Source organism: Pelodiscus sinensis, chromosome 1 (genome assembly GCF_049634645.1).
Source record: "Pelodiscus sinensis isolate JC-2024 chromosome 1, ASM4963464v1, whole genome shotgun sequence".
NCBI classification, from domain to species: domain Eukaryota; kingdom Metazoa; phylum Chordata; order Testudines; family Trionychidae; genus Pelodiscus; species Pelodiscus sinensis.
The window spans coordinates 14,957,523-15,077,354 of NC_134711.1; the positions used below are offsets into that span (position 1 = coordinate 14,957,523).

The 119,832-nt window shown below is 44.5% G+C and overlaps 3 protein-coding genes and 1 long non-coding RNA gene across 8 annotated transcripts; 3 read left to right on the top strand and 1 right to left on the bottom strand.

Moving 5' to 3' along the window:
- Positions 1–53,788: 53,788 nt before the first annotated feature.
- On the bottom strand, positions 53,789–70,015 carry CDNF (cerebral dopamine neurotrophic factor). Of its 2 annotated transcripts, none has more exons than XM_006117118.4 (4): positions 69,838–70,015; positions 57,459–57,586; positions 55,545–55,686; positions 53,789–54,078 (listed from the first exon to the last, which is right to left on the bottom strand). In XM_006117118.4, the coding sequence occupies exons 1-4, from the start codon at positions 69,965–69,967 to the stop codon at positions 53,900–53,902; spliced, it is 579 nt and encodes a 192-aa protein (XP_006117180.1). In that variant the 5' UTR covers positions 69,968–70,015; the 3' UTR covers positions 53,789–53,899. The 2 variants fall into 2 exon arrangements, with proteins under 2 accessions (XP_006117180.1, XP_075782194.1); XM_075926079.1 differs by lacking the exon at positions 69,838–70,015 and adding an exon at positions 69,427–69,553.
- LOC142829024 (uncharacterized) lies at positions 58,729–62,113 on the top strand. The gene is made up of 2 exons (XR_012903231.1): positions 58,729–58,785; positions 61,902–62,113. It is a non-coding gene; the product is annotated as an uncharacterized LOC142829024 (long non-coding RNA).
- A 160-nt stretch (positions 70,016–70,175) lies between the features above and the next one.
- HSPA14 (heat shock protein family A (Hsp70) member 14) lies at positions 70,176–94,171 on the top strand. 2 transcript variants are annotated; one of them, XR_012903232.1, is made up of 14 exons: positions 70,176–70,326; positions 73,635–73,715; positions 73,804–73,886; positions 74,964–75,012; positions 75,827–75,920; positions 76,020–76,110; positions 77,266–77,370; positions 79,653–79,814; positions 81,265–81,420; positions 85,678–85,780; positions 87,091–87,306; positions 88,245–88,369; positions 91,662–91,732; positions 92,058–92,153. XR_012903232.1 is itself a non-coding variant. In XM_075926084.1 (14 exons), exons 1-14 carry the CDS (start codon positions 70,270–70,272, stop codon positions 92,134–92,136), a joined length of 1,521 nt encoding a protein of 506 aa, XP_075782199.1. In that variant the 5' UTR covers positions 70,176–70,269; the 3' UTR covers positions 92,137–94,171. The 2 variants fall into 2 exon arrangements, 1 of the variants encoding a protein (XP_075782199.1); XM_075926084.1 differs by having other exon boundaries at positions 88,196–88,369; positions 92,058–94,171.
- A 4,783-nt stretch (positions 94,172–98,954) lies between these two features.
- SUV39H2 (SUV39H2 histone lysine methyltransferase) lies at positions 98,955–116,885 on the top strand. 3 transcript variants are annotated; one of them, XM_075926087.1, is made up of 6 exons: positions 98,958–99,171; positions 100,916–101,061; positions 102,156–102,827; positions 106,643–106,789; positions 109,581–109,710; positions 114,009–116,885. In XM_075926087.1, exons 1-6 carry the CDS (start codon positions 99,030–99,032, stop codon positions 114,113–114,115), a joined length of 1,344 nt encoding a protein of 447 aa, XP_075782202.1. In that variant the 5' UTR covers positions 98,958–99,029; the 3' UTR covers positions 114,116–116,885. The 3 variants fall into 3 exon arrangements, with proteins under 3 accessions (XP_075782207.1, XP_075782202.1, XP_075782203.1); XM_075926088.1 differs by lacking the exon at positions 98,958–99,171 and adding an exon at positions 99,628–99,751; XM_075926092.1 differs by lacking the exon at positions 106,643–106,789 and having other exon boundaries at positions 98,955–99,171.
- The last annotated feature ends 2,947 nt before the right edge of the window (positions 116,886–119,832 follow it).

Here is a 119,832-nt window from a genome sequence, read left to right on the forward strand (position 1 = left end):
TTTCTATGAGTTAAATTACAGACTTTATATAAGCTTGTATTTAAGGTTGCCAGGTATTTAGTATTGACCTGGACAGTCTGGTATTTTTGCCTCCTGTCCGGTAAAAAAAAATTAGAAAATACCGGACACCTAAAATATCCGGTATTTTCTGGGGGGTTTTCCTGTCCAGGAGGCGAAAATCCTGGGTGCTTACCTGGTTCCGCCGGGGAGCTGTCCAGCCTGGAGCAGGGAGACAAGAAGGCGGATGGCCACCAGCAACGTGTTAGGGCCAAAAAGCCTTAAAAGCATTTCTTAAAGGGACCACGTTTTTGGGGGGGGGGGTTGTTTTTTTTGCTTAACAACTCTCGGGCTCCTTTTTTTTCCCTCAACAACTTTAGTGTCCCCCTTTTTTTTCCTCAACAGAATTTTTTCCCTGGTGGGTGGTTTTTGGTTTTTTTGGGGGCGGGCGAGGGTGTTCAATATTTTTGGTTAAACCATCTGGCAACCCTACTTGCATTGTCCAGCAGAGGGGTGGGCAGTACAAGACATACATTTCCGAGGTCAAGTATCAGAGGGGTAGCCATGTTAGTCTGGATCAGCAAAAGCGACGAGAAGTCCTGTGGCACCTTATAGACGAACAGATTTATTGGAGCATAAGCTTTCGTGGGTAAAGACCCTCTTCGTCAGATGCATGTAGTGGAAAAACCAGGGGCAGGTATAGCTGTCCCTGGTATTTCCACTACGTGCATCTATGAAGTGGGTCTTTGCCCACGAAAGCTTATTCTCCAATAAATCTGTTAGTCTATAAGGTGCCACAGAACTCCTCGTCGCTTTTGCACATTTCTGAGGGAAAATCTAAAACTGGAAGTGTGTTAGGGGTCACTTTGCTGTGTAAGCCAGGCTGGTAAGAGCCAATGTATGGCTGTTCTGAGCACACCAACATAGACATAGATGGAGTGACAGACATGCTGGAGGCTGTTTGTGAACAGATCGAGACTGGAGGCTGCATCAGCCAAGCAGTATAAAGAGCATCCCAGCTCAGAGGGCAGAGGTGACACAGCTGCTCATTAGTCTAGATTGTATCCTGGGTATGTCACAGGAGTATAGTTTCCTGAAGACTGTTCTGCCCTCTTTATGATCCCTTTACATCCCACCCAAGGGACCATTGCAGGGTTTAAGGCCTCCACTTCTTTACTGGCATCACATCTGATGAAAAGTAAAGAAGGTTTTAAAAATTCCCTCACTCTTCATAATCCAGGGTATTCGAAGAAATACGGTCCTAAGACATACAGTTTTTCAGAGAACTAAGAGAACACAAAGGGTAGGTGCAGTCCTGTTGTGTATACTTAGCACATGCTGCTGTCAGAAGCTTATGCTGCACAGACGCATTCTCTCTGCTCAATGATTTAGCTGTGAAATCCTGAGAGGGGAAAGAAAGCTACACGTTGGTCTCAAAGCAGGAGACCAAAGATTAACCATGCGCCACAATATATTACGTAAATGAAAATGCAAACTGCAGAAAATAACTGCAGGAGGGGAAAACATTTCCTGTCTGGGAAGATATAAAAAGCTCTGGGGTCAGGGAAAAGATAATTTAGAGAGGGGGAGGAGAATGGAGGGACATTTATCTGGCTATGTCCTCACAAATACCACAGCCTATTATAAGGGAGAAGACTGGTAATGAGAGAGACAAGGTAAATGAAGTGTTATTTTTTTATTGGATCATATGCTGTTGGTGGAATGTATAAACTTTGTAGCTACCCAGAGCTCTTCTTTGGGTCTGGGAAAGGAAGTACTAGACGAAGAGCTCCACAAGTAATTGGTCCAATAAAAGATATTGCCTCACCCACTTCGTCAATCTCCTATCCTGGGACTGCAAATAATAGCAATGTCTGTTGCAGACATTATCATGCACATTTAAAGCATGATAGAAATAAGAATGCAGCAGGGACAATGTGTGTAAGCCAGCTCTGTCATAGTAAAACCTTGCATAATGTGGATTGTAACCACTCTTAGCCTGTTTATAAACCCAAACAAGCAAGCAAATTACAGCTCTGAATAAGATGTAAAGAGCCCAGGAGGGGATGCATTCATAGAGAACTGAGCACATGCCTGGAAACCCCAAGTCCCACACTATAATTATTTGCATCACAGTGGTGCCCACTGACCCCAGGGCAAACACTGTACAAACACATGAGAGACAGTCTTTATCCTGAACCATTACAATCAAGGGATACAGGATGGGAAGTGAAACAGAAACAGAGAGGTGAACTGCCTTTTCCAAAATCTTTATGAAGGCCCCTGGAAGGACTAGAGCCAGATCTCTGGCCCCCTTCAGCCAGTGTCTTACCCAGGTCCAATCCAGGTGCTGCCACTTCTTTAGCAGGTAGCATTGGGCAAGTCACTTCAACTGTGTCTTATTTTTCCCACTTGTAAAAAAAGAGGTGTGATGGGTACATAATACTTCTTTCAGACAGGAATGTTGAGGCCTAAATCATGTTTCTACATTGCCATATAATAGTATATATCAGACATTCTAAGAATAGCATGCTCCCATGCTTAAAAAGTTAACTTTGCTGAGTAAACACCGATACATTTTACAATGGGAACAACTGTATCTCCAGCTGGGTCAGATTCTAAAGCTGGTTAGGGTAAGTACAGCATTCCCAAGTCAAAAGATGTACAGGTGTGTGACAGAATTGTCAGACACATTGATGAATATAAAATACAGGACTATGTAGCACTTTAAAGACTAACAAGATGGTTTATTAGATGTCCTGTATTTTGTTTCAGCTACAACAGACTAACACGGCTACATTTCTATCACTATTGATTAATATAATTTGTTTTGGAAGAGTCAACATAGTTTTTGTAAAGGGAATTCATGTGTCTCCAATCTACAAAGGAATCTAAAAAAACTGGGTGACTGGGCAACTAAATGACATATGAAATTCAATGCCGATAAATGGAAAGCAACACACATTACAAAACATAATCTCAAATATACATATAAAATGATGGGTCTAAATTAACTGCTACCACTCAAGAGAGAGATTTTGGAGTCATGGATAGATCTCTGAAAATATCCACTCAATGTGCAGCAGCAAGCAAAAATAACTAACAAAATAAACTGGGAATCATTAGAAAAGCCATAGATAATAAGACAGAAAATATCATATTGCTTCTAAATCCATGGTGCACCCACATCTTGAATACTGCATGCAGATGTGGTTGCCTCATCTCAAAAAAGATATATTAGAATTGGAAAACATTAAAAAAAGGGCAACAAAAAGAATTAGGGGTATGGAACAGTAATCCACACACCTTCTTGGTGTGGTGTACTGTCCCATCTAGGCTATGTCTAGATTGCAGGATTCTTTTGGAAGAAGCTTTTTTGGAAGAGATCTTCCAAAAAAACTTCTTCTGATAGAGAGCGTCTACACAGCAAAAGCGCATTGAAAAAGTTATCTGCTTTTTCGAAAGATAGGGTCCACACTGAATGGACGCTATCTCGCATTTAAGCTGTGATTACTATGGACAGAATGGACAGCAGGGCACCTGTGCTTTTTCCTCTTTCCTCTTCTTTTGAAAGAACTCCCTCTTCCCCATCCACACATGCCTTTTTCCGAAAGGCTGTGTCCAGACTCAAGGGTTTTTTCGAAAAAAGTAGCCTTTTTTTGAAAAAACTTCACTTGTGTCTAGACTACAGCCGCGTTCTTTTGAAATTAAATCAAAAGAACGCGGTTTTTCTTTCGACTGTGGTAAACCTAATTTCACCAGGAAGAACGCCTTTTTTCGAAAGTGCTCTTTCGAAAAAAGGCGTTCTTGAATGCAAACAGGGCGTTTTCGAAAGAGAGCATCCAGACTGCCTGGGTGATTTCTTTCGAAAAAGCAGCTTGCTTTTTCGAAAGTACTGGTTGCAGTCTAGACGCTCTTTTTTGAAAGATACTATTTCGAAAGAGGCTTGCAGTCTAGACGTAGCCAAAGAGCTCTTTCAGAAAAAGGCTTCTTCCTAGTAGAAAGAAGTTTACTAATGTCGGAAAAAACCCCTCTGTTCTTTCAATTTTTTTTGAAAGTGCGACTGCAGTGTGGAAGTAAGTGAAGGTTTTTTTGAAAAATGTCCATTTTCTGAAAAAAACCTCTGCAGTGTAGACATACCTAGTGGCACCGAGACCACTTACAGAGAGAATAATGAGTCTGCACTACAGACTTAGTTAACAGAGAGCTGGCTTTTGGGCTCATGTGGTACAGGCTCATCCACGAACCTCCAGATGCCCCAAGTTCAATTCCATCTGCCAGTTTTACAGAGCAACTTCTGTCGGAGGAGAGAGTAATAAAATTGTGACTTTTCAGCTTGAAAAAGAGACAACTCTGGGGCAATATGCTAGAGGTCTATAAAATCAAGACTGGTGTGGAAAAAGTTATTTACTCCTTCTTATAAAACACCATCTAGGGGTCACCAAATGCAATTAATAGGCAGCAGGTTTAAAACAAACGAAAGGAAGTATTTCTTCACATGATGCACAGTCAACCTGTGGAACTCTTTGCTACGGGATACTGTGAAAGCCAAGACTATACCAGGGTTCAAAGGAGACCTAGAAATATTATGGAGATTAGGTCCATCAATGGCTATTAGCCAAAATGGGAAGGGATGGTGTTCCTAGGTTCTGTTTGCTAGACACTGGGAATGGGTTATGGATCACATGGTGATAATTTGTTCTGTTCTTTCCCACTGAGGTACCTGGCATTGGCCACTGTCAGAAGACAGGATACTAGGCTAGATGGAGCTTTGGTCTGACTGAGTATGACCCTCCTTATGTTCTAGTCTAGTCATAAAGATATTCACTTGGGCAACTATCTCATTAAAGACGCAAGTGCTGTGTTATGCACTCCATCACTGGAGAATCAGGCTTCCTAGGAGAAGCCAATCGTATGGCAGGATTTGAATAAAGAAGATTTAGTCAACTCAGAGGCAAAGGTCTGGGAGGTTAGAAAGGAGCATAGACACAACAGAAGGAGGCAAGAGCATAAACAAGGGCTGAGATGAGGGCAAGAGCAGTTGGGTAGTATTGCATAAAGCCTTGGCGTGAGGCAGAAGAGCAGTTTGTGGTTGATGCAGATGGCTAGTGGAAGAAGTCTTAGTGAACAAACTCAGGGAACTGACTTAGTCTGAGTGGTGGAAGAGAAAGAGACATTTGTCAGCAAATTTTTGGATACAGGGTGTGAAGTGAGATGCTTAGAGGCCAGGGAGGAGGTCACAGCAATAAGCCTCCCTTAGTAGCAAAGGGCTGATGGTAGGCTTTACTGCTTTCCGTATGCACACACAGCAGATTCCATCAGTGACCGTGCACAAAGCTAAACTCACAGCAAACGCAAGATACAATTACGGTCAAGTCAGCAGGTCAGCTACTTTCCCCTCGGCACCTCAGGCCTGCAATTGACCTCTCATGATTATTAACTGAGGTCTCAATCAGGCTTCCATCATAACCAGTGGCAAACCGTGCGTGTGTAATGCCAGCAGACCCTGGCTGTCTGCAGGCTGAATCGAACCTGGGACCTCTGGAGATTAGTACGTACAAAAGCCAAAAGCCAGCTAGCTGGGAGCTACGACTGTAGAGCAGACTCATTGTTCTCTCAATAAGGGTATGTCTGCAGTGCAGGACAAAAGTCAAATTAAGCTACGCAATTCCAGCTACATCAATTGCTGAAGTCGAAATAGCTTAACTTGGCTTTTGGCACTGTTTACACAGCAGGAAGTGGAAGGAAGAACACTCTTCCTTTGACTTCTCTTACTCCTTGTGAAATGAGGGTTACAGGGGTTGAAGTAAGAAGTCCTCCAGCTCGACATTATTGTGAAATAATGGCTTGCTGTGTAGACACGCACTTTATTTCAAAATAATGTCGGTTATTCCGAAGTAACGCTTCTGTGTAGACGTACTCTCTGAGCTGCTGTGATGTAAATCAAGGCCAAGAAGTTCAGCTCTTTGGCTGTCTATCCTGAGTTTCAGTTCATGCCCATCTCTAGTTTGTGGGTATCATGTTCAAGCCAGAAATGTCTCTTCAGCAGACAAAAGTAACTCCTCTTCAGAATGGGTTGTAAGCACACAGAGGAAAAACCACATAGATGGGGATTAGGTTATGTTCTTATTTATATTGCAGGAGCACCTAGAGGCACCAATTAGTGACTGATTGGGCTAAATACTATCCATAGATATGTAAAGCTGATGGACCTGGGTCATGGGCAGGAGGAATTAAACCTGGGGCCTTAGGGGCTAAACCATGAGTCTCTACATCATGAGCTAAAAGCCAACTGTCTCTAAAGATTAGACTTCACTCTCCCTAGCTCAGTGATCTCAGTGCCTCTCAAGCTACGTTTACACTGCAGCCTTTTGTCGGCAGAGACAATGCCAATGAAGCGCTCATTAGCATTTGTTGCGCTGTCATTTGCATATTCCCTGCCGATACTTTTTGTGGAAGAGGTTTTTGCACAAAAACAAGCAGTGTAGACGGGGCCGTTTTGCACAAAAAAACCCTTTTATGCAAGATCCCATATACCTCCTTTTTTGAGGCATAAGGGATCTTGTGCCAAAGGGTTTTTTTTTTTGCGCAAAACGGCCCCGTCTACACTTCCTGTTTTTGCATAAAAACCTCTTGCGCAAAAAGCATCGGCAGAGAATATGCAAATGACAGCGCGACAAAAGCTAATGAGCGCTTCATTTGCATTGTCTCTGCCAACAAAAGGCTGCAGTGTAGATGTAGCCTGGGTTACAAATAACTCACAAATAATAATAGAAAGAAAATGCTTCAAAGGGCTACGAGACACAATGGACACAAAAAACAGAGGCAGCAAGGGGGGAAGCAACTAGTCAAGGGACTAGTTGACTATCCAGTACAATTTTGCTTATCAGATAGTCTGCTAGTCCCTGCAATCCCTAATATAAAGCATACCAGGAGGGGTTGGGGAATAGGGTTGGAGTTTGGGGGAAGTGGAGGGCTCTGTCTGGGTGTGTAGACTCGGGGGGTGTAGGCTCTGGGGTGGGGCTTGGGATGAAGGTCTTGGGGTGTAGAAAGAGGCTGTGGGCTGGGGCCAATGGATTCAGAGTGTGGGAGTAGGTGCAGGCTCCAGCTAGGGATGGGGGCTTGGTTATGCCAGGACAATCATAAACCCTGGCAAAGGGACAGTTTTCCATAACATGCAAAGGGAGGGGCTGCTTTTCGGAGGGGTGCAATATAAGAGTGTCCACTGAGGGCAGCCCCACCACCACGGTAGTGGCCAGCATGGCCACCAGTAAGTAGGTCCCCCACCCCAAACCCTTCCCTGCCACGGCCCTTGACTGGAGCACCGGAGGGAGAGTAGAAAAAGGTTCCTGGCAGCTGTGGGGAGCCTGGAGGGAGAAAAAAGGCCTGTGCTAGATGGGATCCCTTCCCTGAATCCCTCCACACACCCTAACCTTCACTCTTGCACACACACCCGACTCTCATCCTCGTGCATTCCCCCACCCCCACATCCTCAAGGTACTGCCTGGACTTCTGCACCTTCCCTCCTACTGCTAGCCTCCTACCCTGAAGGACCTGGACAATGCTGGGTAAGTCTGCTAGTGCAGCTCTGACTGTGCCCATGTTAGCGGGGTTATACAGCTGTACCTATACCACCATCTAGTTAAAGAGATACAATTTTGTGTGCAAAAAAGCCTTAGGAGACAGCCCTTCCCCCAAAAGGCTCAGAGTCAGTAAAAAAAAGCAAAGTGTTTGCAAATCTAAGGGAAGGGAGATTTGCTCTATATACTTTGGAATTACCTAAGTATCATGGGTGTGGGGGCGTGAAAGGTGAAGCAGTAATGAGGTGATAGGTTTAGCTTTCCTAGGCTTTGTTTATATTCAAGGATCCCTTCCCACACATGCTCAATTCATTTTCATGCTAGCTAGAGAAGGAGCACTAGGACCAAAAAAAAAATAAATAAAAAAAGAGAGAGAGAGAGAGAGAGATGAAAAGGAAAGAGGAATGATTTATTTCAGTGCAGCAATTCACCTCTAATTTACCCATGGATTTAATTTTCCATCACTGTATCAGATTTCCTTCATCCCCTAAAAGACCCCAAACGCTAATTGCACATTTTCACCACATTCCCCTTAGGTAAGAAGAAAGACTGTATGATGCCAAATTCTAGTACCATAGCAATTTGCAAAGCTATTCCTCTCTACTTGATATTTAACAATGTTTTTATACATGGAATATGTATATTCTATTCATTCCCCCTACAGTACCTCCCACGTGGATCAACCTACCAATGTATTTATGAGTATGTCTGCTGAAAAGAAATACCCATTATTACCTTAATATCCTTTGTTAGCTCCATAAGTCAGTAATGGGTGAAGTCCAACATATATTAAAAAACAGAGGTGAACCAATCATTTCCAGAAGTTTAGTAAAATCCCTTCAGAATAAATCATTGAACTATTTCAATGAGTTTGCAAGTGTGCAGATGTGATACTGGTTTTGGACATTTTAAGATGCAACCAAGAAATAAATAAATAGAGAGCTGCAACATTCATGTTGGAATTAAACATGTAGTATTTTAAGCAAATATACTTATTATACAAGTATGGTCTTCTAGTTCTGAGTGTTTTTTTATTTAAAAAAGTTAAACCAGAAATTGAAACTCTTTAGAGTTTTAGTTTACATTTTTTCACTGAAAAAAACTAGAAAAGTTAACGGAAATTTAAATTTCCTATGAAGAATAATTGATATTTTATCAGTTCTAACTCCTATATTTATATGGTACCTTATATGGATCCCAAAGTGCTTTACAAACTTCACTAAATGATTGTACAAGTTCTTATAGCTAGAAGTTACTTTGGTCACCACTGGAGTGCAGCCATCACTGGAGTGAAACATAGCAATTGTCAGTTTGAAACAACCACACACAGCAATTTAGGCTAGGAATTGCAAATTGCTAGCCATCCTGTAAGTCAGGGGTCAGCAACCTATGGCTTGCGAGCCAGATATGGCTCTTCTGGAACCCCAACTCAGCCCCGCTTGCCCCCAGGATCCCTGCAGCAGGGAGCCAGAGCTGCTGCTACAGCTTTACACACACACACGCACACACACACACACACACACCCTGCAAAATTGGATTGCCAGTGTCAGCTTCCTGTGGGGGAAGAAAGATTTGAAAAGGTGGCCAACCCCTGTTGTAAGTGCTGGATGTTATTTATTTAGATTACCATAATAACAAGGAATTAGACACAAGGACAGAAACCTTGTAGCTGTACAAAAATTCAAAAAATCACCTTGCCCCAAAGTGCTTAAAATCTAAATAATAATAATAATTATATCACCACCCAACTGAAACTATAATGAAATGCAGGGAGAATATAATTATCCACAGTGGAATTTGACCAGAATGATTTTGCTCACAATAATCAGGGCACTTCTCAGATGAATATATTCAATAGGACTACAAAGACACTATTAATGCAACGCACAGCCTGATCCAAAGCCCAGCAGAAGATGTCATTGGACTTTGGATCCAGCCCTTAGTCACCAACACCACTTTGTGTAGATTTCCCAATCAACTATGGTCCCAGTGATGCTTACTTTGTGATCGTGAGGGGCAACAGCTGATGAGCTGCAGAGGAGCCAATATTAGGGTCAGTCCTGCTGCTGTTAAAGTCCTATTGAACGTTTGCTATTGAATTCAGCGAAAATAGGATCAAGCCTCCCTAAAATGCAGCTTTACCCTGTCACCTTCATTTTAATGACTTTACCTCTCTCCCCTTTTTCCCTCCCCCCTTTTTCTGAGGCTACCAAGAGTTAGGTTACCTTGCAGGCTTTTTTAAACAAATATGGAGGTTTCCTTTCAGATCTTTCCAGTTTTGCCCTCAGTAGATTTCCTGCCATTCCAATCATGCAGTTTGCAGCCTTAATCTTCTTTTTAGCGTAGTTATTTGCATGGAATTTTCTAAATTATTTTAGGTGAAAAATGATGAAAGAAACTCTGTATGGGGAACGATTTGCTAAATAGCAGTAGAAAGCAATACAGGATGCACACATGATGAAGAAAGAACATGCCCTTTATTTAGTAGCACATGGGCTCCCATAGCCTCCTACCTCTTGACGTACCTGGAGAGGGACATGTAGGTCATACTGGTTACAGAGGATGTCAGTGTATTTTTACCCCACTATTAGGGTGTGTCTAGAATACGTGGCTACGTTGACAGAGCCATGTAGATCAGGCAGGACGGCAAAATGAAATGAAGCGGCTTCATTTAAATCAAAATGGCCACCACGCTGTGCCGATCAGCTGATTGTCTAGACGGGGATCTACCAATGCAGGATTCTGGGGTCAGCAGATCCCTGTCTACACTGCCGCGCTGTGCCGACAATCAGTTGATCGGCACAGCGTGGAGGCCATTTTGATTTAAATGAAGCAACGATTATTTAAATTGCAGATTCATTTCCCTTTTTCGTGTAAACTAATCTACATGGCTCCATCAACAGAGCCATGTAGTTTAGACATACCCTTAGTTAACAGCCAATGTGTTTATACTCCTCACCACATAACACGTTTAGGCCAGGTCAATACTAGACCCAGATGGTCAGCTTAAGGTGCGCAATAGGGATGTAAGCGACTAGTCGAGTAGTCAGCTACTCACTTCCTCCTGCCCCTGCCACTTACCACTTCTGTATCAGAGGCAGCAAGGAGGGAATCAGGAGCCAGTGCTGGGGGGGAACTGGCTTAAAAGCCGGTTCCCCACAGCACCATGTACAGAGGTGCAGAGGAGGCAGAGGTGCAGCAGGGGACCTGGCATGAGCCAGGACTGAGCAGTCCCAGCTTGTGCCAGGTTCCAGACCATTGTGCCTCTCCTTTTTAAATGTAGTAAGAAAAAAGCAGAACCGCAGTGGTCTGGTACCCAGCATGAGCTGGGACTACTCAGTCCTGGCTTGTGCTGGGTCCCTCATTGTGGCTCTCCCTTTGGAAAGTAGTAAGAGCCTAGCTGCACTTATTACATTTAAAAAGCAGAGACTCAGTGGTCCCAGAGCCACCCCCAGAGCTAACCCCTTCATCGACTAATTGAGTAGTCAATGGAAGTTCCATCAACTACTCAGTTAGCTTATTAACCATTACTTAACATCTCTAGTACATAACTCCAGCTATGTAAATAACTGTCTTCACAGTGGGAGCACAATGGGAGCAAACACTCCCATTGGCTTCCCTTACTCCTCTGCGCCTGCTAAGAGTACTAGCATTGACCGAGGGCACCCTCAGCGTTCAGTTTAGTAATTCTTTACTAGACCCACTAAATTGAACACCAGAAGATCAATCTCCAGCATGGTAAGTATGTCTTAATGCAGTCCTGCTGCCTGAGGAGAGAAGCTTTCATATCACTCAGGAGAATGCAGGAATCTCTGACCTGAACAGTGACAACTTCAGCACTGTGAATATTTGAGCAATGCTGTGGATGAGTCATGAGATGTGCAAGATAAACCTCAGTTATCGGAATTTGCCCACACTGTGCCTAACGACTGTGTTGTAAGGGAAGAACTCCTTGATATCATGTCACCAAAGGACAGAACTTGTGGATAAGATCTAAAGGAGGTGTGAATATTGGTAGCTGCAAAAAACAACTTATCTTTACAGAAGCTCTGCATCCAGACCACCAAGCCTTTAGATCTGGCATGTGGCCCGCTGGGACCCTCAGGCAGGCTTCCTGCCTGCTGTAGTCCCAGGCTGCTCAAAGCAGCCAGCCATGTGCCTCTAGGTACCATATGTCCCTTGGAAGGTAGGGGAAATTCATGCACTGCTCCGCCCCCAGCACAATCATCACAGCTCCCATTGACTGGAAATCAACCAATGGAAACTGCAAGGATTGTGCTGGTGGATGGGGGCAGCGTGTGAAATCTCCCCATGACGCATGGCACAGAGGGGCACAGTAGCCCCAGGAGCCAGTTGTTTTGAGCAGCCTGGAGCTGCAGAAGGCAGGGAGCCTGCCTGAAGGTCTCACTGGCCCGCTGGTCAGGAGCCACTTACGTAAGCATCTCCTAGCCAGAGCCAGCATCTGGCACCCCCCCTCTTTACACCCCAACTCCCTGCCCTAGGTCACCACCCAAACCCTCCTCCCCCCATCACAAATTTCCTGGATCCTGCACTCCAATCCTCTGTCCTAGGTCACAACCCCCTCCTTCACCCAAACTCCCTCTCACACTCCATGCCTTCTCCTGCACCCCAGTCTCCTACCCAAACTTCCTTCTGCACCTAACCTCCATCCAAGACCCCACTATCCCTCCATAGAAAAGTGCAGCCCTTGACCACTTACCAAAATCTTGTAGTGGCTCCCCTATCAAAAATTATTGCCTACCCCAATATATAATAATTACATATTACTGTGTCTCTTTGGCAGTGTGCATTGGTAATTCTGGCTCCTTCTCAGGCTCAGGCTGGTCATCCCAATGGAGAGTAACCAAGGAAGATGCCTGAAACCTGGCCACTTGTATATATGGTTACTTTGGCCAGCACTTACATACTATGGAAATATACTCAGTATAATAAATACATAGATGAATAACACAGCTATCAGAGTGGGAGAAGGGAAAATAAGACTGCTGCTGTTTGCATAAGCAGGAGAGGCAACTCTGAGCAAATAGAGATGAGGAGAGGTAGGCAGGGCCTTTAGGGGGACAGATCATTTCTATGGGTTCTATGATACAGACATCAGGCAACAGACCTACAATCTACAAAGATTAGGAGCTGGAGTTTGATCTGGAAGACAAGAAGAAGGCAAAGTGGCATTTGAAGAGCTCATGTACTCTGTTTGAAGGGTTCAGGTACTGAAATGGACAATGCAGTACTCCAACCAACTCAGCCTTCTCCTTCTCCTCCGAGTTGTATAGCATTGCATTTACAGCTAGCCTACAGAAAGCACTCAGAAACTTACTGTAGGAACAATCTTGTCCCACCTGGGAGATGAAGAGGATGACCTCATAGGCCTTTTTCTGATCTAGTGTCTCTGATTCTGTAATTCTATGATTCATTTGCAGCACTCAGTATTTCCATTATTCATACCAATTTGTAGGACTTTTTATCCTGGCCATTTGAAATCTCACTGAGCTGAAATCTGGCACATGATGTCACTTTGCGTTTATTGTTTGGTTTCCAAAACCAGTGCAGTTAATCTGCCTTTTAGCATAAAAGCAGTCCGAAAAAAATTGGCTTTATTCATTTTATTGACTTTTATTGTTTTTTTATTATTTTATATAAAACTGGCTTTGGAATAAATACGTAGGCACACACTTTCAATTAGGGTCTCTATTTTTTGGTGTATCTGTTTTCAGGTGCTAAGTAACCACAACTCCAGCAGAAATCAACAGATGCTTAGCAACCCTGAAAAACAGGCCCAATTATATTTAGATGCCTAAATGTGGAGTAAAGTGCCTCTCTTTAGGCATCCATATTTGAAAACATTGGTCTTAATAACTTGCCTCAGATCATACGTAAGATGTGTGGGGTGGAGATTGTTTCCTTTTCAAACCGTTGCTTATATTATGATCTGAAAATATGACCAAGGAATATGTGTTTTATTTCCACTGCCTCTGAATAATGTGTAGTAGTTTATGGAACAAATAGTTTTGTGTTTCTGTAACACTTTTGTGTTTGTGTGTGTGTATGTGTGTGTAAACGCAAGAATATAGGCAAGTGTGGCAGGTGTGGCAATGTATTGTACTGTTACAATAGCCAGGGCTTGAGAAACCACAGCGAGAGCTACTCACCAGCCCCACACTGCACATGCGCCAGACCAGCACTGCGCATGCGCGCAGCACTGGTAAATGGGACGCATGGAGCGGCCGGCTGAAATCTACTCGCCACAGGCAAGAAGAATCAGCAGTTTGTCGAGCCCTGACAATAGCCATCCCTGTCATGATGATAGGCCACAATCTTGTTAGGCTGAGGCCATCATCTTGGTTTACTTCAGAGCTGCAAGCTAAGGGACTTTGGATGGCAAAATGGCAAATTAAATTTAACGTTGATAAATGTAAAGTAATGCACATTGGAAAAAATAATCCCAACTATATGTAAAATATGTTGGTGACAATATGTTGGTGACCCTTAGTTCTTATATTGTGGGAATAATACAACTTAATTACTTTTCCTTATTCACTTTTTCCACACCAGTCATGATTTTATAGACCTCTATCATATCCCCCCTTAGTCTCCCTTTTTTTAAGATGAAAAGTCCAAGTCTTTTTAATCTCTCTTATTATGGGACCTGTTCCAAACCCCTAATAATTTTTGTTGCCTTTTCTGAACCTTTTCCAATGCCAATATATCTTTTTGAAATGAGGTGACCACATATGTACACAGTATTCAAGATGTAGGCGTACCATGATTTTATATAGAGGCATTTAGATATTTTCTTATTCTCTATCCCCTTTTTAATTATTCCTAATATTCTATTTGCTTTTTTCGACTGCTGCTGCACACTGAATAATTGTAGCTGAATTAGTCCCCATCATATTGTACTCATAGTTGGGATTATTTTTTCCAATGTACATTACTTTACATTTGTCAACATTAAATTTCATTTGCCATTTTGTTGCCCAGTTACTTAGTTTGGTGAGATCTTTATGAAGCTCTTCATAGTCTGCTTCAGTCTTAACTATCTTGAGCAGTTTGGTATCGTCTGCAAATTTTGCCACCTCACTGTTTACCCCTTTCTCTAGATCATTTATAAATAAGTTGAATACAATCGGTCCCAGGACAGAGCCTTCGGGGACCCCACTAGTTACCCCTCTCCACTCTGAAAACTTACCATTTATTTCTACCCTTTGTTTCCTGTCTTTTAACCAGCTATCAATCCATGAAAGGACCTTCCCTTTTATCCCATGATAATTTACTTCAGAGCCTTTGGTGAGGGATCTTGTTCAAAGGCTTTCTGGAAATCTAAATGTATTATATCCACTGGTGTCAAGTATCAGGGAGGTAGCCATGTTAGCCTGAATCTGCAAAAGCAGTGAGGAATCCTGTGTCACCTTATAGACTAACCGAAGTCAGGTGCATGTCTGATAAAGTGGGTCTTTGCCCATGAAAGCTTATGCTCCAACACTTCGGTTAGTCTATAAGGTGCCACAGGACTCCTCGCTGCTATATTCACTGGATCTCCCTTGTCCACATGTTTGTTGACCTTCTCAAAGAGCTCTAGCAGATTAGTAAGGCATGATTTCCTTTTACAGAAACCATGTTGACTTTCCCCCAACAAATTATGTTCGTCTACGTGTCTGACAATTTTATTCTTTATTATAGTTTCAACTAATTTGCCCGGTACTGATGTTAGACTTACCAGACTGTAATTGCCAGGATCACCTCTAGAGCCCTTTTTGAATACTGGCATCACGTTAGCTGTCTTCCAGTCATTAGGTTCGGAAGCTAATTTAAAGGATAGGTTACAAACCACAGTTAATAGTTCCGCAATTTCCCATTTGAGTTCTTTCAGAACTCTTGGGTGAATGCCGTCTGGTCTTGGTGACTTGTTACTGTTAAGTTTATCAATTTGTTCCAAAACCTCCTCTAATGACACCTCAGTCTGGAACAATTCCTCAGATTTGTCACCTAAAAAATTGTAACAAACCATCCAAGCCATCTAAGTAATGTATAGGTAAACTTAACACCTGTACATCAATTATTTGTATTTATTTTATTTTGTTAAAATTAACCAAGCAGTGAAAACTCATGACAGCGTGGCAGGCTGGCGTTAGAGGAAATCACACTGATTAATTTATACTTTGAACACCAGCAAGAACAGATGAATGGAAATGAATTCCAATGGAAAGCTTAATGCATCAGAACTAGGATTATAAAGCACAAAGGCACTGAGCTGTTTGTGCAGAATTGAGAATAACCTGAGCTAAGGGGTGAAGCTCTCCACTCTCTAGAATCTGGTTACCACCTGTCTATATTTTCCCACAAATGCCCCTTTTTTGAGGAAGCTGCCATGGGAAATCTGTGATGATGATCAGGGTATACTGCCAACTGTCCAGATGATCCTGGATATCCTGGTGTTTTTGTATCTCAGAGGTGGCACTCGAAGTCCAGGATGGGAGAGGAATTTCCCGGGGCAAGGAAATGCAGCTGAGCAGATAGCAGCATGGTTCCTCACACACTGGGCCATCAGTTGCTTCACATGTGCACCCCCAGCTCTTCCTGTGCAAGTGCAATAATAACTACATTTTGGAGAAATGGCTCTTCACTCCCACAGTGTGATGGGGCAGTCCCCTGAGCAGATTAGTGCAGGCAAGGGATGGCCAATCAACATTATAGGCTGCACCTGGAGGGGCAACAGGGATTGACAAGCCTAATGGCAAATGAAGCCCAGACTGGGGAGGAGCTGTGCTATGGGTACATCTACATTTGCTCCCTAGTTCGGACTAGGGATGCAAATGTAGGCAACCGAAATTGCTAATGAAGCGGGGATTTAAATTCGCTAGTCCGAATCACAGCTGATTCAAAGCAGGAAGTGCACGCCGGGACGTGGTAGTTCGAACCAAAGCCCTTGGTTCAAACTAACGTTACTCTAGAAGTTTAAAGCCAGGAAGAGGTGCAGGGGAGAGGTCTGCAGTCATTCACTAGAGCAGAAGTTCTTAAAATGTGGGTTGGGGTTGCCAGAGCTGGTGTAATCTTGGTGGGGGCCTAAGCCTGAGCCTTCTTGCCTTGGACAACAGGCTCAGATTACAGGTCCCCTGCCCATGGCTGGAGCCCTTTGGCTTTGGTTTTGTCTCCAGCTCCCCTGCCCACGGTAGTAGGGCTCAGGCCAGTTCAGGCTTTGGTCCCTTCTCCTGGGACTGTGTTGTTTTTGTTGGCAGACGGGTTTGTGGTGCATTGAAGTTTGAGAACCACTGCCCTAGAGGGAAAGGGAGTTGACTAGGGACAAGGGGGCTAGCTAGGGGGAAAGTACGTCCTGGGGTCCTGCCCTAGATGAGGGAGTTTTGATAAAAGACCCAGAGGGTGATGTTGCCGCAAGGAGCAGAGAGGGGTAGATGAGTTAGTCTGTAACTGGAAAAACTTAAAAAACAATGAATAGTCTAGCAGCACTATAAAGACGAACAAAACATGAGATGGTATCATGAGCTTGGCCAATATACATGGCAGTGGGGCATTGAGAGTGAGGGGGTCATCACTCTCACAGGCCTTAGGGGAAGGCCAATCCTCACCTACAGACAACCTCCTAACCTCAAACAAATTCTTTCCAGTAACCATGCAGCACACCTCCATCATAATAATCCAGGAAGCTGTACGGGGAGATTTTGGCAAATCCAGTAATGTGCCTGAACCACTATTGCTTACTGCTTGAACTTTAGCAACCAAGCTAACAGGCCCAAAATAGACCTAGACAGCATGACCAAGTCAGGGAGGGGGAAGAAGGGGAGTTTGGGTGCCACAGAGAGGGCAGCTTGATCCCGCGTCCTTCCTGAGGCCCAAATCTCTAGTGAAATCACTGAGTTATACATTAAGAAAAACAGGAAGTTTGTCTAAGAGCCCTAAGACACATATCTGTCAGGGCCCCCAAACATGAGGTCTCTGAAAAAGAAAAAAAACGCATCTGGCCAAAGTGATGATCAGAAGAAAACCTCCTGCATAACCTTTAAAAAAGGGCTTGCCTCACAAGTTTTTGAGTGACATGTTATTGTAATGCTAATGGATAAATAGGGAAGGAAAGTTTGAGTTACAGGGACAATTTTGGGAACACTTGGAGGGACGCCACGAGGACTCCTTGAGGACTCTTCACTTCTGGACGCATCTTTGTCCCCATTGGCAGACGGAAGACTGGCCATCGGAAGCTGCTTGGTGTCACTCGAGAGTCACACTCAACTTCGGTAATTATCGAGGGGGGGGGGTGTTTTACTAACCTGTTGCGGACGTGTGTAAGTGCTTGAGATTAAGTAAAGTTTAGCTTTAAGTGAAAGCACTCTTGTGTTGTCCTGTTTGTACCATCCATCTATTGGTCTGACGGCTGTGTCTCCCCTGAATTATTTCCTGACACTACCTCGCAGAGAGTAAAAGTTACCGAGAGGTTTGGATTGAAAGAACCCCGGGTGACAGAACCCACCCCTGCAATCAGTCCCGGTGCCAATTCTGTCCACACTTCTACACAAGCAACCTTATCACTGGACCCAACCACATCAGCCACTACATCAGAGGCTCATTTAACTATACATCCACTAATGTGATATATGCCATCAAATGCCAGCAATGCCCCACTGCCATGTGTATTGGCCAAACTGGATAGTCTCTACGGGACAGAATTAAGGGTATGTCTACACTACCCCCCTAGTTCGAACTAGGGGGGTAATATATGCATACCGAACTTGCTAATGAAGCCCGGGATTTGAATTTCCCGGGCTTCATTAGCATAAAGCTGGCTCCACCATTTTTAAAAGCCGGCTTTTAAAAATGGCGGAGCCGGCTTTATGCTAATGAAGCCCGGGAAATTCAAATCCCGGGCTTCATTAGCAAGTTCGGTATGCATATATTACCCCACTAGTTCGAACTAGGGGGGTAGTGTAGACATACCCTAACAGACACAAATCAGGTATCTGAAAAGGCAACACACAGAAACCTATTGGAGAACACTTTAACATGCCTAGGCACTTATTCATCGAACTCAAAGTCATTGTGTTGTTTCAGGCCAATTCCACAAGCCAAACACACAGGGAATGGTTGGAACTTGACTTCATTTACAAGTTTGATTCTTATCAGAGAGGAATGAATAAAGATACTGTCTGGCTTGCACACTACCTTCCACATTCTAATGATTAACCAACCAACCTAACAATGGGTACTTACAGAGGTGCAAATTATTCTTATCAGTCTCTTGTAACTTGAACAATCCAATTCACTATTTTTTTCTTTTCCCCCCTTCTTCCCCTCCCCTTATTTATTCTTGGATCTGGACTTTTAATACTCCAGTCATCTGAAGAAGTGGGTTGTACCCACGAAAGCTCATGAAACCATCTACATGTTTTGTTAGTTTTTAAGGGGCTGCGAGACTATTTGTTGTTTTTTAAGTTTTTCCTGGCAAAGAGTAGCCAATCAGGGCTGGTGCGGGAGAAGCATTCCCACCTCCCCTTCAAAAGAACTTTTTGGACAGGGGAGAAAGCAGCTGACACTATGCTCTTAGGAGCAGGGCCTTGACCCTTCATTCTTCCACATCCCAGGTGAATGCCCTTGCCACTAGGCTATTGTCAGTAGCTCTTGCTGTGCTTCAATGAATAATTAATTATTTTACACAAAGTGGCTCAGCTCCCTCATGTTTGAAGGCAGTAGGAAGATTGTCTCCCTCTGTGGTTTTGGCCAGAAATACTATCCCAGACCTGAGGAAACTTTTTTCAAAAAGTCACCCTTGGAAATCCACCTCCCTGGTGCTACAGGTCTTGAACTCAGGGGTTTGCTGATGTGTCCCCACAAAAACTTTTGGTTTAGACAAATCCAGTATTTTTCACAAATCCCTGTTTGGGGTGGGGGGGAAGGTCTGGACCAGATGTAATTGGCATTATTGGCACAGAGAGCTGAAAAGATTTGCCTGTGATCAAGTTAGTGGCAGAATACAGGCCTCCTGACTCATGTCTCCTGGTCCAAGTCATTAGACTACAACTGTTTGTGAATGAAGAAGAGAGCTGGGAAGCCCAGGTTTGTGCCCTCCACTGAGTTAGGAGTAATACCCCACTCATATTACCTTATAATACCTGGGCCCACATCCTGTATTTCACACTCGGGCAAGATTCCAACTGAGGGTCATAGTCTTACATTTTCAAGCCAGAGAGGACTATTATGTCATCTCATCTGAACTCCCAACACAGGCCAAAAGACCTCGCTGAATAATTTCTGCATCAAGCGTAATACACTGTTGCTCAAACCAGAGTTGTCTTTTAGAAAGCCACTCATTGAAAGACTCTAATGAACAGAGAATCCATCAGTATCATCTCCTGTTGCCCCAGTGGCAAGGTTGGCTAGGATTGAGGTTCAGAGCACACAGCGGTTTTGAGCTACTAGTTAAGCCTTTTGGTGTGCTGCTTAGTGAGTCTACATGTGATTCCCACCTCTAAGGTGCTACAGACCATGAGCCCAGGGGTTTGTTGAGCAAGAAACTTACTCTGTGTGCACTGCACTCAGTTGAGGAAACTTCACAGCTAACATCCACTGCCAGAAGTGACACCTACTGTCTCAGCTGAGCATAAAGCCCAGGGAGGTTGTGGAATCTCCATCTCTGGAGATATTTAAGAGTAGGTTAGATAAATGTCTATCAGGGGTGGTCTAGACAGTACTTGGTACTGCCACGAGGGCAGGGGACTGGACTCGATGACCTCTCGAGGTCCCTTCCAGTCCTAGTATTCTATGATTCTGTGATTCTATGATTCTGTTCCTGTCTCACCCCTAGTTGCTAGGCTACTGCTGATCAGACCCCTGAGCCCAAATTTCTGCCTCCTAGCCTGGTTCCCGCCTCCTTGCTCGTGTTACCACATCTTGATCCTGTGTCCTCACCCTAATACCAGTTACTGACTCCAGCTTGACCCTGGGTGGGACTTCTGACTCTGATGCTGATTTAATCCTTGGCATGCTCCCGACCTTGGCATGGTTTCTGCTTCTGGAGTGATCCTTGGAATGGCTTGCTACTCTGGCTGAACCTTGGCATGATTTCCAACTGTGACTCCAACTCCATCCCTGGCTCCGAGATCTAAGTCAGACTGCCTCATTATGGGGCCTGACACCACCCGTATGATTAATAGCCTGCATAAATGACATGTAATACAAAGGCAGTTGTGCAGACACTCAGAAAACTTCCATTCAATTGCTCCCTCCCTGCAGTTCCCCCCTATTTTGCAACCAGCTGCAATTGCTTGAACTCTAGGGAGCATGACAGGGTCCCGTGTTCCCCTCTCCCTCCACAAAAGCACTAGAGACTTCTCTGAAGTAAATACAACCCCTTTCTCAGAGAAGATTCATTTACAAAACAAAGACATTCTGACTCAGAATCCCCACCTCATGCCTCTGGAAATAAACCAAATGGCAGACAGCTGATGGGTTTCATTCCATAGAACATCCTGCATTGATTTCTCCTCTCCCCTGCACCTAGGGACATGGAGGGTTTTTCCGAAAAAACTCTAGACTGCAGGGTTTTTCCGAAAAAACTTCACTTACGTCTACACTGCTGCTGCGTTCTTTCAAAAGAAAATCGGAGGAACAGAGAGGTTTTTCCAACGTTGTGAGGAAGAATGCCTTTTCCAAAAGAGCTCTTTTGGAAAAAGGCATGTGTGGATGTGGAAGAGGGAATTTTTCGAAAGAAGAGGCCCCCAGGAAAAAGCACAGGTTCCCTGGTGCAGGGCTGGATTAAGGGGTTGGCGAGCCGGGCTGCCCTGCCCTGGTGGACACTGTAACCATGCTAATCACAGCTCTATAGTTCCTGTCTCCTGCCAGCTCTTAAAGCTGCAGGCACCATGGACTAGCCTTGTGGCAGGAAGCTGGCCTTGCAGCAGCACCTTGACCATGCGGCTCTGACTGCTAAAGGCTTGCTGACCCATGGCACAGCCACAAGACCCCCCCCCCCCGAGACTCTGCTCACCCCCACAGGGAGCAGCACCAGGGCTCAGAGAACCCACCCAGGGGCACAAAATGTCAGGCATCTTCCTGGTCCAGGGCAGAGATCCTGTCCCTCCTGGAGCTGTGCAGGGGAGCAGGAAACAATGCAGGATCTCCACTACCAGAGGCTAAATGCCGACATCTACGGCCGGATGGCTGAGGCTCTTGCCCGGAAGGGACACGACCCCCACACCTTGGACCAAGTACGGAGCAAGGTAAAGGAGCTATGCCAAGGCTATGCCAGGGCCAGGGAGTGCAGCTGTCACTCGGGGGCAGTACCACACGACAGCCCACATTACAGAGAGTTGCACCAGATCCTGGGGGGTGGAGAAGCCCTTTCCCCACCCGTACTGGTGGACTCAGGCGTGGAGACACCCATGATCACCCACTCAGAGCTCCTTGAGGAGGAAGATGTCGATGATGATGAGGAACAACAGCTGCAGGAGGAGGAGGACACTGGCAGTGTCATCACCCTCAGCCTGGAGCCAGTACCCCAGGCCCTGGAGATCTCCCAGGAATCATCTGATGCCAGGGAGGGATCATTAGGTGAATGCTCTCATTTTGTCACATACACAGGGTGGGGGAGGCGGGCTCAGAGGGGATGGGGTGCGATCATTGCCAGAGGAGCCACAAGCCCTGTGGTTTTTCCCATTGATACCAATTCCTTCTCTATGTACTCCATTGATTCTAATTTAATCCCATCTCCCCCAGAGTGCAGCTAATACTCTTTATGGAGAAACTGGAAAGACTCTAACATTAACATCAAATCCATACCGTATTCAGGGCAAGGATATGTAACACGCAAGAGGGACATTTGAGCCAGAGTTGGGTCTGGTGCTCCGGAAAAACAGAATTGTAGCTTTTGCGGGTTCTTTCTCCGTGGAGCCCACAAGACTTAGTTTAAGTGATAATAGGATGCAGCAGTTTGATAACATAGCAGCATCCCAGTCCCCTGAGGTCTTAGGCTTTATTGGAAAGGCTCTCTCATCACTGCCTCATGGGGAAGCTGTCAGAGAAAATTAGCTACAAGTCATGTGATCCTATTTTCAAAAATCTCAACATCTGCAGGAGCTGAGAAATGAGCTCATGTATCAAAACAGAAAATTGTAACAGAGGAATCTGGGCAATTTGATCCAGGAATCAAGACCATATTTGGGGAATTTTTACCAAGGAGATTTGATTTGAAAGATGCAAGAGAAGGAAGAATGGTGATTAGGCAAGAAATTCTCTGGAGAGAAGAGAATGGTTGTCTTCAAATTACCTAGACTTTTATAAACCCAAAGCAAGGTCTTCAGCAGGTGTAAATTGGTGTGCCACCATCTATGTCACAGGACTTATGTCAACACACACCAGCTAAGGATCTGACCCCAAGTCTTTCTGATCAAGGCTTGCTACTCTGTTTGTAGAATAAATCTTATATCCTCTATGTGTAGTTCACAGTAACAAGAATGTTGGTGGAGGTAAAAGGGTTGGCATGGGCGAAAAGGTCTCTGCTGTTGCTTTTATACACATGTGGGAGTGTGATGGAAATATGAGGCAGTAATGAGACAATCTGGTTTCATTTAGGCCCTGTTTATATTCAGAGTCAGGAACTTTCAGCCCACACACAACCTTCCCAAGCAGGAAGCCATCTCAAGGACAAAGAGCAAGAGCAAGAAGTGAATAAGAGAAATATTTCAATAGCTTGTGTCAGAAGGAAGGATGATCTTGTGGCTAAGGCACCAGAAATAGGAATCAAACGTATGTTCTATTCCTAGACTGTCAATAGCCTTCCTTTGTGACCCTGGGCAAGTCATGAAGGGCAACATTTTCCAACAAGTCTGTCCATATTTAGACACTTGAATAAATGGCCTAGTTTTCCATTGTGCCAAGCACCCACAAACACAGCTGTCCTTGAGATTTATGGGGCCCAATGTAGTACCATTAAACTGGTGCCCCTATGAATGATGGAAGCTGAGGGGGGGAATTTTTGAGAGAGGTGATTTGATAATCTTCATAAACACACTAATGCAAATTTAAAAGCAAATTTTAAACTAAGATCCTATAGACTAAATACAGTAAATTCAGAAACTGACAGTATAAACCTGAGGTTGGCAAATGCCTGTTAAATGGCTTCATTGCCACCTGAATGGCTCTTTTGCAAGTTCAGTGATCAGCTAATAGGCTGGCAGGCTTTTTCACTTGTAACTTAACTAGATCCTCTCTAAAGGAAGCAAAGCCACAGAATAGGGGTAGGAAGAGGCAGGTAGGTGGAGATTAAGACCAAGTGGTGCCCCAAATTTTCAGGTGTCCTTCGCAGCTATGTTTTCTGCCTTTGGGTAAGGATGGCTCTGGCCACAAAGCCCACTCAAGGAGATGTCAGCACTGTGCAGCTCTGAAAATTAGGCTGCTTATTTGGGTGCTTAATTTTAGACATTCAAGTTTGAAAATGTTATCCTTAACTTCTGGGCCAGATTCTGCTCTCCATTACACTGGGGTAAATCCATTTTGAAGGAGTTACTACCAGCTTACACTGGTACAATTGAGAGCAGAATTTGGCCCTTCGTGTCTCAGTTTTCACATCTATCAAACGGATGTAATACATCTGTTTCATTGAGATGTTACAACAGAACAGGCAGAACAGAAAAGCTATTTGTGAATATATTCATGGCAGACATCTTTCATTCAATTTGTTGCTGTTCATGCATTCCCACTATTCATTATTTGCTACTATTGAGCTGACTGCCATGTATTCATCAACATGTTTATAAATCCTAAATGGATTGTAAACACGTAGCCACAGTGCATTATTTGCCAGTCAGCATTCATTCTTTTCCTTTTCAGACGCGTCAGTCATCCACTCAGGAAGCAGAAGCAATGATGAGACCCACCATGAATATTGAATAATCAAGAGAAGTACCTGATAAATCATGAGTTGAAAATTATGCATGCAAATACTTGGTAAATGAATAATCAGTGCATTCATAGAAATCGGAAAAGGTTCTCAGAGGATTTGTGAAGCAGTAAAAACAATTGTTTTAATTTTCAGATTTTGCTATACTATTTTGACCAGCTCTAGTTGCAAAGCTTGATGCATGAATGTTTATCAAAATCTTTCATACCCTCAAATAGAAAGTAGTCTGTCCATAAAAAGCCATTGCTAGAATGTAATTAATTTACTTGTAATTGAGATTTTTGCCTCCGTGAATAAAATAATATGTCCTTGTAATATCTTCTATCAGTTTCTCTGTGCCTCTTCACAGTGGGGGGAATTCTGGGATCTGCTCTCAAAATATGGCAGAAGTGGGACTTAAGTAGTGCATAAACCTTCTTCTGCCTGCTCTGCATATGGGGTAAATTCCATCCAAACTGCAAGTGTAGAGACAGATCCAATAAAGACCTATGCTGCATTTGCTTCAATTGGGCTACAGGTGGCCCCCGACTTGTGACGTGATTGGTTGCCGGGAAGTGTCACAAATTGGGGGTATCATAACTCGAACCCTCATTTACAATAGGCACCGTCGTAAATGCGGGCTGAGGATGTACGTCGGGGTTTTTTGGCCCCTTCCATACTTACAAAAATGGTTGTATGTGTGGAGGTTCATAATTCAGGCGGTCGGAAGCTGGAGGTTTCCTGTATTAGCACAAGGAAGGTCAAGTCATATAGGGCCAGATCCTAAGGCCCTGCCTTAAAGCATTAAGTGCGCTTCAGACAAAGGGTTTGGAGATGGGTAAGGTGCAAAGTGCCTTTAAGCAAATCTTGTGGTTTACTGAGCCAGGGGTCAGCTCTAAATTGTTTCAGCTGCCAGTGGGCCTTAAAGGCCACTCTAGGAGAAACTATTTGGTTTCTCTGTTGGTATGCAGCAATTAATTGAGGGCACCCCACCTCGCCCCTTTCCCCAAGACTGGTTTAGCAGTGCTGAGAATCTTGTCCTGTAATCTTTGCAGGATTGTGCCCTTAGGCTGTGATCCTGCTAAGACACATGTACATGACTTTAAGCATGAGTACTCCCATTGGCAATAATGTACTGTTCACATGCTTAAAGTTACCCATATGCAAGTCTCTTTAGGATCAGGGCTTTAGATTAAAAATTGTAGGCACAAGGCCTGTGGGACCTTTTGCAGTCATATATTTCACTGCATTTCCACAGGTGTAAAGGAATGGAGGATTCTGATTGGGTAGCATTTTACATCCTCTTTGCACAGGTGAAAATAGCTACCCAAAGTGGCAGGCAAAGTAGAATCCTTTAGTAGCATGCCATCTAAACTCTAACAACAATTAGAGTTTGGAAAAAAAAAAGTCAATGGAAACAAAATGTGGATCAAAAATATGGAAACACTTTCTGGAATATTTTCATCTGAACTTTCTCTTCAATAATTGATTATATTCAGTGCCAATTCAAAGTGTCAGTCTTTCCTCTCATTGTCCCGCCATTCAAATCTGGCCTGATCCAAAGCTCAATGGAGTCAGTAGCTCAGTAAAGTCACTCGCTCTTTCTAATGACTCCAGCATGCTTTGGATCAGGCTCGTTCGGCCAAATCCACTTTCTCAGTCCTTGCTGTTAAGAAGATGCAGAGGGGAAAGAGCAGGAATTATGCCCCCCATAGTCACAGGATAGCCATGGTAATGATTTGTTACTGTCCATCTAGTTTAGTGGCTGGGGTAGCCTTTTGGCACCTGGCCCAGCTTTGGTAATAGAAAAGGAAGAACACTTGATTTCAATGAGATGGCATCAGGGTAACAGAAAGCAGCGCTCGCCCTATCCCGCGTATCATTCACAAGCTGTTTCTGTAGACTGACGCCTACTGGATGCTTTGAATCCACACAAATTGAATGGTTCATCACTGTGGATTATACACAGAAATGATTCAGTGGTGCACTGAAAGAAAATTAACTTGATGTTTCCATGCTTTGTTTTATTTTGTTAAAAAACCCACAGCAACCCTGAATTGAAAGCTTAAAGTTCAGATTAGGTGAACAATGTCTCTCCTGTTGGAAAGAAACTACATTCCTGTTATTAATGTAGCACATTTACTGGACAGATACCAAAATTATTGGCTCAGAACAGCAAAAATTTCTCCAGATTTTTCCATCGTAGCAAAATTGTGCAGTGTTTACTAGTAGATTAAATGGGATTTGGAAATAAAAAATGGGACATTCTTAAATGCAGTATCTGGGGTTTTGAAGACTCGGAATGCTTACATATGTAGGTCTGACAATTTTGATTTATAGACTGATAAAGTGTAATGAAGACTCTTAGGCCTTTATACAAAACACAACAGAATGAATTCACCATATGCCAAAATTGGAACAAAAGGGGAAAGTGGATGCAAAGAATCACATTGGCATTTATCACACTTTATTAGTTTTAAATATTACAAATGTGGTCAATTATTTATAAGCAAATTGTTGCCACAAAATTAATGTTATGACTAAAATAGCCGAAATCAATCTCTTTGGCAATTATGTTTTGATCTAATTTTGGGGAAGGATAAAATTTGTTGGATTTAAAGTTGGCTCCATGTACAGCAGATGGAATCCACTGTTATTGTAGATACACAGAATAATTGATCAAATTCTGGAATCAGTTACATGCATGCAACTCCATTGTAATTCAAAATCTTTGAGTATGTCCCAGTGGGGAGGGTCAGCTGGAAGAGCTAGTTAATTAGTTCATTATCTGCCCAAATTTGAATTTTCTTCCACCATTAGTTAAAAATGGATTGAAGCTCCTTTGAAAAGGATTATATGTTGACAGGTAGACAAAGGGTGTCTTGGCATTGGAAGATTCTATAATTTTGTTGCAAGCTCTTTTGTCATGTGGCTTTGAAAATGAAAGACAAAAATCTATATTGTTCCTCATATTCCATTAACTCTCCTTATGAAATGTTGATGTGAGCTCATGAATTTAAGTCATGTTGCTATTGATCTTATCTTATTACTAGAAAATTTACCCAGCATTGCTCGGGTCCTTAACTCAAATAAATTTTGTTTTTCTTCATTTAAATTGTTGTTCTTGGGTGGCTGCAGATGGGTGGTTCAGTACGCAGGCAGCCCCAGGAAGCAAGGACAAGCCCAACTGCCTCTCATTGTAGCAGCTTGGAACCAGGTGAGAAACACCTTTTCATGGCTGCTGCAACTGCAGTGAGCACAGCTGGGGTAGGGTGCATGTTCCCCGAATGAGGGACAAACAGACACAACATACAAACAGACAAACTCTCTGAAATATATAGTAGAAAGCTGTCCCTTTCTCCAAGCCTGCCCCCTGCTGGCCAATGGGATTATGTGTCCTGGTCCCCATCTCTGGTCTCTTGGTACCCCCCTGTGGTCATTCTACAATGTAACTTTATCCTACCACACCCCTCCTTTTTTTTTTTTTTTTTTTTTTGAGAAACAGTTAAATTCTAGGCACATGTCATTGTCCTGGCACAACCAACCCCTTACTTTACTTTAAGTTATGATAAGAGGAAGCTGCATAGCAAATTTGGTGGTCCTAGCGCTTACCATTTAGGAAGAGATCTCGAGCAGACTCACAGACGGATGGACAAACGTGCATTTCTAAAATATATAGTAAGAAGGTGGTAGAATGGCATTCTTATTTGTCTTTTAGTGGTATTTAGCATTTATACTGGTATCTTAATCCATAGATTTCAATGTATTTTACAAAGGAAGGTGGAAAACCATTGTCTCCATTTTATACATTGGGAAATGGAGGCTGAGAGGTTTGGAGACTTGCCTATAGTTACACACAAAAAGAAAGGCAAACTTGATCTCCTGACTTTTGTCTGTTGGAACACTGTGTTTCTTCATAATGCAGGGGGTTTGAACAAAATTATCAATTGTTTGAATGACCAAATACATTTATTATTATAAAGCTAAAGCTCCTGAGATTTTTTTTTGGTCTGTTTGTTTTTGTTGATATATTTTGCAGGTGAGAGAGACATTCTTTGTAGGTGACAAATCTGAGGAACTGTCCCAGACTGAGGTGTTATTAAAGAAGGTTTTGGAACAAATAAATAAACTAATCTATAATAAGCCACCAGGACCAGATTGCATTCATCCAAGAGTTCAGAAGGACCTCAAATGTGAAATTATGTAACTATTAACCATAGTTTATAACCTAACCTTTAAACCATCTTTTGTACCAAATGATTGGAAGATAGCTAATGTGGTGCCAATTTTTAAAAGGGCTCTAGAGATGATCCTGGCAATTATAGGCTCATACGTCTAACTTCTCTACCAGGCAAACTGGTTGAAATGATAGTTAAGAACAAATTTGTCATACCCATAGATAAACATAATTTTGGGGGAAACAATCAACATGGTTTCTGTAAAGGGAAATCATGCCTCACCAATCTAGCAGAATTCTTTGAGGGAGTCAACAAGTATGTGGACAAGGGAGATTCGGTGGATACAGTATACTTAGATTTCCAGAAAGCCTTTGACAAGGTCCCTCACTAACGGCTCTTAAGCAAAGTAAACTGTCATGAGATAAGAGGGGAGGTTATCTCATGGATTGATAACTGGTTAAAAGATAGAAAACAAAGGGTAGGAATAAATGGTCAGTTTCCAGACTGGAGAGAGGTAATTAGTAGAGTCCCCCTAGGTCCTCACTGAGACGAATCCTATTCAACATATTCATAAATGATCTGAAGAAAGGGGTAAGTAGTGACGTGGCAAAATTTGCAGATGAGAGAAAACTGCTCAAGCAGACTATGAGGAGCTTCAAGAGAATCTTATAAAACTAGGTGACTGGGCAACAAAATGGCAGATGAATTTTAATGTTGATAAATGTAAAGTAATGCACAATGGAAAACATAATCCAAACTAGATATATAAAATGATGGAGACTAAATGAAGGGTTTTGCAACCGGTGGAAAATACTTCTTGTCAACACACTAAGGGCACCTCTACACAACAGGGCTAAAGCCGAAATAAGCTACGCAACTTGAGCTACATCAATTGCAAAGCTTAAGTCGAAATAGCTTATTTTGGCTTTTGGCGCTGTCTACACAACAGGAAGTCTGAGAAAGAGCACTCTTCCTCCAACTTCCTTTACTCTTTGTAAAATGAGGGTTTTAGGAGTCGAAGTAAGAAGTCCTCCAGCTCGACATTATTTGACATTATGTCAAAATAACTGCTTGTGGTGTAGATGCGGACTATGTTATTTTCAGAATAACATCAGTTATTCCGAAATAACAATGTTGTGTAAACATACCCTGAGGGTTCAATCCTGCTCATTTTAGTCCCCCACCTACTCACTGAAGTCAATGGGCGCTTTTTGTGAGCGAGTTGGCTAGGATTTGGTCACAGATGTGTGTGCTGTCTTCTACAAAGCCAGGTCAGCAGAGAACTGTTTTGAATTTTATGAAACTGATAGATGAATGAATTAATTCAGTTAAATCTTCAAGCCTATACCCTGGATCAGTGCCTGATGGAGTTGGGTGGGCCCAGACCCCACTACCTGCTGCCCTGTTTGCAGCCCTTTTTGTACTGATCACACTGCCCTGCATCAAAGGGCTGCCAAATTGACTCAGGTTGTTAGCCCATGCTTCCCCATACTGCAAGATCACCCTAGTTGACTCAGCCTGACAGACCCTGTTTTCCTGGACACTAGAGCTATTGTCTTCACCCTAGGATTTGGACATTGAAAGTTCTGAGGGCACCCAATAGACTGAGCTGTGGTATCCACACACACCCACTGTCCTCCCCCTTATGTGCATGCACTGCCACAAAAGGTAACCCAATAATTTTCTATTAAAACATAGCCCACATGATTAAAAAGTCAAAAGACCTGGGTTCTATTTCTTATTCAGCCACTGAGTGGCCTGGGGGAAAGTCACATGATCACCAGTTACCCAATCTGGAAAACTGACAATTTATTGCTTATTATTTTATATTGTGCCCCAAAATTATGCTACATGATGCATTGTGTTTCATTAAAGCAAGGAGAGATTATATTCACAGACAACGTGGAAAAATCCTGCTTTAAAACATGACAAAGAGCCCAATCCAGAGCACAGCAAAGTAAATGGAGAAACTACAATGGGTTTTGAATCAGGTCCAAAAAGAAGTGAGGGTCACAAAGAATAGGGAGAGAGCTATGAATGGAAAGCACTGTGGAAATGCCTGGGGTTGTTGCTAACATTTCCCAAGCTGCCCTATAATAGCCCAGAAACGCAATAGCTGCCGTGTTGTGTCATTTAAGTAAGAACTACCATTAGCCCTGTCTTGTTCCAATCAATACAAAATAGATGATGGTTTTGCTTTTTATGCTTTGGTTTATTAAAGAACCACTTCTTCTGTCACTCTGTATATTAGCATTTAGAGCACTCACCTTTGGCACGCCAATGATTGATGGTCTAGGGATGGGAGTATGGACTGTAATGGTATCATGGTCCGGCTTCGTATCAGGAAGCATAGATGGGTCTGTAGGAATAGGTGCAGGCTGAGTAACAGCATGATTACTTGAATTGCTATGAGCACTGCTATGGTTTTCTGAGCAGCTGGTGGCTTTGAACATCTCCTCCTCAGTGTTCTCTCCCCTGTGACTCACACTGTCGTCTCCTTTTGCAGATGGTTGCATGCATATCATTGAGTCTGTTTCAGCCTTTTGCACCTCAGCGGCTAAGGGGTTTACGTCGGTTTGGTCGAAAGGAGTGTTTTCTCGCACGCTTCCGAAACAGGTAAGCAGGGCTGAACAAGGGAACGGATGCATCTTGGATAACAGGATGTTGTCTCTGCTTAGCCTGCTTTCTACCAAAGCATAATCAGCAGCCAGCATTCATATCCAAAAGAGAACCAAAAATAAAGGCAGGTAGCATGTCACTCCAGCATTCCTAAAGAGTAGCCCCTTCTCTGAAGTCAAGAGCATTCTAGTGTCTTCTCTGGTAAATCCATAGGAGCTAGGTACTGTCCAAACGTTTCCCTCAGTCCTCAGCCAGCCACTGTCTACTATCCTCTGGCTGCAATTGTCTCTGGGTGGGAGAGGTGCAGATTCAGTGAAAATGTTTGAGACAGTTTCATGCTCTTCCCCAAAGCTGTCAGCAGTTAAACAAAGCTCTCACAAAAGCACCATATCCCCAGCAGGCTACAGTTACAGCGCAGATGCTTCAGCGTTAGACAGGGCTAAGTCAATGAGGTTGCAGCCTCAAGTTACCTGGCCAAAGCAGCAAAAAGATAATGTAGCCTGATCTTCCCAGCTATAATAATATCAACGTGTGTATCAGTGGCATCACAACAAAAGCATAACCGGGGTCCAGTTACACAGCTCAAATATTTATGTACAAAGTAAAAATTGAAATAATTATCTGCCACTCTTGAAAAATCAAAAATGTACTTTCAGGCCCCAGCTGGCTCATGCATTATTAAAGAGGGAGAATGACTGTATGCTTTCTTCAGAAGGGAGAAGATTAGGTCCAATATTAGCACTGCATAGTCAGTTATATCATGCATCTTTTCACACCCATGACTACATGGACCTATAGGAGTCCAGCCCTAGAAAGTTTCCTTCCTTGTGTCATGGAGGCAATGAATAATGCACTGCTTGTTTCTTTTTATTAATTTATCCACATCTGACTATGCCTTTCAGACAGCATATGCTATTCTTACTGACCTCCAACCCCTGGCAGAACTGTACAGAGGAAGAATTTCACTTCAAGTCAGGCTAAGAACCCAAGACAGTTGAAACGAAGTGTAAGGGGGGCTGTTTCTTTCTCAACATGAAGAGGCTTGATACTGGATGCTTCTTGTTCAGTGAGGAAGGAAGATAGTATAGTTACATCATCAGCTGAAATCTGAGTTCCATTCTCTGCTCTAACGGACTTCCTGCATGATCCTGAGCAAGTAATTTAGACCCAGATTCTCAAAGGTATTTAGACACCTAACTCCCATTGAAATCCATGATTTCATTTTTTAATTGTGAGGCAATTGTTGCTTTGCAGAGGCAGAAGTGCTCTCCAGCTGCTCAGAGTGTGGCCTATGCTGCATGTGCTGGTTGTCCATCAACATGGCTGTTCACATGTCCTCCTTGATGGCACCGGCTAAATTGCATTAGTTATTCTTTTCTAATATTACTTCCCCATGTAAGGAAGTGGTCTGTGTCATCAAGAATGAGAGTGGAAGTGACATAAGAATGTACATTCTACTGGAATATTTACCCAACATTACTCAGGTCCTTAAATCAATTTTTTGTTTTTTTGGAAAATAAAACAAAAATGTTCATGCTTCACTTAAATCATTGTTCTAGGGTGAGAGGGTCAGTATGCAGGCTGCCCCAGACCCCTCTCTCTCTGCAGCGGCTTGAGGTTAGATAAGAAGCTCCTCTCCATGTCCCCTGCAGCTCCAGTGGGCACAGCTGGGGGAGGAATACATGTCCCCCAGCTGTGGCACATCCAGGTTCATCTGCCCTCTGCACTCCCCAAACAGAGTGAGGAATGAAGCAAACTGTACTTTCCCTTTGCTCCCTGATGAAGGGGAACATCCAGCAATGTTCCCGTACAAATTGGGGGGAGGAGCTTCAGCCCCCTCCCCTCCAGCCCCCGCTCTTCCTAAAGGGTACTGGGAGGTGTGAGGCTCGAAGCTGCAGCAGTCCCAATATGGGGGAGGGAGGACTGCCCCCAACAAACCCCTTTCACCTGCCTGGTGATTCTGTCTCTTTTCTGTATGGTTTTGGGAGAAGCAATCCCATTCCAGGCACATTTGATGGTCTCAGTCTTACCATTTAGGAGTTCTTGAACAGCTAGACACAGACACACAGAGATACAGTCAAATAAACAGACAAACTCTTTCAAATATATAGTAGATAGCTGTCCCTTTCTCCACCCCATCCCCTGCTGCCCCAATGGGGTTATAGCTGTCCCAGTCCCCATCTCCGGTGCTTTGCTGCTTTCTGTAGTTATTGTACAGTATAACTGTCCCTGCCTTCCATCCCATATCACCTTCTATCCTCATATGGTTATTAAATAGAAGAGCCCTCTCCTTCCATTTTAGGAGAAGCAATCCCATTCCAGGGATATCCCATTTTCCTGGCATAACCAAATCCTTAACTTGCTTTATGTTATGATAAGAGGAAGCTGTATACCAAATTTGGTGGTCCTAGCTCTTAGCGTTTGAGTCGGGACATCTAAAATACGGGAATTTAGAGGCAAGGAGGTCTTCCAATGGTGGGTTCCCCCCTTTTAATATAAGCTAAGGCAAATGGTGGCCAATTCTGTTAGGCTGGAATTTTCAGAGAAAACTAAGTTTTATAACACTCTTTTTGTGGGCTCCATGGAAGAAAGGGTTTTAATAAAGGGATGTGTAGAAAAAACACATTGAACAATAATTGTCTGAGGGTATGTCTACACTACAGCGCTAATTCGAACTAACTTAGTTCGAATTAGTTAATTCGAACTAAGCTAATTCGAACTAACGCATCCAGACTAAAAAACTAGTTGGAATTGGCGTTTTGCTAATTCGAACTAGCATGTCCACACAGAGTGGACCCTGAACCGGGGTTAAGGATGGCCGGAAGCAGTGCCGGCAGGGCATCAGATGAGGACTTAGAGCGTGGAGCTGCTGACTCAGGCTAGCCGAGGGCTGTGCTTAAAGGGACCCAACCCCCACCCGGACAGACAGTTCTCAGGGGTGCCCCGCTTGCAAAGCAGTCCTGGCTTGGAGTGCCCGGAGTACCCACAATGGGCACATCACAGCACTCGGCCATCAGACTGGCTGCACTTGCCGCAGGCTGCCATCTGGGGACGGGGCAATTGGGGGGCTGCAGGAGAGCTTCCACCCCCAGAAGCCCGCAGAGCCAGCCCAGTCCTCCCCATCGGGGGCTCGTACCCCATTCCTCCCTCACCTCCTTCCACTTACCCCTCCCTAGCCCTCCTTCCTGATGTACAAAATAAAGAAAACGTGTGGTCAAAAATAGAATCTCTCTTTATTGAACAAAACTGGGGGAGACTGGGAAAAGGAGGTGGGAGAGGGGAAGAGAGAGGGTGGGAGAGGGGAGGGCAACTAACATGATCAGGGGTTTGGAACAGGTCCCATATGAAGAGAGGCTAAAGAGACTGGGACTTTTCAGCTTAGAGAAGAGGAGACGGAGGGGGGATAGGATAGAGGTCTATAAAAGCATGAGTGGGGTGGAGAGGGTGCATAAAGAAAAGTTCTTCATTAGTTTCCATAATAGAAGGACTAGAGGATACCAAAGGAAAGGAATGGGTAGCAGGCTTCAAACTAGTAACAGAAAGTTGTTCTTCACAAAGCAAAGAGTCAACCTGTGGAACTCCTTGCTGCAGGAGGCTGTGAAGGCTAGAACTAGAACAGAGTTTAAAGAGAAGTGAGATAAAGTCATGGAGGTTGGGTCCATGGAGTGGTATTAGCCAAGGGGTAGGAGTGGTGTCCCTGCCCAAAGTTTGTGGAAGGCTGGAGAGGGATGGCACGAGACAAATGGCTTGGTCACTGTCTTCGGTCCATCCCCTCCAGGGTCCCTAGGGTTGGCCGCTGTCGGCAGACAGGCTACTGGGCTAGATGGACCTTTGGTCTGACCCAGGACGGCCATTGTAAGCTCAGGGCTCAGGGTCGGGGGTCTCAGTGGACCACCCTGATTTTCATGCACACCTGCTCCCGGGTGGCCAGGCTGGCAGCTCTCCTGCCCTAAACGGCTACTTTCCTGTGCCTAGTGAGGAGGTCGTGGACGAGGTCCACGATGTCCGCACTAGACCAGGCAGGCGCCTGCCTCTTGCAGACCTGGGCAGGCTCCCGGGAGCCGCCAGCCTGGTCCCGGGAAGAGGGGGAGGGTTGGGGGGCATCGGGTGGCTGGTTCGTGCCGTGCCAGGTGCAGGGTCTGCTGGCTGGGTGCTGGCAGGCTTGCACCTGGCACGGGAACCGTAGCCAGCCCGTGCCCCTTTAAGGGGTCCAGGGCTGGGAGGGGGGCAATAGAGTTTCCCTGGTGTTGGCCAGAGTGGCCACCAGGGAAAGCTGGGGAGGGCTAGCCTCCCACTAGTTCGAATTAAGGGGCTACACACCCCTTAATTCGAACTAGTAAGTTCGAACTAGGCTTAGTCCTTGTAGAATGAGGTTTACCTAGTTCGAACTAAGCGCTCCACTAGTTCGAATTAAGTTCGAACTAGCGGAGCGCCTATCAAAGTTAATTCGAACTAACATCTGTTAGTTCGAATTAACTTTGTAGTTTAGACATACCCTGAGGGAAGAAGCATGTTCTAGGAGTTTGGCTACTAGCCTGCGACTCCAGAAACCTAGGTTTAGTGCAGACTTTGGGTATGTCTACACTGCCACCCTAGTTCGAGCTAAGGTGGCTAATGTAGGCATTCGAACTTGCAAATGAAGATCGGGATTTAAATATCCTGGGCTTCGTTTGCATGTTCCTGGGCGGGCACCATTTTTAAATGCCTGTAATTCGAATTACCTGCCTGCTGTTACACACGGCACAAATTAGGTAGTTCAAATTAAAGCTCCTAATTCAAACTACCATTATTCCTCCTGCAAGGAGGTTTAACGGTAGTTTGAATTAGGAGCTTTAATTCGAACTACCTAGTGCGTGCCGCGTGAAGCTGCGGGCAGGTAGTTCGAACTACGGGCATTTAAAAATGGAGCTCGCCCGGGAACATGCAAATGAAGCCCGGGATATTTAAATCCTGATCTTCATTTGCAAGTTCGAATCCCTGCATTAGCCACCCTAGTTCGAACTAGGGTGGCAGTGTAGACATATCCTTTGTGAGCTTTAGTGAATCACTTAATCTCTCTGTGCCTCAGTTCCCTATCTATACTTCCCAGTCCCATAAAGGTGGTATGAGGATAAACACACTGAATATTGTGAGCTGCTCAGATATGGCAGTGATGCGGGGGGGGGGGTGCAATGTGCATCCCGCTTATACCATTAAACCTCAAAAAGTTCAGAGTTCAAACAAATACCCAACAGTATGGGTATTTATTTGACTTATACAGACATGATGGCTGTGTCTAGACTGCATCCCTTTTCCGGAAAAGGGATGCAAATTAGACACATCGCAATTGCAAATGAAGCGGGGATTTAAATCCCTGAGTCTGGACACAGCCTAAATGTCTTCTAAGAGCCTAGTAAGCAGTGGAAGTGTTGGCAATGCAATACTGACCTCCTGTGGTTTGGCAAATTCTCTGGTTCAGCACCGGTCAGTTCCTGAGAGTGCCAGACTAGAGAGGTTCAACCTGCAGTACAATAAAATCCTAGAAGGATTAAAGTAAACATTTCAGCAGCATCTCTGACAGACACCTGAAAACGTCCCTTGATCAGTATGGGAAGTATACCCTCAGCCCTCTCCAAAAACATCATGTCTATAGCAGGTTTTCCTCTCTAAGGGTATGTGTACTCAACACAGCAGCTGGGAGAATGCTAGCTAAATACAGGCTACCAGTACTTGTGTTAACATGCTAAAAATAACAGTGTGGCAGCTCATACATGAACCAAATACATACCCAGAGCCGTGGCAGATTTAGAGTTAGCGGGGCTCTTTGTTCAACTTCATTAGCCAAGAAAAAGAACGTTCTTTTTTCCTTCATCTTCCTCCTATATTATAAGTAATAGGAAGTAAATAAAAAATAAAATGAGGTACATTGTTTTTGTAGTCTAACTTTTTTCCCCCCACAGACCACTTGAAAATTGCTAAGAATCTCAGTGGACCACTTAATGATCTCTCCAAATGTTGCTTGTACCATTAGCTAACTATTGTAAAGTGCTTTGGATAAGTGTGATTTATTTAAAAAAAACTTAATAACCTTTCCTCAGTCCATCTAAATGGAGTTCTCAGACTACAGTTTGAGAACTTCTGGTCTAGATGAAAGCCTGTATTTTCACTACACTCATGTGAAAAATGTGTAAAAACAAGAAGTATAGATGACGCACAGAAAAATAAAAGTTAATTTCCTCTGAACAAACTTATTCAATCTGAAAAAAATATTTATCCAGATAGCTTTATTTCCACACTTTTTCTTTACAAAATCATCAAGTAAGCCATCGCAATATTTCTAAAAGGGGCATTTCAAACTGTCAATATTGCCAAACGTGTCAAATGTTCCTGACTCATCGTATTTCACAAATAATTTTTAACTCATTTCAATTCAGAAAAAGAACATTCAGCAGGGACATTTGTGACAGGTATTGTTAAAAATATTTTCAGAGTGGTTTCTGCATTTGGAAGGGTTTCCTGCAAACTGTCACGCACAAGTCTATACAAATCAACTGGTGATCTCAAAGCACAGACGTCATCGTTTTTGATAAAATGAATGAAGTGTTTTGCTTCAACTTCAAAAAGATTTGTGTCTATGTTCTCTGGGTAGATTTCACTGAATTTCTTACTTTCATGGCTTTTAGCATTTTCATTCATACTTCCATAAAAGAACATGCAAAAAGAGCAGGAGCCATAGAACTGTGCGCCATGTGCATCAATTGTTTTATTATTTTCTTCAGCATGACACAGAGGAAGGTCAAGCCAAATCAGCCTGGCAGAACAATGTGTATGAGAGCTGTCTCTGAAGAGATAAGCAAGTGATCAAAATCACATTCCCTGATCGCTTACTGAGGCCAAATCCTGTTGCCATTGCAATCAAAAGGAGTTTTGCTATTGAGTTCAATGGGAACAGGCCTTGACATTTGGAGAGGAAAGAACACTACCGTTCGAGCAAGGACTGTGTTGCTTATTCACAGATCAGTGGTAAAAGTAATGTAAAACTTATTACAGGTACTGTCCTATTGCAACCCGGGTCCCTGCCTGCTCTTTAAATAGTTCCTCCCTGCTGGCTTTTGCCGCAGCTCAGCCAGTCCTTGCCAGAGCTGCACATCAGGATGCACCTGCTTATTTTCACCTCTGCCACAGGTATCAAAGCTGCTGATTCATGTGAGAAAATCAGCACATGATCTTTGTCCATTGCAAGATAGAAATCAGCAATCATTAAGGTAGAAGAGTCTCCGTACCATTTCCAACTCATTCTACCCCATAACCTACTGCCCGTCCATCCTGCCTCCCCTACTGTTTTGGGCTAATTCCTCACTTCTATAGCCCTCTCTGCCCCTCCCCTCTGTGGGCCAGTGGAAGCCAGTCTCACCTTGATCTAGGATTGTGTAGCAGTGAAGTATGAAGGTGAGCCCTTGGGCGTCTGTGCTCCTTGCTGTAGCAGGAGTAAAATTTCCACTGCTGCCACCTTTGACATGCCAGAAGCAAGCAGAAGGTAAGGGGGGGAGCTCCCCTAGGCAGGAACTGAGTCACTGACCAAGAGGAATCAGAATTCTAGTACCACCTGGGCTGGGAGAGAGCAGAGATGAACCCTAGTCCCCACCCAGTCCGAACTGCTGCAGCCCCTACCCCCAGTTGGCCCTTCCCTGGTTGGCTTTTCTTTATGGTGTGTTCAAGCATCTCTGCTCCCTTCCATTTCTGTGTGAGTAAAAGTCCTTGAAGTCAGGTGTAGCCATGTCAGGCATTTTCCAAGGGTCTCTTGTGAGCGAAGTGTTCCTTCATTGGCCATTTGAGTTCACCATTGACTTGTCCTTTGCCGATATATGCTGGCTAATTACCTTGTGGCCATGACCACAAGAGCAAACATTAATACTTGTGGTAGGATGAACCCCCCCAGGCGCTCTGTCACTAGAGAGACATGACTATACACACTAAGCCAGCCTAGCACTATCCATGCTGGTTTGAGACAAGGTATGTGCTGTAAACATGAGCACTGACTGGGAAATGCATTAGCTGCATGTGTCCCATCATACACAGAGCAGCACCTGTAATTTGAGAATACTTTTTGAAAAACACCTTCAATCAACAGCCAGCCAAATCCTCAGCTACTGTAAGTCAACAGAATAAGCCATGTAAGTCAATAGATGATTTGCACTAGCTGAAGATCTGACCCTGAATTTAAAAAAAAAAAAAAAAAAAAAAAAGTCTGAGACGCTGCTTTGGCATGTGAAACATTCCAGGTAATCTTCAGGTTACGAATCTAATGAGTGTTGACTCTGAGCCCCACTGTTCAGATCTGGACCTGAAGCTTCATAAAGTCTGGAGGTATTCAGCTTTGATTTGGATCCATCTCTATTGCTAACCTTGAAGGTGTAACACCAGGTTTATTTCCCGAGACACACAAGTCACATTAGCTACATTTCTATCTGAGACAGGTCGCATTAGGACAAGCGACAAGACTGGCTTATTGTTCTGTGCATTTGCTCATAAATTAATTAAAAGCTAAAATGTACTGGCTAAATGCTTCAGTGGGTTGGACATTGAGAGTAAATGGAGAAGGCGAATTTCAGCCAAGGATGATCTGTCCTCTGAATCATTAGTTCAAAACTACATTTGCCTTGATGTGGTTTTTCTTTTCCTCGTCTAAGACTTAGAAGGACATATGCAGCCAAATTCAGCCCAGGTGCCCATCTAAATCTGAATTCATCTCTTAACTGTTCTGTTCATTCTTGAATGTCCTATTTAAAAGCACATCATCTTGGGTGCATGTTAACATCCTGCCATTTGTTTTCGTCCACTGCACACACATAGTGCTACTCACTTCACAAAATATTCTTCAAGGGACTGTCCCTCAGTTTAACTACACTTAAATGACAAACCAATGTATCAGTCTCTAGACTCCTTGCCTTTTTCCTGTCAGTCTCATAAGCGGTAAACTAAAGCATGTTAAGAAAAATGGCCACTGGTATGTTAATAAAATATACAATGTTGCATATCGAAAACATCTTCCCCTGATGCTCAAATGCACATGGGATTGTCCCTACTGAAGTTCAACTTTGTGGGTTTATATAGTATGGGTTGCACCTCTATAAACCGGAACTCTCTGGTCCAGCAACATCCGTGGTCCAGCCGGACTACAGATGTTCCAGGATCAAAGAGTCCCGGCACATTGTGAGGGGGTGAGAGGTGGAAGGGCCCGACGTGATGCAAGGGGGCTGGGAGTCTTGCACGAAATCCAGCAGGGCTGCAGCTCAGCTGGGCTGCGGGAGCGGGGGTACAGGAGCTGGTAAGGCAGGTGTGTGGTCCATCTGGGCTGCAGGGGAAGGGGTGGAAAACCCAGTGCATGCGACCCAGCTGGCCTGCCCAGGTAAGCCAGAGAGCTCTGCCCACGGCCCAGCTGGCTGGGAGGGGAGGGGTCAAAAGGGGAGGCAGGAAGCCTGGCGTGTGACCCAGGTGGTTGGAGCGGCAGTGCAGGGGGGAGGGCCAGCAGCAGGGGGGTCAAAAATGACCTCCCCTGGAACGGCAAAAGCCCTCATCTAGGAGCTGTCAGGTCTTGAGGGTTCCGGACCAGGGAGGTCCAACCTGTGGTGGTATCTTCCCTTAGAAAGGCGGTCTGAAATGTCACGTGATTGGTGTGACGATTTAGAGTACTGAGTTCAATTACAGATGTCTAAGTATCCGAAAGGTGGTGATTGACTGGAGGGGGTTTGGAGAAGAGTAACGCATGATGGATAGAATGCTTTATGATGGAAGGTTTAAAGAGCTTTTTTCGACTAAGCAAAAAGATAACACTAGATATATGTGAAAGGCATAAGCACCAAGAATGAAAAGGAGTTCTCCCTCCACACTGTATCTCTGAGTAATCTCATCCACAAACACCAGTTCAACTACCAGCCCGCTATGCTGACAACTCAGGTCTATGCCTCTATTCCAGACCTGTCTCCATCCAAACTAAAATCACAGCCTGTCTCTCTGACATCACTTTGTGAATGTCTACCCAGCAACTCAAGCTCAGCATGATTAATTCAGATGATTATCTCCCCCGAGTCCCTTCCAATCGGGGCCTCACTGTCCTCTCTCAATCAATCACTGTAGAGAACATCACCCTCCCGCCATCCTGCCTGTCACTCAGGCATACTGTCTGGGCATGATCTTCAACTTTGACCTCCATGCGTTCTCCCATGCTACCCATCATGCTTGGAAGGTGCTGTTTATAAATATTGGCAAAGCCGGCTCATTATTCGCCTTCAAATCCTGCTTAAAACACTCCTTTTCCATGATGTCTGCTGAAAATGTGACTGCTGCTGATTCCACAGCCTATCGTGCTGCCTAATACAGTTTCTTTGCCTCGCTGTGCTGGGGGCCCCGATGCTCTGGGACCTAGTGGGGAACCACAGCTTCTAGCTGCTTAGGCCAGACACACTGGGCCACTGCGTGGCTGGAGCACCAGCCTAGAACCCTGCCTTCCCCAGCAAGATTAGTGTACCAGCACTGGCTTCCTACAGGGGAATGGAGAGAGGAGAACACCCCAAAGCTCCATGCCGGGGGCAGTTTGCAGAGAAGCCATCTCCACAGCAGCGTTCATGCTTCTGTGCAAGGCACCTCTGACTCAGATCCTTGGGTTTTCTCTTCTCCCCACTCCCTTCTTGGGACTCTGTTGAGGCTGGGGGACGGGAAAAACTTTCTTTAATTTATAGAGAAATTAATTGGTTATTTACAGAATCAAAAATATTTCACACACAGCTACATCAGCCCCATAGTGTGAAGCAGAAAATGTTTCTCTCTCACAGTGCATCCTCAAAAAATGCATGCTCAAATTTCTCAGTGGAGAAATTGGAGAGGGTCCAGAGAAGAGCAACAAGAATGATTAAAGATCGAGAGAACATGACCTATGAAGGAAGGCTGAAAGAATTGGGTTTGTTTAGTTTAGAAAAGAGAAGATTGAGGGGGGACATGATAGCCGTTTTCTAGTATCTAAAAGGGTGTCATAAGGAGGAGGGAGAAAACTTGTTCATCTTGGCCTCTGAGGATAGAACAAGAAGCAATGGGCTTAAACTGCAGCAAGGGAGGTTTAGGTTGGACATTAGGAAAAAGTTCCTAACTGTCAGGGTGGTCAAACACTGGAATAAATTGCCCAGGGAGGTTGTGGAATCTCCATCTCTGGAGATATTTAAGAGTAGGTTAGATAAATGTTTATCAGGGATGGTCTAGACAGTATTTGGTCCTGCCATGAGGGCAGGGGACTGGACTCGATGAACTCTCGAGGTCCCTTCCAGTCCTAGTATTCTATTCCATGAAAGCAGGGGTGGGGAACCTCAGGCCCAGGGGCTGGACGCAGCCCCCAACTGACCTGGACACGGCCCCCCGAGGCTCAGCATTGGAGAGCTCACACCAGCACTCCAGCCCCCCTGCCACGCACCTGCAGGACTGGAGCATGCAAAATCTACTCGCCTGTGTCCCCCTAGTGTGTGAGGGGAATGTAGGGAGTATCTTTCTCCTTCGCAGTCAGGGGCTTCTCACTTTGCTTCTCACTTGTGTACAGCCCCCAAACTGAGTTTTCTGTGGGTCAGCAGCCCCTGACCCAAAAAAGTTCCCCACCCCAGCATAAAGCATATCTGAGTTATGCATATTCATATTCAAAAACACATTTCTATTAAAAACATGGGGCCAAAGCATCCCAAGGATTGCAATTCAAAATGATTGGAAATGGTCTGAGGTAAATAGGATGAAATTCAATCAGGACAAATGCACAGTACTTCACTTAGGAAGGAACAATCCGTTGCTCACGTACAAAATGGAAAATGACAGCCTAGGAAGGAGTAATGAGGAGAGAGCTCTGGGGAATCATAATGAGTCAACAGTGGAATACGGTTGAAAAAAAAAAAAATCACTATAGGATGTAGTCACAGGAATTTTGTAAGCAAGACACAAGTAGTAATTCATCTTATCAACTGCATGCAGATCAGGCCTCAGCTGGAGTATTCTGTCCAATTCTGGAGACCCCATTTCAGGAAAGAGGTGAACAAAAATTAGAGAAAGTCCAGGAAGAAGCAACAAAAATTATTGCAGGTCTAGAAAACATGACTTATGAGGGAAGATTGAAAAAAACTGAATTTGTTTAGTCTGGAGAAGACTGAAGGGGGGGACATAACTGTGGGGGATTGGGCACTAGCAACATGGGTCAGGCCTGTCCTCACATTCGCCAGCAGTGGCGGGAAGTGAAGCAATGCAGCTGGGAGCTGGCAGAGCAGAGCGGAGCAGGCTGGGACATCTCCCCTTCTCCTAAGCCCCCCTCTCCCAAAGGATGAAGCTGGGAGCCACTGGAGTAGGCTGGGGTCAGGTGGCTCCACTTCCCCCACCGACTGCTGGCGAGTTTGGGGGCAGGCCTGACCCCTGCAGTTGGTGCCAGGTCCTCTGCTAGCCCCCTGGGCTGTGTTGCTCCTGACTTTTAGAGAAAGTCCAGGAAGAAGCAACAAAAATGATTGCAGGTCTAGAAAACATGACTTATGAGGGAAGATTGAACAAAAGCTGGCTGCTAAAAAAAAATGCAGCCTCTTCTGTGTCAGAGCAGTTGACAGCTGCATGTTGAACCCTTCTTAGTAGTGAAGCAGAGATCCTTGTTCACACTCTCTTGTCTCCTCATACACATCATAGTCATAGCAATCCGAGCCGGGGCGTGGGACCAGGACTGGGTTCTGCAGAACACCTGAGTTCTGCCAGTGAAATCAGCAAAATAGGGATAACAATAGCTTCTTGGCAGTGCACTTAACATTCATTAGATAATGTTTGAAAAATAATAGATTGTCAATTTACTGGCCACATGAAACCATGCAAACAAGGATATACGCTTGGTGTCTCTGTTGCTATTATAATAAAGCCGGCATTGATACATTTTTAAGAGATTCTCTTGTCTAACTGGGGCTATTTGGTGAGATTTGTAAACACAAAGGCCTTTTAATTAAAGCAGTGAAGTCAAGAGAATAGTTTGTTTTGTGTGTAAGCTCTTCAGGGAAAGGATCTGTCATCCAATTTGTCTGGTAAGCAGCTAGTGCATTTATGGATGCTCCTGTAAGCTGTGTGCTTGTGTGGCCATTCAGGAGAGATTCCAGTACCACCCATCTGTTTAGCAGATCGCCCACAGTGAGGTTTGTGTTTCTACTGATGGTGCACATTACACATGCATGAGTGCACATAGCAAAATTTGTTCTGCACATGGATGGAAAAAATTAGCAGGAACATTGACACTACCGGAGTCAATGTGTCTTTCTGGGAATTTCAATGGGCGTTTGTTAGAATAAGATGAATATAAATGAATGATAAAAAAAGAAAACAGAAATTACAATTCCAGCAACAAGGCATCCCCTCAGCAGCAAAAATGGGAACTCTGCCAAGTCAATAGGCGGCATATAAATACAGCAGATGGCTAAGATGTCATATACTTGTTTTAAATGTATTTGCCAAAGGCCCCTGTGGGAACGCTCAGCTCTGATTTCTTTGCTTCCACATACCTCCTATTGTCTGAAGGGATGCACTCTCCTCCCACCTTCCCCTACCTAGCCTTCAGCTGTGTCAACATTCAGCGACAAAAAATTGAATCTACTTCCATGTAAGTAGAAATGTCAGTCTAATTGAATCAAGCAGAATCATACGATGGTCATCCCATTTATTCTTCCACAGAATGAGAGAAAACAGACTTCCAGTTCCCCACCACAGATGGCTAATTAGGATCATGGTATGAGGGAATCTGTCCAGGGGCCTTCTGCACTTGGAATAAGCCCTCTGTTGTGTCCCTGATACCAAGAGCTACCTCCCTTTCACTAAGTTGGCTTTTCCCGCACTTTCTATTGTGCAAATGTAACCAAATTTGGGAAGCCGTGTTAATCTGTAACTTTAAAAACAATGAGTGGTTCTATAGCACCTAAGGGTATGTCTACACTTGCACCCTAGTTCGAACTAGGGATGCAAATGCAGGCATTCAAAATAGTCAATGAAGCAGGGATTTAAATAGCCCTTGCTTCATTAGCATGATCTTGCTGGCGCGTTACTCCGAATGCCAGCTGTTTCGAAAGTGAAAGTGCACGCCAGGACGTGTTAGTTTGAACCAAACCCCTTGGTTCGAACTAACGTATGCATCCCGGCACGCACTTTCACTTTCAAAACAGCTGGCATTCGGAGTAACGTGCCGGCGACATCATGCTAATGAAGCGCGGGATATTTAAATCCCCGCTTCATTGACTATTTCAAATGCCTGCATTTGCATCCCTAGTTCGAAGTGGGGTGCAAGTGTAGACATACCCTTAGAGACAAACCAAAATATATAGTCATGAGCTTTCATGGGCTAAACCCACTTAATTCAATTCATTTGTCCAGTTCACCTGATGAAGTGGGGTTTGCCCATGAAAGCTCATGATTCTATATATTTTGGTTAGTCTCTAGGGATGCGTCTACTCAACAGATGCTGGCTGTGCTCCAGGTGTACTGTGGCTCGGACACTCACTCTGGTGATCCAGCCACAGGGCTTTGGACTCTAGGCAGCAGGCCCATTCTTCCAAGTGTCAGCCCCCTGCTCCTCACTGGGGTTATGATTCCCCTCCCAGTCTGACCTTCAAGGACTCTTGCAGGGGCTGTCTCTCCGTGCAGGGCCCTCTGCCCAGAGGCCCCCTTGGCTGGCCCCAGATGCTCACCGTATCTGGCCCCAGACTGCACTAATGCTGTTCTGCCTCCAACCACGTGGGCTGCTTTTTTGGCCCCTCTGGCTCGGGCTGCTGCATCTCTGCTCCCACCACAGCTCTGCTGTCTGGGCTGCTTCTCTGGCTGGCTCAGATCTGCTCCCCAGCTGAGCTCGGGGCCCTGCTCTCTCCTTATCTCAGCCCCACTCTGTCTGACCCTGGCAAATCCAGCTCAACAAAGGATGGAACCACTACCCTCCCGCTCTGTCAATCAGGCAGACCTGGAGCATTGGCCTTTCCCCAATGCTCCTGGGGATTGTCAATCTCAGATCTTGTCTACACTAAAATGAAGTTCACCACTGTTGCGATCAATCTACCAGAGTTCAATGTAGTGAGTCACCAGTTATTAGCTCTCCTTCCCTGCTAAGTAATGGACAAAGCTGTTATTCTGTTGTTTTGCTTTTACTCCTAATGTATTTTTAAAAATCTCTTCTTATTACCTTTTAAGTCTTGCAAAGTATAACTCATTTTGTGCCTTAGCCTTTCTGATTTTGTCTGTGCATGCTTGTGTTGTTCTTTTGCGCTCATTCTAAGCAATTTGCCCATATTTCCATTTTTTGTAGGATTCCTTTTTGGTTTTCAGGTCATTAAAGAGCCCCTGAGGGAGCCATATAGGCCTCTTATTATTCTTCCTGCCTTTCCTTTGCATCTGGATACTTTGCTGCCCTGCCTTTCATATTGCCACTTTGGGAAACTGCCAGTTTTCCTGAACTCCTTTTCCCTTTTTTCTTCCCATGGGACCTGCCTACCAGTTGCCCCCTGCATTCATTAAAATCTTTTTTTTTTTTTAAAGCCCATTGTCCTTATTCTGTTGCTCACCCTCCTTCCTTTCCTTGGCCATATCCAGCCCACCAAGCCACCACATCTGGCCCTCAGCCACCTTGCTGGAACCCTGAGGCTAAATCTACACTACGGCTGTGTCTACACTAGCACCCTTTTCCGGAAAAGGGATGCTAATGAGACAAGTCGGAATTGCAAATGCCGTGGGGGATTTAAATATTCCCCGCGGCATTTGCATGAACATGGCTGCCGCTTTTTTCCAGCTCGGGGCTTTGCCGGAGAAAAGTGCCAGCCTAGACGGGATATTTCGGAAAATAAAGCCTTTTCTGGAAGATCCCTTATTCCTGATTTTAAGAGGAATAAGGGATCTTCCGGAAAAGGCTATATTTTCCGAAATATCCCGTCTAGACTAGCGCTTTTCTCCGGCAAAGCCCTGAGCCGGAAAAAGCGGCAGCCATGTTCATGCAAGTACCGCGGGGGATATTTAAATCCGCCGCGCCATTTGGAATTCCGACTTGTCTCATTAGCATCCCTTTTCCGGAAAACGGTGCCAATGTAGACACAGCCTACAGCTTTTTTTTGGAAGAGGCTTTTCTGAAATTTGGCCTGTCTACATTGAGCCAAATTTCGGAAGATTCCCCTCTTCGAAAGATCCCTTCTTCATCATGAAAAAAAAGCAGAAAAGCAAACGCATTTCCAGGACACGGTGGAGTTTTAAAACCCTGCAGTATAAATGTACCCTCTGGTAGAAAACAACTCGCACTTTAAAAAGCCAGCTTGGGAGGAAGGAAGTGTCTTTGCACGCTGCCTCTATCTCTCCCAGCAAAACCTTTCACCTGCCATTGGCCAGTTTCTGGCCAATAGGAGCTGAGAAATTTTGCTGGGGGCAGGGACAGTGTGGGAAGCCTTACCCCTCCTCCCCGCCATGCCTGCAGCAGAGCACATGGAGCAGTGAGCAGCCTGCCTCAGGTTTCTGCAGGACTGCTGGCTGGGAGCCACCTAGGTAAGCACTTCCCAGCCAGAGCCTGCCTCTGGCATGCCCCCCCCCCCTCCTCCCCTCTGATTACCTACCCCAGGCCATCTCCCAAATCCTCTGTACCTTTTTCTCTTCTTCTCCCAGGTAACAACTCCCTCCCAGACTCTGCATCCTCTTCCCATCCCCCAGGCCGGAACCCTCTATTGTACACATACACCCTCCTGGACTGTGCACCTAAGCCTCTGCCCTAGATCACAGCCCTCTCCTTCGCCCAAACTCTCTCTCAGAACCCCTCACCCTCTCCTGTACCCCAGTCCACTACCTCAAGTGCCCATCTGCACAGCTTCACAAGTGATTAATCCCTGCAAGGAGCCCTGAGCCTCTGACTGGGCGGGGCTGATTAATCACCTATGAACATTGGTCCCCTCCTCCCATTTACTTCCTCCATCTTCTGAAACAATAGCTTGCCCACAATGCTTTCCAAGAAATCCCTGGACATTTTGTGTTTTGGCTTCTAACTTTTCCAACAGATTTCTAGGTACTTAAAGTCCCCATTATTACCAGATCTTTTGTTTTTGAAATTTCTGTAATTTATTCTAGAAATCCCTCATCTACCTTCTCTCCCATCATGTTTCCCTGGGTTGCTTTTCATCCTTTAACTTTCACCCAGAGACTTTAAACTGGTCTGTGTCTCACCTCATCTGGGGAAGAGGGCTTTGGACAAGGAATGAAATGGGGGCAGGGTGGAACAGGGGCTGGGCTGAGGGGAAGGGATGGACTGTGGGCAGGTGGGGGCAGAGCAGAGGCAGGATGTGGCATGCAGCGGGGGCATTACTCCAGGCCCCACAACCCTTAGAGATGGCCCTGCTGGGAGTGCAGCCTCTGGATTGAAGTGGTTTCCATCATATGCAGGGTTTACAGTTTGGCTCAATGTCACTCAGCATTGCCACTATTCTAATTGTTCCAGCACCTCTGTCCACAGGAGTATCAGGTCAGGTTGGCAGATGGATGCCTCCCTCTCTCTCAAAAGAGATCCCTCAACCACCTACACCCTGCATCCCTTGGGTGTGATGGTTGTGAATCTCCCAGCCTTGAACAGGCAGGAGGTTCTTCCTCATCATGGTTCTTAGTGTTTATTACAGAGGGGAAAATTCTTTCCCCGTGTAAACTGGCACTTTTATTTTGTTAATGCTTAGTTTATGCAGTAAGTTTAACTGGCTGACAAAAGGATGCATGGAGTTGAAGGCCAGCAGGAACCAGGACGATCATCTAGTCTGAACAGCATAACACCAGCCATAGAAACTCATCTAGTAATTTCTGATGTGAGCTGGTGTCTTGCTCAGTTCTCAAGCACCCTTGAAAAGACATCATCATCTAAGCCTGAAGTCACATATTCTACGTATATAGAGAAACTACCTGTGTTTATGGAGCAAACTTTAATCTTCATCTCAGTGTGGTAACATTTTGTAGGTAATTGAAACGGAACTTTTTTCCTCACAAAAGAAAAATATATGTTGTGGTAATTTTAAATTTCACAATTTTCCATTAACATTTTTGGCTTGCCAACAGAAACCATCAGCATGATTTATGCTTAATATTATTATGTTTGGGGGCATGTTTTTTTCCCAATGGTTATTAAAAAGGAGGAAAAGTAAGATAATTTTTTATGGAACCTTTTTTTCAAATAGCTCTAAATAATCCACTACCTTCACCTCACTGTAATGGTCTTAACTAGGAAAATAAATAGTCACAAATAGTATTTGCAAGTATTTCAGGTCTTTCCATTTCATTTCAGCTATGTTCACATCACACTTGTTTGCTTTTTGCAAATATTCATATTCAGATAATCATAGAATACTAGAACTAGAAGGGACCTCAGCTGGGGGCCACATAAGTGAGGGTTTTTTTGTTTGTTTCTCACTTAATGTGCGACCCCCTGACTGATTTTTCTGTGGGTCAGCGAACCCGACCCAAAACAGATTTCCCACCCCTTTTATAAGGGAACTATGCTGAAGCCCGAGAGTGGTAGATGAGCTATTAGTTTGAAGATTTGTTTGGACTTTTATTTTGACTTGTTTGTGCTCCCTTGGAATGGGTTGAGATGCTTGTGACTTGGCTGACCACACCACAGACCACCCAGCAGGGGAATTGAGAGAAGTCTGAGAGAGAGCACAGTCGAGGGTGTTAGATATGAGGACCCCTGCAATGCTATGCCCAGGCATGAGGGGGTGCCCTAGAGGTAAGTTCACATGCTTAGAGTGATCAGTCCCATCATTTTACTAGCCACTTGTCCATCCGGACGGCTGGATTACAAATCAAAGCAATTTGTGGAACAGAGTGCTATTCAGCATGAATAAGGGGAGTAAATTCTGGCCCTAATGAAAGAATGCTCAATACAGACAGTTGGTGAACAACTTATAGGTTGGACTTTTTATGTGTGGCATTAGCCAGATGTGTCTCTGTCCCCCTTTACTGGCTAAATTATGTAAAGATCCTTGAGTTTGCCACTGTCCCCAAACTAATCAATCCACATAAATGTGTTGGTTCCTGCGCAGATGACACATCCAGACATGGTGTTATATTAGCAAAAACTAAATGCCTCTGATTTCAGTTTTTGCAGCCTGATTGCCATTAGCCTCAGTTTATATAGTAAAGATACTAGTAGCTTTTACAGAGATACTGAAGCTTTCTTAACACGGATACCTCCTTATTGAGATATACTGAACTCCTCTTTATTTGGGTTTGCAAGCTTATTAATAAGTGATCTCTTACAATACAGCCTCCATACAGCTTCTGCATTGCTGCTTTCACTCTGAGTCGATTGAGTTCCGTTATTGAGACTTCCTTTCCTTCTCAAAACCACCCAAGCTGGCACATACACAGTGTACAGGTGCAGGCTGCCATTTACGAGTTTTGCTCAATTGGTTTTGCTGGCTGCAGCTGGGGGCTGGATCACAGGCTGGAATTCCTGTGTCAGTGACCAAAATGCTTCTAACAGCTGTCTCATTTTCACAGGCATTCTGGACTTCTTTTAAATGGCTATTTCCCCCACCTTCCCTCTTAAAATGCAATTTAATATGGTCATATAAAATCACACTGTGGGCAAGAAGAGTATTTTACATCTTCAAGAGCAATTATTTACCTTCATGGATTAAATCAATGGCTGTTGCTGGGTGTTCAGACTTCTTAAAACCAGGCCACTTAGACCATGTCTCCACTTGCTACTCCGGAGATCAATCTTCTCGTGTTCGATTTAGTGGGTCTTGTAAAGACCTGCTAAATCAAATGCTGAGGGTGCTCACTGGTCAGTGCCTGTACTCCTCGATTTGTGAGGAATTAGGGAAGCCTATGAGAGCAAATGCTCCCATCAACCTTGTGCTGTGAAGATGGCGCCAAACTTTCTTTTCTTGTCATAGGACCCTCAGAGACACAGTACCTCTTTTGCCAGAGTATGCAGAGTGACAGCCTCAGCAGCATGAAGAAAAAGTAGTTGGTGTGACACTGTGCCCCCTTTTTTATGGAAATGTGTTTTTTGATTACAAATATGCTTAACTTTAATATGCTTTATGCAAAATGGGGCAAGTAATTAATCATTCAAGATCTTGTAATCCTCTGAATGTGTATATTCTACTTGTGTGAACGTGTCTTTCCTGTATGTGAAGTTGGAAATATGAAGTATAGACCTGTTTATTAATCTGGGTATTCTAGTGAAAGCCATAAGTGGTACTTAAGGGACTTAATGGCCCAGTATTCAAACAAAGATCTGTGAACAGTCTTCTTTTTCCTTTAAGTCTAAACTGAGGTTGGCCCTACAAAGACATGTGACCATGCCACTGGGTGCTGGAATCCATCTTGAATTTGGTATTTTCCACAGGGGTAGAAGAAATAGTACAAAGACTTCCTTCCTTGGGGAAATTCTATTTAAGCAATGGAAAGCAAACAGTGATTGTCTTCAGCTGGCTTTACAGACTGCTTCCTGCTTCAGGGCACATGTGAAAGGACCTGGAAAGAAAAGAACTCTAATGACGGGAGAAGCTGTTAGACTGGGGTCAGAAAAAAGATCAGCTCTGGACTGAAGAATTTTCTCTGGAATGAGAACTAGGGTGAGTAAGTATGATTGGTAAAAACTTATCTTAGGGTATGTCTGCACTAGCCACCCTAGTTCGAACTAGGGTGGCTAATGTGGGCATTTGAACTTGCAAATGAAGCCCGGAATTTAAATATCCCGGGCTTTATTTGCATGTTCCCGGGCGCCGCCATTTTTAAATGCCCCGTAGTTCAATCTCCCTGCCCGCAGCTACACGTGGCATGGACTAGGTAGTTCGAATTAAAGCTCCTAATTCAAACTACCGTTACTCCTCATTTGCAAGTTTGAATGCCTACATTAGCCACCCTAGTTCGAACTAGGGTGGCAGTGTAGACATACCCCTAGGGACCAAAATTCCAATTAAACCCTTTGAAAACCCCAACCTAAAGAGCAAAATGCACTTGTTGTGGCCAAACAACAAATAAGTTGGGTATGTTAGCCAGCTGCAACTACTTGAAGGCTGTAAATGTCTGGGAAGGAACAGAATTAGTTACAATCAAAAAGGTAGGTTGGTTGGTTTGCTGGTTTCTAAAATGGACTATAGAGGGCCTAACCACACTGCTGGAAAGACAGTGAGCAAAAGAACACATAGGCCTAGTTATCAAGAGATGGTAAGAGCTATTAGACTAGGGAATAATTTCCTGAAATAAAACTGTAGAAGGTACTCAAGACACGCCTATACTGTAGTGAGCTGTCTACACTGGCCCTTTTGTGCAAATGCTTTGCGCAAAAGGGACTTTTGCCTGAACGGGAGCAGAATAGTATTTCTGCAAGAAGCACTGATTTCTTACAGAAGGAAGTCAGTGCTTTTGTGGAAATTCAAGCAGCCAGTGTAGACTGCTGGCAAGTTTTTCCAGAAAAGTGGCTGATTTTCCGGAAAAACTGGCCAGTCTAGACACAGCCAAGGAAACTGACAAACCTCAACTGGCAAGAGGAATGCACTAAATAATCAAATAAGTCTTTCCTGCCTCTGATTTCTCTGTTTTCCAAACTGCTTAAATAAAAATATCACTCTTCCCTGAATATATGAAGGTATCAGCTTAGGACTGGAAAATGCATAAGATGGACAGTGGATATGAGAACCTCGTTCACTATACACACAATGCTAGTTGTAGGGTGTTAGCATTTCCACTCCTAAGCTGGAAACCAAAATGGTTAAAGCAATACAAGCCCTTGATTGCCTATACACAACATTATAGTGGTTTAGCTAAAGGTCTCTTTTGAGTTTGGGGGAGTAGGGCTTGTCTCTCCTCTTATACATTTAGGCTACGTCTAGACTGGCATGATTTTCCAGAAATGCTTTTAACGGAAAAGTTTTCCGTTAAAAGCATTTTCGGAAAAGTGCGTCTAGATTGGCACGGACGCTTTTCCACAAAAGCACTTTTTGCGGACAAGCGTCCGTGGCCAATCTAGATGCGCTTTTGTGCAAAAAAAGCCCTGATCGCCATTTTCGCGATCGGGGCTTTTTTGCGGAAAACAAATCTCAGCTGTCTACACTGGCCCTTTTGCGCAAAAGTTTTGCGCAAAAGGGACTTTTGCCCGAATGGGAGCAGCATAGTATTTCTGCAAAAAGCACTGATTTCTTACAGTAGGAAGTCAGTGCTTTTGTGGAAATTCAAGCGGCCAGTGTAGACGGCTGGCAAGTTTTTCTGGAAAAGTGGCTGATTTTCCGGAAAAACTGGCCAGTCTAGACACAACCTTAGAGCATAAGATCTCTGAGGCAGTGGCCATATTTTTGTTATATGTCTGTACTGTGCAAACGCAGTGGGGCTGAGGCTTCTCTTTGCTATTGGAATACAAATACAATCTGATGCTTATTTATAATGTTCCTTTGTGCAGTGACCTTGGATGTCTGTAAAGCACCATGCTCTTCCATGGAATTAGATAAGCCATTATTAATAATAATGCTGGGGGGGGGGGGTTTAGCACTTGTGAGTTGTAACCAAATAAAATTGTTAGCCCAGCTAGTCCAGTGTAAGACATTCTTTGTGCACAGAGAGCTGACCTATCATAGGTTTGGTACAAGTGTCAATCAAAGATCTGATTTGGGGTTTGTAAGTGTGTACTTAGGTGCCAGCTCCTTAATCAAGTTCACAAAGTCTGTTTTCTCTATGCATGCTCGGCACACTTCTCCCCAGCTATCCAGAATCTTCCTGAGCTCAGCCACTCTCATCTTGGAGAGATCCACCAAGTTTAAGTCCAGTTTCTTTTCTGCAAAAAGAATGTGAAACATACTTTAGAGACCACGTAAGAGTTCATATTTGTCTTCAATTCTTCTGTGCTGCCAAAGAAAAAAATTCCAGTTCCCACAAATGCTCCAGAGGGGTCTCCTATAAGTCAGGTGATAACTGAATGAGGGACAATAAGAGGGCCAGATCATCACCTACTCCTGGTCTACACTAGGGGATAAGTTCAAATTCAAATAGTCAACTTCAGCTAGGTTAATTGTGTAGCTTAAGTCTAAGTGTCTTAACTCAAATTTTGGTGCCGTCCACACTGTGGGAAGTTGAAGGGAGCATACTCGCCTTTTGACTTCCCGTACTCCTTGTAGAAGAAGGACTACTGGCATTGATGGGAGCACTCTCTCAGTTTGAATTAGCGTGTCTTCACTAGACCCGCTAATTCAAACCACGGAAGATCGACTATGGCTGCTTCGATCTTATTTGTATTGCAGACATGGCCCTATTGTAAATCTGCATAGCTCACCTGAAAAAACAATAGAATTATGCTGATTTATTCTAGCTGAGGAAATGGCCAATAAAGTCTGATTCTGAGCTCATTAACGTGCTAGTATAAAAGTGGAAACTCCATCGACTTCAGTGAAGTTACTCCTGATTTACTCCCATGCAAAGATTGATCACAAATACAATACCAAATTTGGTATACAGCTTCCTCTTAGCATAACTTAAAGCACCATAAAGGTTTGGTTGTGCCAAGAAAACGGGATGTGCCTGGAATGGGATTGCTTCTCATAAAGCCAAACAGAAAAGAGACAGATTCACCAAATCAAGTGCACTCCTCAATATTGACATAACTCAGCAAATGTTGAAAGAGACAGAACCAAGATGAGCCAAAAAAATAGGTGAACCTGGAATAAGATTGCGTCTCAGTAAACCTTACAGAAAAGAGATAAAAGAGAGACATTTGGAGAAATGCTCTGTTTTGGTGCAGCTAAATCAATTCTTAAGGTTTGAAAACAAGACGACAATTTGACTATGGACCTTTTTTGTTAATACATAGCAAATTATAAAAGTTTATAGTGACGAAGAAAAAATACATGATGGAATTCCTATTTTTAAAAAATTACTAAAAATATTAAACAGACAAATGTTAAAAATCCCTTTTTTAAGAAATCTAAAATAAAAATTAGCTTCATAAAAATAACACTGTATTTTTTTAAAAAATACAATCATTTAAATAAAGCATGTGCATTTTCTTTTTATTTTCAAAAAATAATTGAGTTAAGGGCCTACGCAACACTAGGAAGTCTACTAATTTAGACATAAATAAGAAGCAAAAAGAAAACAGACCTATTTATTTTCCTTTCTACGTCCCATTTTAGAATGGCTAGAGATGTGATACGTAGGCAAGAGTCAATGGGGAAATATGGGTATAACTAGGTAAAAAATACAATTAGATCTCTAGGCCCACTCACTAGCTCCAGACTTTAGCCCTACCATATTTGAGCTCACAGATCTGAATGTCATTCTTCTTCAGTTTCTCACATATCTTCGACACAGGCACATGAGCACTCATTGGGCGGCTGACCTCGCTGATGATCTTTGTGGCTGCATCGCTTGTTGCCCCAATGTAATAGCACTGAAACAAGCAGGACACGTTGTCAGCACTACAACAAAATACCTCCAACTCCCACTGAAGTTGATAGTATTTAAGGATGCTTATTTCCTTGATGGATTGTACTACTTGGCGAATGGGGCACTATGCACTGTGAAAATGGTTAGGTAGCTGGTGTGCTCAGGTCACTGCCCATCATGCTGTTTGGTTGCTTCCTTGTGCTCCCCAATCGGTCTGTATCCATCTGATCGCTGGTTTTACATTTAGATTGCAGGCTTTTGGGGGCAGGAACAGTCTTTTTGTTCTGGGTTTGTTCAGTACCTAGCACAGTAGGGTAACACGCTGCTAGGTAGTGCAGATACTACAATAATACAAATAATGACAAAATCTGGCTCTGGGGGGTTAACAAAGCAAGAGAGACCATCGTGAAATCATCGTGTGGCCATGTAGAGTGTGTGTGTGTGTGTGTGTGTGTGTGTGATTTAACAGTATTTAATGAACTGAAAACAAAATGGCTGCCAGTCAGTGTCAGATTTATGCACGAGCTAAGTAATCAGTGTTGACTGGTGAGAGGGGAAAGAGGGGCACGAGCCCCACTTTTCCCTGCGTCTTTGCTCCACCTTCCCCGCCTCTTCCCAGTACTCCCCGGGGTGGCGCAGCTGGGGAGTGGTGCTGTGTGGGCTGGAGCTGCCTGGCCTGAGCCTTCCCTGCCCCCACTGCCAGTGAGCTTCTTCTGCAGTTCAGAGCACCCCCCTTCCAAAATGGAGGGTGGCCCTTGGTTTCTGAGGGTTCAGCCTGCATCCTTGCACAATGCCTGCTCTTCTTCTTACTCAAGGCTGTGCAGCACAGTAATACTGAGAAGCACCTACCACAGGCTTGGGGGCGGGGGGAGGAAAGAGGGGCGGGAGTCTCCATCCAAATGTAGGCCTCTGATTAGTAGAGTTACCAGGTAAGTTTAGAAGAAATACCGGACACACTTGATGGGGGGGGAGACCGGCCAGGAGGGGGGATCAGGGGCATCACGGCTGGCCGCGGGAGATGGGCGGAGGGGTGGGGGCAGCGAGGCTGTCTTGGGGAGATCAGGAGGAGAACCGGCCAGCAGGACGCAGGGGTGGCCGGGAGGGGGTCGGGGGCAGTGAAGCTGGTCGGGAAGGGTCGGGGGAAGCGGGGGGTGGAGGGAGGGACTGACCCGGGCATGTGCAGATCCCGGGGTGCTGTCAGGTCCGGAGAAGTGCGAGTGAGTCCGGCTGCGGCTCCACCACGCTCTCAGGAGCAGGGACAGGGCTTCTCCTCCTCCCCAAGGCATCACACGCAGCCAAGGCTCCCCGCGCCGATCGCGCCCCGCCTCCTAGCCACTCCCCTAGCCCATTGCACATGTCTGGTATTTTCTGGATTTTTTTACCAGACAGAGGGCCCAAAAACTGGACTGTCCAGTAGAATACCGGACACCTGGCAACACTACTAGTGCTAATTGTAGTAGTGCATGTGGGGTTCCATCCAATTCCAAGTGAATGAATGGAAAGATTCCCATTCATTACAAGAGTATTGAATCAGGGTCTTAATAATATGGACTCTATACCCCTGAAATTAAACTGAAACTCCAAACTTATTTTATATAAGCTAGCACTTAGTAACATTTTCAGCCACTGTTGATGTAGCTGGATTTTAACCAGTGCCTTCCAGCTCAATACTAAATGACAGTGCAGATGAAGCAATATTATTTTATCAAAGAACCAGCTAATCAGTATTTTTTTTCAAAGCATCATGAACTCAAAGACAAAAGAGACTAGCAGTACCAGGCGTTGTTCTTTTCCTTTTGTATCCATACAGCTGGTGATCAGTTCTTTCTCTATGGTGGCCATGCTGAAGTCAGAATGTTTGTCTTTTAAGGAGTTGTAAAATCTGTCCAAAAATCCTTTACACACTGCAATAAGAAAATAAAATACATAAGCCACCCAGAAGGATCTAGCAAAGCCTAAGGAATTTTAATAAGTTGTCTACAGACAGGGATCCATTAGTACTTCATAAAAACAGAAAATGACAGATTTTAACAAATGAGGAATTCTAAAAAATAAACTTTTATTTCAGCTTTTTAGCTTCCAGTATTACCAATGACAGCTTTATACGTAGGAATGGAATTCATCCTGTCAGCTCTGGAGGTTTTCCCTTAAGTATTTTATTATAACAGGAGATCAGAATACATTGGCATTTTGACCTTGGTTCAATTAAGCCAACCTCAACTAGAAAATTTAATTATGTTTAATCACCATGTAAGAAAAATCTGTTTAGATGAGACGATATTGCCCATGAATGACTGGCTAGGGAAGACAAGGAAAAGTTGTTGTGTTCTGTCCATTTTAAGTGCTTGCTTGGCCCCCTTTACCATAGTATCAGATTGCCCTCTCTAATGCATTTATTCTCCCAACACCTCTGAGCTATGTAAGTGCTGTTTTCCCTATTTTATGAATGGCACAGAAAAAAACTAAATGACTTGCATAAAGTCAAGCAAGAAATGTATGTGGCAGAACAGGCATTTGAACTTGGGCTTCCAAGCTAGCACTCTACCTGCTAGATAAGAACCCTGATCACAGTTAAGTTCACCTGTGGCTAGTTGACAAGGAATTTCAAGAGGTCACCAAGTCCACCCCTCGATGATGAGGCAGGACCAAGTAAGCCTAGACCATCCCTGCCTTCTCCTTTTTTATATGGACCAGTCAGCATTGCATCAGGTGATTCAATTGGTAAAACGGCTGGTTTAAACATGGTTACAGTTCCTAGTGAGAACAAGATCATACACAATTAAATTCACCTGGTGTCAAAGGCCCATCTAAGGTCCATACATTAAGGTGTTTTTCTTGCATATTCTAGGTTAAGAGGATCTTTGGCACCATGACAGCATTCTGTGGCAGAGTGGTCCTACTACCCCTGTCCCAGGAAAGGAGCAGTGAAGGTGGGTCCTCCAGGCCTGCCTGGAGTGTCTATAGTGAAGCAGCCAATCAAAGCCCAGCAGGCTCAAATAAAAGGAGCCCTCAGGGCTTAGTAGCTCAGTGCCTGACTAGGACTACGGAGGTGAGGAAGGGGGTTAAGCTGGGTGAAAGAGGACCTGAGAAATCCACTGCTGAGGTAAGGGGTGAAGATAGAGGGGCTAGTTGGGAAGATGCTGAGGGAAGTAGCAGCAACCTGTAAAAGGAATCACTATGTAGCTGCCATTTCTAGAGTTCCTAGGCTAGGACTAGAGTAATGGGTAGGTGGGCCAATGTTCTTCTACTGGCAAAGGAATTAATCCTCAAGAATGAGCCATAGCTCGTTTAAAACCCCCAGAGAGAGGCTAAATTTCAAGGCCCCAGAGCTAAAGTCCTGCATGGGGCTGGGAGAGAGAAAGAGATTTTCTTGGTTATCCTGGAAGAGGGCCCTTTTTGACTGTGATACAGAGGGCTCTAGGAGCAGCAAAAAGCATGCAATACCACACACAACAGCAGGAGGTGCTCAAGAGATGAATGCTGCATGTTCCAACTTGAAACCAGAAATGGGGTGTGACTCCCACCCTCCCATTACAGAAGGAGGTTGATGAAGAGTAATGCTTAGGCCCATCTCAAGCGTGAGATGTCTGATATCCCAAATATGCATATGGAGGGCCAACAGTTGCAGGAAGACCAGCTCTCTGTGTGTGATATCTAGAGATGAGATGGCTGCTGCAGACACCAAAAATGGGGAAGGCATGGGGATTGTCCAATTGTGTACACTGACTACAGGCACGTGGGGTATGTAGACTGAGTGTGTATCTAGAGGAACAACCACTGTAAAAGACCCAATTGTTCAGATTATGTAACGAACTGGGGATAAAATGCTGTGCACCAAGGTAGTGGGACTCAGACTACCTTGTAAAGAACTGTGGGAACCAAGTTTTGGGCAAGAAAATGTGAGGCCAGAGAGGTCTTCTGGGCCACGTAGAAGGCTACTGTCCTGCCAAAATGTGGCAGTTTGGACAGAGCGACTGTAACCTTGGGACAGCTGAAGTCCACCAAAAAAGGTGCACACTGCGAATCAAGAAAACAGACTCTTGAGTATAAACCTACGTGGAGAAGGAGCGTAGTCACAGGTGCACTAGCCCACGTATTTAGGATCCAGCCTCACCCACTCCTAATCTTGGCTCTGCTCCCACCCGGACATGGGGGCTTGCCTTTCTCCATCCAATGCTATAGCCAGGCCTGGAGAATGGAGTTGGAAGCCAGCCCTGCTCACTGGCCTGGTGTTCCTGCCAGGGAATGGAGTTGGGGGCTTGTAAGCTCCCAATCTTGCTATGTGTCTGGAGCACTAGAACTGGGGCAAGCCCCAGCAGACCAACCCCGCAACCTGTCTTGAGCACCAAGCAGCCAGAGTGGGGGCAGCATCCCAGGCAGACAGAACAGGACAAGCCTCAACCCTGCTCCCTGATGGGAGCATCAGCTGGGAGAGGGGCAAATCCTAGCACCCCGACCCAGCTCCCTATTGGCAGCACTAGCCAGAATAGGGAAATCCCCCACATCTTGACCCCATTCAGAGCCCCAAGAGTGGGGGACAGAGCAGGGCAAAGTGCCACACCTGATCCTCCTGCTGGGAGCACCAGGTGGGGGTAGCAGGGCAAGTCTCTAATTTCCCACCTCACCAGTAGCGTCCCGCAGGCAGAATGAAGCAAGCCCTATGGGCCGGTTGGGGAGTGCAAGGCATACATCTTTATGGGACCCCCATTTTTATGAGCCCCTGGCCAGTGTGTGTATCCCTCCTTACCCATGGCCAACTGGGGGGGGGAGGGGTTGGCTCCATCATTGCCTGCCCACCTGATGTCAGGGCTCACCTACTTGTCCCATCCTGGCTATGCCACTGATATCAACAGCCACCAGTCGGGAGACTGTTGGCTGCGTCTAGACTAGCAAGGTTTTCTGCAAAAGCAGCTGCTTTTGCAGAAAAACTTGCCAGCTGTCTACACTGGCCGCTTGAATTTCTGCAAGAACACTGATGATCTCATGTAAGATTGTCAGTGTTCTTGCGGAAATACTATGCTGCTCCCATTTGGGCAAAAGTCCTCTTACGCAAATGCTTTTGTGGAAGAGGGCCAGTGTAGACAACGCAGTATTGTTTTGTGCAAAAAAGCCCTGATCGTGAAAATGGCGATAGGGGCTTTCTTGCGCAAAACCGCGTCTAGATTGGCACGGACGCTTTTCCGCAAAAAGTGCTTTTGCGGAAAAGCGTCCATGCCAATCTAGATGCTCTTTTCCGCAAATGCTTTTAACAAAAAAACTTTTCTGTTACAAGCATTTATGGAAAATCATGCCAGTCTAGACATAGCTGTTGAGTATAAAGGTCGCTGTAATGGCAGTAGCCTTGACAGCTACCCAACAAATCCAACCCTTACTGGAATGGAGAAAAGTAGAAGATGGGGTCAAAGAGGAAGTAAGGAGCAGGGTTAAGGACTTGCAAGAACTCTAAGAGATGCACTCCTCAGCAGACAGGCTCTTAGCTCAGGCTGCACTGTAGGAACAGGAACTGATTTCCCCCATCATTTCATGAGTTAAAAGTATTTGAATGTGCCAAGTCCTAGCTAAGGTTGCCAACTTTCCCAACTGGATGCATCAGATACTATTCACAGCAATGGCAGACAGTCTGCGAGCATTGGCAACTCAATGACTCCTGGCATTGCCAGTTACTACCCTGGAGGAAAATCCAGTTGAAAATGTTCATTGGGTTCCAGTTAACTAAGGGTCCAGTTCAACAAAACAGCCCTATTCAGTAAAGCCCTTGCTTAAAGTTCAATATGTGCCCCAATTGGGGCATAGGTTTGGAACAGAGCAATCAGTTCTGGAGCAGTTGATCCTCCAGTCTTAACTACAAGAGGCCAGCAGAACTATGGAATGATTTTAATGGAGTCTATTGCAGTTTCCACTAGGATAAACTGGGGAACATGCTGCTTATTTGTCCTTTTGTTTTACTAATGTGAAGTGCATGTGTAATTTTCTTTGCACCATCCTCACATCTACCGCTGTGGATAATCCAGTGTGTGCATGAATATGATGATTAGCTTTTTTTTAAACAGTAACTTGTCCAAAGATCTAGCTATCCAGTTTGAAAATATAGAAGATAAGTTGATAGCTTTGTTTAATTAGCCTCTGCGTTCTTTCCCAGATTGAAGAGTTAGGCAGGGAGATGCTGACTGAATGGTGCAAATGAAGGGAGTTAGTCATTGATTATTTTATTCATTGCAGGTACTGTTAACAAGCAAACAAAATCAGCTGGACTCACTGGTCAGTTATCCCAAGATTGTTTGGTGCAGGAAAGCAACTTGTCTAGCAGACAGTAATTTAATGACTCATTACAGGCCTGAATTTTGGTTACCTTTGCTTGTCAGGTAATAGAATTTTTCCAGCTTGGCAACGCAAAATTAGTGATTTAATGTATTATAAAGGAGGTGTGGTTATCCATGGCTATCCGTGTCTTTTCAAAGAGAAAGAAGAAAAGCAGCAACTCGGCTCTTGGACAACAAGAAGGGGAATTTTATAGGTTACATAAAAAGCATCTAACACAAAATCCAGTCATATTGGTTTAATAAAGCCTTACAACTTTACTGCAACATCACCAAGCTGCCTAACAGTCTCCCAGTTGCAAGAGTTACTGGGTGGTAATTGTATGATACGTTCATGCCACCTACAGGAAATAACACATCCTTTCAAAAGGTCTTGCTTATAAAACTTTGCATTAATACTTTTAAAAAAATGCTGTTGTGCAAGATTGATGGTCTAGCCTCATCAGACAAAACTCACAAAAAATCCTATTCAAGTTATAATTAATTAACCAAAATATTTAAGTAAACTATTTATCTAATGACAAGTTTTATATATGAAATAATTTAATAGTCATGTCCACTATCTGTGTCCCAGCTACCACGACTGTGAAGGGGGGATAATGGCAAATGACTTCCTTTGTAAAGCACTTTGAGATCTATTGATGAAAAACTCTGTTATTGTTATACCTTACCACTGTATCACATTTTTCATCCAAAGTTCTCTGAGAATTATCACTTTACATGCCAATTAAATCCATCTACCTCTAGGAAGCACCCATTTAACAAGCACACTACACAATAGTTTAGAGCAAGAAATGGAGTGTACCCCTGTGTCCATCTGAAACTGAAGAAAGTATTCTGATGTGGGCAGAATGTAGCTATGTGGTGTTGAATTTAGCCAGCGGAAGGAGGCTAATAATCCTAATTTTACAAAAACTTCCAGGAATACTTTCATGATTGCAAGTGATCAGAACCTCCATTTTATATTGCATTAAAGAACCAGCAGCTCCGGCATCACAATGTTTTCATAGAATTCTAGAACTGGGAGAAACCTCAAGAGGTCATCAAGCCCAGTCCCCTGCCCTCACAGCAGGACCAGGCACCATCTAGATCATTCCTGATATGTGTCTATCTAAGTGTTCTTAAATATCTCCAATGATGGAGATTCTACAACCCTCCCCCTATACAATTTATTCCAGTGTTTAACCACCCTGACAGTTAGGAATTTTTTCCTAATGTCCAACCTAAACCTCCCTCAATGCAATTTAAGCCTATTGCTGCTTGTCCTATCCTCAGAGGCTAAGAAGAATAATTTTTCTCCCTCCTCCTTGTGACACCCTTTTATGAACTTGAAAACTGCTATCATGTCCCCTCTCAGTCTTCTCTTTACCAAACTAAATACATCCAGTTCTTTCAGTCTTCCCTCATAGGTCTTTGGTGAGGAATTTGGTTCTGTACAAACTCAGAGAGGAAAGTGCCACCTACTGGTTCACCAGGATCATTTCCTGAAGCATCTAAGTTTACCCTGGGGGTGTCCTAAGTATTGACTCAGCCTGCCCCTGCGTATCTCCTGAGATCTGATAAAAGCACAGGCCATGAGGGCATAGCTGTCATCCACAGACTCCTACAAGCTTAACTTTCTAGGAATGAAGGCAGCACATTCAAAAGATAATTAAAAGGAGTTTTTCCCCACACACTCAGACCAGACACATTTTAGAGCATAGGTTATAAAAACTCAGGTAAATTGAGTTTAGGTGACTCTCACTAGGGGCATATGGAGTTTAGATTCATTTGCCCACTTCTTTCTTTACCACTACCCCACTGATGCTGGTTACTGCATACATGTCTTTGCTTCCCAGCTAACTACTTACCAGAGGTTTCTCCTGGATTTTTTATCACTGTGATTTTACTATAGGTACAGACCAGTCTGATATGGTAAAATGCCAGGAGGATCTCTTTGAATCTCAGTGTTTCAGACTGACCCCGTGCAGCAGCAGCATGGATAGACGGGGCTCGTGATGTGCCAACAGTGCATCTCCCCAGCAGGTTGGGACTTGAAATTTGTAGTGCACCAAAGATGCCAGAGGGGAAGAATTATGTCATGAGTTGCCTCCCACTTTTGGGAGGGAGACTGGGGGTTGTGAAGGCTTATGTCTTTATCCGCCGGTCTAAGGGTACGTCTAGACTACCGCGTTTTGTCGACGGAAGTTTTGTCGACAGATACTGTCGACAAAACTTCCGTCGACAAAGAGCATCCAGACACATTGAGTTCTGTCGACAAAGCAAGCTGCTTTGTCAACAGAACTCCGTAGTCTGGACGCAATGTTACAGGCAATAACGCCTTCTGTCGACAGAGTTCTGTCGACAGAAGGTGTTATGCCTCGTAAAATGAGGTATACCAGCGTCGACAAAACTGCTGAGTTCTGTCGACGTTATGTCGACAGAACTCAGCGGTAGTGTAGACGCTGGTATAGTTGTGTCGACAAAAGTCCACTTTTGTCGACAAAACTAGGTAGTCTAGACACACCCATAGTTATTGAGGCAGGAAATGGGTCTGCAATCTGCAGACTGGGAAATGTTTGCTTTGCTTAGTGCCTGCCATTAGTAGTTTATACTGAGGCTGGTGCTAATAGTTGGCCAGCTGAGACACTGAAGGTGTGATTGCTGCAGGGTCAGATATACCTGAGATAGCTTTGATCTGAATAGTAGCTGCAAACCACGGAAGCACAGGATGTATTGAGCCCTTGGGATGCTGGTGACTTTAGCACTAGTCCACACTGCTGCAGCTTCACTGCTATGGCTATCCAAGCTGGCTTGAGTAATAACAGCAGTGAGTGAAGACATGGCAGCATGGCCTAGCCCCACGCACCATGACCCCTACTATGCACCTGAACAGTCCCTGCACATGCTGCCATAGATCTACTGCCATTGTCACTCGAGCTAGCTTTGATCTAGTTAGCTTGGGTCTGCCTATGCATGCTGCAATCACAGCAGCATAGACATAACCACGGAGAGTGACTGGCCATGGGCATGTAGGAATTCTGTAGCAGGGCCAAAATTTAACCTTCTGAGTCCCAATCCAATGCTCTCTGACCATCCCTCCTCCCCGAGGCAGGAGGGTGGACACCATTAAGCCTTTAATACCCTACAATCTCTTGCATTTTCCTTATTTGAATGTAACTACTTGGTAGCTGCCGCCCCATGTGCCAGATAAGTGCCAGGGTCACAGCATCTCAGAGCTGCCCAGGCACCTTCTGAAGTATGAACTTGACAATGAAATGGCAGCACTGAGAATTCTGTCACTGTGCTCTATTGCAGTAGCTCAGAAATTAAGAACATAAGAATGGCCGTACTGGGTCAGACCAAAGGTCCATCTAGCCTAGTAGTCTGTCTGCCGACAGTGGGGGGGGTGTACTGAAGACAATGATCAAGCAATTTGTCTCCTGCCATCCTTCTCCTGCCTCTGATAGAGGCCAGGGACACCATTTCTATCCCCTGGCTAATAGCCTTTTATGACCTAACCTCCATGACATTATCTAGCTTCTTTTTAAACTCTGTTATAGTCCTAGCCTTCACAGCCTCCTATGGCAAGGAGTTCCACAGGCTGACTACGCGCTGTGTGAAGAAAAACTTTCTTTTATTAGTTTTAAACCTGCTACCCATTAACTTCATTTGGTGTCCTCTAGTTCTTCTATTATGGGAACTAATAAATAACTTTTTTTATTCACCCTCTCCACACCACTCATGATTTTATAGACCTCTATCATATCCCCCCTTAGTCTCCTCTTTTCCTAAACTGAAAAGCCCCAGTTGCTTTAACCTCTCTTCATATGGGACCCATTCCAAACCCCTAATCATTTTAGTTGCCCTTTTCTGAACCTTTTCTAAGGCCAAAATATCTTTTTTGAGGTGAGGAGACCACATCTGGACACAGTATTCAAGATGTGGGCGTACCATAGTTTTATACAGGGGCAGTAAGATAATCTGTGTCTTATTTTCTATCCCTTTCTTAATAATTCCTAACATCCTATTTGCCTTAAAGTAACAGTCCACCCTTGCTGTGAAGCAAGGGAGGAGCTATAGCGTTTGCCCTGCGTAATGATGCCACAAGCACTTTTTGACACACAACTATAACCAAATTTTACATGCAAAACATAGGTACTGACTTTTGCTGATGGATTATTTTGAAGGGGGGGGAGCAGCTATTTTCATCATATTGATATACTTCTTTCATAGTCTCGTCATTGAATGTGTCTATCATTGGCTTCTTTACTATGTTAACAATGAAATTGTTATAAACTACATAATGACATTATCATGAATTACAGTATATTAAAATCATTGCCTTCAAACTGTCATCAGTAATATCTCAGTTTAAAGACATTATGTCTCTCAGTAACTTTCAGTATGAAGCTGTCAGTAATCTTATTTACATCTAGGTGACAGTCCCTGGCATTTTCTTGATGCACATTAAGGACCGCTACATTATTCAATTGTGTCTGTCCCATTGATGACTGGAAATAATTCTTAAGTCAACTGAAGCTGGCAAATGAATTCAGGACAATATAAGCACTCTCAGGATTCTTAAAAATGTGCAGTGCTTTGGAAACAGTGCTTCCGAAGTAGTGCAAATGAGTCCAAGACCTCTTTCTTGATGGGTAACAGCTAATGTGGCTACTATCATTTGTATCATGTATAGTTGGGATTGTATTTTGCCATGTGCACTACTTTGCATGTAACATTGAATTTCATTTGCCATTTTGTTACCCTATTTTGGGAGGCCCCTTTGTAACTCTTTGCAGTCTGTTTTGGACTTCATGATCTTGAGTAATTTTATATCATCTGCAAACTTTGACACTTCACTATTTACCCCCTTTTGCAGATCATTTATGAATGTGTTGGGCAGGACTGATCCCACTACTTACTTCTCTCCATTCTGAAAATGGACCATTTATTCCTATCCTTTGTTTCCTATCTTTTCACGAGTGCCTGGGAATGCTTTCAGGATCATCTATATTCTTAATTTAATGACAAGCCTTTTCTTTAAATCTTAATCACCTTACCTCCATTTATAAACTCCTTTCTTCAGGGGCAGAAGTTGTTAGCAGCACAGAACTCATCACATTCCACAGCATCTGGGTGCTGAGTAGGGATGTCAACATGTAGTCCGCTACACAATTAACTGATAAGCCTTGCCCATGAGGAGCTGGCTTTAAGCAGGCTCCCCACAAGCACTGGATCTGCCTACCCTTCTCCCCCAAGCCTGAACTGCTGCCTCTGGTAGAGAGGCAACAAACGATTAGAGAGTTGGGACACATGACTTATGAGGCTGAGGGATTTGGGTTTGTTTAATCTACAAAAGAGAAGAGGAAGGGGAAATTTGATAGCAGCCTTCAACTATCTGAAGGGGTGGCAGATGACAGAACAAGTAGTAATGGTCTCAAGTTGCAGTAGGGGAAGTGTAGGTTGGGTATTTGGAAAAGCTATTTCCCTGGGAGGGCAATGAAGCACTGGAATGGATTCCCTACAAGTGTTTTAAACACTGCTGAATTAGGGATGTAAGTGACAGGTCAACTATTTGATAAGCATAAGCTTATTGACAGTCGAGTAGTGATTTGGCTAGTCGTTTCACCCTTCCTCCGCTGCCTCTATCAGAGAGAGGCAGCAAGGAGGGGGAGCAGGAGCTACTCCTGGGGGGAGCCAGCTTAAAAGCTGGCTCCCCACAGCACTGTCTCTATGGAAGTAGGCAAGGGCACACCAAAGAAATGGCCTGAGTGGGCACTCAAGCAGTCTCCCACTGCTCCATGTTCCCAATGCATTTGTGTGCGCCCCCCAAGTGCTTGGAGTTGGCCTGGCCCCGGGCTCACGGCACATGCATGGTGCCGGTGCCGGAGCCGGTCCCAGGCGCACGGTGAGCGCCGGCCCAGGGAGCACTGTGAATTGGCTGCCCGCACTCTGGGCATGTGGCGCATGGGGGGAGCGCTGGCCCCGGGTGCACGGTGCTTGGAGGGGGCGCTGGCCCCGGGCACGCGGCACTTGGGGGGGGCCCTGGGCACTTCGCCTGCACTACCCCTTGCTGATCAAAATGCTTTGTTAATATCATCTTAAGGCTTTCTTCTACAAGCCATTAGATAACATAATAGGGAGGAAAGAAAATTTTCTTTGTATCTGTTAGCCCTCCGTCTTACCACCTACTGCTTGACTGATTGTGAGTTCTTAGTAACAGAAACTATGATTTCTTGTATATTTGCACAGCAGTTGGCATGTTTATGGTGTTACTGAATCATAAATCAGGGCTACTCAACATGCGGTCCGTGTTTGTTCATGGTCCGCGGTGCAGTTTGAGTTTACACAGGGCTCAACACTCGGCCCGCAGGTGGGATCGTTTGAACATGGCCTCTATTGGGAACACGCTCCACAACGGTGAGGCATTTCCCAAGCGGGGTGAGCACTGAAAGATGCAAGCGGACGGGCTGGCTAGAACAGAGGGGTACAGGGTGTCAGCATTTCTAGTTCCCAGGGAGGAGGTACTGCGTGCACCGGGGGATTGTGTGAAAGAAGCTATTTGCATATATTTGCTTATATATGCAACCACACTTAAGTTGTGGCCCTCGGCATGTGCTGTATCATTGTGGCCCCAGAGACTTCAAAGTTGAGTAGCCCTGTTATAAACAATAATTGGAACATTTTCTACAGCTTTTCATATTGATTCACTTACACCAAGCAGATATACAACCTGGTGTAAAGGACAGAGCCACAAGGATCCAGGCAGAGACTCCTAAAAGGTGTCCAGTATTTTGTTTTATTTACACTTTGCCATTGATGGAGAAATAGAGTAGCAAAGCAGAGCAGCCAGTGCTTACAAAAAGGTCCTCTAATAAGTGAAGCTCTATGTACACTTGCCAAGTTAGTAATAGTTAAAAACCAGACACTCAAGCAGAAGTGCAGGAACCTCTCCTGCCCTGCCTCTTCTCCTGCCCTGCCTTTTCTCTTTCTCCCCATCAACTCGTATTTTCCCCCAATCCTGCTTTTCACCTCCCACCTCTTCACCCAGGTCAGGAAAGGGCTGGGAGCTGTAGTCCTGTGCAGGCAGGAGGCAGTGCTGGCTGAGTAGGGGCTGGCACTGGTGATGATCCACTGCCTCCCCTTCTGCAATAAATTGGATATTGGATGTTCAGACACTGTCAGCTCTCTTTTTCAACTGCATTTTCTTACCAAAAACCAAAGACCTGGCCATCCTCGCTCTATGAAACTACAGCTTTAATTTTGACAACTGAATTCCAACCTTGGTTTTTCTCATTTGTTGTGCAATTGAATCACAATTAACTTTAAAGGCACAGGCAGCATTCAGAATCACTGTTCTATAGCTCCACGGGGCAAAGGCAAGGGTGTACCAGTCTGTCTGCATGTCTGACCTGACTGCCAAAAGTTGCAATCTTTCTACTTACTTTCATGCGATATTTGGCTAAGCACTTCCGAAAATGGAGTAGGAGCCAGGCAGGGTAGCCTGTCCCATAACCTCTTTAACATTAGTTGGACTTCTCGGATGCAAAGCCGCACCAGCTATGAGGAATCAGTGTTTGCAAAGAAGAGTGTTCGCGGGGAGGCGGCTGGGGCCTGTGCCATGAACTTCACAGGTGGACGAACCAGATCTTGGGGTGGCTAGAGGGAAGGACTCTCCCTCCAATGACAGTCGCTGCTAATGAAACAAGGCGCACACTGCAATCTCTGCGCAGCCACGCAGCACAGAGCAGCCATGGGGATGCAGCTATTTATAGCAGAGGGAGCGGGGGAAGATGCAGAGGGCAACAGCACACGGTGCAGTAATGCAAACGGGCCGGGCCCCTTGGCCCGCTCACCTTCGCACTGAGCTTCATGTCCCCACGAGGCAAGGGCTGCAGCTGCCCAGGGGCCCGTGCATAGCAAGGCCAGGGCCAGACCTACACCCGGGCTGCTGCACCCAGCCCCTGCGAGCTGCGGCCGCTGCATGGTGCTGCTGGCACGAGACGAGAGACCCTTCGGGCTGACCCCGCCCCCGTCTCTTCTCCCGGGCGGGGCTGCAAGAGCCTCGGTTGCTACGCTCGGTGACGACTGAGAGCACGCGCTTTTCTATTGGCTGGTAGCCTCCGGCTCCGAACCCGGAAATCCGGCCCGCTCTCTGGGATTGGGTGTTAACTGTCGCGTCAGGGAAGCGGGGTGGGGAGGGAGACAAAAGCGGAGTTTGATTGGGCGGGCGGCGGAGGCGCGGTGCATTGTGGGGGGAGCGGCGGCGCGGAGTCCCTCAGGCGCTCATGGCGGCGATCGGCGTCCATTTGGGCTGCACCTGCGCCTGTGTGGCCGTCTATAAGGTGGGTCACGCGGACTTAGGGCCGCCGTAGACGGGACCTTTGTGGCCAGGGCGGTCGTGCAGCCCGGCCCGGGATGCCTGGCCCTGGACAGCCCGCCCAGGGGCGTGGCCCGTTACACAGAGGTACCTGGGCGCGGTTCTCTGGCGGGGGGCGGGGCCTCTAATGCCCCCACGAGGTGCGAAAGACCAGTTCTGAGTGGCAGTCGGTGGGGGCATTCCTGCCCCCCAGAGCCGGGCTGGGGAGCCTGGTTTGGGGTGGGAGGGGCTGACCCACAGAAAAATCAGGGGCCACTCAAAAGTGAAGGGAAAAAACCAAACCCACGTTCCCCTCGAACACCGCAGCCTGAGGGTCCTAGGCTAGTAGCTTTTTGTGGGCCCCCTACATTCTGGGGTGGGGCTGAAACGAGGACTTCAGTGTGGGAGGGGGCTGCTGGGAGTGTGGGGCTGGGTGGGAGCGAGCAGGAGTGGGTTAGGGGGACGCTGACCATACCGCCTGAATTTTCCGGGACTGTCCTGGTTTTAAGTACTCTGTGCCCATCCAGTAGTGAAATGTTCCAGAAAGCTCTGCTGGACAATTCGCTACTTGATGTGGACACTGGCTTGCAGGATGAAGTGATAGAGTTTGTGCTCTGCCATTTCTCTTCCTGCAGCAGAAACTGCGTCTTCCCCCTTCCCTGCAGAGCATGTAGGGTGACTCTATTGGAGCTTTGCCAGCTGGGGTGGGCTTCTGGTGGCATGTGGTTTCTGGCCACTCCACCACCTACTGCTCCACCACCACATGACCCCCTCTTTCACCCACGGGACTGCCTCTGTAGGGATGCAAATGACTAGTCACTTCCCACCCCTTGCTGCCTCTATCAGAAAGAGGTGGAGGGAGGGAAGGAGAGGGTGCTTCAAAGTGGCAGCACCACATGGAGCCTAGGACCTGACCCCGGGGTTCACTCAGCACTGCTTCTTTGAAAAGCCACGAGCAGCCCACGCCAGCTGGGGGCTTTCAGCTGCATGTCAAAGTGGCAACACCACGCGGAGCCCAGGGTCAGCTGGCGACCCCTGGGGTTGTTGCTACATTTCAAAGGTGGAGGTGCCCGTATCAACTAATCAAATAGTTGATGCAAATTGCATCGACTGTTTGATTAGCCAAATAATTGAAATTTTATATCTCTATTCCTCTGTTGCATGGGGCCCCTAGTCTGGCTGCACAGCCTCCTCCTCCACATGTGCAGGCGGCAGTTTGTTCTTGTTACAGCAGCCTCTGCCGGGAGGGGAAGAAGTGGCCAGGTCCAAGGCAAAAGGCGCCAAGTTGCTGCTCCCAGACCTTGACACTTTTGAACTGCTGCCTGACCCCCAGCAGGGGCCGCATGGAAACTGGGTGGGGCACTGCCACCCCCCTCGGGGTGTGCTCAGGCTCAATACCCCTGAGCGCTGCCGCTCTCTCTCCCTCTGTCCCTCGCCATCCTTCTGGGGGAATGGCAGTGAGCATGGTCTGGCGGGGAAGGTCGGGGTTTCTTCACGCACGTGCGCACACACACCCTGTACCCTCAGAGCTGGAAGTCTGACTTGGTGCTGCAGCCTCATGGCTACGCTGGGATCCCCACTGCGTGGAGTGGGGAGACTGAGCTCCCTCTCCCTTCCCACCCTGCTGGGGGAATGACAGAGTGCTGTCCAGATGCAGCAAGATGGGGGAAGTAGTCAGTGCTGGGGGACCTGGCTTAAAAGCCAGTTCCACCCAGTACCATCTCCATGGTGCTGCCTGCTCCCCCTGCCGCTGCCTCTATCATATGCAACAGGGTAGGGGGATAGAGGAGCCTGCTGCAAAGCAGCCTCTGCCCATGGCAGGACCTCCATGGACAGGGGCTGCCACCACCTTGCAGCCCCTGTTCACAATGGCCTGGGATGTCTGCCATGAACAGGGGCTGTTGGACTCTGTGTGAGCCAGGATCGAGCAATCCCGGCTCATGTGGGTTTCTGCACCTCTGCATTTTAAATATAGTAACAGTGTGACAGCACTTACTACATTTAAAATGCAGAGCTGCAGTTCAGGTGGCTCCTGGAGCTGGTATGAGCTAGGACTGCTGAGTGCCAGCTCCTGAAGCTACCCCCCACTACCTCTCTACAGAGGGGCACTTATCAACTAATTGTATTGTTGATACAAATTGTATCAACTACTTGATTAGCCTGATAACTGCAATTTAACATCCTTACCTTGAACCTCAGTCCTCTCTGACCCTTCCCCTTGCCCTGTGGGGCTAGAGTGCCAGAGGAGTCTGGTGTCTCAGTTGGTGAGATCGGTGAGGGTTGGGGGGTTTTGGAGGAGAGTTTTTTTTTCTTCTCACTTGTGTGGTCCCCAACTGATTTTTCTGTGGGTCAGTGATCCCCAAACCAAATAAGGTTCCTCGCTCCACCGTAAATGAAGAAAGCATTGAAACCTTTGTGTTGGACATAAATTAATGTTTTACTTTATTTAAAATGAAGTTTGATAAACTAGCATGAAAAAATTAAAATGCTTCAACTGTTTAATAATTTAAATTAAATTGTTCTCCCTAGCTGCAGCACTAGCAAAATGTTCAGGCTTAATTATGTAATTAACAGTGAGTTTCCATTAGCAATTGGTGGTCTGCAAAAATGTTAATATTGAGCCAGGTGGTTCACAGGCCAAAACGTTTGAGAACCACTGAAATAGTGGCACCCCTGGCATATCTCCTTGAGTTAATGCAATACAAGTTGGATTAATGCAATTGCGGTATAGTTGCACAAAGGTCCTTTAGGGCCCAAATCCATCCCTATTGGCAGAGGATAGTGGGAGAAGTTCTTAGAGGTGTCACACAACACCCTTTACTTCCAGTTGTGTCCATCTTGACCCTGGCTGTACTATCTCCAGGGATGGGGTTTCATGTGACAGGTGGGAGAGGCTTAAGGGATCAAGGGGTGTGGCTAACATCCCCATTTTTGTTTCAGAAAATGAACATAATTAGGGGTTGGTGTGGCTGGTAGGGTGAAGGAGTGGACATGTGGGATATGAGCAGGAGGGGGCCACAGGGCTGGAGCACCAACTCCCCAATGGTGGGGAGGAGCCCCAAGTGTTGGGGATCAGATCCAGACAAGCTGGCGGGGGGTGGTCAGATGTGGTCCCTATGCTGCATATAGGCTGTTGCTCTGTAGGCTGGGCTAGTGAAATGCTAATCTCACTCCTAGAGCCAGGGTTTTTAATTGGCACCAAGCTATTTGTTAATAAACCATTGATGCTATGTGTTAAATTGCCAAGATAGGGAAGCATGCTACTATTTTACTGAGTGACGCCTTTCTTTTTAGGATGGGCGTGCAGATGTGATTGCCAACGATGCAGGTGATAGAGTCACACCGGCTGTTGTTGCTTACTCAAAAAATGAAGAGGTAATTTTTCTTGATGCTGTAGCATTTTTTGTCAGAGAGAAAGAGGAATGTTCTTTTTTCAATTTGTAACTTATTTTCTATTTTGTAGGTTGTTGGTTTGGCAGCAAAACAAAGCAGAGTCAGAAATATTACAAATACAGTAGTGAAAGTAAAGCAGATTCTTGGGAGAAGGTAAGTGAATAGATATGAAAGAAAAAAAATCATGTGGGGAGTTGCTGTATTACAAATTGAAGGTGAAATGGCAAATACTTCTATAATTCCTGTCAGTACACAAGTCTTCTTGTTAAAGCTGCTCTGTCTATTACATTTAAAATCTAAAGGTTAAGTCTGTTCAGAAGTCTGGCTTTGATAAGACGAATCACAGATTCCCCCCCCAAATTGTCTCTGGTTATTTTTTCCGTTATTTAATTAATTGGAATAAGAAGTTAGACTGAATATTCTTTGCCAGTATTGGTTTGTAGAGTCAAATTGAAATAGGAATTTGCTAATAGGTAATCATTACACTTCATAACTTGTCCTAAATAATGGTGGGTTTGGTCTACTTTGCAGTGGTAGTGAGGACTCTTATTACCAGAGTTCATTATTTGTATGCAGAAAAGGTTACAAAGGTTAACATATGGTGCAGTACCTGTCCTGAATTATTTATTGAATTAAAGAAAAGTTCTACCTTTATTTAATAGTTTTAGTCCTACCTAATTAAATGTTCAACCCTGTAAGCATAAAGGCATCAAATATCATCCATAAGATTTGTAACAGAAAAAAAAGTTGGAGAGAATCTGTGTGTAGTCTCATTTTTATTTTCCTTCTGGTAATAACTTAATCTGCTTGTAATTGCTATAATTATTTACAGCTGATATAATGAAAATGCTACTGAAGTATGATCCTGAAATAAAGATTATATTAACTACCTAAGATACTGCTAATTGTTCAGATTTTATTTTATTTTTTTTATCAGTGAGGGTAGTATTAAGTAAATCAGAAGTGATCTGATATTTTCTCAGGATGTGCTTTCTTTTACGTTTTAAAAAACGGAACTTGGTAAAGGTCTTTTTTCCTTGGGTTTTTCTGAGAGAGGGTGAGGGCTCAGAGCTGCTGTTTAGTAATAATCAATGCAACAGGGAGTTTGACTGAAACAAATAAAACACAAGTGGACCGAGTCTCCTAATCTGAAAAAGTGAGCAGTTAGATAGCTGAAACCACATACCCAATGCCACTTGCAAAATTATAGTTTTTAATTTGTTTTCACAGCTCTGGTGATCCACAAGCTGAAAAATATATTGCAGAAAGCAAATGTCCAGTAAGTATGATGCATGTTTTCTCCATAGAGTTGGAAATATGCTCCCTTGGGTAATATGCATTAAGGAGAATTTCTGAGAGGGTGATTCTTTAATGCAGTCAAACTAGCTTTTATTAACATTATAAATAAATGCAGAAAATGCTCCATAGGAAACATGAAACTAAAATGTTTATTACATAAGCAACCACAATACTGAATCTTAAGCTCATTATCCTTGCTACTGGAAAGCTTTGTTGCAAATAAAACAATAAAATGTCACTAAATCAGGATACAGGGCTGATCTCTATCTCTGGAGCTCGCAGGTCTGAGGGTTTGAGTGCCAGATCAACAATTGACTGCCCTGCATTCAGCCCTTGTCACCCCCCTTGCTTCCTGAGGAATGACAGCCAGGTTGCATTAATCCTTGGCCATTAATCTTGATTAAACTCAAGTAAATAGGGACATAACCTAAAAAAATATGAGTTCTCTCCAAAGTCTTCCCTATGTGCTTGGGAGAAATTGTTTTAGGTACTCCATTTCCATTATGTATGAGATCCAAGTCCTTAGGGAGTTTTGGCCCTGTGTTTGAATGGAATATGCCATGGGCTTCATCATTCAGGCCTGGATAATGTATGTAATCTTTATGACCCACCTCATTGGTCAGATCCATTGTGGAGCCATCATACCGTTTGAGTCGAAAACTAATATGAAAATGTTTGCCTGGTTTAGTTTTGTGGGACTAGAAACCAAATTAGACCTAAACATTATTTTTTATTAGAAACATTTTTAAAATGAGTCTTACTGTGTTACCTGCATATGTTGGCTTTATTCCTAGATCACTGAGAAGAATGGAAAACTCCAGTATGAAATAGATAATAAACTTGTTTACCCAGAAGAAGTTGCAAAGCTCATATTCAGTAAAATGAAAGGTAAATAGGGAGTAAAACATTAAAAGTAATAAACCTTAGTTATATTAAGGCATCTTTCAAAATAATATTTTAATCAACATGTTCTGCCTCTGTAAACAGAAACTGCTCAGTCAGCTTTGGGTTCAGATGTCAATGATGTGGTTATTACTGTACCATTTGATTTTGGAGAGAACCAGAAAAATGCCCTTGGGTAAGAAGAATGATTTCTCTTCTTTTCACTTAGATGCAGGGGGACAGAATGGCTCAGGAGATTGTTGATAGGATATGGACACTTCCATAGCTAGACCCCAGTTCTGTAACTGATAATACATGAACAGATTACTCTGTGTCTATGTAATCTTCACAGGTATAGTAGTCTGACTATCCACTAACGGTTACAGGACTGGAACCTTAGTTTGCCAGTTTGAATTTGTACCACACTGATAAAGGTACAATGCTGGCCCTGTTGAAGACTGAAGGGAATTTTGCTACTGGCTTCAATAGAAAGGATTTCACCTCAGAAGTTTTATCCACCTAATAATTGACGTGTTTCATTTGAAATGCTAATGGCCTTAATGCTATTTCTCTGTAAGTATTTTACACCACAATTCTGACCATCACAATTGGGACCAAGTATCGTCTTTATGGCTTATTTTACCAGGAAGCTCAGGTGCAGCATGAGCCTGGAGATTGAACTCTAATCCCATCATAGAATCATAGAATACTAGCACTGGAAGGAACCATGCTAAGAGGAGTCCAGATAGATGTCTATTAAAAATCCCTTTTAAAGAATGAATATTGTGAGTCTTAAACCAGCAAAGGCTTTTGTGTTACTCAGAAACTTTCATGCTCACCAATTAATTTGAGAATGCTAAATTAGTTCAATGGCTGTTACAAATTCGTATTGGAGTGTGTCAGAATGACTTAGTACTTCTGTTTCAAGAATGGAGGCAATAGATTTTTTTTACCTGGAGGAAGTGAATTATAGACAGTTTGAGACATTGAATAGTTTTTTTTGGAAGCAGTCAAGATAATTTGGATCAAACTTAAAACCAAACTTTCCTGCTATATCAGTGCAAATAATTCTTATCTAACAACGTTAGGGAGTTTTACATTGTTATATTTTGTGTTTAAATGTAAACTTTTTCACTTTCAATCATTTTCATATATACACAAATTCAACTAGATGATCCAGTAACAATTTTCATTATAGACAGGGTTTTTAATAGTATTTCTTGGCTAGATCAAAATATCATATTGCATCTGGGCAACATAGCTCTGGTATACGTATGTTGATGAGGCCTCAATAATATATATCACTACGATAAATGAAATGCAGACCTTTAACTGATGTATCTTATCACAGGCAAGCTGCTGGGGCAGCTGGATTTAATGTTATGAGATTAATTCATGAGCCATCTGCAGCTCTCCTAGCATATGGAATTGGACAAGATTCACCCGCTGGGAAAAGGTTAAAATGCTTTTATCTTTGTGTGTGTGTTTTCAATAGTTAACTGTGGTTGCTTGAAAACTGGAGGTTAGATAAATAATAGTGGTATGTAATTATTAAGGCTTTATTATGATCAGGGCTCGCCGAACCGCAGCGAGCCCCGCTCACCAGCCACACTGTGTGGCGATCTGCGCATGTGCAGATTGTTCTGCACATGCGCAGATCGCCCGAACCCGGCTTTTCCAGGTTGTAATTTACTCGCCACGGGCGAGTAGATTGCATTATTTGTCGAGCCCTGATTATGACTATAAAAATGGGGAGGAGAAATTGTATTGTCATAACAATAAATGCAAAAATCAGACTTTGTTAGGAAATGCCCAAACAACACAGTATTTTAATTAACATTAAAGTTTGTCATTGGATATTTGAAAAGTTCTGCAACCTTCATTTCAGGGATGTTAGTAGTTGCCAGGGTAACCGGTTAACCAATAAGCAACTACTTACTGATTAGCCATTCCAGTTAATTGCAACAACCTCCACCCTCTCTCCCCCTCTACGTGCTCTGCCCGCTGGTCTGAGTTTTAAATGCAGAGCATGCAGGAGAACCACCTGCCACACCACGCTGTTCTCTCGCCACAGAAAGAGGCTGCTCTAGCAGCCTCTGTCCATGCGGAGCTTGGCCCCCCTGCAGACGGGCTGTTGCTGCCTTGCACTGCTGCCTCTGGCACAGAGGCAGCAGCACAGGGTGGCAGGTGGCTCCCCAGGAATGGGGCCAGCAGCTAGGAGCGCAGTGGCTGCTGGCCCCGCTCCTGGGGAGAGCTAGAATTTTTAGCAGTTACATGGTTGTTAAAATTGATTTTTAACATCCATATTTCATTTTCAATACAAGTTTGTTTTACACTACTTGATGACTTTGAACTGATAACCCAGGGTCTGCAACCCCTGGCAGGTGTGGCACATGCAGAATATGAGTCGATTTCCCATGACACTCGGGGTGGGAGCTCAGCCTCGTCCCACCCTGCTCCCCACACAGCCAGGAGCTCGTGCTGTGGCTCCAGCTTCAGCTGCAGGCTAGAGCACTAGCACCGGCTTCCTACTGAAAGTGTGTGTGGGAGAGGCCCGGGCGCATCCTTGGGGCTGCTCCTGCCAAGCCTGGGCATACAGCTCCCAGGGGCTAAGGGGTTAAATTCCCCCCTTCCTGACTAGAGTCTTCATCGGGAAGTGACAGAGCTGGGCCTGCTCCACAGAGCCGGAGCTGGGCGGCCGGCACACATGGCATGCCAGGACCCGGGCTGCTCCCCATGGGGTCAAGGAGCCCCATCTCCAGTGCCCCTCTGTGCTCAACCGGGCTGGAGCCAGCCTTGGGCAGCCCTGGGCTGTGCCGGCCCTGGAGCTGCAGGCAAAGGGCTGGGCCAGGCAGGGAAGAGACTACCTCCTCCCCCCTCGCCTCTTCTCACCCCAGCACTGTGATTGTGCTGGGAGCACAGGGATGGGGCAGGAGGGGAGGCAAAGGAGGATGCAGGGGCAGGATGGGAGAGGGTAGGGGTTGCACTGAGGGGTATGGGGCGATGCAGGGGATCAGGTTGGAGGGAATCTTGGGGCTGAAGGCAGTGAGGCTGGAGCAGGGGGAATACGTGAGAGGGGGATAGTTTTACTTTGCAGAAGCTGCACTTTCCTTTACTGCCCACTTCTTTGTCTCCCTCCCCAACTAGCTATTTGTCTGCGTTCTCACCCTCTCGCTTTTTCTGCTGTTACGCCCCAAAACTCACTCTACCCCACCCCACCCTCTCTTCTGCTGCCAAACTCCCTTCCAGACCCTGCCCTCCTCACCGTGTCCTGCATCCCTATCCTGTTCACTGGCAGACTTGTCCTGCACATTGAACCCTTCACTTTGTTCCCACCCCAGAGCCTAAGGGGATCCACAAAATCCACTAACTTTGGAACCAAAGAAAGTAAATCTGGCCTATTGGAAGCCCTGAACCTCAGTCCTCTCTGTCTCTTCCCCATATCCCATGGGGGCTGGAGTGCCAGAAGAGTGAGGTGTCTCAGTTGGGGGCCACATCAGTGCAGGTTGGAGGTTTTTGGAGTTTTTTTGCTTCGCACTTGTGTGGTCCCCAACTGATTTTTCTGTGGGCCAGTGACCCCCAACCTAAATAAGGTTCCCCACTCCTGCCATAAATTTAAAAAGAACTTAATTTGCATTATGTTTTTAACTATAGTTAGAAGCAATGAGTACGATGAAATGTATGTATTCTACTGGTTTAATTTTCAGGGTTTTTTGTTTTTGTTTGTTTATATGGCAGCAACGTGTTGGTTTTTAAGCTAGGAGGAACATCACTCTCTGTGACGGTTATAGAAGTAAACAGTGGAATATATCGTGTCCTTGCAACAAACACAGATGATAGTATAGGTGGTGTCTGTTTCACAGAAGCCTTAGCACAACATTTAGCTTCTGAATTTCAGAGGTAAGTGCTGAATATTTTACAGCTGCAGTAAAACATGAATTGCTATTTATGTTAAGACACTATCTCTTTTTTAATTGTCTAAAAATGTACTGCAAAACCCACATGGCATTCCTGCCTGAATAGTGCCTTGTTACGTCAAATCTTACAGATTGAGCTGGTTTGGGGTTCAATAATTGGAGCTCAAAGGAACACCCCACTGTTGAAATAAATAGTGTTTGAATGGATGTTGCTTTTTACCTTTGAGTCAGTACTGAATACTGGGCTATTGTGTTAGTGGGTACTATGCTACTAGATGTGCCATCTTCTGTGTAAGATCTGCAACCAATGTTCTCTCTATTATGGTCTTCCAGGTTATAAATTAAGCTCTTCAGGGCAGGGGTTGTCATTTGCTGTGTTTGTACCATGCTTTTCATGGTGAGAACCTCCACCTGGTTCAAGGCACTAACTAGCGTATAAATAATGAATAATAATCCCATGCACTTTAGCAAAAGTAGGATTGGGTGAATTCATTTGCCTACATAAAAGAACCCCTGTAAGTTTCAGTTGAATAACATTCATTTTCAGACTAAAATTGTTATATAGTATTGCTGTACAATTTCTTTTTAAAGCTGTCTTATTCCAGTTCTGGGGGGTGTTTTGTTAAATAATGTCAGCTTTTTTTAAAGAAGTTGGAGAATCTATTGTTGTTATGTGTCATTCATAATCGCATTGTCAAGCTTATAGACTGCTTTGAGATCCTTTAGATGAAGTACCATGTCACAACTTTTGTCTAATGTTCTGATTTTTTTAAATAATTCTGATAATTGAAGTTAATATTGATTAGCTTCAGGCTTCTTCCCATATTGCATTCATTTAGGACAATGTTTGTCAAACTGGTGCATGGACCCACTCTGAGAGAGCTGCTGCCAAGTTGCTCCAGTTTATTTAGTTACTGGCTCCGCAGCCAAGGAGCCTCATGGCTCCCATTGGCTGCAGTTCACCGTTTGCAGCTAAAGGGAGACACAGGAAGCAGTGTGTCCTGAGCCACTGCTTCCCGTGGCTCCCTTAGGCTGCAAATGGCAAACCACAGCCAATGGGAGCCACGAGGCTCCATGGCTGTGTAGCCGGTAACTAAACAAACCAGAGTGGCCCAGTAGCAGCTTTCTTAGAGTGGATCCATGGACCACTTTGAGAAACACTGATGTAGGAGATTGTCCTGAGGAGAGACTGATGAAATCTCTACTTATTAAAACTCTAATTCGTGGATTTCACCAAATAGCAGTGTAGAATGTGTCCTTTGCTTGAATTTTGAAGTAGTCATTTTTCTTAGTACAATTTGAAAGTCATTCAGAATAATTTACTGAAAAATGGAAAAAGTATTAAAGTGGCTCCTAACTTCTTGAAAGCATTAATGTATAAGGCATTATGTTTAAAACAGTTTCTCAGTTGTAAAGTTCTCTTTTTAATACAGATCTTATAAACATGATATAAAAGGAAATTCAAGAGCGATGATGAAGTTAATGAATAGTGCTGATGTTGCAAAACATTCTTTGTCAACCTTGGGAAGTGCAAACTGTTTTGTAGACTCATTATATGATGGCCTGGATTTTGATTGTAATGTGTCCAGGTAAGGGTCATCATTTTGGAAGTACTTCTGATATTTTCCTTAGGATTATTTTATAATGTTATATTTCAATTTTGATTGTTTTTTGGGGGGGGAGGGGGAAGTGGGCAGGAAGGGAGTTAGAAAACTTAGTTTCAGAGGGGAGGAATACTGAAAATGAAAACAGGTTTTTGATCTCTTTCTTGCATCACCAAAGTTTCTGCTTCTGTGAATATTTTTGTTGACTTTACTCTCAGATGAATAAAGACTGCAAGAATTGAACTAAGTATGAATGCATACTTCTAGCTGGGGTTGTAAGCAAGTAGTTGACAAGACTAGGCTTATCAGTTAATCTAGTTGACTACAGCCAGTCCCCGGGTTACGTACAAGATAGGGACTGTAGGTTTGTTCTTAAGTTGAATTTGTATGTAAGTCGGAACTGGTACATATTGTAGGAGAAACTCTAGCCAAACATTTCTCCAGAGTTCAGTTTTATTCTCCTACACCTCACTTCCCTCAGTCCTTTATTCTCAAGCTGAGGTGTCTGCTGAGATAAGCCGCTCCGCGTCTCCTTGGTCTGCTGCGGGGGGGCGCTAGCTTCGCTTCTCCCTGGTCTGCTGGGGGGGAAGCAGCTAGTGCGGGGTTGCCTCACCCCGTTTGTAAGTAGGGATCCGATGTAAGTCGGATCCATGTAACCCGGGGACTGCCTGTACTCACATTTCCCTACCCCTTGCTGGGAGAGGGCGGGGTCCCTCAGGCAGCGGGCCGGGGGATTGGGTCAGGGATGCCTGGAGGTAAATAAGGACACGTGGGGGTCAGAGGAGAGGAGAGAAGAAAGAAAGAACACCAAAGGGACAAGGAACGGAAGAGAGGCACAGAGGAGAAAGAGATAGGGGGAAGGAGCTTGCGGGGGGGGAAGGGCGTTGAAGACCGCAAATGCCTTGAAGGAACCCTAGGAGGGCAAGGAGTCTAGTGAGAAGGGGGGAGGAAGCGACCCAGAGCAGTGCGAGTGGGAGGTGGTGGTCACAAAAATTCATTTAGCATTTTAGGGGGTCGTGGTATCAAAGTTTGAGAACCCCTGGGCTAACCATTAAGTATTCATACGGTTAGTCAACTATTCTCTTACCCGATAGCTAACATCCCTACTTCTAGGATTGGATTTCAGGTTCTGACTGTTGACTTTGAATGGTCCCCAGAATGTAGGTATATGTTTGGGAGCAGAATTTCACCTGTATTCCATATGTGCTATTTTCCTGACTTTTAATTGAAGGATTTCTAGTCTTAATACATCATAGTAACATAGCATCTGATTTTATTAAAGACAGGGCTTGAAAACCTTACTGGGGATCTGCTGACCAGAGCTAGATATCAAAAGAAAGTGTATAGGGAGTCCTTATAAATGAGAAAGATAGGGAACTGGGATTTTTTACCAGGTATATTGTTCCAAGAGTATCTTTTTAGATCCACCTCTAATTAGCCGGAATCTGATTAAAATTTTAAAATTCTGTCTCTTGTGCTGAGAGGGGCAGAAACTTTCTTTCCGATCTCCCTTTATCATCACTCTAGTCTATACTACTCTACCCCCACCCTAGAAGCTTGTTTTTATTTCTTTAGAGGATTGTCCTCCCCTGTGAATTCTGCTGCTACTCATTGTTTCCCCAATTGCCAGTAGAAGCAGAATAAAATAGGGTGCTTGGCAGTTCGAGTAGCAGCAGTTCCATTTTGCAGCTGCTGTCTGATACAAAAACAAATTTTAAAAAATTACTATCACAGTAGCAGAGACACTGGAGTACCAACTTTAAAAAGCTTGGATTGCTCTAGTTCAGGCTTATGGATTAATATTTTGTTTTAATGAAAGTGATTGGGGAAACTTTGTACATTCTTTCAACCCATAATGACTTGAGTAGTTGTTGCATAAAAGCTTCTGCCTGTGCTATTACTTGATTTTACACATGCATTTTTCTGGAAATACACTAAACTGTAAGGTCCTGCCAACACATACATGACTTAGAGACTGACAAAAACCTTCTGCTAACTGCATTGATGTGGGGATTGGAGGGGGCAGTAATATCACTTAATTACTGATGATTTGTAAATAATTCTCTGAAGCATCTGAAACAAAGCATTGCCTTTTTGTTAAACCTTGCAATTCTGTAATCTTTGTTAAACCTTGCAACTTTGTAACTCTCAGTAACTTTGCTTTATAAGTTCAGAAAATTACTGTAAACTTGGTGACTGTTGAGCCTTGCAATTTTGTAATCTTTGTAACTCTCAGCCGTTTTGCTTGTAACTTGCTCTCAACTGCATTCTCCCCTGAGATATGAATGTGCGTGTGAGTGGAGACTATTGTGTGTTTGGGATTAGAAACTGCAAGGCTGACCTGTGGAGCCAGGTGATGAGTCATCAGACCAATTAAGGAGACTGCTGCTCCGCTGGATCAAGGGAAGTCTGTTGAGTCAAGTGGATGAGTCACAGGGATTGTACAGGGGCAATAAAAGGAAAGAACACATGGCAGTAACTCTCTTTCTGAAAAGCTCCTCTTTCTGCAGCCAGTTTCTTTTCTGACCAGCTTCCCATCCACGATCAGCAGACAGACCCTCCAGAATCAACATGCCTTGGCTCCTTCTGCAACCCATATGCCTCTGTAAGGGTATGTCTAGACTACAGGGTTTTGTTGACAGAAGTTTTGTCGACAGATACTGTCAACAATGCTTCTGTCGACAAAGAGCGTCTAGACTACATCCAGTTCTGTCGACAAAGCAAGTCGCTTTGTTGACATAACAGTGTGGACGCAAAGGACAGTGTAGATGCAATAATGCCTTCTATCGACAGAACTCTGTCGATAAAAGGCGTTATTCCTCGTAGAATGAGGTTTACATACGTCGACAAAACTGCTGAGTTTTGTCGACGTTATGTCGACATAACTCAAAGGCAGTGTGGATGCAGGTATAGTTTTGTCGACAAAAGTCCACTTTTGTTGACAGTACCCTGTAGTCTAGACACACCCATAGTGTGTGAGTGCCTGAGGGCAGGAATGAATATGTGCAAATTAGTGAATGAATGAAGGTGTGTTTGAGAGAGAGAGATAGTTGGTTCCCCTTTAGTTTAAACCTTTAGAGCAGCTCTATCCTCTTTAGTTTAAACATATAGTCAAGCAGTGGTCCCCGACGTGGTGCCCACGGGCACCATGTCGCCCACCGGGGCATTTATGTGCTCCTGCCGAATCATCTGGGCCAGCCCTAGGTGCGTGGCTCATGGGCGGCCCCCGGGCGCGCGGAGCATGCATGGCCCCGCCCCTGGATGCCCAGGATGTGAGTGGCCCGGCGCCTGGCAGCCCTGAAAGGTTGGGGACCACTGATATAGTGTATGTGTAAGTGTGTTAAGTATTGGGTAATTGACTAATCGAATAGTTGGTGCATTTTTTGCATCAACTGTTCAGTTAGTTGATAGGGCGCCTCCGACTTTGAAGTGTAGCAACCGCCCTATCAGATAGAGGCAGCAAATGGTGGGGGAAAGACACAGGTACTTCAAAGTGGCAGCACCTCAAGGAGACCGGGGTCAGTTGCTCTGTGCAGCTCTGCCACTTTGAATGCCATGGGGAGCCCAGTGTCAGGCTCCTCATGGCATTTCAAAGTGGCAGCATCTCGTGGAGCCCGGAATCAGTTGGGGAATCCCTTGCTGATCCCAGGCTTCATACAACACTGCCGCTTTGAAATGCTGCATGGAGCCCAGAGTCAGCTGGGGAGTCCCTAGCTGACACTGGGCTCCATGAGACGCTGCCACTTTGAAATACCGTTAAGGAGCCTGATGCTGGGCTACCCGTGGCATTCAAAGTGGTAGCGCTGCTGCTTTGAAGTACCCGCCTCTTCTCCTCCCCTCCCCCCCTTGCTGCCTCTATCAGCAAGAGGCAGCAAAGGGAGGGGGGGAGAATTTGCTTATCAGATAGTCGACTAGTCCTTCAAATCTCTTTTAATGTGTACTAGTGGAACTTTGGGTAAGGCAAGATTTTTTTTTTTTTAAACGCGTGTTAAGTGCTTCTTTTTTTTTTTTTTCAGCTGTTTTTCACAAAAATAAAATCAAAGTTGAATCCACAACTTTCTTGATGTATCTGTGAAACCATAATATTTCTGAGACTTTCACATCAGTACATGGCTCCTGCTGCTACTTAATTCTACCAGTTAAAACTATGAAAACAGTATGCTGTTGAAAATAGCTTTCTTTTCCAAAGGATGAGAAATTGTATTTTCTGTTTACTTTGCATTTTCTCTGTTTGTTAAACAGGGCCAGATTTGAACTGATTTGTTCTCCACTCTTTAATAAATGTGTAGAAGCAATTAAAAAACTCCTGCAACAGATTGGATTTACAGCAGATGACATTAACAAGGTAAAGAATCTTTTCTTCTGAGGATGCTTGTTAACTCATTTGGAAAAACACCTGGGAAATATATTAATAAGGAAGGAATCCCCAGCTGACCCTGGCTCAGGGTAGCGCTGCCCTTTTGAAACTTAGCGCTGGCATTTCAAAGGGACAGTACCATGGGAGCCCGGGATCAGCTGGAGTCCGCTGCGGCTCCCAGGCTCTGCTCTCGCGGCCTGTTGAAAGGCAGTGGTCGTGTAGCAAAGGGGCAGTGCTGCAGGGAGCCTGGGGTCAACTGAAGACTCTAGCTGATCCCAGACTCCCACTGTTCTGCCCCTTTGCAAAAAAAGATAATCCTCTGAACTGTTATTCATGCTAAAATTCGACACTTTACATCTGAGTCTGAACAAAGGATCTAGTTATCTTACCCATTACAAAGATAGCTTCCCCAATTATCACCTCTAATATCATTATCTCACAGACATTTACCTCCCCCTCCACCCCCATTCCCCTTCTGTTCTTAAATGTGATTTGTCCTTTTCATATGTGTTCATTTTTTTTTAATTGTATCCTTTGGTATATATGGTTGTGACAATTTTCTTCCACTATTTGATCTGAGGAAGTGGGTCTGGCCCACAAAAGCTCATCATCTAATAAACCATCTTGTTAGTCTTTAAAGTGCTACATAGTCCTGTATTTTGTTTCAGCTACACCAGACTAACACGGCTACATTTCTATCACTATTCTACACTGCACTGTTATTCTGAAATAATAGTCTTTATTCCAGAAAAACCGTGCTAGCATCCACAGAGCAATTGCATTATTTTGAAAGAAAATGGAAATAAGAGGGCTTTTTGTGACGTTGGTAAACCTCATTCCACGAGGAATAACACCTCTTCCAAAAAAAGCTCTTTCGAAAGAGGGTGTGTGTGGTTGTTCCACTGCCACTATGTCGAAATAGCTACTCACCAGGGCTATTCTAAGTTATTCCTCCCCAGTGCTTCCTAGGGCTCTAAATTGAGAGAGCGCGTCCTCATTAAGGGAGCCTGCCTAGGATTAATTTTGAGGCTTCCCTGTAGTGTGGACGCTGAATTTCGAAATAAGCTATTCCGGAAGATATCTTCCAGAATGGCTTTTTCTGAAATGAGCTTAAAGTGTAGACGTACCCTAAGGGTTCAAAGGTCAGACACAAATAATGTATTTACATATTTTTATTGTAGTATTTGTGTGGCTTTTATTCAGTGGTCTACAGAGCAGTTTAACCTTTCATAATATAGTAGCATATTCACTTATGTTCTGTAAAAGTTTTGAGATCACTGAGGAATAACATTTTTCAGGTAGTTCTATGTGGTGGCTCTTCTCGAATACCAAAATTACAACAGCTGATTAAAGACCTTTTCCCAACTGTGGAGTTGCTAAATTCTATTGCACCAGATGAGGTCATTCCCATTGGAGCAGCCACAGAAGCAGGGATCCTAGTAGGGAAAGAGAACCTCTCGTTAGAGGAGGAGGCACTGTCTATTGAGTGTTCTGCTAAAGATATTCTTGTTAAGGTATGTCTCATTTTAATACTGTTTTTTTTAACTCCACTGATGCAAAAACAGATCAATATTGGTGGTGACTTACTTAGAAATGTCTTATTCACTGATATTATTTCAGTGGTGGTAGACATCAGTAATCTTTCTACCACTAGCAATTACATTGCAACTTCTTACTAAATAAATCAACATGTAGGGCTTGATCCATAGCCTGTCAAAATCAGTAGAATTAATAGGCAGTAGGTTTAAAACAAACAGAAGGAAGTTTTTCATCTCTCAGCACACAGTCAGTCTGTGGAATTTCTTGCCAGAGGATGCGGTGAAGGCTAGGACTTTAACAGCGTTCAAAAAAGAGCTAGATAGATTCATGGAGGTTAGGTCCATGAATGGCTATTAGCCAGGATAGGTAGTAATGGTGTCCCTAGCCTCTGTTACTCCAGAGGTGGATGATGGGAGGGATCATGTGAGGATTACCTGTTGTGTTCCTTCCCTCTGGGACATCTGGTATTGGCCACTGTTGGCAGACAAGATACTGAGCTGGATGGACCATTGATCTGACCCAGTATTTCTGTTCTTATGTTCTGTTGATTTCACTGGGCTTTGGATCAAATCTTTACCATGCCATAACAACTGAATTTACCATTCTAAGTGAAGTATTTTCTATAGCTACAATAGGAAATGCTGCAAATACTGCTTTGCTGCAGCATTTGCCTTTATTATGAGTTTTAATTATTTATACTTTTAAACCACTGTGTGTGTCTGATGATTAAAAATCAGTTTTCTCTTGCTTACTTCCTGTTGAGTGGAGTAAAGTAAAACTATAGATTACGGAAGTGATTCAAATCTGAAGACATTACAAAGTTCATAAATTAGATATATCATGCTAACTTTTCTTGTTTGTTAGGGTGTAGATGAATTGGGAACTGACAAATTCACAGTGCTGTTTCCATCAGGAACTCCCTTGCCAGCACGAAGGCAGCACATCCTTCAGGCTCCAGGAAATAATTCTTCTGTATGTCTTGAACTATATGAGTCTCTAGGGAGAAGTCTTGCAAAAGAGGAAAGCAAATTTGCACAGGTTAGTACATACAAGAAGTTGTTAATTTAAATTCTTGGTGTAAATTATTTGGAAAGCATCAATGTACAAGAATAGACTTTTTGTTGGGAGTGGTAGGCACCACACCGGTTTCTCTAGAAATTGCCTCTTTAATCCATTCCCATAAGCATATCGTACTGAGTTTCCAACCACAGTATTTTTAAAGGAATTCTACCTTTACCTACCACTGCTTTGCAGACTTTTTTTTTTTATATGAGCACTGCTGAAATGCAGCAAGCAACCAGCCCAGCAGTGTACTGCACAATGGTAAGTTAGGAGAAAAAAAACTTTAGCCAGAAATGGTGGGATAAATAGCATATAACGTGCTACAGGTTTAGTTCTAGTCTGCCTAGAATGGATAGGATCTTGGTTTTAATTACTGCTTTGAAAATACAGTCTCAATCCTTCTGATTTAGAGAATTTAAAAATCAGGTACACTCGACACTCCCTGTATGAAAAGTGGTGAAGATGCAATATTAGCTTAATGCATAGAGAACTTGGCTGCAAATCAACAGAATCCTTGAGGAAATGCTTCCTCCAGAAAGCACTGTTTGTCTGCATTCTGTACAGTGCTTATCACATCTAGCTGGAGGTACTTTCATACCACTTCTTAGCCAAAGACCAAGGTTTACAATTATTTGAGCTTTTGAGAATTGAAAATTTACATAGTGAGTAATTTAGAACCTGATCGTCATAAGAGGTGGTGAGCATGTTCAACTGCTACTGAAGTTAATGGGAGTAGACAGTCCACTGCCCCTTTCAAGAACAGACCTTGCATAGTCTTTTCTACTTGAAGGACTTCCTTATATGAAGTGATCTCAAGAGAAGGGTAGAGCCCTACTTATATAGAACTCTCTTGCATGCACACACACAGACTTAACTGTTTTGCAACCTACCTTACATCTTAACTTACAAGTAATAAATTCAGAACAGACTAAATAACATGCAGCTTAACTACAGCCTGTACAGTTTTGATTATTTTTGGAAGATGCAGTACTTGTGGCTTTTCTGAATTTTTGTCACCTCCATTTAGGAGAGTAAGGGTACGTCTAGACTACCGCGTTTTGTCGACAGATACTGTCGACAAAGCTTCCGTCGACAAAGAGTGTCCAGACACATTGAGTTCTGTCGACAAAGCAAGCTGCTTTGTCGACAGAACTCCGTAGTCTGGACGCAATGTTACAGGCAATAACACCTTCTGTCGACAGAGTTCTGTCGACAGAAGGTGTTATGCCTCGTAAAATGAGGTATACCAGCATCGACAAAACTGCTGAGTTCTGTTGACGTTATGTCGACAGAACTCAGCGGTAGTGTAGACGCTGGTATAGTTTTGTCGACAAAAGTCCACTTTTGTCGACAAAACTAGGTAGTCTAGACACACCCTTAGAATCACAAATGTAGGACTGGAAGGGACTTCAGTAGGTCAAAGTAGGAATAAGATCTTCCGGAAAAGGGCGCTTTTTCCGGAGGATCGGGGCCAGTGTAGATGCTCTTTTCCGGCTTTTCTAAAAGCCGGAAAAAAGCGGCGGACATTTTTATTTAAATACCGCGGGGGATATTTAAATCCCCCGTGCATTTTCCTATTGCGATTTCAAAAATTACCATGCCCCTTCCGGAAAAGGGGCCAATGTAGACGTAGCCCTGGTGTTGGCCACTGTTGGCAGACAGGATACAGGGCTAGATGGACCTTTGGTTTGACCCAGTATGGCTGTTCTTATGTTATGTTCTAACATTTTATTTGCATATTCATTATTTACATAATTAATATGCAAATAAAAAGTTGCCTGCCCGCCTAGCCCCAACCCAGCCCCTTGCTCCCCAGTGCCTAACACCCTTTGACCCCTACGTCCTGTGCCTTTTGAACCTCTGACCCCTACAGCCCATGCTGACACCCTCTTGTCCCATGACCTCCCACGCCTTCCCCTTTGATGCCACCCCATTCCTGTACTCCGCAGTGAGGCTGCCCCCTCTAGGGAGCGTGGCTGTTGGCAGCGTGCACACTCCCTCCTCCTTTGTGCTCTTTCCTTTTCCAAGCATGTGTCTTGCCCCCATGGGTAAGTGCGGCCGGAGAAACATGGAGCCCTGCCCAGGCTGCCATCTTACCTGGGTGGGAGAGGGATGGGGGGGAAGGCGCCTTCTGCTCCACCGTCTCTTGCCACTGCTGAGCAAAATTGGCCTCGCTGGGGGCGGTTTGTTGGCGGCGCACATACTTCTTCCTCCTTCGTGGAGGAGAATGCAGAGCCCCAGCCAGGCTGCCATCTTACCTAAGTGAGGGGCGGGAGGAGAGAGGGAAGTGCCTCCTGTGCTGCCACCGCCTCAGCCCCAATGCTACTGCCAGGCAAAATCAGCCACCACGGCTGCTGGACATGAGCCACCACAAACAGCCGGCTTTGTGACCCAGCAGCTAGATTATCTGACAGGTGTTTATTTAACCTGTTCTTAAACTTCCAGTGACAGACTCTGCAACCTACCAAGGTAATATGATTCAGTGCTGAAAATGCCCTTGCAGTTAGGAAGCTTTTTCTTAATGTGTAAACTGAATCTCACTTGCTACAAAATAACTCCATTTCGACTTGTACTACCTTCTGGGTAAAGGAAACAATGTCTCATCCTCTTCTTTGTACAACAGCCTTTATATCTGCTTAAAGACTTTTCCTGCCCCCTTTCCCTCGTCTCTTCTCCTAACTGAAAAAATTGGGTTTGTTTAGTTTTTCTTTCTTTGTAAATTGAACTTCAATCATTTGACTGCTTTCCTCTAGAGATGCTGTCCACATCTTTCCTAAAGGATGGTGCCCAGAATTGGGCCTGATCACTGCTGAGTAGGAGGGAAGATTTACTCTTGTTCTTGTATATGCTCCTGGTAATACATCCCAGAATGATGCTCACTTTAACAGTATTATTGATTGATCTTTAGTTTGTGATCCACTATAACTCCCTGATTCTTTTCTGCAGTATTCCTTCCTAGGCAGTTATTTCCCATTTTGTATTTCGGTTGTTGATTATGAGTATAGCACTTTGCATTTACCTTTACTGAATTTCTCATATTTCATCAGACTAATTTCTCCAGTTTGTCAGCTGAGTTGAGGTCCTTGTTTTAAAATCCTACACTTTCAAGAGTACAACAGAATAGGCAAGTGGGCTCTAAAAAATTAGAGCAAAGGAGTTCAGCATTAACTTTTATTGCATTTCTGGAATGTAGATACTAGTTCTCTTCATGTATTTATTTTGCTTTGTATCGGTGCATATTATCATTAGCCTTTTTTTTTCCAAACAGATTGTACTCCGGGATTTAGATAAAAAGGAAGGTGGTCTTCATGCCATATTAACTGTTCTCACTATGAAAAGGTATCAAAAATCCAAAATATTTCCTTGTCAGTGAGTTAACTCACTGAGTGCCTGTGAAAACTACATTTTGAGAGAAATAGCCTTTGTTTCTGCTGCTAACTTCATCTGAGAATTTATATTTATTTTTCTCTCTCAGAAAGAACGGCGGTTAATTATCCATGGGGAGGAGTTTGTGGGGGCATCTGATTTATATTTTTCTAGCTTCCCCAAAAGCAGTGAAATATTGATTCTTGATATCATGATGTAAAGTTTTTGTACACACTATGTTGAGAGATATTTTCAAGACTTCTTGTGTCTAATATGTAAATATTCCACTTTTGCTTAGGGATGGATCCTTACATGTTACCTGCACCGATCAAGAGACAGGAAAATGTGAAGTCATCACTGTTGAAGTGGCATCATAAATTTATTTGAAAGGAGACTTTTTTTGACTTGTTTCTCCAAGTGATGGGTGATAGTTTGTTTTAAATATTTTTAATGCGCCATTGAAGACTGGAATAAACTAGAAAATAACATCATTTCAACACCAAATCTTATATTTATTTTAAGTTACAAATGGAAAAAATGCTAAAGATCACTTCAGACTTTCAGATAACTTTAAGATTTGCATCATGTATTTATATATTTTAAGTTTCCTAAAATGAAACACTCAAATGTTTTATTTAGTAACAGGAACTGTTGATTCATCAGTCATGACTAGCCAACCAGCAAACACGCAAAAATCAGTCACCTTTTTGTGGATGAGTCTTTAAATTTTGTACCAAGTTATATCAAAACTTGAGTAATTTTAAAACTTCATCTAAAGACTGGCAAAGTCTGATCTCTTTTGGAACTGGGAGTACTGAGTGCGGGTGTCATTAGCTTGAACAATGTCAAACGGCTCTGTAATCACTGTGTAGAAAGCTTGTATGAGGGAAGGTGTGTGTGTGTGTGTGTGTGTGTGTACATTTATAGAATAATAAAATATGGTTTTATATACATGTTGACACACGCCATACTTAATGACATGGATGCAGACAAATCTCTCAAACCCAATACAATAAATTCAGATCATTACCTGGTTTATGGTGGATAGGAACTGGCATGTTTCACTGCTTAAAGTGTAATGAACATAATTTACAAATACAGTTTTTACAGTACTTGGGGTCCAAGTTTAGAGAAGCTGACCACTGGCAGTCCTGTTTATCAGTTCACATTGACTTCAGGTCAGCATCAATTCAGCTCCTGGTCTAGCTCTTTCAGCTCAGAGAAATGTAAAATGGTTAAAACTGTAACCCTGATTGACTGCAGTAGTACAGTACTTCATCCTTCTCGCCACTCCTTCAATTTACGACCCTTTAATTTCAAGCTGATCTAGTGCTTAAGGTGCTAGCATAAGAGTTGAGACCCACATGCAGTTCCCTGCTTTGCTGCAGACTTCCCATCTGACCATAGGCAAGTAATTGAAACTCACTTTAATATATTCCCCCATCTGTTAAACAGGGATAACAGTATCGGGGACCTACAGGTTTAGTGCTTTGGAAGAGTCTCTAGGAGGAACCCCTTCAGTGTGTCAGACCCACAAGGGATCTTCCTCTTCCTCTAAGTAGGTCATGCTACCATTCTGCCTCCTTGTCTGAACTTTAGGGGATCTTGCACACCTTGAAACATTTTTCCTGTAAAACTCAGGTATCATTTAAGCAGTAGAGCCTCTTTTTTGATTTGTTCAGAGTCCCCAGTATCAACTCATCTGACTGTACACCTCTATAGCTTTGGGACTGAGAGGGTGAGAAAGTGGAGCCAGTCCACAGGGTCTACCATGTACAAATGGCCAGTCTTTTCAAAGCCAGTGACATAGGCATCTGATTACAGGGGCAGCGTTTTGTATCTATGCTCCCTGCAAGATTGATATTCCAGGGAGAGTTAATTGTGGGGTTCTTAGCTGAGAATTGACCATGGGAGGTCAGACTGAGAATTACAGAGCCAGAACAGTGGCATTCACTACAGCTTGGCTGGGCTCTGGATTAACCAGAATGGTCTACCTATGCTTAATTTTCAGTTCTCTGTGCTAAGCATAGGGCTTTCTATGCAGTTGACTAATAAACTCTACTGTTTTAACAAAGCTGTTTTGCCACTGAAAGTACTCACACTGCTGGTAGAGACTTGCATCATCTCAGTTTGAGCTTTGTTCAGTGAGTCCAAGTGTGAAGCGGGAATGCTGGAACCCCAGAGTTTGTCAAGGAGACTGGAGGAAGAGTGAGAACCCTTGAGTGGTCTGGCACACTGAAAGAATTCCTCTGAGAGCCTGTTAAAATGCTGGTGGAATAGTACCAATCCTGTGAATCTGGGACAAATAATACTCTCATAAGGGTATTATGAAGACAAAATCAATAAAGATTGTGAGGTACTCAGTACAATCTAAAACTTTTATTTGGTGGCAAAATAAATGCATTTGATCAGTATTCCCTATGATTCTTCTTACCTTCCTAACCATACACACAGACTATAATGGTTAGGCAATCTAAGTGAGTTTGAAATCCTTAGACTCAGACGACTGAAGGTGAAATCCTGGCAAGATTGTCTTGGTCCTGTTTGTGACATACAAAATGTTAATATGAGAGAGACCTTAAAAACTAAGGTCCTGCTAGCTCTCATACCCATGAGATCCCAAGTAATGTAAGGAATGACTGTTGTGTGCTGAATGTGCACTTAGCTGCTATCCTCCCCCTCTAGATATGATTCTGATTCTGGAGTGTATTTATTTTTCTAACAGACAAAGCAAAGATTTCTAATAGCAATAAGATTGACTGGATTATAGGCACGCAATGGTTAATATGCTCTTGTTGTTTGTCAGTAAACAATTGAATTGTTATTGGTTTAGTCTGGCAACTACTAAGTCCCCTTGGGGAAATTCAGCAACAGATCTTATAGATGTGTAGAAGAGAGTACAGAACATGCTGCCCTGGTTTAGTTCCATGTCATCTGTTCATTCCTCACAAAAATGAACAAGCAAGCTGGAGATCAGTGCTGTTGCTAGAATCAATATTCTGAAGTTAACCTGAGTTCTCCAGAATGACCCCAGGACTTGGCAGCACTATTCCTGCTGGCCAGATCAAGGATTGGAAGCCCCCTTTTATTTTTTTTCCCCTGGTAAACAATCTGGACTGCCCATGGGCCTATGGTTGTATACTAGGACAAAAATATTTTTGGGGTGTTGAAAGAGAGCTCAGTGGCAACCAAAGTGTAGGAAGACAGAGTCAGGAAGAAGTAGAAGAACCCAGGAAGGGGACAAAACAAGGAGGGATAGAAGAAAAAATAACTGGACAGAAAACAAATCTGTGGTGACTGGAGAATATGGAAGGAGGAGGAAACAAACAGGTGTGCAGAAGAGTACCTTCCTTAAACTAATAATTGCAAATAATATTAATATGAAATGTCTAGTGTCTTTTCCATACAGTAAATTATCTCAGAAGAGCTAAGCCCTTCATGGGGCCTGCCTGGATGCTGATATTGCCCCCTTGTCCCAAGCAGCAACCTTGTCCTATAAGGATATGCTAAAAATTCATAAGATTGAGATAAGAGATAATAGAGCTGATAAAAAAATTGGTATCGGCAGGGGGAGGGAGAAACCCCAGGGAGCCCCCTATTGCATAGGAGAGCTGAGCAAAGATGGCAGGTGCCCTGCCTCTCTCCCCTAAGTTGCTCCGTCCCTGCTTCTGCCTCCTGGAACTCTGTCGCTCCTCCCTTCTTCACCTGGCCCAGGCCCTGCTGACCAGGAGGGTCTAAACAATAGAAGGGCATAAGGCAATAGCCTTATTAGCCTAATGGTTAATTTGACCGTTAGCTGTTAGACCTAGTCCATCCTGCTGCCAATACAAGTTTGTTTTTTAATGTAAATTTGATAATACATTCAGCTAGTATACATGTTCCAAGTGTTGAGGCTTCTACCACTTCCCTTAGAGCCACAGATCACAAACACATCTACGGATGTGGCTACCCACAGACATAAAGTAGATGGCCGCAGATTTGCAGGGCTCTATGGATAAGGACTCTCTGGTTTAATTGGTTCTAAGAAGAGTGAGATTTCAGTCAGTTCTGAGTGACAATTTAAATATCTTATTGTGACATGCATTACAGTAGCCTTCCTTGTTTTTTTAACCAGCTTTCAGATTAATTCAAAATAGCAAGAGCTGGGAGTTCTATAACATCAGTCTCAGGAATTAGATACATGGCCCATGAGACTATCCCAGTGGTTACCATTTTTCGAGAAAAGGCTCTGTTATTTATCTGCACTCCACATACACATACTTCAGCAAGAATTGATGACTGAGAAGTTTGCTTTCTACAGTACTGCACAATTCAATAGGTACATTTGTATATTACAACCCTCATTCTTTCCATCGAAACTTTTGTTTTAAATAGGAAACGCTTATCTGAAGTCAGGGAAGACTTGTTCTAGCATAAAAAATAGTAAAGAAAAAGAGGATATTTTAGGATCTGTTTTACTAATACTGCTTTAGGTCTGCAGGTATCTGCATCTGTGGATGTGGATGCAGCCTGCAGATGCAAATTTTGTATCTGGAGTCCTGCAAATTTGAGACTATCTGCTTTATATCCACTGGAATCCACATCCACTTCTGTAGATGTGGATATCTGCGACTCATTTTTGTGGATACAGAGGTGGATGCAGGGCTCTACTTATCAGGCAGTTAAATGATCCTGTGACAAATCCAGAAGACACTGATCCTTATCTTCTTATTTTGACCATCTACCAATCTTGGTGACTGGGCATAAGCATTGGTGCAAACAAGTAACAGGAGCTTTGAAGCAAATGTATCTTTTATAGGCTTGCTAATTTTGTAGGGATATATTGCTGGAGATTTCATAATATGACCATCTTTAATTAAAGATTAATCTTTCATTTCTGGGGACAAGGGAAGGAGCTAGATTTTGAAGCTATTTAGGTTCCTGTCTGTATCTTTAGATGCATACATACCTTTAAAAACCTGGTCCAAAGCTTACAGCTTCAACAAGAAAATAAAGCATGTTGCAGACTCTAGAAATGAGGGAACCTGTGACTATTTTTATTTTCTGAAACAGCCAAGCCACCAGTCAATCATTCAAAAGAGTGAAATCAGTCTTATGTTCAAAAGCTTCAGAGGGGTAGGTGAGTTAGTCTGAATCAGGAAAAGCTTAAAAAAAAAAAACAGACTAGTACCGTGGTCACCAACCAGTAGATTGTGAGCTACCGGTAGATCTCAGGGGCTCTAAGAGTAGCTCTTGAGCCCTCTCTGAACTGTGCGCCTGCACAGTACATTTACATTAGATTTCCTCATTTGAGGAGCAGCTACTCACTGAGCAACAACACAGGTGAGTAGCTGCGAGGAATGGTGGGAGCTGGGAGGTCAGGAGGGCTGAAACACACCAGCCAGCTGACTGTGGCTTTCACAGCTGGAGCTAGGCGCAGCCTCCCTGGGCTGAGCTCAGGGCAGCCGGGCTGGAGGGAAGAGAAGCAGCTGCCCGGCCAGCTGGCCATGGCGCTCAGCCAGGGTGCACCACGCTCCACGTGGGCTGGCGCAGAGGAGAAGCTGCCTGGCTTGCTGGCTGTGGCGTTCAGCCCAGAGGAGGCTGAACCGTGCTCCAGCTGATTGGGCGGCTTCCCCTCTGTGCCTGCCCACGTGGAGCTTGGTGGCACCCTGGCTGAGCACCATGGCCAGCTGGCCGGGCAGCCGCTTTTCTTTACTCCAGTCTGGCTGCCCTGCGGTCAGTCCGGAGAGAGCGTGGGTCAGAGGCTTCCCTCCGTGGCTGGTGTAAGGAACTCCTTGCCCCCAACCTTGTTCTCTCTCCTCTGCCCCAAACTTGTCCCCCGCCCTCCTGGCCCCCTGTTCCCTCTCCCTTATCCCCCTGACCCTGCTGCAGAAACCTGCCCCCCCTGCAGAAACTTGTCCCCCGGCACCCTGCCCCCCCCTGCAGAAACCAGTTCCTTCTGGCACCCTGTCCCCTGCTGCAGAACCCACTAGCACCTCTCCCCAGTACTGTGTCCCCTGCTCCCAAATGACTTTTCTATGGGTCAGTGACCCCTGACTCAAGGCAGGTTCCCTGCCATTCTCATAAATAAAGACAATGCAGAAACTTTTTGTGTTTAACATAGTATTTTATTTAAAAATGAAATCTGGCCAACAAACCCCCAATTGGGGCCAAGCCCCCATCTGGCCACAACCACTCCTGCACTCCCCTTTCCCCAGACCCTAGATCTGAGCCTATCAAACACTGGAACCTCATGCCCTCAGCCCCTCACATACCCCAACCCAAATTCCTGCATCCTCACATCCGCAAGCCTGTGGCTTGCTTAGTATCCCAACACTGCCCAGCCTGGAGCCCCCTCCCCGAGCCAGTGTCCCCTTCTCCGCCACCTCCTGCATCCATATTTCCTCCCAGAGTTTGCACCTCTCACCCCTTCCCACACCCAAATCCCTCATTCCCATCCTAGAGACTACACATCCTGTCTCAACACAGCAAGGATCCAGCTAGACTGCAGGAGTTTTTCCGGATTCTGGAGATATCCCGGAAAAACTCTTCTGCATCCAGGGCTGTGTTTGTTCTTCCGCTTTTTTAATGGAAGAGCAAACAGGCTCTTTTGGTCACCCCTATTTTCCTCTTTCCACAAGGAATAAGGTGGCTTCCAAAAGAAGGGTTTTTTTTCTGACATTTGGTCCAGTGTAGACAGGCCAAATGTTGGAAAAATCTCTTCCTACAGAATAATAAATAAATAAATAAATAAGCAGCAGTATAAGGATTGGGGATAGCAAGTGATGGAGAGGAGGAGAATAGAGAGGGTGGGGCTTCAAGGAAAGGGCGGGGCGGTAGATCTTGGCTTGGTCTGTCATTTAAAAAGTGATCTTTGGTGTAAAAAGGTTGGAGACCACTGGACTAGTAGCACCTTAAAAACTAACAAAATGTAGATATCATCATGAGCTTTCATGGGCACAACCCACTTCTTCAGATGACCGGAGTATTAAGTGGGTTACACCCACGAAAGCACATGATCCCATCTACCTGTTTTGTTAGTCTTTAAGATGCTACTAATCTATGGGTTGTTTTTTAAGTTTTTCCCATCAATCTTACGATCATTCCCTCTCTCGGGTAGCTAGCTGCTGGTCCTCCACCTTGCCAGAGGGAGGAGCACAGAGCGAGTAGCCCCAGGCACGCGCTGTCACCTGGCTGCAAGGGGAAGAAAACGCAGCGTTTTGAGTTCAACAAGTCCAGCACTTCCTCTGGGCCGCGGGCAGGCCCAGGCTGCTCGAGGGGGTGGTTTGCCATGGGGGGAGGCAGGTGCTGGGGCTCCGGTGGGCCGATCCAGAAGGGAAGCAGCCAGGATCCCTTTCTCCCCAAGCCGGCTGAGCGCGGATCCGGAGCGCAGCGCCAGCCCGCCCGGAAAGACGCGGCCCTACCAGCTGCAGGTAAGGCTGCCGGTGGGGTCCCTGCAAGGAGGCGGGGGGGGGGTCCCCCACCTCGCAAGGGAAAATGCTGGCGCGGGCACAGCGGGGGGCGACTCTTCCGCGGCCTCCCAGCGGACCGGCTGCCTGCAGATTCAGCGGGGTGGGGAGACGGGCACGCTCCGCCCGGGGCGCCCCCGAGAGAAAGGGGGAGCGCGGGGTGCCCGCACCGGCCGCTCGCTGCTGGGGGCTGTTGAGTTTGCTCTCACCGCAGCGTAGCGCCTCGCGCGGGACAAGCACCCCCCCCCCCCGGCGCGTAGGATGCTGAGGGGGGCTCGCGCCGAAGGGTGGGTGCGCGTGGGAGCCGCGCGGCTGCTCTGTGGGTAGGAGGGGCGCGAGCTGGGGGAGGAGGGGCTCCCTGCCCACGTGACAGGGCCCCCAGCCCAGGCCGCGGGCGGGGAAAGGGGGTAGCCTCGGGGGCAGTGTGCTTACCCGGGAAAGGGGCGGGGCCTGCCCGGCGTGGGCGGGGCCTGCAGCCGGCGGCCCGGGTGCCACAGGCTTGGAATGCGCTCGGCCCCCTGCAAGATGGCGGGCTGGCGAGGAGGTGAGGGGTCGGGGATGCTCCCTCACGGGACCGAGGCGGGCGGGGGGCCGCTCCCCCCCTCGGGCGCCTCAGGGACAGGGGCTGTGCGGTGCCCGTCCACGGCAGGGCCCCGGGGTCTGCGGGGAGAAGGGGGCTCTGCGGTGCCGGGTCCAGCATGGGGGGGGGGGAGGCGGCGTGCAGTGTGGGGGAGGGGGAGAGGGACAATGTGCCGTGCCTGGAGGGGGGGGGGGCACTGTCCCATGCCTGCGGGAGGCTTTTGGCGGGAGAGGTTGCTAGGCGAGTCTGGAATTTAAGAAAGAGTCCCCCAGCCTGGGAAGCCTCCAATGCCTCTCCTCCCCCTTTCCTTTTCAGTGGCGATGGGCTCATTGCAGCTTTGGTTGGGACACAAGTGACCAATCCGCTACTAACGCAGAGGAAGAAATTCAGCTACTGTCAAATACACCCTGACTCTTACTAAAGCAGGAAAAAAAAAATATAACCCTGTTGTTTTGGGCTCCAGACTTTTGACTTGCTATTAACTTTGGACGGTCGCTCCTAACAGAGTTCTGAACTGTTGTAATCATTGTTCCGTAGTTGGCATCCTTTCCTCTTTAGAACAGTTACATTGTCGATTGTAACCTTCCTAAATTTGGCCCAGTTGACAAGAAAGCAGAGATCTTTCTGGAAGAGGGATTTGCCTCGTGTCTCATCCCAGTCACCATGGTTGCATAGCAAGTACAAGAGTGTTGATTCCACTTGACTAACTGCAGCTAGTTGGCTCCCATGTAAAAGAGTGAAGGGCTTCTACATAATTGCAGTCAGAAGCATGAACTTTTGCTAGGGTGCCTTAAGGTCAGGAAAATTATTTCTGTTTTGTTTACTGAGATTCTTTTTGTATGAATAATTAGTAGGTTGTAGGTAGATTTTTTTATTATATGAGTGTACATAGTATATGCAGAGCTCAAGTTCAGGCAGAGAACTGTTATAGACTTCATTCTATATTAAAACGGAGTATCATTGATTCTATCTGCGACTGCTACGCTAGTAATTTTACAAATATATTGTGGACAATTCTTACACATTACAATTGGGGGGCTCGGAAACAGACTAAAAATCAAGTATTTAATTTTTTTTCAACTCAGCTGAAACATTAAATTAGTAAAGAATCCTATTTTCTTATTGTAGTGTGGTATGTGCCTTGTCTAGCTTCACTTGAGACCATCCAGGAATTATGTAGGAAGGAAAATCTCACATGTAAATCCCTTGGAATCACCAACAGGAATCTAAAGAGTTATGAGGTGGAATATTTATGTGACTACAAGGTAGACGAGGTAAGATAAATGTCTAGTTTTACAGAACAATTTGATCAGTATTTCAGTTGGAAATTTGGAAGTAAGAGGTGGTAGTTTTCCTCAAAGTCTAAAGTGCTAGGCTAGCATAGGGCTTTTGTTAAGTTACTGCTGACATTGAATAAAATACTTTGGAATGTTGAAGCCTAAATAAAGTATTCTTTGGCTCTGACTGTAAGAAAGGGAAGGTTCTGCGTATAGTAAAGCACAAAATGTCTGACCCCAGTGCCAAAGCAAAGTTTACTGTGCTTAAATAATAGCTCGGTGTGCATTGATGCTTCTCTTCCCCTTGTTTGCGGTTAAAAGGACACTTCTTCCTCTATAGTACTGCAGTCTGTTCGTTGAATAGCTACGGCCACATGTTGCAATTGGATCCATGACCAGATCCCCATTAGGTGCCATGTGTATGCAGAAGCTGATCAGTGTGTGTGCCTGGTTTAAAGATTTGTCCTTATTGCTCAATTCCCTTGGGGAAAAAAAACCCCTCCTTTCAAAATAATTACATTTTACAATACATAGTCTTTGTAGTAAATATAGCATTAAGAAGTGTTTTTGATTGTATTATTCCTCTAGGCTGACTCAAATAACGATTACAAATAATACTATTAGAGGTTTTTTGGTCAAACTTTAGATTTTCTTTTTGTTCTGTGTAGGGTGTTATTTTATACTGTTTCCATCAGTGGCAATGCTAACAAACTGATCCATGCTAATATTATTTACGTGTTCTGAGTCATTATACAGCCTATAGTTATCCATGTCCTTACAAATGGTGCACAAAGTACATACGTTGCATTTGAAAGGCTTGATTCTCTATTGTTAGCTAAATTCACAGCTGCATGGTCATATGTGGTTTTATTTCTCCATCATAAAGAGGGTGATAAGAATGTTAATTTGACTGCCCTTCAGTTTATGCAGCTTTCTTAATGACACTCACACTTCTTTTTAATCTTATTTACTATGGATGTGATACCAGAGCAGTTGTATCACTGAATTGCCACACTTATTTTCAAGGTATTTTTGATTAACTATTGTTGGAAGTGTTGTGGCTAAATCTGTATTTATTTCTCTATTTCAAGGGCACAGAGTACTTCCTTGTGAAATGGAAAGGATGGCCAGAATCCTCAAATGCCTGGGTTCCTTTGAAAAATCTTAACTGCCCACTGCTCCTTCAGTACTTCCACAGAGATAAGAATGAATATTTATCTCGGTTGAAGCGAGGCAAAGCAATAATATTGAAAAACCATATTAAAGCTTTGAAACCTGTAGTAGCACAGTACATTGTAAAGAAGGCTAAACAAAGAATAGCTCTACAGAGATGGAAGGAAGAACTCAACAGGAAAAAGAACCATAAAGGAACGATTCTTGTAGAAAACACTGTGGATCTTGAGGGCCCTCCTTTAGACTTTTATTATATTAATGAATATAAACCTGCTCCAGGAATAAATGTAATGAATGGAATCACAACCGGCTGTGAATGCTCTCATTGCCCTGCTGAAAAGTGTTGTCCAGAAGAGGCTGGATTTTTCTTGGCTTATAATAAACGAAAGCAGTTAAAAATCCAACCAGGCTTACCTATCTACGAATGCAACTCATATTGTAGATGTGGTCCTGAATGCCCTAACAGGATAGTACAGAAAGGCACACCATATTCTCTTTGCATCTTCAGAACTAACAATGGCCGTGGCTGGGGAGTAAAAACCCTTCAGAAAATTAAAACAAAGAGATTTGTGATGGAGTATGTTGGAGAGGTATGTATTTATCTCAAAGATGAGTTATTTGGAATAAAAGATTTAAGTGTAGGAGAATACATCTTACAAAATAAAAAAACGTTTTTCAACACTTCTTGATTCTGTTACATAACATATACATATGAGATGTACTCCTTTAAAAGCAAACGCATTTGAAAGTCAAATTACCTTTATATTGTATGACTTTGGGTGTTTTCTGCACCAAAACAATGTAAAGGGGCCAAAGTGCAAGAGATTCTTGGCATTATGTTATATTGTAATCTTTAGAACCAGGTTTCTTTTTCGCAACATTATATGCATGGTTTGTTTTTTTAAATTAATCTTTTTCAACCAAATTACTTGTCGATATTAGGGATGTTAGCAACTAGCTAGCAAACCATTTAACCGATAAATGATTGCTTAATGGTTCTGGTTAACCTCAGCACCCCCTACCCACCATGTGTTCTGCATTTTAACGTGGACTGGCAGGCTGGCTTAGTCCCAGCCCACTGATCTGAGTTTTAAATGAAGAGCATGCAGGAGAGCCACCTGCCACCCTGCACTGGTGACTCTGTATCGAGGTGGCAGGGGGCTCCCCAGGAGTGGGGCTGGGAGCACACTGGCTGTTGGCCCTCCCCCCGGGGGGAGCATTTTAGTAACTATTTAACTGCTAAAAATTGTTGCTGCTATACAATAACTAAAATAAACTATTTATAGCATCCCTCATCCCTACTTGGTATCTTGATCATCTCCTATCTTGATTACTATGACCTTCTGTTCTAAGGTTCTCTGTTAATACTGATCTCATCCCAGGCCAAATTACTGCAAAAATTATTTTTATCACTTGTTATAAAATCAGGGATGGTCTAGACAGTATTTGGTCCTGTCAGGAGGGCAAGGGACTGGACTTGATGACCTCTTGAGGTCCTTTCCAGTCCTAGTATTCTATGATTCTGATTCTATGCTGATCATGTCAGCCCATGCATTTCATCATGTCTAAACTTGTAAAATAGGTTGTGCTTTAAAACATATTGGTCAATGCCAGTTAACACATGGTTAAAATGACTCTCGCTGTTTACACTAGGTATACGATCCAGTTTAAAATTGTTAAAATGTGGTATCTAATATGTCTTAAAACACAGTGTGACTTTCTACTCTAGTATGACTCTTGAGTCACACAGTGCAATGGTGAACTAGTGAAGTATCAAGTTAAACTTGTCCTTGCTTTCAAGGCCCTACATAATCCAGTTTCTACTTACATATCTGACCTGGTGTATTTTCACATTATCCCCCAGTCTGTAATCCACAACTGATGCCAGCCTGAGAGGTGTTTATCCCCTTTGCAGCTGTTTATCTATGTGTTGCTTTATGCTTACCTTCCCCAAGAGATCCTTCCTAAAAGCTCATTTAGGCTTTGTCTACACCTTGAGTTTTTGTGGCAGAAGATATGCTAATGAGGGACTCATTAGCATAAGTCACAATCTCATTAGCATATTTTCTGCCAGAAAAATTCATAGTGTAGATGTAGTCTTAGAATGTACAAGAGCTCAGTTTCTCAGAATAGAATTAATCCTGTGTGATGTTAACGAAGAAATGTTTTTTGAGAGCACGTGGGTAGAGAGAGAGGAGGGACTTTTAAGTGAAGGTGGTGATTAGTCTGTGTCACCTGCCCAGTCACCCAGCTGTATGTGATAATACTTCATTACTCAGAGCGTAAACTCAATGGCAACCTGCCAAATCCAGATTTCTGTTTCAGGGCTAGCTTCAAAAAAGTTTGTAGTGTTCACTTTTTCTTTACTTTTATTATTACTAGAAAAAGATTTTGTTTTTCCTGGTAGAGTTAGCACAACGTGAAGTCCTGTGTATAAGCTTATGCCCTAATAAATCTGTTAGTCTCTAAGATGTCATGGGACGCCTTATTGTTTTTGCAGATACAGACTAACACAGCTACCCATCTGAGACTTTTCTGCCAGTAAAGGATACATTTAAAGTAGAAGACCAGGGATAAACTTGCATAGTCTATAGCCTCAAGCAGGAACAGTCCTAGTCTTCCAGGCAGCTTCTGCAAACATCCTTTGTGCTAATTAGGGATGTTAGATCTTGGGTAATTTGAATAGTCATGTAACCTCATGAAATCTTTGCAGTGACATTAGATAGTCCCCGGAAGTGGGGCCGGCAGCCAGTGCGCTCCCAGGGAACACCCTGCCACCCTGTGCTGCTGCCTTTGTATCAGAGGCAGCAGCGCGGGGTGGCTGGTGGGAGCTGGTCCATGAGGGGAGCCAGTTTAAAAACTACAGGCGGCAGCATGGTATAGCAGCAGCAGCAGCAGCCCCTGTCCACAGGAGTCCAAGTTTCCAGCAGACAGAAGCTGCTGGGAGTGAGGAGGAGGTGGGGGAGGCTCCTGCGAAGCAGCCTCTTTCTGCAGCACCCTAGGCTGGCCGCAGACAGAGGCTGGGCTGGCAGCAGGCCCTGTCAATGAAGGATCCAAGCTCCCCGTGGACACAGGCTGCTTTGTGGCATCCTCCGCTGCTTCCCCACTCCCCTGTGCTTCTGCATCAGATAGAGGCAATAGTATGGGAAAGGCAGAAAAGGTGGGGAATGGGAGTAGTCTGTATGATTAACCGGTAAGTTTAATCAACTACTTGTTGACAACACTACTGGCCATGCCTAACTAAAGAGCCATGTGGCTCTTTAAAATTAAGAGCTGCAGTGGTCCCAGACCTGTGGGAGCTGGGACTGCTTGATCCTGGTTTGCGCTAGGTCCAGCAACCCCAGTCCACGGTGGCCTGAGCTGGCTACAGACGGGCTGCTGCTGGAGCAGCCTCAGCCCACCGCAGGCAAAGACTGCTTCGTGGTGGCCGGCTGCCCCCAATACCGACTCCTGTCCCTGCCTTGCTGCTTCTTTTACAGAGGCAGTGAGGGGGTGGGGGGGAAGAGAGTAGTTGAGTACTCGACTAAATTTAGGATTATCAGGTAGTCGAGTACTCGACCACTCGCTTACATCCCTATCCCTGACAAAATGTTAAGCTGTATGAGTAAAAGTGTCATTTTGCATGTATAATTGTGTGGATAGTAGGAGCTTCTGCCAGTACTGCTGGCAATTAAATATGACAACTCTTCGTACCTTGGATTAACAGTTGTGCTGGCAAAAGTCAGTTACAAGCATGACTAGAAAAAAAAACTTATATATTGATTTTCCCCACAGGATTGTTCTACTTTCCCAGAACAGTTTTGTGGTTCTGCTTGACATGAACAATTCTGTACAGGTTTGGTGGGAAAAATAATATGCAGGTATCAGTGGTAAATATAAATTCTTCAGGAGAAATGGCAAGGCACTATAGGTAGGATAGCCTGTAATTGTCTAATGGCCACATGCTTCTTTCGGGAGCCAGTGATTTTTTACATTATTTAAAATGTAGTTAGGGATATTGCTTATAGAGGAGTTCAGAGAAATTGGGGGTGGAAATAAATAATTATTTTATAGAGCGTCTTTTATATTTGTTGTATTCAGCATTGTATAGAAAGCAATGGGAACATCACTTTATCTATAAATACATATCCAAGAAGGTTGTCAAATATTATATTGCTTGAGGAGAAAATACCATTGCTATCTTTTAATCAGGCATTAGTGGCATTAGGAACAGTCAGTAATTAGTCAAATAATTATGTTCAAGTATTCCTTAGACGCATTGCAACCTTCCTTTCTTCTTAAAGAGAAGTCTCCCTACATCTGTTTATGAAAATGTAAAAGTTTGAAAAAAAAACCCAACCCTTCTTCTGTGGCTTTGTTTCAGTTCAGTGACAGTTAATAATATGATGCAGGTTTCTTTTTTTAGGTGATCACAAGCGAGGAAGCAGAGAGACGAGGTCAGCTGTATGACAACCAAGGAAATACGTACTTATTTGACCTGGATTATGACTCAGATGAATATACAGTGGATGCAGCTCGATATGGAAATGTGTCCCATTTTGTGAATCACAGCGTAAGGGCTTTTTTGTGTTGAAGAATTGTCCTGGCTTATACCAAGAATGCCTTTTGTAAATATAACTTTCAGAAAACTTTTTATCAAACCTAAATTAAAGTGTTTTTCTATGAAACCATGGAAGTGAGGGATCCTAAAATGGACAGAGCGAGTGAAAGTCAAAAAGTCCCACAAGCCCTCACAATCCTAATTTTTATTAATGCTTTTTTCTTGGATGCTGCAAGAACGGCATTGTTTTAGACATGCAACATAAAATTATCAATCATGTAGGAAGGATGAATACTGATATATATACCTTATTTGAAGCAAACAATATAAAGTAGCTTAGATCTAATATAATTATCCCTTAGTTTTCTCAAACATTGGATGTGCAAGGTATTTTTTAATCAATAGGCTCACTCTACTAGACATCACTTTAAATAGCTATTTTGCTTTACCTGTTGAAATAAAACTAAGAGTTTTCACTATTCCTTATTCTTTCTTGTTCAGAATTAGTAAGAGGAAAGTCAGCATTTTCTCTCTGAATTGGAGATTTTCATTAACATGTACAATACATGATTTGTGATCCTGATCCTACATTCTGATCTAGAAGCAGACACCCACTGACCTCACGGGAACTCAGCCAGGGACCAAGGGCTTGCTAAATAGATCAGATAACAGAGTTGGGATCATAATCTGTATTTCCAGTGTATTCAGTTCAGATAGGATCTCCCTTGTCCAGAACACTTGGGCCCTGAGCTGTCCCAAACCAGGGAATTTGCCAGACGGGGGTAAGTCAGTGCTCCCCTGCTTGCAGCACTGCTCCTGAGCTCTGGCACGGGCTCTTCAACCTGCTGCCCCAGGGTCTCCCAAGGTTCCCAGTGGGACCCTTGGCTGCTGCCGGTTCAACTGCCACAGTGTTCCCTGACTTCCTGGCTGGGGCTACCTGGCTGCCACTGGCCCTGCTGCACCAGGGGTTTCCCAGCTGCTAGGGTTGCCCTGCTGCCCTTGGGGATTTCAGCTGTCCACTTCAGGTAGAGGGGATCCCTGGCAGAGGCTGCCCAGACATCCTGGCCCCCCGATACTGGTGGTTTCTGGCCATGGCTGCTGGATGCCCCACTGCAACTGGCGATTCCCTGGCTGGAGCCAGGACTCCAAGGTTGTGTCCCAGCTGATGCTGGAGGTGTCCCAGCTGGGGACAGGGCTGCTCTGCTAAGGCTGGGAGTTCCTTGACCAGGGCAGGCAGGGCTACCCTGATGCCACTGGTCCTAGCCAGGGATCCCCAGCGCCTGCATTGCTCCTGCTTCCAGGGCTCTTTGGTCCAGCAACACGTTGCCAGACCAGAGAGTTGGGGATTTGGGAGGTTCAACCTGTACTTGTTTCCAGATGCCCAAAACAACATTTTCTCTTCAGATAATTAAATACCAGCAGCATGGGAAATAAATGCATAATTTAACATTTGGCTATTGATTAATATTATATGAACAGTCATTGTGAAATGTAGGAAGAGGAGGAGAATGTCTGAATATGGTTTTGTTCCAGTTGTAAGTAATGGACAGAAGGAAAATTCCTGCCTTTTCCATAGCAGATTTCCTTCTTTCCTCAGCACCATGTTTAAACTCACTGAGCACCTTGAAATTGTTCTTAAAAATAGTTTTTCTTAAACTGAAAGTACCTAATACAAAAGACTTAATTGAACCGACCAGGCCTTCCTATGCATGGAATTGCATGGGTTTTTTTTAGTTTTAGAAATTACTGCATTACTTTCTGATTTGATGTTTGTAAAATGCCATAATTGCAATAACTACTGTAGTTCGCCTGTTTCCTTTTTTCTGTGTGCCTGAAGATCCTAGCCCTACATTTGTGTAAGTGATTTGGAGAGAGGGAAGTTATGTGTTTCTAAATATTGCTGGATGATCAGCACTTCTGAAAATTGGGATGCTGTATTTTAAATGTCTAAATATGAATTTTGGAGGCTGACTACAGGCATGCTTTTAAAATATATATATATATGGGACTAAGTATTCTGTCCAAAGGCAAAAGACCTAGTAGAATTTTCAAAAACACCTAGCTGACTTAGCATATTCCTGTTTTACTTTTGAAAATTCTATAGTTTGTATATTGTAAGTAGTCATGTTAGTCTGTGTCTGCAGAAATAATGAGTCCTTTGGCACCTTAAAGATTAACATTTATTTGGGCATAAGCTTTCGTGAGCAAAGACCCCTCCCCCCCACACCAGGATAATATTTCTGCCCTTGGAAGCAAAACTGAGGTCTGAGTTACCTACAGTTAGTATGTCTGGCCTGAGGCTTAAGATTGCTCTCCCTCTTTGTCATCTTTTTTGTCTGAACTTACTTTTGAGTGCCTTTTTAAAAATTGAGTACAGAGGAATGGGTGAATCAAAACTGTTGCAATCATTTTCAAGCTGTAACTTTTTTAAATAATCAGTTATGTCTTTGTGTGCTATACTTGAGGAAGAGCTCTGTGTAGCTCAAAAGCTTGTCTCTTTCAAAACAGAAGTTAGTTCAGTTTAAGGTACTACCTTTCTCACCAGCCATAGTGTCAGTGTTGTTGCTTAACAGGGCCTTGCATTCATTTAATAGTGATGTTTCAACAGGTGTGTTGTTCTGTTGACTTTCAGTGGAGTTACTTCTGATTTTTGCCATTATAACTGATAGGGAGACTCAGTCTTCACTTTCTTCTCACTAGTAATGTATAGTAATTTTAATTGCCATTCCCTACACTGTGTTTGAAATTCTGTTTTGATAGCAAATGTACACCTGAATCACAAAATTATAACTTTGCTTTACAGTGTGATCCAAATCTTCAGGTCTTCAATGTTTTTATTGACAATCTTGATCTACGTCTTCCTCGGATAGCGCTGTTTTCTACAAGAACCATCAAGGCTGGAGAAGAGCTCACCTTTGATTATCAGATGAAAGGTTTGTAGAGTGTAAATCTTTATGTGCAGGGTGGCACTAGCTGGTTTTGTTGTAGCCTGATCAATTTTCAGCATTGGTTTGCTGAAATCAAAGTGTTGTCTTTGGAGAGATCCCTCTTCTCCATTTCCCCCCCCCCCCTTTCTTCTACCAACACTTCCTTCCAGCTAAGAGGCTGTATGCAGCTTCCATTTAATTCAGTCAGTAACCTCTGCAGGGCAGATTTAAAGTACATGCACATAACAGCATATTAAATACAGTAGATTAGAGCCCTGCATATGACTATTTTCCTTGGTTTTCACAAGAGAGAAGGATTCCCTCATGCTACTTAAAACCAAAAAGGTTAATTAATTATATATAATGGGAATTCAGTCACAATCTTGCTTAAACCGTGTAAAATATTTCCTTTTATGATAGACATCAAATCTCTAGCTCTTGTTTAAATTTGAATATTTAATTAATAGGGAGCTGAGCCCCCTGCTCACTACACTGAGAGAGCTTGTTGACACTGGTAATGTGATGACACTCTGTCACATGGTAGGAAAAACTTTTGAGAGAGAGAGAGAGAGAGAGAAAACAGATTAACAACCCAAAACCCTAAAACCCCCACACATTTATCAATTAATACATAATATTCATAATCAAATCAAACTTAACATAACAAAACAAAATAATAAACCAAAAACACCCTCAAAATAATAAACATACATCCAAAAACAGCCCGACCTCTGTGCCCGGCAGGCCTTCCCCATGCCTGACCCCTGCAGTGCCTCTCACCTGCTATGCCCTGACAGCCTCTCCTCATGCCCAGCCCCTCCACCCGCCAGCCCAGCCCATTCAGTGCCCCCCCACTCACTACGCTCCACCAGCCCCTCCCTGAACCCTTCCCAGTCGCTGCAGAACACCCAGCCTGCTGTACCCTGACAACCTCTCTCTGTGCCCAGCCCATTCAGTACCCTCTGCCCCTTACCAGCCCATGGCTGGTCCCTGCAGTATACCTGCTGACTGCTCCTCCTCTGTCCCTCCCCATGACTGGGCAGTGCTCCCCACTTGCTTCACTGTGCCGGCCCCACCTGTGCCTGCTCTTGTCCCTGCTACACTCCCTGCCCCCTGCATTGTGCTTTCCCATACCCAGCCCTGGCAGCACCCCCAGCCCTCTGCCCCCTTAACCTCTCCCCATGTCTGGCCTCTGCAGCTCGGCCCCCCCCAACTCTTTGTGCTCATAGCCCCTCCCCATTCCTGGATCCTGTAGCATACTCCATGTGCTGCTCCCTGACAACCTCTCCCTATGCACAGTTCCTGTTGTGCTCCCCCACCCATTGCACCTGCCAGTCCCTGCTGCTACCTTATTCCTGCAGCTCCCCCGCGCAATGCAGTGTGCCTAGAGCAAAGATGGCTACCTTGCTTCAGCCCTTAGCTACCGTTGGCCTTCCTGCCCAACTTCAGCCCTAAGTCAAGATGTTCCCCTAGATTCCTGACCTTAACCAAAATGGCCATCCGACATTCGGGCTCCAGATACTCTGCCCTAAAGCGAAATGGCTGCTTAGCTTCAGCACTCTGAACCAGTCCAGATTCCCTTAACAAAAATGGCTTCCAGGAATAGTTCCGAGCAGGGTGAAGCTGTAGAACTATGGCTCTCATGGGCCCGTGCATGCAAGCCCGTCTGGCTGGCGTCAGTGGAAACATGGTGCTGTATGAGGGGCTGTAGCCGGTAGGGCTGTGGGGGAAAAAGCCAGTCAGGGTGGAATGGGACCGGGACCTGGGGTGGGGGCAGGAGCTGGTAATGCCCTAAGATGACCCTCCCCCATGGGGGAGCAATGTAAGGGCAAGAGGAGCTCCCTGGAGTGGCTAGTGAGGTGCCCTGTCTGGAGGTTGTGATGGCGCGTTGGGGTTTTTCCCATCTCCTGCACCCCCGTAGTGGCACGGACAGACTCCACCAGCCAGTAGAATAGAGGGAGTTTATTGCTTCTCCAGGATACAGCACAGCACAGATGTCATCTGGTTACAGGAACTGGGCCTAGGATGCCTCAGCACCCCTTGAGATGGGGGAGTCTGGGCTCCTAAATTCTAGCCCCTTCCCTAGGCTGTCTCCTCCATGATCCCAGACAAAAACTAACTCTCTTCCAGCCCTGCCCCCCAGCCAGAGGCTTCCACCTTCCTTTGTTTCTCTCCCTGGGGGGTAACTGGTCGGACAGGTTGAGAGACCCTCTTTGCATAATGACTCATCCCCTGCCCTGCTGGGCCTTGCTACAGACAGCAGCCAGTGGAGGTCACTCACAACCCACTGCCCAGCATAGCAACCAGCAAGGTACCCCCCCACTATGTCACAGTTAAACAAGAGTGGGGGGCGAGAAGGCGCTAGGCCAGAGGGAGAGGGGTGTTTGCTGAGAGAGCTTGTTGACACTGATGACATGATGTCATTTTGTCACCTGGCAGGAAAAACTTTTTTTATCTATAGAGAGAAAAAAGAGAGCTTTGCTTTACTTACTTTGCTGAAATTCTGACAAACCAACAGGAGATTGTGTTTTCCTGCAAATTACCACACTCTGTCGCCCCCCCCCCTCCTCCCACGCCCCGTCCTGCCTACAAACATTCACTAGCAACGTATCAATTCTTACCCCGATTTGTCAAAGATGTGTCTAATTTTTGAACAAGGACCTTGTGCTTCTCTTATGCTCTGCCTCATGCGTGGGAGACGTTCCCTGAAATATCCACAAAGCTACCTGATTGTCCTCCTCCAAATCTTTTCTTAAAACTTCCCTTTGCTTTTCAAACACAATGGTTGAGCATCGGCATGGTCTGTTTGGGTAAATTTCATGGATATAGGATCTAAAAATAGTAGATTTAATTTCAGATATTTAAATCTGAATTTTTTTCAATTTAGTAACTGTAGGAGTCTGGACCCAAAGGGATTTGGGGAAGGGAGGGGAGTTTGCAAGGGCATTGCCACCCTTAATTCTGTGCTGCTGCTGGCAACAGCATTGCCTTCTAAACTGAGTGGTTAGAGAACAGCTGTCAGGAGCCCATCTCTAAAGACAGTGCCACAGCTAACAGCAGCCAGAAGTAAGGATGGCATGCTTTGGTATTGGCACTCTATGCTGCTGCTTTCAAAGCTGGGTCCTTAGTTAGCAGCCGTTACTCTCCAGTTGCGCAGCCCTGAAAGTAGCACAGCAGAAATAGGGTATTACTTCTGCGCTACTGCTGGTGAGGTGCAGTCTTCAGAACTGAGCATCTGGCCAGCAGCCACAGCTCTCTGGCCATCTAACTCTGAAGGCAGCGCAGAATTAAGGATGGCAATACTGTGACCCCTCCCCTATGATTATTTAGGTAGGGACTTTGTTTGAAAAACTGGTTTTCCCTGTGTAACATAGTATAGGGTAAAAGTACAAAAAAGACCAGATTTCACAAGGGAGACCAGATTTAATGGGTATTTTTCCACGATCATGAATAAACTGGTGAGTCTTACCACTCCTAGTTAACTGGTAGGGGCTTGCGCCGCTTCCTATCCACTGAAGGTAGGGGGTTGCTTCGGCCCCACAGAGCAGGCCCAACCTCTCCCACTGCTGCAGGTGGGGGCTGCTCTGGCCAGCTGACTGGAGCAGATCTTGTCCACAGCGGAGGTGGGGTTGTTCCAGCCCAAAGTGCGTCCCTCCCCCAATCGGTTAAACCATGTTTAGGCAATCAAATGGGATTTTACATCCCTAGCCCTCACTGCTGTTCTCTCCTTTTTTGCTCCTTTATCTGTCTTTTTCTAGATCCACCTTTTTTTGTGTTTTGTACTTTAGATTTCAAGCTTAGTCTGTGTTTGTGCAGCCCTAGCAGAGTGGGGGCCTCATCCATGACTGGATTTCATAGCCGATCCACAATGATAGGTACAATAAGGTTCCAGGACTGTCACTTTGATTGCTTCACACTGATTCCACCAACAGATAAAAACCTGGCTGAGAACTTTTCATTAAGAATGTTACCAGGTTCACTTGTCAGCATCACTGGGATCCATGGAGTGTTACTGTCCAATTTGTAAATTGTCAGTCATTTAGACTGCATGAATTTCACCTATGGAACAGCATGATCTTTCAGCTACTAGTAAATAATTTTAGGTAACAACTTTTCAAAGACTTATACTAACACTTAACTTTTTAGCTTCACAAGTGTGTCAAAATACATTCATAAGTCTTTGTGGAACTGGGATTTTAAATTATAAGTTTTTGTGGCAGAGGCTATCTTTTTTCTTACTTGCACAGTTCCAAGCACAATAACAATGCCTATTTCCAACAGCCTTCAATTCTGCTTCATTTTAGGATCTCTAGATGTGACTTCAGACTCCGATGCTGTCAGCCCAGCAAGAAAGAGGATCAGAACTGTGTGCAAATGTGGAGCTGTGTGTTGCAGAGGGTACCTCAACTGAATTCAGTAGCCAAAGTTGCAAATACATTAAAAAAAGAAAAATTGAAATAATTTATTTCAGGAAGACTATTGTTCTAGTTCACTTATACGTACGAATTGCAGTATTTTTACATATGAGTCAATATAATGAAAGCAAAGCATTATATTTGTATTTGAAAATGTCATTAGCCAAAGAGATCTGATATTACAGCTGCTCTGAAGTATGCAGACTGGCTACATGGATTAAAAACTAGATCTCCTTAGAATTATTTGCACACTGTGGTTTAGGAGATGATGGAGGTGCGTGTTAATGTGAAGTCAAAGTTGAATATTCAAGTCTGTGTATGACTCCTATCCTACAACAAGCTGATTTCAATACGAGGGTGTTCCATGTCTTGAGCCCTATAAAATGGAAATCCACTACCACTGATGTACTAGAAATCATAGTGGATGTATCATTTTTCTTAGTTTCCAGAGGTAATAGTGAAACTTTGGGCCCTGATCCTCCGTTGGACTGTCCCGCCATTAAATTCTGCGTAGGTATGGAAGTTCATAGGCATAAACTCACTTAAAAAACCCCAACTAGTTCTTATGTCAATGGAACTTCACACAGGCAGACTGATAGTGTTAGCAGCTGCTGGATACAAGATTTGGTAGTTATCACTGAAACAACTGGTTAAAGTTTGAAAGGCAATAGACAGGAATTGAGAAATTTCTCTAATATTTCTTTCATGAACTTAGTGCATTAAAATACTTAAATTTATGCCATATAACTGTATCCTGGGAATGTAATTGAATCAACAGCTGTCTTATGTTACAAACTTTTACATATTGTGAATTTTTTTTCTACCTATCTAATGGTAGAATTAAGCCATTTTTTCCCGTTGTAATAACAAACTTCAGTGAAGTTACATAAAGGGTGAATTTGCCCCATTTGCTGTAGACAGTAGTGAGATGTTCTTTGAATCTTGAATGTAAAACGCTGAAAAACTTATTGTTCTTCAGCTTTTTGAATATTTTTCTGTTAAGTATCTAATATTTTTGAAGATTATTGAAAATGTGGTAATGTATGCTAAATTGTTCTTGACTTCAGAGAAGCATACAACAGCAGTTCATATAGTTGTAGAGTATGGGTGGAACCACAAACTAACTGTATTCCATGGTCAAAAAATCAATACTTAATTTCTCATTGATTGTAAACATTGCCTATTTCTAGAAAGTGATGTATCTTTAAGAGGATCAAGCATAACTGTAGCTCCTCAAATAGACTTTTTGCTGTATATTATGAGGTCAGGTATATACTTTTATAAGAGATGCTGCTGTTGGCTTGGCTGATTGAGATCAATTATTCAGCATATAATTATCTATGTGGTTTATTAAATATGCCTTAAATTTCGTGTTAGTTATTGGCACAGCAAGGAGAGTTTTTGAAGGACACTCATTTGTTAATTTAAAAGCACAAATGTACTTGAACTGGAGAACTGGCTTTGTATAGGATACTGAAATTTTGTACACCATAGTTTATCAATAATTTTTTGATTGGGCATACACATTTGGGGCTACTTAGCAAAGCACAAAGCTAGGTATCTACTTTAAAAGTATAAACTTTTCAGTTTACAAGCAGAGTTTTATATAGTTTAATGAACAGGAAACTTATTGTTTAGGTTTAATTATATCTAACAATACCATGCTCCCTAGAGTCCCTTCTTGAGTGAAACTACTGCATCTAGTCATTTTAAAGGTATTATTATAGAATTAGTCATGTATCTCCCACATCAGTATTTTATAAATCTCAAGGGAAAGTAAATGCCTTTTTTAACATAAAAAATGTTTGAGGCATTTCCTTTCACTCTGTCCAAGTAATTCTTGATTCCCTCCACTATTCCCCCAGGAACAAGTTGTAGAACTACAGAAACAACTCAGCTGCAACCCTCTGGCTGCTGCTCTAGGCTTTGGATTGAAAGAGTGAACCTTCAACACCCTTTACCTTGACTCCCTATTCACGGCATCCATTTGCTCCTCTCCACAGGGCTTCCCCCAAACTCCCTCTCTGCATTACACATGAAAGGCCTCAGACACCTTGGTTGGCTGTTCTGCTCTTTCCTTTTTAGCCCCAATCATGATTCAGTTACAAATATCTACATTTTAAGTAGATGAAGTCAGTATGTATCGCCAGTACATAATGACCACTGCTATTCTTCAGGGGCTGTGTTCTCTCTCCTGCATTTCAAACACAGGACTCTGAATTTGAATCTTAGCAGGTAACAGGAAATTACTAGATACTAAGTCTACTGCTGTATCCTGTTACTAATTTAGGACCTCAAACCATGTTGTGTATTTACCTGTTTACCATGATTTTCAGTTTGCCTTTGCTAAATGGGTCAGGTTTTTTCAATTTGATAGTCTTTTAAAATGTGACAATTTTCAGTTTCATAGCAAGCCTGGGTTTCCCTCCCTTTAGCTTTTTCTGATATTGTTTGTTGGTGTTACCATGGCTATCACTATACCTATGTGAATAGCACTTGGGTACTAGTAACCTATCAACTGTTTTCTGGCTGGTTTTAAAGTAGCAAAACTAAAAACGCTGCAGGATCATCACCATGCAAATGCTATTGTGGATTTAAGTTCTCATTTATACCAACTCTTTGGTTATTACCATTGTGTATTGGGGCTATGTGCTTGTTTATAACCTCAGGAACATTACTTTGTCGTAGGATGTGACATCTTTTGTGTAATGGCAATACGTTTGCTATAGGTTCTTTTGATAAAATAAAAAATTAGGTTTTTTTTCTTTTGTAGTTGGCAGTAACTACCATCCATCCCTTCAGTAGATCTTTAAATTTTGGTCAGGTACTCTCTTACAGCATTAGCCAGCAGCTCATAAAAAATCCTACTGAATTACTTTTGGAAGTTTGAGTGACATTATCTTACCAACATTGTCTGTAGAGATTTTTTTGGAAAAATTGCCATTTTTCTGAAAAAACTTCACTTACATCCACACTGCAATCGTGTTCTTTCAACAGGGGTAAACCTCTTTCTACGAGGAAGGAGCCTTTGTCCGAAAGAGCTCTTTAGGAAAAAGGCATGTGTGGATGTTCTTTGGAAAGAAGAGGCCTCCAGGAAATAACACAGTTCCTGGTCGCCACTCTGTCCAAAGTAATCAGAACTCTATAGTTCCTGTCTCCTGGCACCTCTTGAAGCAGGAAGCCAGCCCTGGAGCAGCATCTCATGGTGTGGCTCTCCCTGCCACCTGCACTTGGAGCTATGGCTGAGCCACAAGCCCCCCCCTCACCACCACCCCGCACGACCTCCGTGGACCTCACAGGGAGCAGCACCAAGGGTACCAAGCAGCAAGCACCCTCCTGGTCTGGAGTGTAGATCCTGTCCCTCCTGGAGCTGGGCGGGGGAAAACCTACAGGATCTCTGCTTGACACCAAAATGCCAAAATCTATGGACGCATGACCAAGGTCCTGGCGGATCGGGAACACCCCCTTCCCCAGATCTTAGAACAGGTCTGGAGTAAAGTAAAGGAGCTCCCCTAGGGCTATGCGAGGGCCAAGGAGCGCAGCTAATGGTTCGGGGCAGGACCCCATTCCTGCCCCTATTATGAGGAGCTGCACCAGATCCTGAGGGGTGGGAAGCCCTTTCCCCACCTGTGATGGTTGACTCCCACCTTGAGATGCCTGATATAACCCGCCTGGAGATTGTGGAGGAGGAGGAGGACACTGAGTAATATGATGCTGAGCCTGGTGTCAGTACCCCTGAGTCAGGATGTGTCTCAGGCGTCCTCTGGTGGCGGGGAGGGATCATCTGGTGAGTATTCTGTTTTCCATACACACAGGGTGCGGGAGGCAGGTGCAGAGAGGCTGGGGTGTGCTCATCACTTGGCCTGCTTGGGCTGGACATCGAGCTGCAGTCTGCACGTGGAATCACATTCAGCAGCAGTGTGCGCCATGGTGACGTAGTGTGGGTACCTTGCTGGTTGCTATGCTGGGCAGTGGGCTGTGGGTGACCTCCACTGGCTGCTGTCTGTAGCACAGCCCAGCAGGGGATGTCATTATGCAAGGGGGCTCCAAACCTATCTGACCAGCTACCTCCCAGGGAGCAGAACAATGGGAAGAAGGCGGAGTGGAGCCCTAGCTGGGGGCAGGGCTGGAAGAGTGAGTCAGTTTCTGTCTGGGACCATGGAGGAGACAGCCTAGGGAAAGGGGCTGGGATTTAGGCGCCTAGTCTCCCCCATCTCAAGGTGGGCTGAGGCATCCTAGGCCTGCCCTGTAACCAGATTACATCTGTGCTGTATCCTGGAGAAGCAATAAACTTCCTCTATTCTACTGGCTGGTGGAGTCTGTCTGTGCCATTATGGGGGTGCAGGAGATGGGAAAATCCGGACATGCCGTCACAGCTATGCCACCTCAGGAGACAGCCCCTGAAAACTCCTGGGATCCTGCTCACAGGCTCTGGGGAGGTCACACACACATCTGGCCCTGTGGAGGCAGGGGACCCTCTCACCACCAGCCACTGCTGGAAGCAGGCTGGACACAAGGGCACACGCACAAGCCCATACACATGCTTACCCATGTGAAGTACCACCCGCTTCAGCAGACAGCACTGCCAGGTGCAGGTGTGTGTGGGGGTGCTAGGGAGGGCCAAGCTGCTCCAGACCCCTCTCCTGCCCATGGGATCCTACTGTGGCCAGACACTTCCCTAGCCAGTTTGTCCATGGGTGGGGGGAAGCAGACAGCATGGGCACCTTGGGGCCCCTGAGAGGCAGGGCCTGCTGTGTAGGCCATACTTGGCCTTGCTCCTGGGACATCTCCATCCTCTACTCTGAGGCCTGTTGCTGCTGACCCTACCTCGCCTTTTATTTTCTACAGAGGGATGAGCCATGACTGGGGGACCCAAAAATGCTCCAGGGTCCAAGAAGACCTGAGGCAGCAGCATGTGGGTATCTTGAGAGACATGCAGCAAACCCTGGCATGGAAGGTCTGGAAGGACCCACATGTGGGACCAGCTCATGTGGCAGGGCAATTTACATTCTATCATGTGTGAAATGGCATAGCCAGCTGCTGTCCCTGCCTCTGTTTCCACCCCCCCCATGCCCATTCCCTGTCTCCCTGCTATGCCTATGGCCCCTGCTCCAGCCCCGTTCCCCGCCTCCCCTGTGATCCCAGGACCCACCCAACCCCAAGTTTGCTGAGGTCCCCACACCACTCCTGACCCTGAGTCCCCCTCCTTCCTCCAAGTTCTCAGCCCCCCAGCTTTTTTTTATTGAAAGATAAATACAATGTTCATTATGTTGAAATCAGAACAGGTGTGTTTATTGACTGTACAGGGAAGGGAGGGGTTGTGGTGGGAAAGGGATATTGGACCAAAACCTCAGGTGGGGGGGAGGGAGGGGAGGAGCCCTGAGAAAAATTACTGGGGATCTTGAGAGAAATTCTCTCTAAGGGCCTCCTGGATCTGCACCCCCAACTGATGGGCTTAGCGGATGGCAGCTGTCCATGGCTGCTCAAAGTGTCCCCCCTTCATAGCCAGCCTCTGCCCCCCCCACCCACATAGGAAGGCCTCCCCCTTTCTCTCCATAATGTGGAGGACACAACATGCAGAGACGATCTCAGGGTTGTTGTGCTCCCCCACGTTGAGGCAGGTCAGGAGACACCTGAACCGCACCTTGAGGCGGTCACTCCACATGCATCCTTGCCTGGCTGAGGTGGGCATTATATTAGTCCCTACTGGGGT

Excerpts from the sequence above, each read along its gene's own strand:
- HSPA14 (XM_075926084.1), top strand. The coding sequence starts at position 70,270 with ATGGCGGCGATCGGCGTCCATTTGGGCTGCACCTGCGCCTGTGTGGCC. Across the intron at positions 77,371-79,652 it reads GATTCACCCGCTGGGAAAAG|CAACGTGTTGGTTTTTAAGC; the intron begins GTTAAAATGCTT and ends TTTATATGGCAG. Across the intron at positions 88,370-91,661 it reads AGGAAAGCAAATTTGCACAG|ATTGTACTCCGGGATTTAGA; the intron begins GTTAGTACATAC and ends TTTTCCAAACAG.
- SUV39H2 (XM_075926087.1), top strand. The coding sequence starts at position 99,030 with ATGGGGGGAGGCAGGTGCTGGGGCTCCGGTGGGCCGATCCAGAAGGGA. Across the intron at positions 99,172-100,915 it reads CGCGGCCCTACCAGCTGCAG|TGTGGTATGTGCCTTGTCTA; the intron begins GTAAGGCTGCCG and ends TTCTTATTGTAG. Across the intron at positions 109,711-114,008 it reads CTTTGATTATCAGATGAAAG|GATCTCTAGATGTGACTTCA; the intron begins GTTTGTAGAGTG and ends GCTTCATTTTAG.
- CDNF (XM_006117118.4), bottom strand. The coding sequence starts at position 69,967 with ATGCAGCGGCCGCAGCTCGCAGGGGCTGGGTGCAGCAGCCCGGGTGTA. Across the intron at positions 57,587-69,837 it reads ACATGAAGCTCAGTGCGAAG|TGTGTAAAGGATTTTTGGAC; the intron begins GTGAGCGGGCCA and ends TTCTTATTGCAG. Across the intron at positions 55,687-57,458 it reads AAGGAAAAGAACAACGCCTG|TGCTATTACATTGGGGCAAC; the intron begins GTACTGCTAGTC and ends TGCTTGTTTCAG.